Source organism: Grus americana, chromosome 19 (genome assembly GCF_028858705.1).
Source record: "Grus americana isolate bGruAme1 chromosome 19, bGruAme1.mat, whole genome shotgun sequence".
NCBI classification, from domain to species: domain Eukaryota; kingdom Metazoa; phylum Chordata; class Aves; order Gruiformes; family Gruidae; genus Grus; species Grus americana.
In genome coordinates this window covers 3,301,920-3,414,832 of record NC_072870.1, presented here as the reverse complement: position 1 = coordinate 3,414,832, position 112,913 = coordinate 3,301,920, and the positions used below count along the sequence as shown (strand labels likewise).

Here is a 112,913-nt window from a genome sequence, read left to right as displayed (position 1 = left end):
GAAGGGAAGGAACGCGGCGGGGCCGCCGAGCCCGGGCCCCTGCCGGGGCGCGGGGTGGGAGCAGCCGCCGACTCCGACCTTGCGGAGGCATTTTCGGGACTCGGCGCTGCCGCTCGTCCGACAAGCGAAAGGGCGAGCTTCCCCCCGCTCCCTCGGGCCGGGCCGCAGGGAAGGAGGGAGGCTTTCCCCCGCCCACGGCCATCTTCCGCCCAAGCCCCCCTCGCCTGCGCCCTCCCGACCGGCCGCCGCCGCTCCGGCCTGGCTCCCCCGCTCGGCGCGGGGCTCGCCGGGAGCCGCAGTCCGCCGCCCTCCCCGCCGCCCGGCCCGGCCGCCGCCGCCGGACTCCAGCTCCCGGCGGTCCCCGCGAGGGGCGCGCCTGCGCGGCCGGGGCTCCTCGAACAAAAAAACCTCCCCCCTCCTCTCCCCTCCCCCGCAGCGGCGCTGGGCTCAGCCCGACACCGTGAGGGGAAAAGCGGGGCCGTGTGGCGGCCGGGCCCATCGCCGCGCCCGGTGCCCCGCCCGCTGCCCCGCCCGCCGCTGAGAGGCCGCGGGGTAAACCGCGCCTTCCGCCGCTCCCCGGCCTTCTCCCGTAGCCCGGCGGCGTCTCCTCGCCTCCAGCCAGCAGGACCGGGCTTGTCCGCCCCCGGCGGCGGGTGAGTGGGAGGGCGGGATCGGGCCTCGCCGGTACGAGGGGACGGGGCCGTTATCCCGCGGATCCCTGAGGGGAGACGTCCCCGTCCCTCGGCCCGGAGCGCGGGCGGGGGGGGGGAAGGCAGGGGGGCTGTGGCGCGGTGGGGGCCGCATCCCTCCGGCCCCAGGGGGAAGCTCCTGCCGCCGCTCCGCGGGCTGCGGGAGGGGCCGGGCCCGGCCCGGCGGGGGGCTGTCGGCGCGTGCTGTGGTGCCCGGGCCCCTCCGCGCCGCCCCTGCCGCTCCCTGCGGGGTGGGGGGGGGGTGAGGGGGCGCCCCCTCCTCAGCGCCGCGCGCGCAGGGGGGCGGGGCTCCGCGCCCTTCACCGCCCCCTCCCCGGGGACCCCGGCCGCTGGGAGGAGGGGGCGCTGCCACCGCGCCGCCGCCTCCTATTGGCTGGCGGGGCGGTGCGCACGTGCCGGAACCCTGCGCGTGGCGGCGGCGATTGGACGCGGGCGGGCAGGGGCGGGGCGAGGTATGCAAATGACTGCTGTGGGGGCCCGCTCCCCGGTGGGGTCCGGCGCCTGTGGGGCTTGGACCCTGCCCGGCACCCTGCCCGGCCGGGGCACAGCGGGACCTCGTCCCGTCCCCAAGCCGGGTCACCCCTCAGGACATCTGGGATTGTGAGGCCTGAGCCCGTCCACTGGGACAGTACAGACCTGTGCAGGCCGTGGGGAGGGAGCGCACAGGCAGCTCAGGTGAGGAGTGCCCGCGGTGACATATAGTAAGCGGAATGATTCTTATTTATGTTTTTTCTTAAAATCTAGACGCGTTTAGATTTTTTTTCCCTTCTATATACCAGGCAACTTAACTGTGAATTCAGTCTAGCACTTAAGTTTCACCCTGCAGGCGGGAAATGTGCGCTCCAGTCAGCTGTCAAGAGAGCAGATTGCCTGGGGAAGAGCGTTAGGGCAGGAGAGCTCGGCAGAGACCTGGGAGTGCGCTTCTGCGGAGTGTTGGTTGAGGCAGGGATTCAGCAAAGGTGGGTTTACGTGCAGCAGCAAAGAACTTCCCTAGCCGGCAGCAAAGAGTTGTTACAGAAGTCTGTCAGCTTGATGTTTAAGGGAGGTCGACATAAAATCGTACACCTGTCTGGATGTGTAACATTACCTGCCTGTCTTGGATTCGTGACAATGTTTTTAATCATTGCTATGTTTTGGGTATCGCCTGTTGTGTTTCCAGTTCTTTATTTGCAGGCTTCTTTTGCCAAAGGTTTGGTGTGTAAGTTGCTTGAGAGAAACATCTGCGTGGTGACTGTTTAATGCGCACAACTATCCCCTTGTAAGCTAATCATGTAGCCGAGTTGTCTGTGTGTGCAAATCTTTGGGTTAATATCTCACGATAAGGAGCTACTTTTAGACTATGTTTTTAAATATACCTAATATTTGGTTTTGCTTTAACTCTGCAATTAAAATAACAAAACCCTATAAAACATTTTTTTAAAAAAAAGGCTTGTAAATCCATTAGGTAAGTTAGATGGCATAAAAGTTTGTCCCTGTACGTCCTGGTAAGAGGCTACTGGCACCTTTTGTCTTATCCATCAGGATATGAGAACCTTTTCATACAAGTTTGGTTGAAACTTGTGTTCCTCTGGAAAGACCATGAATTTGTAGTTTTCTGACAAACAGTGACACATTCCCAAACTCTTGTTTATGGAATTGACTTTTATTTATGGTCTCAGATTCTGGGTGGAGAGGCTCCTGATAGGATTGACATAAATGCTTTAATTCAAGGAAGAACATGTGGAAATCAGTGTTCCGGTTCATTTGGTTAAATACAATAATAGGAACAAGGGAGATAGATGCAGAGGGAATTAAGTGACCAAATAGAGGATTACTGTTGAAGAGTGATGGGGTGATTAGTTTCACAGGTTTCCCAGGCTGCCCTGACCAGCTCGCGCTAGTCAGGACAACAATTTCTCACTCTGGAAAATGTGCCAGCACCAATTTTGTTATAATTAAATAAATACCAATAGAGTTTAGACTAATAAACTTCTCAGATATTATGTGTAAGTGTTGATGGTTACACGCAGAACTAAAGTAATTGTTATTCAACATGATCATCATGTTGACTAAGTAAATATAATTACACTGGTAAAGACAGAAATTATCAGATGGTCAGGATTGCTGTGATTAATATTTCATTTTGTTTACATGGTTCCACTGTAATTCACTGTCCTAGTTTCAGCTGAGATAGGGTTAATTTTCTTCCTAGTAGCTGGTATAGTGCTGTGTTTTGGATTTGGGATGAGAATAATGTTGATAACACACTGATGTTTTCAGTTGTTGCTAAGTACTGCTTGTACGAAGTCAAGGACTCCAGCTTCCCATGCTCTGCCAGCGAGGAGGTGCCCAAGAAGCTGGGAGGGAGCATGGTCAGGACAACTGCCCCAAACTGGCTAGAGGGATAGTCCATGCCATATGATGTCATGCTCCGTATATAAACTAGGGCGAAAGCTGACCAGGGAGTCGCCGCTCGGGGACAGGCTGGGTGTCAGTCTGTTGGTGGTGAGCAATTGGGGTTTTTTTTGCATCGCTTGTCTTCCTTGGGTATTTCTCTCTCTTTTTGTTATTTTACTTTCATTACAAATTTTTGTTGGTATTATTATTATTTTATTTCAATTATTAAACTGTTCTTACCTGAACCCACAAGTTTTCTCACTTTTACTCTTCTGATTTTCAGCCCCATCCCACTGAGAGGGAGGGAGGGAGTGAGCAAGCAGCTGTGTGGGGCTCATTTACCGTCCAGGGTAAATGAAACCACAACATCCACGAATGCCTCGGTGCTGTAGTAGGACACTGCGTTCTTAAAAATTAAGTGAATTGTTCCCTGAGTCTGTCTGGCTTTAATACAGAAATGGAGTTTTATGCTAGTGGTTTACATAACTACCCCAAACTGAGTAATATGCTCACTTTTATATAGTTGCCTTGTAAGGTATGTAGTTAGATGTTGTATTTTCATTTTATCTAAAATTTTGTGATTATATGTTGATCTATATTGGAATCTTTAGAAACAGTGAAAATCAAATTTAAATATCTCTTTACAAACATTATGCAGACTTAGGAATGAGAGAAATCAGAGGTGCTTTTACAGTAACAGTTGCTGGAAATGTGTTTTACTTTGTTAATGGCTCTTAAGAGTAGCGGAGGTAGTTGCTGAGTATCATAAAAATACCTAGAAAATGGGAATTAATTATTACTGGGTTTAGGGGCTCTCACGCTGTGTAGTGAACCATGTCCCCCCTGTCCCCAGCAAAATGCCACTGGTTTTGTGTGGCTTTGTGCTGCCTGGGTGCTCTTGGGTGTGCTGAGCACCAGGTGTTTCCCCTCGGAGCTTTGTTTGTTAGGCCCCTTGTTTTCTTTCCTGACTACTTTTGGTTGCTGACCTTCTGCTCAGCTGCCCTTGGAAGAAAAAAAATGAAAGCTTAAATCAGTGAGCACTACAGTAGGGATTTGGGGCAGTGTCTTGGTTTACAGCAAGATCGTATTTCTGAATGGTGTGATTCTGCGAATGGTTTCATTAATTAGAGTGGGATGTGGTGCTATAAGTAGTGTTGCTGGTGTGTTTTGTTGGGGTAAACCCTAATGAAAAACACTCGGTGCTGTGTCTTGCTGCTGCGAGTTGAATCCCTGTGGTGGGAGTTGGATTGAAATGGCAACAGCCAATGTCCCAGCTGCCGTGTTTAATGGGTCACTGTTGCTGTGCTTGTAATGGTGTCGGACGTGAATGGCAAGAGCGTGCTTACCAGGGAACCGGCTCCTCGGGTGAAACGGTGAGCACTGGTGCCACATGTTTGTATTCCTTGTGCCTTGAACTAGAAAGTGATGTAGCTTAAGGTTAGGGAGATAAACACGCTTAATTTTTAGTGAGCAAAGGAGCAAGAAGGTTGACTTTAATCCTGATGTGCAGACTTCTCCTCAATCAGCCGCTCTGCTGCTCCAGATAACAGGCTGGAAAAAGAGGCAACAGAGCTACTTTAGGGAGTATGTGCAGAGGGGAGAGGTGCCGTGCCTCCTGGCACATTAAGGCTTCTTCAGGGCTACTCTGCTGTCTTCGAGTGATGTTTATTCATTTGGGGGGGGTGGGTAATAGCCTGGATTCAGACTTAGCTAAGAGCTGACCATGCATATGTATGTGACACTGCTCTCCAGCCAATGAGTTTGTACTTCCAAGGGAGCCAACTTCTGTCTGGAAGAGCTGACAATAAGTCGGAAGAGAGAAACCCAGATGGGTTTGAGTTGACCAAATGCCCTCTGCTGACTCCATATTTTCTCTCCTTCCTGTTCTAGATGCCAGGAAGCTTTGCCCTCTTGGGGTTGTTTTTTATTTTTGGTGTAGGCTGTAGGCAGGGTAAACTCTTGCCAGACCTGCCTCTGCCTCTTTGGTTTGGATTGAGCTGTCTCAGAACACATGGAGCTGTTTTTGCTTGGTGTGGTCCAGCAGTGTTTGTATTTTGGAACAGCCTGATCCTCCACAGAGGTAATGTAGATGTTGATTCATAATCCACATGCACCAAATGCAGATGGTGAAGAACTGGCAATGTGAAGGAACTCCCAGATCCTTTGCTTCTACTTCTCTTGGGCTATGGGTCATGAAAATATTTCCTTTCAAAAAATAGCTGCGTTTATTTGAAGGTGGGGGTGTCACACAGTCTGAGCACCCTTGCTGTTAAGCTTGTTGCATTTCTGCTACACACGAGCAGTCTAGTGGCTGGAACAAGCTGAAAATTGTTACTTATAGAAAATTTGTGTAATTTTAAGATGATCAATGGAACAAGAAAAAGAGATCATCCTAACAGGATTGCATAGGTCAGCTACGAACAGGTGATGGAGGGTTGACCTGGTTTTGGCTGGGATAGAGTTATTTTTCTTCCTAGTAGCTGGTATAGTGTTGTGTTTTGGATTTAGGATGAGAATAATTGTTATAACACACTCATGTTTTAGTGTAAGCACTGCTTAGCAACAACTAAGTCAAGGATTTTCCAGCTTCTTATGCCCTGCCAGCGAGAAGGCTGGAGATGCACAAGGAGCTGGGAGGGGACACGGCCAGGACAGCTGCCTCAAAGTGGCCGAAGGGATATTCTGTACCATATGACATCATGCTCAGCATATAAACGGTGGGGAATTGGCTGGGGGTGACGATAGCTGCTCAGGGATGGGCTGGGCATTGGTCAGCAGGTGGTAAGCAATTGCATTGTCCATGACTTATTTTGTCTATTCTTTTATCATTATTTTCTCTTCCTTTGCTGTCCTATTAAACTGTCTTTATCTCAACCCATGAGTTTTACCTTTTTTTTTTTTTCCCCCATTCTCTTCCCTGTCCCACTGGGGGCGGGGCAGGGCAGGGAGTGAGCGAGCAGCTGTGTGGTGCTTCGTTGCTGGCTAGGGTTAAACCACAAGAATCTTCTAACTCTGTGTGCGCTACAGCTAGGGTGAATGTGCTGCAGAAAATCAGAAAAAAAGATGGTGGTAGGTTTGCATCCCAGCAGAGTTTCTGTGCTAGGTTGGCTAAGAAACATCAGACTTAACTTCCTCTGAATCACAGGATCACTGAACCAAATTGTAGGAAAAAACCCACAAATTTTTAACCAAGATCTGTTTAAAGATATTAATTTGCCCTTAACAGCTTGTGGGTATTAACCTGTACAGTTTGGAAAGAAGCGACTTCTGGCCTTCGCCAGAAGGCCAATGCTTGGGCAGAGTTAAATACGCTGAAGCTGTGGCTTGGCCCAGAAGGCAAGGAAGCAAAGGGGTGAAAGCTGCAACAGCTGAGAAGTAGTTGAGCTTTGTTAGATATTTTTTTTAATGGTATATTTTATTATGTTCCTTCTTATTCTAGCTTTGTAATGAAATGTGTGCTTTTGTACCCTGCTAGAATAACTTTCCCCCCCACACCAATATCAAAAACGGCCTGTAGGGATCTAACAGGAGCTGGACTTTTTTCCCCCAGGCAGCAGCAAATCTTCAGTAGTGTATAAGGATGAGCTCGCACAAACTCGCTTCCAGCTGTATTTTGGGGTTCTTGGTGTCTGGTTTCGGCTGGGATAGAGTTAATTTTTTTCCTGGTATAGTGCTGTGGTTTGGATTTAGGATGAGAACAATGTTGATAACACACTAATATTTTGGTTGTTGCTGGACAGTGTTTACACCAAGTCAAGGACTTTCCAGCTTGTAATCCTGCCCCACCAGCCACGGGGCTGGGGGTGCACAGGAAGCTGGGAGGGGACGTGGCCAGGACAGCTGCCCCAAACTGTCCAAAGGGATGTTCCATACCATATGGTGTCCTGCTCCGTATGTAACTGGGGGGAAACTGGCTGGGGGCTGGACCGTGGCTCGGGAACTGGCTGGTCACTTGTTTTGTATATTACTATTATTATCTTCCTTTTCTGTCCTATTAATCTGCCTTTATCTCAACCCACAAGTTTTACCTTGGTTTTTTTCCCCGATTCTCTCCCCCATCCCACTGCAGGGGGGAGGAGTGAGTGAATGGCTGAGTGGTTGTTTTAGCTGCCTGCTGGGTTAAACCACAACACTTGGGAGTTCTGTCCTTTCCCATCAGTGAGGCAGGATTTGTTTTGGAGACCGTGATGCTAGGTGAGGGGTTAGTGGAGAGAAGCGTGCTTTGGCATCCACAGCTGCTTTTCTGGAGAGTAGCAGACAATAGAGAGATGTCTCATTTTGGGAATGCATTGCGTTACATCTGGTGAAGGGTAAAACCGTGTTGCTATTGCTTATTAAGATTCTTCTTTAAGAAACACATATTCCATCTTCCCCTGCCCCTTCCCTTAATTTTCCATATGTATTCTTTATATGCTTAAATAACAGTTTTTTCTTCTTAAAGCTTAATTTTTTTTGCTTTTTGTGTGTCTGACAAGCAACTACCAGAGAGAGTATCTGTTACTGGTGGCTTTATCAAGATTGGCGTGTCTTCTCCTGTATGAGTACAGGGAAGATGGAAAGTAACTGTCTCTTGTGGTTTTGTTCTCTCTTGCCTTGAGTATTTCTATGTTTTGGGTCTTAAAAGTAGAAGCCAGCAAGAAATGTGGAGTGAGATACATGTTGGTTTGATTTTTGATTCCTGAAAAGCCACTGGTTTTGGTCTTTGGTTTTCTCCTTGTAAAAGGAAAACCCAGAGGGTTTTTTAGCTCTATATCATGGTGACCTTCTCATGAGGCAGCGTGCTGGTTTTGGCTGGGACAGAGTTCATTTTCTTCATAGTAGCTAGTACAGGGCTGTGCTTTGGGGTTGGGCTGCAAACAGTGTTGATGACACAGGGATGTTTTTGTTCCTGCTGAGCAGTGCTTACGCAGAGCCAAGGGCTTTTCTGCTCCTCACCCCACCCCACCAGTGAGTAGCTGGAGGTATGCAAGGAGTTGGGGGGGGACACACAGCCAGGACAGCTGACCCCAATGACCAAAGAAAGGGATATCCCATACCATATGATGTCCTCCTCAGCACATAAAGCTGGGGGAAGGAGGGGATGTCTGGACTTCGGAGTTGGTCTTCCCAAGTCATGGTTATGCGTGATGGAGCCCTGCTTTCCTGGGGATGGCTGAACACCTGCCTGCCCATGGGAAGTGGGGAATGAATTCCTTGTCTTGCTTTGCTTGTGTGTGTGGCTTTTGCTTTACCTATTAAACTGTCTTTATCTCAACCCAGGAGTTTTTTCACTTTTACCCTTCTGGTGCTTTCCCCCATCCCACTGAGGGACAGTGAGTGAGCGGCTGCGTGGGGCCAAGGTGCTGGCTGGGGTTAAACCACTGCAGGCAGAAATGGCTAAATGCTACATCCTCAGTCCTCTACCAGTATATCTTATAAGGCTTTGTTCACTGTTCAAGCCTTTACTTGGGCAAAGGCTCACCTTGGCACAGTTATACTGAAGGATTTATAGGTAATTATAACTAATATTAACTGATCCGGAAGTTCTTTTTTAGCAATATGTGATTAAGATTAATAGATATATCATAAGTGGTACTCTGGCAGCCAGCTTGTAATTGTTCAAAGGATGGTTTTAAAGTGGGCCTTTGTAGCACGTTGGTAGTGGGTAAGGTGTTACACTTTTTTCAAGGCTTTGCACTGGGGATTTACATTGGGCAATGGTGTTGTCACACACTTTCTAAGGGCCTGATCTTGGAAAGGCAGCCAGGTTCATTAGATCTACTGAACTATAGCCTGCTCTTTCTAATAATAAACACTGTCCCAGTGGTATAGATAAGGATAGTGGAGAAAACTGTTGTTCGAAAGGGAGAAACTGGTAAAATGTAGAGGAAAAACAAATCTTTCATGTGTGACTTGCTGTCAAGTGGGTAGCAAAAATATTCTTGTGCTGCCATGGTGCAACAGGATGTCTCTTGAATCTAAATTAAACACTGATCTGGCACCATGCAAACTGGTTAAACAAGAACGGGTCTCCTAAAAATACAAAGCACTATTGGAAAGACTCTTCCAAGTGTTATTAGGAGAGTAGTCCAATGATAACCTAACCCAACTCCCAATCCAAATGTGAGTCCAAGACACTGAGGCTGTGGCCTCATGTGCAGCAGCAAGGTAGCTTAGGATGCGCTGTCCTCTTCGTTGAGCCAGGATGGCTGTTTGTGGGGCTGTGCAGTGAATCAAGCTGGGACCCGGTCCAGTGGAGCGCGGTTCCTCCCCGTTTGCCTGGACAGGTTCCCTGGCTTGATTTGCTGTGTGTCCGGGGATCAGAAATCACCTTCCAGGGATGGGAGCAATTCTGCATGTGGGAGACAGCCTGAGCTGGCACTGCACTGATGTGCTTGTGCATCCACAGCCTTCAGATGATCGTTAGAATTCCCTAGGTCTGTTTTCTGGACAAGGTACCTCTGCAAAATAGAAAATAAATTTACTCGTGTTTTTACACAGCCTGATTTTTTCATCTCGAATGGGGTGGGTGCATATGTTCATGCCACTGCTAGTTTGGGAGGTCTTGAACTGCTGCAGAACAACTGCATCAGACAGTGAGTAGAGAAAGGGGAAATGTGTAGTTGTATTCTATTTAATCTTTAATATTGGATTGTTAAGTTATTGTCTTAAAAAGTGTAAAAGCTATCATGTTTAAAATCACTGTCAGCATCTGAACCCTAAAGGACTTCCAGATATGAGCATGAGAACTCTGTTAGGTGTCAAAAATCACAGCTCAATGAAGATTGATTTATTTACATCACATCATAATGTCCCTTTTCCCTCTCATAGTGCGCAGGCAATAAATAAGCTGTCCCTCTTCCTCTGGAGGATAACTCCATCAGCCTCTGCCTCCCCATCCCTAGCTGACCCTCTCTCAGTTCACTGAAGCAGTCAACATCATTCAACCGTTGTTACTCCTTTATATTCACTCTTGAAGTTTAGCTCCTTTTCCAGACCTGAGGAAGGACCTGTTTTCCTACTCCTCAGTGTAACCACCTCTCCTCAGTGTTCAAATCTCCCGTTACCTGCATCCTCAAACAGCTGCTGACTGTGCTACTGCCAGTTTATCCATAACGCAGTTTTAAAGCTGTTTAAGCCTCACCAGCCTGTGTCTGGAGAGCCAGAATGCTGCTGGGTGCCTGTTGTGAGCTTGCAGTGTCACTAGCTCTTCCCCTCACTCCAGTTTGCAGTCTGAAGTGTTCCAAGTCCTATCAAAAGAACAACACAGTGCTGTTTTTTCCGATGTAAGCATCTATTAGCACATGCAATGGTTATTTGTGCTGCCCTGACTTGTCTGCACATCTAATAGGATACACGTCACTTGAAAACTTGAGCCTTGTTGTGTGTCCAGGCTCCATAGGAGCAGCGAGCTGTCTCATCGAGCTCTTGTGAAATGTCTTGTTTATCGGAGCTATCTTGACTTTAGAGGTGATTTTTCTCAAGACTTGCGCGTGGAGTTGTAACAGCTAAATCTCTACCAGTTCTCTCCTCCTCCAGGCATGTCAGGTTATTGCATTAGGTATGTGGAAACGTAACAAGTTGCAACACTCCAATAGAAAAATGTGCTCTTAGCAGCTACTGAAACTTTGTTCTCAATGTATTAATTCTTGTATAGACAGCTCTGCTGGCAGAAGCATAAATAAGTCCTGATTATTAATTATGTCTTAAATAAGTGGAAAGTCTCCAGAATGGCATACAGAAAATAGGTTTAAATTTTTTTTTTTTTTGGTGTCACTGCTGAAATTCAGTTTTTAATTTTAGCACCTTAATCCAGAATGCTTAACTTTGGATTTAATCCTACAGCTGAATAATATGTGGAAAAAACCCCTCACAACCTGTTATGTTCTGGTTACTGATACTGTGGGCTCTGAGGTCATGATTTTGGGGCAGTGGTGGTTTGTTATGAGCCAGACCATGATAAAGTCAAGTTCAAAATTACATGAAGGATTGTTCTAATATTTGTGTCACAACTGTGACTTGCCATTTCTTTTCCACACTGTTAATGCCAATGATTTATTGCTGTGGGTATCTAGTTGCAAACGTGCTTAGAAAGAAAAATCAATGTAAACTTAGCCAATCAATTATTATGCATTTTTCCAGGTACAAAGGGTTTGTGGTCTAGTCATGACACAACATTTTAACTTTTGAACGTTTAGCTCCAACTTTGGATGAAACAGCAGGAAATACAAAATAATAGGAGAGTGAGCACTTCATGTTGCTAATTTACCTGTATATTTGTACGTGTATGTGTGGTGGGGTGTGTTCTGGGTTTTTGAATGTATTTTTGTTTGGGTTTTTTCTTTGTTTGCATAAGAGAGGTTTCAGTTTTCTTGCACTGTTGCGTGTATCTGAACAGGATTTCTTTATTTCACTTTATAGGAGGAAAATGGCCCAAGCTAGTGCACCAGCAACATCCATCCGTGATGAGGACTCCTCTGAAAGCAGAATGGTGGTTACATTCCTCATGTCAGCACTTGAGTCAATGGTTAGTAGAGTAGTTAAGCAGCTGCATCATAACTCTGTCTTGGCACATGCAGGATTACACCAATATCCTGCCTCCTGCTGGGGAGCAGAAAAGGTGTAATGTTGTATCTATACCTTATTGCGTGCTGTCCAACCAGCTGTAACTCGGTCTCTTTGCCTGTGGAAAATCATGCTAACCATCTTCTTAACAGTTATCTTGTTTCTTGTTGTGGTGTGGTTGTTTTAAAAAATATATTGTCAAATAAACAAAGAGGAAATATTTGTTGATTGCTCAGGTACAGTGTGATTGAAAGGCAAGAGTATGTTCTGGTCTTTGTGATCTGTAATACAGATTGCATAAATGGTCTTGAGGGTCTTGAGGCTAATGCCTTGTCCTCAGCTGCTGTACCAATTCAGCAAAACTTGTTCAGAAAATACTTTTTTTTAAGTTGGCATATCACCTGTTTTGTAGAGGTTATTTATTGTGTGGTGAGGTTTAACGTTTGCCGGGGCTGTGAGTGGAAATGCCTGTCCTGTTACCTTAAAGCTGAGGCACTGCCAACAGTTTGGGTTTTTAAAATTGGTTTCTTAAATGATAAACAAGAACAAAACTTTTCTTTTTAGCAATGAAACTTTGAGTGGGATGCTTATAAGAGAATTGATGGCAAAGCCTTTTTTCCCAATGGGTGTATTTGGTTCCTAAAGGCTTTGTGTCGCTTTCTCCTCTCATGTCTCAGTTGTTGGTGTCTTTCTAGGTTACAGCAAACTGATCTTCTGAGTTCCTACGAGAAGTTGACTTGTGATCACTTCTTCATGATCTCACCAATTTTCTTAGGATCTTTGCCCTCTCCTTGCACTGCAGGCTTCCTGCTTTACTACTTTGCCAGGAATTTCTCCCAGCAGAACACACGTAGGTGTTGAGAGAGAAGGTGCAATCCTTCCCTTCTCCAGAGGAATTCACTTGAGCCTGAGCACAGCAGGCAGGACAAGGCAGACTGCAGGCAGGCTTCCTGCTTGCAGCCACACCTTTCCGAACAGAACGTGATGTGTGATAAGTGTGCTGCGAATGAACAAGACTCCTATACACTCTGCTGAAAGTTGGAGTTGGTGTAAGACACTCAATATCATTATCTAATAAGGAAGTGATAATTTCACATGGATTGATTTCATAAATCATTTTAATTAAAAACAGTGCAATCTCTGGGTCTAGACGAGGCCTTAATTTCACTAATGCATCTACAATGCTTTTAAGATTCCTGGTGGAAAAGCACTCTAGATGTATAAATTATCCTTTGCTAATGACTGTTGTGTTACTTGCAGTACCTTCTGAAGGGTGGATGCTGGCTGTAGAAGTAATAACTGTTTTACATGATACCACATATATTTCTATTAACTGTACTCTTAACTATGGTAATAAAAGCTTTTTGTTTTTCTTTTTACAGTGTAAAGAACTTGCCAAGTCCAAGGCAGAAGTTGCCTGTATTGCTGTATATGAAACAGATGTGTTTGTAGTTGGAACTGAGAGAGGAAGAGCCTTTGTCAATTCTAGGAAAGATTTTCAGAAGGATTTTGTTAAATACTGTAAGTTTCAATACTGTATTTTTGTATTTCACAAGCTGCTTAATGTGTATTGCATAATACTAATAACTTTGGGGAGCAGAGTTCTCTATATCTCAGCTACATGCTATAATTATCTTGGCTATGGCAAAACCAACTGTTTAAGAACATAAAAATGATCAGTAACAGTGGTCTTGTTTGGAGTGTTATTTCAACTGTGACTGGAAATGTTCATTTTTTTTTTCTTAGATAACATGACAAACTTGTACCATGAGAAGTATTAGACTGTCCGCCCTCACAGCACATCCTGCATTTCCTCTTGCATGTTTATTTTTCTTTGTATCCCCTCCTCCAGTCTTTTTTCCACTTGTGAAGGCTGGGTGGGATGTTGAACAGGTAGTGGACTACTTCTGTCAGCTCAGCTGGTCCTGGCTCTTCACATCACTCGTGCCTTATTAAAGCAGATGCATGTTTTTGACAAGATAATATTTTTTATGTAGCTTTTTTATATCATTGTTATTTAGTAGACAGAAACATGTATCTATGCTATAATCACTTAAAATTACATCTGCATTACTTTTGTACTCCTTTTAGTACATCTAGAGTGGTTTTTTTGGTTTAATTTCATTTTTAAGGTAAGGCAGTGAAACTTTTGTGTTCATAAAACATGATCCATTGAGCACAGGACAGTATTTTTACGAGTTAGGTTTCAAGGATTCAGTGACTCTTTGGGGGAGCATTGATGTGCTCATTTAGGAAAGTGTTGTGATGAAGCCTGCTCAATCAATAAGGAAATGTACCTTTACCTGCCTAGGGAAGGGGAGAAGATGCAGGTCAAGAGCAGGCTATGAGATAAGAATCGGTCTGGGGGGGGGGTTTAAAAGCAGCAGCTGTAAAATGTTTTGGCTTGACTAATTAAATACTGCTTGGAAAGCAACTACGTTTAATCTGTAACAGAAACATTTGCTCCTAAAAATGCTTTTGCTGCTAGCTAAAATTGTCCTGGAGGTTTTGTCTTGGGTTCATTTGTTTGTGTTGGGGCTCTGGATTTTTGCCACTACCATACTCACTTGGACAGTGACTTTCTGTGTGCTTAAGTGTATTTACTCTAAGGAGAGTCACCACAATGTTGCCTTGTAACAGATAACTGATACCAAAATGCAGAATTATGACCTCAGTGACGTCATCAAGTATGATGAATCAATTCCTTGTACATTTTTTACGGGGCCAGTCTTCTGATACTGATATTTATGAAAACTGTTAGCTGAGTAATGGAAGGGAGTTCAGTTTTTTGCCTGATTTGTTTGGTTTGTTCCTTAAAGGGCTTCCCTGAGATCCTAGATACTTTGTTTTGTTGCCAGTACAGTGGTATCCTGGGCCCTGATACACTGGAGACTGTATACTGGGCACATCTGTTGATAGGCAGTCTGGAGTAACTGGAGTTTGATCTCCCTGACTAGATCTGTATTTCCGGTTCTGTACCATGGGAAGCACTGGCTTCTCGTTCATGCTTGTGCTTGACTGTATCAGACCTGGTTTCTATAGATATGTGCATGTGTTTAAACCTTACATTACTTCTGATAATCCTGATCCTTTGCTTTATTCCAGTTACAAGATACTCATTCTTGGGCAGTGTTTTTGTACTGTCAGGCAGATGAGATTAAACAATATCCACTTTGAAAACAGTGTTTTCATTATGCTTCCTGCAGAGCAACGTGGTGTGGATCTGTGTGAATAAAGCCAACTAACCTCAGTCAGTGGTTTCACTAAGTGCGTATCCCCCATACTTTCTGGGGAGTTCTGATGCTGGCTTTATTGCTGACAAAGATGTTTATAATTCCAGATAATTTGACTTCAGAACATCAATTTTTAGGAATAATAGTGTTACATATTCCTAGCAATGCTGATTTCATCACTGCCTTTGACAGCTCTGAAGTCTTGGTGAAGTGTATAGTGTAAAATCTTTTGATCTAAAATGTAGAACTGTGGAGGCAACAGTTCCTTTCCCCTTGCATCTTGTTTCTTCAGTTAAATATGAAAGCTAGTAATAGTTAGTTGCAATTTTAGTAAGTGTTTTGAAAAAATCCAGGAAGGTCAGTTCTGTGTTTTTAGTAAGTTAGACTTGGGCCCTTTTCATTCCTTTATGATTAATAAAGGCTGTCAAGAGATTCTTATATTGTGTTGGAATTAAACCTTTAAAAAGTCAGCTGTGACATCAGTCTCTGGAACACATGGTGCTGCAATATTGAGAATTACCTCTCCACTTGTGTGGGTCTCTTCATCTTTCCTTAAGTATGGAAACAGAAGTATAGTTACTAAGCATTCCTCTGGTTATGTCTGATTCTTGTGACAAGTCAGCATGTGTCTTAAGTCTTTACTTCCACTTTTCCCACAGCTCCTTTGTATAGTTTGAGTAAATATGAAGAGTTTTCAGAATTTGGAGGGCTCAGGCTTCAAACTTGCTGCTTATTTTTAGTAATAAGTATAATTTTGTGGGCCAAATCGATGAAATGTGTAGATGAGGTTTATGAAGGAAGTAGTGCGTATGCTTTCTGGCAGCATAGGACTGATAAAAATAACAGCGGTCAGTGAAAGCGGCACTGGAGTTTGGTTTCTGTGGCTTTCATTCATAATGATTTTCACCCACATGGGTTCCCTAACGCCTAGCTGCAGGGGAAGGAGCAGTCCCACGTGTATCTTGTGTTCCTTGTTACCCTAAGAAAATGTGTTAGAAACAAATTATAGCAATGCTTTTTTTTTTTAAAAAATTTTAGTATATGTTGTGTACTGAGCATTGAAGAATGGGACAACAGGCATTAATTATTTAAAATTGGGTCAGATAATATATTCTTCTGAGCTGTTCTTAATTAAGATGGCCCTAAGCTCTATGTTACAGTTTGTTTCAGTCAGTGTAGAACTGCATGTACACATGACATGTAACTTGGGTAACCTGCAGGGTCAGTAACTCTGAGGCTGTGTAAGCTTGTATTGTACATAAAAAAAGCATTCTTCGAGTGCCTGCTCATATTCTGAGTATGGACAAGCATGGGTACTCATGCACTGTAAGCAATCAAGGTCATACATGTCTTGCCCTACCAGTACCTCTTTGTTTTACTTGCTGTTCCCTGCTGAAATGTATTGCATGGTCCCCGGTTCCTCTTGAACAGCCACAGCAAGATGAAGTGCCTCCTCGCTCTCGGGATTGCTGTGGAGTTGTGGGTTATCAGCCATGCCAAACAGGGGAATTATGCCTGGGGTCTCTCAAGAATGCTGTTCCCTTCACGTATTCATCTTTGTCATCTTGGCAGTTTCCCTTGAGGTTTGGTCAAGGTTTGGTATCAGCTCTGTGGAATTCATTCTCATTTGAATGGAGCTGGAGGTGGTTTATAAACCAAACAAGAAACCAGAAGAGGCTCATCATCCCCAGGTTGTATTTGCCTGTCAGAAGTGAACTTTCAGAAGAGGTTCCTGACTCAGAAACACCTTTTTGGTTATCTGCTCTGGACTGTGAAAGAAATCTACCCAGTGCTGTGTGTTCTCTCCCTTCTGCCAAGGAGCTGATTGTCCTCCAAGAATCCCGGTTGCCTCTGCTAGTTCTTCCACTGGTACCGGCTGTTGCACCATCGGTATGTAGGTTGCACAGAAGTGTAATCTGCTAGTTCTGCAGCTTTCTGTCAGCTCTCCCAGTTGTGCTGCTTTTTCCTTCTTTGGTGCCAGGGCTCTGGGCTCACTTGCCAGAGGCGGGGCCATCTTGCATCTGTAGATGGTTCATCTTGGATGATAGGTCCTTTATTTTTAGAAGCCTTCATTTCCCTTCTTGTGGTCTCAGGTTTCCACACTGATCTCAACAATGCATCTGGTATGGGCCAGAGTTTGGCCTCAAGTCCTGCCAGAGATTTTAGCCCAGCATCTTTCACTCTTCTTACCTTACCTCCATGTCCATCCAGCCACAGGTTGCAAGAGCTTCTTGTAGCTTCAAGAATACTCAGAATCCAAGTGTTTTTACTGGGCATAGCTGTTCCTACTGCTTGTGATGAAAGAATGACATACAATGCTCCAAAGACCTTATGGGAAAGATCGCTCAGCTTTGGCTCCTCAGTATCTTTGGTGTGTGTATTACTGTTCCCTTTTGGATATCTGCCATAGTCTGCAGGCAAGTAAAAGGACTCTTCCCATAAACTAGGCTACTGTGAACCTGCTTGAAGATCAGCGGCTAGGCTTCTGTCTCATTGAATCCTTCTGGCCTTGAACAAACAGAACTACTGGGTTTTCGGGAGATTTCTTCTTCTGACATTGTGCTCCCTTATTTCTTTGACTGCAGTTTAGAGGGGGGTGGAATAAGCAAACAAAGCCAGAAGCCTGAAAGGCTAGATCTTACTGGTTTAAAAAAACAAAACAAAACAAACTAGAAATTGGCAAGTTGCTAATTGGATTGGCAACTCTTGGACCCCTTTAGCCTGCTGTACTTTCCATCTGAATACTTGAAATTGGCATTTCTGGTCTTGTAGTAGCTTGTCCCTATAGTCTAGAGAGATTTAATCATGTCTAGCTATGGCAAATGCTGGCTTCCTGCTCCATAGCTGTAATTATAGCTATGCAGTGACTCTCCTCACTTCAGGTTTTGGCTTCCACAGAAGCTGCTGTTCACTGTGCAAGATCTCTTCTCTGTGGAGAATGAGCTTTTTAGCTTAAATCTAAAAGGTTTCAAATGCACAGAAAGACGGTAGAGTAATCCTTTGGTCTTTATGGATGTGCAAATGGGATTCTGAGTAGTCAGTCTGTACATCGCACCTACACTGGAGACCATCAGTCTACTTCATCCCCATGGGCTGGAGGATGTCTGTGTGGGATTAAAGCAAATCTGTTACTTCCTAGACATTGTTTTCCAGCCAGCATCTTCCCAGCTATGCCAGAGAGGTACGACTCACTTCTGTCTTTGCTTTCTGTGTTCCCTTCAGTGGCAGAATTTTGCTGGGCTGGGTGCTATCTGTGTTTGACATGAGAGATGGAAAGTGTCATGACTCTGTCTCAGCTTTCCCCTCTTTGCTTGCTTTCCTGATCTGTTTCTAGGGATTTTCCTTAGGAAATCTTCCTCTTGCTGTTCTCTGAGTGACAGAAACAGTTTATCCTTATATTAAATGTTAATGTTTAAACTATGATGGCACAGAACAAAGCTACTCAGGTGTTCCAAGTGTCTGACTTGTGTCCCTAGCCATGATACCGCAGCACAGCAAAAGTGCTGTCAGTGAACATGGTGTGCTCCACCTGGGTTTGGTGCTGTTTGGTGGTATCACATACACCATGCTGAGATCCTGGACAGCTGGAAGGCAATCTGAATGCTCTGGATATGCTTTCATCAGAAGTGATGGCTTTGCTCACCTCAAGAGATCTCACCAGCAGTGAATATGAGCTCTGTGGTTGCTCTCTGCATGAGGATTTTCCTACAGAGGAATTTGTGGTGCTGGCTGGAGTCATCCTCCATGGAAAAGTACGTATGGACACTGCAGCCCTAAAGTCCAGCTCTTTGAAGGCAGCAGCTTACTTTGTTATTTGTTTGCCTGTCATTACCTGTCTTATGTTGTTTCTTACTGACAAGAGGTACATGCATTCCAAATTGCCTGACTAATAAGTTGGGTTTTTTTTTTCCAAACTAAAAGTATTTTGTGAAATAAAATAGTCAATACTTAAGATTTTTTTTAAACCTCAATCACAGTATTCTCCATTGCATCACCACAGGTGCAATTCAAATACTGACAATAATAAAAGCGATGCTAGCAACAGGGCCAGTTCTACAAAGCAACTTAGGTGCCTAAAAATCTAGAACAAAGCTTCTGAAAGTCTCCATGACACCTATCTGTCGGCATCTAAATAGCTCATAAATCAGTAGTTTTGTATGGAACTGCTTTCTCTTTGTAGGTGACAATATCCAAAAAGCGTGGTGTAGAAATACATGACTTCAGTATTTTTTAACCAAAGCTCAGTAAAGTGTATAGCATATTGGTATAAATAGAATTTTAACATGCTGAAGCTCTGATTGGCATGTCTTGCTGCTTTCTTTCATTTTTCTAATGGATGGAGCTATATACGCATTTGATCCCATCTGTGCATCGTCTATGTATTTTCACTATAAGCGATGCTGAACAGACTGCGATATTGCAGGCCTGAGAGCATCATGCACGGATCTTGTGTTTACAATATGATAGGTGGGAGTCAAGCTACAGTGTGAATATTTTTATTAACTCAGTAGCTCTGGGTTAATTCTAGACTTGTGCTTAAAAATGTCTTTGATTAAATCTGCTGAGATAGCCCCTGACACTGCAGCTTGCTAGTTAGCGTGTGTACTGCACTGCTAGTCTGGTACTTTATTTGAATGCTCCAGTAATGATGTAAATAAAGTATTAATACGGTTGATTTGCTTCTTCCTTACTATTGTGATTACCTCTGATTATATTCTGTATATCTTACTTGTCACGCCTGTAGTAATTCGGAAGCAGTCTCTAAATGGGGCATCTAGCTTTTCAGCTCTAAAGCGGAATGTCTTAGGCTTGAAACTGAGTACAGACTGAATCCCCTGACCTGAATGGAATCAGCCTAATACCCTTTCAGTATTACTCTCATAACAGAAGTTATTAGTGTGTCTGACTGCTATTGATTGTGTTTGTTTGTCCTTGATATTATAACGAGGACAACCTTCATCATCATCTTTGTCTCTGATTATGTGTTACCATATTACAGTGAAAATACCATTCTGCAACTAGCTGACATCTTTTTATGTTGCTTGGAGACTAATCTCTTGACACTAATGCAGCTAGTTTAAAAATACCAGTTCTTTTTGACAACAATGTGCCAGTGTGGAAACTGGTTTCCCACAGTCATTTTCTGTGGCCAGCTGAGACTTCTGTGGCTTTTGCTGCTCCTGAAGCTACAGAATATTTTGGAAGAGAAAGGAGTCATTAAATCATAGACATAAGTAGTAAATGAAAGAAAAACAATAAGAGCCAGGCAGAGGATTAATCCTGACAAAACACTCATGAAGTTGCATGCATGCCATCGCTAATCTGTTACCTATTTTAAATGCAAATGGAGGGCTGCGTCTGTGATTCTTGCTTTAGCTTTGGTCTTCCAGTGCACTTCAAAATGGGTGCGCTTTACAGAATGTGTAGCAGGAAAACAGGATGTTGGAATAGTTGCTTTTTAAAGCTGTGACTGTCAGGATGCTTTCCTATTGTCAAGCCAGAGCTGTTTTACACCTTTGTAACTTTCAACCTCTTTTTTCATGCTGGATTTCCTTCTAGCTATTTGGGAGTGGCCTCTTTAGAACAACTTCTGCTAAATGCTGCTTCTGTTTGAGTATCTGCTGGATCAGGCTTTTCCCAGTCACTTTTACACAGGAACTTACTCAGCTGTGGCTCTCAGTTGTGTTCCTGAGTTTTCACTTCCCTTTCTGCAGCAGGTGACTTGGAATAATTTGCACTTCTGCAAACTGTAAGACCAGAAGAGATGGATGGGCATTCCTGGCCACACCGTAGCCCGTCACCATTTCCCAAACAAATGTATTTATTTGTACCATGTCTGTCACTTAGGAATTAACACGTTGCATCTCTGCTAGTAGAAGGGATCCCTGAGTGTTCCCTTGTCCATTTTACATTGTGTGATCCAGGTTGCGTCATGCCTCTTTAGTGACGTGTTAATGCTAACCTGGAGTTAGGTAGGGAACAGTTTCATAATCCTTTTTGCCTGGGAGAGCTGTCGGCATGGTATTGTGTATCTCCTTTCCTGTTCTGCAGCTCTCTGTGCAAGATGGTCTTCTGCATTTGTGCCCAGGCCTCTGTGTGACTGTAAAGTGGTAGCACTGTGAGTTAGGTCTGGGGGTCCCGTCTCCCTAGGATGCTACAAAGATGTCTGGAGTGCCCTGATTTGCTAAAGCTTAAGGGATATCTTTGCTTATTTAATAAAAACCGTGAAGCTTCAGACGTTCCTGCTGGAAAGCTAGGACACTTTGCTACATACATTGTGACTGCCTCCAGCATGCCGGATTTCTGCTTTCCCAGTCTCTTAAAGTATTTACATCACACACTGTTTATTGGAAGCACTAGTTCATATTTTGCATCTGTTTCTGCCCCATCGCTATTTTATGGGGGAGTTTTTCTGTTGCGGTTGTAACTGCTTGATAAATTAACTGAACTATGTTCATTCTTGGTATCCGGAAGAGCTTTTTTGACTTAGATCTTAACTTTCAATCACTTTCTATTTTGTATTTGCAGAATGTAGCCATGACTTAAAGCATCTACCCTTAAAGACTTGATCAGTTTATTTCTAATAATTCACATGCTTAGGAATTACTCTGAAGATAACATTCCTAGCACTCACCAAACAGTTGCAGTTACAAGTAATAAAAATAAAACCCAAAGCAATCATCCCCCTCTTTCTTACTGTAAGAGCTGCACTTTTCTGCCATTGCTGTCTCCATTTGAGCTCACTTAAATGGTTCAGCTTACTGTCCCCTCTGCCTAACCTTTTGAAATGCAAATTATGTAGGTTTTGAGCTGTCCTGTGCTGCATATTTCTCACAATTAATATGTATTCATTAGCTGAACTCCGCGTTAATAGCCTAGATCTTCATGAAAGACATGAAAATAATTCTCCTATCTCTTAGTTTTAATTGTTGCCTGCTATATTCTTCTTTTTCTTTTCTGCTACTGGTCTCCTTCCCTTCTTTTTTCCCCAACTTCCTAGACTGGTAAAAGGGCTTTACCTGAGGTGGGGGATGGCCAGCCCTGGCTAGCCATGCAATTTTGATGGTCTCCTTTGCAAGCCCTTTCTCATGGTACTAGGGGTGAATTAATCTGTTTTTCTTAAGTTTTACATTACTGATAGTTTCCCTTGTTTTATAAGTCAATTTACCCCTTTTCCCAAGTTCTCAAAATGAAAAGAAAAAAATGCATTTTCAAAACTTCCATTATATAGACAGACACAAGTTATTTTTAAAGAGTTTTACAAGATCACTTTCTGCCTGCCTCCCTCAAGGGTGCTTCCTTTGCTTCCATCATCTGCCTCTCTGGCTCCATGGATGTGTCGGGAACAGAAACTCGCAGGTCGTGTGCTGCTCCAGATGCCTTTTTCTTTCCAGCACCTTTAGCTTTGCCATGCGCTGCCTAGCTCAGAGCACCGTGCTATTTTTCTGGGTTTATTTCAGATTTTGGCTAACTGGCCTCTTTTGCAGCCTTATTAGAGCTAGATTGCTTGACTTGATTGTCAGAAACCTTTCGTACTTCTGTCTCCGCCTAGCCAGTTAAGGAGTATGAAGCTAACAGCTAATTTAAAAAAAACCTGCTAAGAAAGTTCAGGCACATTTCAGCACAGACCACCCAGCTCGTTCCCTCAGAGTTGCAAACAAACAGAAAATTACTGTAGATAGCTGATCTTTTTGAAATTCCCTGGCTCTTTTTGAAATTCCCTGGCTCTTAAATTCTGCCTCAGGTGTTTTGCTTTTCTTGTGGTTTAAGTGATCCTTTGATAATCATAACATTATTTTTCTTTAATTTGATGTTATTGCCCAATTTCCTGAACTGTAAAACTGTATGGCCTTTAAAAGCTCACAGATGAACTGGGTGGATGCATTATAAAACAAAGCAAAAGGCTTTTAGCCACACACACATTTACTTTCCCTCTTCCATTGCTCAGTTATTTTCGGAGAATAATATTCCTTAAGTACAAATGATAAATATATGTACATGAGTGTTGTCACAAAATAATTGTTGCCCTGAAGTTGCCTCTTGGAGTGTCTGTGCAGGGGTGACATTCATACTCTTACAATCACTTGCTGGCTTTCTCTACCTGAGGGATTAAAACCCACCTGATTAGAGACCACCTGATGTTGTAAGATGTGGGGACCGACAGCTCTTTTGCTAGAGGAGTGTTGAGCTCCATCAGCTTCAGATACCGAATCCTACCAGCTTTTCTCTGTTGTTTGTGTAGCTTCTCAACTTCAGGTCATGTTTTAGAGGAAATTGCAGTTAAGTAAATTATTTTTCTCCTAAAGCTTGATTATCTTTTTTAATTGTTTTGGGTTTTTTATTTCTTACTCTCTGGTGAGATGCGGACAGTGCAGGTTTTGTCACTTGTCTGCAGCATGACCCAGCAGGGCGTGCTCTGCTCCGCAGCAGAAATGCAGCCTGCCTCCTCCAAACAGCAGCTTTCCCCTTACGTCTAAGTCAGATGCTCTGAAGACAGACACGCTTCATGGCCTATTTTAGTCTGCTGCATTCAGGCTGTGCTTTAGTGGACCTTCAGAACAGGTGTTGTATAACACTGCTGAGCCGTAACTCTCTCTGGCAATTCAGAAGCGTACCAGCATCTTTTTAAGGCAGGATGCTGGAGAGTCTGTCCGTACAGCGGTCAGGGTATAGCTATCTAATTGCTGCCCTGCAACAAGAAAACATTGCCAAATTAAAGTTTGATTGTTTCAAGCATTCCATTTTCTGTTCCATCACAAAATTTTTTTGTAAGAGGGCTTTTTTCACTAAGCAGCCTATTCATTTTATGGTATATTCATTTTATAAGGATGGTGACAGCTGGGAGATTCCTTTTCCAGCCAAGTGGTAGACTGGACTGTCAAACCCAGTCTGCTGCTGATCAGGACAGGTGAGAGGGAGAGTTGTTCTGAATAACTAAAACACCTGGATAGTACAAGAAGATAAGAGAGACTCAATGCAAAATGAGGGGGTCATGGTAATCCTGCTGAAGCTAGAATAGCTTTTGCAGAGTAACTGAACTAATTCTGAGTATAGTCCCAGCTGAGTAGAATGCAGTTCTTTTACCATATAACCATTCCTCGTCCTTCCTGAGCCACTCCCCCTGTAAATACAGCCCATGTTGCACATGTCCCAGGCATCCTTTCTCCCAGACATAGCCTGAATCCTGCTTGGTGCTGTAGCAATTGTGGCGACAGCTTTGACAGAACCTCTAAGTTGTGTAACCTCCAGCAAGTGGAGATGTGTCCATCAGTGCTGCCAGGAGGAGATGAATGGCTGCTAGGTTTGATCAGTTGTGCAGAGCTCTTATAAACCGTACTGTCTATGAGACTTGATCTTGTTTGTCAGACTTGATTGAAATTGGCCAACAAACGTGGGAGAGATTAGGGAGGCAGATGTATAATGTGAGCTCAAGAAAATGGATGAAAATCATGTAATAAAAAAGAGAGAGAAGGATTTCTTCTAGTTAGGAAGGAAATTTTCTGTGTCTTTTTGTCTGCTTTTCATTTTAATGGGAAGTAAGCAGTGTCATCGTCTTATTTTTGTTTTGCTTATTATTTTTAGAAAGTGTGGGTACGCTTTTGAGAAGCTGCTGGCAGTAAAGGCGTTTTCAGTGAATCAGCCTCTGATGTGGAAAAAACCCACCCAAAAAGCGACACTGACACTGCATGTAGTTATAAATGGAAACTGATTTCTCTTATCCCCGAGTCTGCAGGCAAACCTTATAAGCTTTCATTAACTAAGCTCCTGTGTTATGGGTAAATAATAATATTCCACTTTTGCATTATTTTTTGTGTTATGGTAGGCCCTGTCATATTGCAGAGAAAGCAAAAGTTTCAGGCCTGAAGAGCTAAATGTGGCACGGAGGTGGGTTTCCAGGACACAAAGCAGACGTGTGGTCTGTAGAGGAAGGAAGAGATTCTCTTTTAAATGAAGATACAAGTTTTTAAGATGATAAAAGCGTTTTTACTAGAAGTATTGCTTCTTCAGCTCATTTCACATCCCATTTGTAATCAGTTGCTCAAACTGATGTTTGTTTTCTTGTATTAGCCTAGAATTATGACACCAGCAGTACTGGTAATGCAGATCGCAGTGTTTCAGACTTACCGCTGTGCTCGCTCAGGGGGAAGTCATGACACAACTTCAGCACTGATCTTTCTCTTGCACACAGGAACACAGATCTCTGTTTTTCCTTTCATATGCAGAACCTCTGTTGTTTTCTCCTATTTTTGCTGAGTGATTCTCAGCAAATCTTTGCAAGAACCGAACGGTAAGAAGGGAAGCTGCCAACTGAAACAATCACTTCCATTTGCTTTTTAATATTGAAAGCATTGTTATTCCCTTGCTCCTTTTGCAATGACTTTTGCTCAGAGACTAGAACGAGGTGTAGGGCTGAAATCATCTCTGTTCTGCGTGATGAGGACTTGTTTGCAACTCCTATTTGGCAATAAGAGATGTGTACTTAAAATGCCTTTTGAAAGGTGAAAGAGCTATGCTACGTAGGGGCTGTTGTGGCAAAAGTCAGATCCCTTCTAGAAAAAGTACAGCCAAGCACATATAGCATAAACAAAACCAGATATAACATAACTGCTGAATTAGACATCATGCATAGCACTAGCGAGCTATGGGACCCTCCACACCAGCATTTTAATGATTCCCTGGTGACTGTCTCAGTCCTTCTTTTCTTGGCAGTTTTGCTTTTTTTTTTTCCTACTCTATTACCCTCTCCTGGGATTAATAGTGTTTTCTACCTCTTAGTGCAAAAAAACCCTGCTTGGATGTGTCTTGTAATTCATCATTCTTACACCTGTGATATTTGCAAAGGTTGTATGGAGAATATAATAATTTTGGTGTAAATTTTAATTTACTCATTGTCCGTGTGCATAGATAAGTTCATTTCCCTCTAAGGCAAATAAGTTCTTAGGACTTTCCAGCAGGAACGCCTCTCCAGCGTCTCTAGTGTAAACTGGAGGCACTAGGTACTGGGGGTTTTAATGACTTGTTATTTTATTTTTGTCTTATTTTTATAAATAACTGCTAGGTGTTACAGAGGAGGAGAGGGCTGCAGAACTGCAGAAAACAAAGATTGTACCACCTGTAAGCAGACTGACAGTGGATATCGTGGAATTGGAAGCTCTCAGAAAGTCTGTGGAGGACTTTTTCTGCTTTTGCTATGGTGGGTGTATTAAAGTCTTCAAAATAACTGTTCTGGATTTCGAAAATTTTATTCCAGTTGGGAGGAAAGTACTGCATGATCTTGGTCTTCCAACTGCAGTGCTGTTAAGGTGATAAATTTAACTTTTCTAGTAGCTGATTCTAAAACTTACACGTATTTTGGATAGTTTTCTTCTTGGTGTGTTTCGTGGGCTGTGATTTGAGATTATTGCACAGCACAGCTTGTTTAGTTTTCTTTCAAGAAATCCTCTGCACCTGAGTGGGTTCCAGTGCACGTTCATGAAAGCAGTACTTGGCTTCCTGTAGAGATTTGCATCTGCACCTTGCTTTCAATCCAGTCCTCTCCACAGGTTTTATGAGGCACTTGTCCTTTTGCTAACTTGCACGCTCCTGACCTCATAACTATCTCCTTTTTTTGGTTCTTCCCTAGGTAAAGCTTTAGGAAAGTCAACGGTGGTACCTGTGCCGTATGAGAAGATTCAGAGGGACCAATCTGCGGTGGTAGTGCAGGGCCTCCCTGAAGGACTCGCATTTAAACATCCAGCAAATTACGATGTTTCAACCCTGAAATGGATTTTGGAAAACAAGTCGGGGATCTCGTTTATCATCAAAAGGTTATTTGCTCTCTCTTGTGCTGGTCTGTCCACTTTGGTTTTGTACTTAAGTCAAATTAATTTTAATTTTTAATTAAATACATTGCAGCCTGTTTCTCTTAAACAGGAGTGCTCTCTCTTTAATGTTACGCTACCAAGTAAGTAATGATGTCTTTGCTAAAGCTATGGGTTTTTCTTTCCATGTTTCCACACAGGCCTTTCCTAGAGCCCAAGAAGCACCTAGGTAAGTTACTGCTTACTCAGACTAAACAGGAACAAATCAGAATTTTAGAGTAGATAGCAATATAGATACAAGATTTGGTCATGTGGATAAAGTGGCAAACTGTGCAGATATTCCTAGATCGTGAGTTGCTTTACTTATGGAACTAGAACCTTTAGGTTTATGTGTTCTGCCAGGAGCAACTAATTAGAGATAAAATTTGTTCTATTGCATTCTTCATCCTTTTACTGAATTTAAATTTAATGTGAATTGGATAGTATCCTAGGGAAAGGAGAAGTGAACCAATGAAGGAGTGTGCATTGCATTTTTAGAAGATGCCAAGAGTTTGCAGTGCTCCGTGTTTCAATACATAGCTGATTTTGGCATTTATATCTCATTTTAAAAATTGATCTAATCTTCTGAAGTAGTTAAGTGTTGCAGTTCCTATGAAAGCTTCTATATATGAAAAACATCTGAGCTAACATGAGTAAATCTGCAAAGGTTTACTTCTAGTCTAGATGAAATCTCTTCTCCTGTTCCTTTCATGGGATCACATTGCTTTACTTGCAAAATTCATATATGTGAGGATTTGTTTTATGAAGAGGATGAAGCAATCTCTATAGGAATGTAATCAAAAAAGAAAGTTTCACTTTCTGAGGTGAAACAGCCAGAAGTTGATGCCAGATTAGTAAAACTAGAAATGTGTTGCCTGTGCCCAGTAAGAAGATTGGAGAGTGGGAAATTTCAGAAATTCTGGTAATAATAGATATCTGTTGAAAAAGCAGGGCAGGCTTTCAGTGTGGTTAATGACTTTCTGTAAACGTAATCTGTTGGTGTCTAGCCGTAATTTAGGACTAAGCTGGAATCTCTCTAAAACAATCCATTTCCTTCTAGCAGAGTTCAGGTGGGAGATCTGTTTAACTTTGTTTCCCAAGATTTTCACTTAGTGTCATGAAATACAGGAGTGAAAACATAGTGATGTATGCACATTTGAAGCAATTTTATATTGGTGTTGCTTTATAGATTAATAAAGCAATTTAACGAGAGATCTCGCCTTCCTATCTGTGAATACAGAGAATATGCACATATGCTTGTAAAATGTGAACAGATTTTTGCTTCATGAAATCAATGTTATGTTTTCAATTTGTATTTAAGGCTAATGGAGTACAGGAAATTCAAAGATTGTCTTTTAACTTTCAGGAGCTCATGTGACAGATCCTTCACATTCAATTATACCTCCAGGTGGAAGGTGAATTTAAAATAATGTGGTTTTTTTGTTACCAACTATGTATTTTCATGTAGTTTGTCTTTCTCTTAATGTGCTTTTTCTCTCCAGCTGACCTTTGGATAACTTTTGCTTGCCTGGAATTATAAAAAGCATGAAGTTGAATTTTCTTTCTTTTGACCATTATTTGTGGGGAAACTGTTAGGAATTAAACAGATGGCGAAGTTTCCCCTTGGTTTAATTAGCCCAATGAGTGTTTTAATTCACAGTCTGTCAGTGAGGGATAAGTTTGTCATGTTTTATGATATGGAAGTGATGGGGAACAGATGTAATGTTGCTTCCTTCCCTCTCCTCAATTAAAAAAAATAAAATAATTTTTTTTTTGTTAGCAAATGAAGAGATTATATGTAGAACAATAAAAAAAATGGTTAATGTGAAAATGGGGAGCAAAATGGCAAGTGTTTCTGTGCTTCTGAGTTTGCTTCTCATTAAATGGTAAACATGCTTTGAACATTGTGTATGTCCTGAAAATGTAGGGATGGGAGATTGCTGGCAATTCCCCTGAAATAAATCAGATAAGCTAAGATGCAGTGGTTTTACTTTTGTGTTCCAAGTTTAAAAAAAAAAAATACTGGGAGACTGATTTTATTTGACAACCTGTAAAGCTTGAGGAACTTTGCAGAAATGTGATACTTGTTTTTGATAATATCAATGTGCTTGATTTGTTTATCTTCGTAGTTGTCCTCCTATTCAAGTGAAAACGGAACCAAATGAGGATTCTGGTATGTTCAAAATTTTGTCCTTATTTGGAAAACTAACAAAAAAAAGAGTTTCTGTTCAGAAAGCTGAATTTAAGTCAAAGATAGGAAGCTCCAAGAAAAAACCAGCAAAAAGACATCCTTTGTGAGAAAGAAAAACTTTTCTTTCCTTAAAAATGCCCACTTTTCAGTTGGCCTTTTTACCGTGTATTTAACTTTAGCCAAATGTTTCCATTTCTAAGAGGAAGAAATTTATAAAATTTTCTAGATTAAAATAATTTATCTTTGTAAATAGTTTAAAATGGAGAAGAAGAAAATCCTCTGGTTTTTATTTTGTTCTAATTCAAGATCACATTATCCCTAATGGGGAGAGAAAAACTTGATTTATTTGTTAATATTACTAAAATATTGAAAATGACAGAATGTCCATTTTCTAGCTAAAATGGAAATAAATAGCAAATGTGTTTAAAAGACCGACCAAGCATTGGTAAGTTCCCCTGCAGGTAGGACATGATCCCACAAGGCGTTGTGATCCGCACAGAGCAATGCTGAAGTGTATGCTTGGAGATAAAGGCAGGAATAATCCCATTAAAACCAGTGAGATGGCAGGTGTGCCTGGAGATAAGCTGCTGACTTTCCCTGTTCTTGGGTTGGGTTACACTGCTCGGTATTTTGTATAAGAATTAAGTTTTTATGTTTAGTCCAGTTTTTTGCTCTAGTTCTTTATGCTTTACAACTTTAAACTTGTGGTTTGGGAACCCTTCATGGTTAATGTTTAGCTTCACGTACGCAAAGAGTTAACTTGAGCTTTTTGTTAAGTCAGTCCCAGACTCTTTCTGGTGCTGCTTTCTGGGCATTTTAAGGAATTCTTTTGTTGGAATGTTTTGAAAACATTTTAGGGAATGCTGTGAAGGCTTATGGAGGGGATACTTCACTTGAAGGAAGCCAAGAGCAGTTGAGGAGCTTTGTGTTGCTCCATCAGCAGCACAGTTTGATGCAGACTGTATCTGAACTTGGCTGTACAGAGGAGTCAGCAGGAGGAAGTCTAGAAGTACTTTTAGCACAACAAGTAGTAAAATATGTTTTGGGTTGGGGTTTTTTCGTCTGTGGTAGTGGGCAAAAAGGAAGGAGACCGTTCTTTTTAATCCTTCAGATCCGAGATAGCATTTGTAAGGATGCCTAGTTTGTAGGGACGCATTCAATCCTGAATCCCTTCTGACAGCGACCGAACTGAAACATAAGAAACCAACAGGGCACTTAGTTACCGTTGTTTTAGCTGAACAATTGTTTAGTGTCTCAGCACCTGAAAAGTATTTCTTCTTTTTTTTTTTTTTTTTTTTTAAAATAAAGACCAGCTAGGATCTTGGTGGGTGTTTTGTTTGCCTTTTTTTTAAAGAATCTGGTTATTACTAGTTTCCACATTTGATTGCTTTGCTGCTTCTACAGGAATTTCATTGAAAATGGCAACAGTAACAGTGAAGGAGGAATCAGATGATCCTGACTACTACCAATATAATATTCCAGGTAATGATACTGACTTTCATATGGGTTTATCTCATGAAAGGGTTAATTGCTTAAGTGTTGCTTTCTCTGTGCCTCTCTCTACTTACTCTTGGTCATTAAACATGCAATTACTTAGCTCTGTTAGGATACAACATTGCCTTGCTGGCTATTATTTAAGTTATTCTGAAGAATACCAAAAGACCTGAAGTAGAACTTCGCCATACCCATATGCGTGTGTTTGGGCTGAAGGAGAAATTCCAGGAGTCTTTTGAACTGCTTGTTTTGTGGTTTTATTCTGAGGATCCAGTGTACAGACTCTAATTCCAGTGACCTCTTTAAGCAGGAAATAAAGCATAATGACGATGCTGTCTAGAGCACCGCTTGAATATTTTCTTTAAAGTTTCAGTAACTTTTATAGTGTATCAATCACTCTTCTTGTATGGAATGGCCAATATGTGCCAAAATCGTATTGAAAGGTTTATTTATATAGACAAAGCATAACAACATGCGTGAGGTCCGTGCCTCGGGCTCTATGTATGTTTTAAGGTATCTCAGTTGCTTTGCCTCATCTCTATGTATTCCAGTTAATACTGCATGTTAACCTCAACTGGGAGTGGAAGAAGGAAATCATTATTTCTTTAGGTTGAAATGAACAGTAATTAAGAAGTTGTGATTATAAATGGCAATATAAAATAACTAGAACCCTACATTTATTATTTCAGCCTGTTTGCATTTGTCATTAGGTTAGTTGAGCAATACAAAGGAGCATAGGCAAGCTGCCACACATCTCTGAAGGATAGCTGCATGTTCAACAATGAAGTGCAAACCAGCACATCCTTTCATTCTGTAATATTATATATTCTTGAGATAACATTTTTGTGCGTGTTTAGACACAAAGATTCTTGAGATTATTTTCTAATGTGCTTTAATAACTAACTACAGGTTTGTAGAATGAATATTCTCAGTACTGGCACGTCTCAAGTATGGTATGAGCACTGTTCAGCGTACTGTACCGTACAGCGTAGCAAAATGTCACCACTCAAGTTCAGAATTGGAAAGGTGAATTCTCTGGTGTTAGGATTATCTCTCCTTCATATTTGTACATTGCCTAGCCTCAGGGGATGGAGGGGTTTACAGGCAGGATAGAATGTAGTAAAAAGAGATGCTTTTTTGGAGACAGCGTAATCATTGTTCCTTCCAAAGCCAAGTCCTGTCATCTTTTTGCTTTTCAGCCCCTTGTGGTTTTCCATTTCATGCACGAAAACAATGTCAGGATTTGGCCAATAGCCCGAAGTGTAATCCAATGCCGTTTGAAGAGAGTGTGTACTGAAATCACTTCCTTACAAAATAGTAACCCATTGTACTGCAGCATGTTTGTCTGAGCTGAAGAATCCCATTTATACAATATGCTTCCATAGTGAAGTCTGAACAATGTGGATTCAAGGGGGAAGAATTTCTATTGTCTTTTACATAATTCTAAATTTAAATCTCTGATTGGTGAAGAGCAATATGGTATCTTTGTAGGATAAAATGGTGCTTGATTAATAATTCTTCCTTCCCCCCCTTCTAATGTAGTTCTCCAAACTTGCATTTAAAACAAGACAAAACTGAGTATATTAGTAGAAGTGATGGGGTGCTGTGAGTTCAAAAAGACGTTACCATGTCAAGTCATGCTGCCTTCCCCGGAGTAAAGCAGCTTCCCCCTCGTTTTTTCGAGTTGCTACCACTCAGATTCAAGCCGAAGGTGGTACAAAGTGCAGAGAGCTATAAATGTGAGACATATAGGGGTTTCTTTGTGTGTGCATGATGGTGCTGTGCAGAGGAGTGAACCTTAGAAGAGTACAGTTATCCTGAGGTGTGTTCCTGAGGAATGACATGAGTCTGCTCAAGCATTGTTTTCGTAGAGACATGCGACAAAATAAAGAAAATGGTTAGGGTCATAGTTCTTACTAAAAATACTCTACAGCAAAAGCTGGGCTTATTGATTTATGAGAAGAAACAACTTAACTGTTAGAGAACAGCAATCTGCTTGGGGCTTCCTAGAGAAAATGGTTTACTGATGAAATTTCATGGTTATTATTGTTTTTTCTCTGAGTGTTGGCTTCCTCTTATAAATCTGTAATGCTGACCAAAGTGCTGTGTGCCTCGGTGGTGCACGAAACTCTCCCATTAATCAAACAGAGGGAAAATTATACCTGTAGGTGGATGTTCTTTTAATCTCTTATTATCACATAGCAGGTCGCAGCATTTGGATGTTGCTATGAGTTAATACTGAATTACTAAATTTAGAAATGTTTTAGCAGTACACAGTAAAAAGACTGAGAAATAAAGACTTTAGCCATCAAAAACTTCACGTGGGTGTTTTCACAGAGTATTAGGGGCAATTTTCCATCAGTGGGCACTAGCAGTATGGCAGTGAGTGTTTGGGGGTTTTTTCCAGTATCCTGGACAAACGTGAAGGTTGCCGCAGAGTTAAATGCTTTGGGTGACACCAAAGATAACCTGTTCTGGAAGAAAGGTCCAGATTTTGACCGTTGACTAAATGAAAAGTACAGAGCAGAGATCCACAGGACTAAATAACGCATTCCAGGTATCATAGTTAATATTCCTGCATGTACCTTATCTACAAATAACAGTTATTATGGCTCTTATGAAAAGAAATGTTAGTAAAAATGCTGTTTCTTACTTTAGTGGTTGAAACGTGGTTTGTACTCTTAGCTTACGCACGTTGCGATGCTGGGGAATAGATCTGTCTCCATGGCTGTTGCAGAGGGACCGGCATTTGTTTCAGCCCAAGCTCCAGAGCAGCTGGGTTTGTGCAAGGCCTGATCCAAGCAGCAGGGCGTGTGTTCTGTACTGTGTTAATACAAATACATCTCTGTGTCTATAAATCATCCTCACTTCTGTGCTGGCTTCCTCACAGTCAGGAGACTGTTTAGCTGATGTGTAAATGTGTTGGACAGTAACAGATACACATCTTGGCTTCTTACTAGAAGGCTGTCCGCAAGACCCAGGGTAACTTAAAGACTTTTAATGGGAAAAAAAGAGGTCAAAAATACCATCAGTGCCAGAATGAGAACAAGTCTGAATCAGTTAACAGAATTAAGAGCTATACATATTTTGTTTTTCCCAATTTCCAAAGAATCAGGAATACACTAAGAAAATTCCTTGGGGACACATCCCATCTTCAATCCCCATCATCATCACAGAGTAAAGCAAGGCTGTTTGGAGACATAGTCCACGCAGAACTGAATAATTTGCTGACTAAGGACCAAACATTTCCTGAAAGAGGTGTGTTATCCTGTGAATTTTGTGGATGCAGGTCTTCAGTTACCACTGAGGCCTTGAAGTTAAAACCAAGAGAACTGAAGTGGAAGGAACGGGCTGTAAAGGGTGTCCTGTGAATTGGCTGGTTCAGCTTATAAACTGCTGGCTAATGAACTGACTGGTTTAGCTTATAAACTGCTTGGAAGTGAGTAAACAACTGCCTGACATCTTTTCTCTTGCACTGTTCACCATATGGTTGAACAGTTCTGTCAGTTTTGCAATTTCGGGAAATGTTAGAGTGAGGCAGTTAAAATACAGGACATTCATCCAAAACCAAATGAGATTGAAAATATCTTCTGCTGGAAAAAAAGCCTCAAATGTGAATACAAACTGTGCTTTTGTTCTCACTCTGGAACATCAAAAGTCATGAACATCTTTCAGTGTGTTTCTAACAACAAAATATTTCTCCTTTGGAGATCTCCCAGAATACTAGAAGTAATGTCCATTTTAATGGGGCTAAAACTGTAAATTAAGTCAAATTTAAAGCTAGCCGGCAGTACTCTAACCACCACAGTGTGAGACTCAGTGTGTAGATACTATCTTAAACCAAGAAATTCCAGAGAATATATTGAGAAAACAAAAAAGCACGATGTGCTTCCTGAAGGCATTCCGATATTAACCGGGTAATTGCATATTGTTCACATTGCTACCATCTGTGTAGCGGGAAAAAAAGTGAGCATCACTGACGATGCTAATCCATGAGATGATCCATCTGTTGCTTCTGCCAAGTGGCACAGGTTTGGCCGTGTAGTGTTGGGACATGATCCATTAGAAACTGAGGCTGAGAGATCTGAACTCAGGTAAGTAAATGGTTTGTTGGTGGGTAGCGGAGGAATAGCTGTGACTCTGGAGGGAATGGCATCTACGCCTGTGTTTAAAGGAGTTGTTAGCATGTGAAAAATTACATATTTGTAACCGGCATCTCGGAAGTTTGCGATGTATGGCAATAGCCATCTTTTACACAGGTTTCACTTCTATGCAGAATCCCAGCCCAAGCGCGGGATTTAGGTGCAATGGTCTATTAGGTATTTATCGGCTCACAAAAGACCGCGTTCTGGTCGGAGTGTTAGAGAACGTCTGAGTGCCTGTGTTGCGTAGCAGAGTTGACTGTTACCTGAAGAGCGAACTTGGTGCTTTTTCTCATACGAGGTGATATTGCTTAGCTCTGCCTACAAATCTTATAGTTTAGACTCCAAGACACAACCATACTACAAGTTTTTACTTCTAATGTGTCCTGTGGTTTTAGTAATTAAATCTCCCACCTTTGTGACCATGCTTCCTCTGCTATGCCTGCTGCAGTGGAATTAAATTCTTACCTCTCAGGTTTTCTTCTTTTTTTCTTTTTTGTGATTTCCTCATACTTTTATTCCTAGATGGATTTTTTTTTTTATCTGGTTACCACTGTACTTGGTTTTGGCTTTTCTTAGTAATGTGATGTGTATGTATCTGCCTGTTATGTGCATGAACGTAGTAAAGTAGAAATGTATCTGCTTTTGTTAATAACTCCTGGTGGTAGAAAGTTCATTTAAATTTCAGTTTCTAGTCTTTACTAAATTAAGCTAGCAGAGTATATTGTTTTACACATTTTTATTTCTGAAACAATTTTTTGATGCTGCTTTTTTTCCTCTGTCAAAGCTTCATAATATGAATGAAAAAAGCTTCCAGTTTCATCAAATAATCTGTGAGGGTCACTTTAAAAAAAATCTGATGGGTTTACTACATGTACTGTAGTTTTTATTGACATTAAAGCTGAGGGGACTGAATTTTCAGTGTTTAATCCCAGGGCCTGTAAGCCTAGTAAGTGTGTCTTTTTAACTAAAGAAATCTTTCTTCAAGTTTGAATGTGTCAAAGATGTTCCCCTTTTCCTTTTTAATTTGTGTCACAGCATGTATTTGGTGTGAAGATAATGCAATATAGAGACTATTGCAGAATATGTAGGTAAAACAAACCCTGTCAGGATTTCTGAATTAAGGAATAAACATGAAAATATCTGCTTATAATAGGGTATTTGCTTGTAATGGGATGCATGCTTCTGTGTGTCAGTGCGTTATGAATTATAATAATTGCACGGTCTGAAAAATTCTTAGGAAATGACACTCCCATCTGGCTGCATACACCAAATGTGCTTATTTAAATAAAAGCAAATCTAGTCCTTGGAGACATTTCCCAGCACGCCCAGGGAGGCTGTGTTCTATTCCCACTGGATTGCAAATCCCAGTATGAGGATTTCTGCTGGTGTGGCCCAGAGCACCACCAGCGTCTCTGGCTTCTGCCTTGCTCCCTTTCCTCCCCCTGCTTTTTCCCATCTTGGGACTATGGTTCCGGCTGTGCCAGTACCACTCCTTCTGCAGCGTGGAGCTCCTCTGAGTTAGAGGCAAATAGGAAAAACCCCCAAACACCACCTCCAGCAAAGGAGAAGTGGCAGGAGGGGGTTAAAGCAGCATTACTGGAAGAAATGCATGTGAAACAACGAACCTTGTTCCTCATTTGAAATCCTGTTAATTTAAAATCCCTTTGAAAATCTGAGCTATCAAAGTAGGCAGAACTGGCTCAACCAAACGTTATTGTAACCACCCAATAATCATGTTTTTCTTTTAAAAAATTAATCCCTAAATATTAATTTTCTTGAGCAACTCACAGTATTGGTATTGTATATGTACTTTCAGTTAACTGAAATACTCATTAAGTCTGATTGTGACAACAGTCTTTTCTGTCTTTTCTTACTGTGTGTTTGAAATAATGACTTGAAAATATTTCACTTGCCTTATTAGTTAACAGTAGCTTTTCTTGTTGTGAAGCTATTAATATTCATTGTTGATACACTTTTAAAGCTACCCCTAAATGGCCATAATTTCTGGGGAGGTGCATGATCTTCTGCAGATTGCTTTTGCAAATTATTTGATTTACATAGAACAATTAGTTCAGTTCCAGTTAGTCCTATACATTCCGGTATGGCACACGTACGCTAGTTTTATATACCTGTGCTGTTTTTCTGGTATAGAACGAGCCCTTGCTCAGTGTGAAGCCATTTGTGCTGTAAGCAGTTCACTCTTTTCAGTGTAACTGCAGGAGTGCCAAAGCATTAAGCAGTAGGATTTTAGGGGTGTTAATTTAATCTTTTAAGTGTCGTTTGTGTGCTGCTTTCTGCAACAGCCTTTTTAACGCAGTCCGTATATAGCCATCAAAAGAGCTGTTGTGATGAAAAGCAAACAACCTTGAAGTGTCGTAAATTATTTTAATCTCTCTGAATTTGTCTGTTTAATGTAAGTGGAAATTTTAAAGTCAAAAAGGACTCCCTAGGAATACAAATTTTAACAAACAGGAAAAAGATTTAGCTGATTAAAAATTCATTGACAAAAGGCAGAACCATCAACATTTCATATTTTAAAATTAGTTTAACACCAAAAAAAATTGAAAACTTGCTGTTCTGCATGAGTCTTTGCCTGTTCAGTAGTCCAAGAAATGCACACCCCTGCCATTAGCCCCTCAACATTTTTATTCTGTTGAACTGGATGAGTAAGGAATTATATCTTAATATTTTCACAAGGTCTTTCCTAAGTTCAGCGTTACAGAAAGGATGAAATGAGCGTATGATATATGAAGTTAAGAGTTATTTGGCAAATTCCTCTATGGACTGGGAAAATGTGTTTGTTGAGAGACACAATTTAAAAGCTGTTCTCTTTGTTCCCAAGCAGGCCCTTCCGAAACATCAGAGATGGATGAAAAAATTGCTCTTGCAAAAAGTTACACAGGTAGGTCTTTTAGTGTTTATTTTTTCTTACATCTGTTTTGGAAATTGAATGTGTGAGTTTTACTTTCCAAGGTTCTGCTTCCTTGATTTGAAGTCAGAGTTAGGGTATTGGAACTAAAACTTCAATAGAAATGAAAATTTCAGTTGCCTTAATTTTCAGGTGTCCAAGTAGAGAGACATATAGAAGGGAATCTCATTTCTTCCTTTTCTAAATTCAAAAAGGAGCATCAGGTTGATCACTAAAGCAGTCCTAATTTGTGCAAGTCAATGTGTTTCTCATGAAATTCAGTCTGTTTCATAATTGGTTATCAAATTTGATAAACTTGTGCTTATGTATTACAAGTACAACTTCATCATTTCTTTCTTCTAGCTGTGTGTGAGGTGAATGGATATATATAGAACAAAGTATATGGGAAGTCTGTGTTTAATGGAAGGAGTTCCTCACTATATGTGAACGATATCTGAAATAAATTTACTCCAAAATTGTACATTTTTTTCCCAGCTTCTTACAGTCTGTATTAAAAATACTAGTTTGCCCATTTGCAAACACTAGAAAATACTAATCTGCATTTCAACCTGTGAATTTCGTCAGAGTGCTCCTGCTGTCGTGAATTTAAGATGCGGAAGTTGAGCCTTCTCTATGTTGTTTGTGTGAATGTTATAGTTCTGGATTTTTCACTTACGAAAATCCTTGCTTTGAATAGTCAATGTTAAAAGTTCCTTTTGTATTTTTATTATGGTATGTTTTTTACTTTATATTTGTCTAAAGGAAGCCACCAGGGTTCCGACTGCAGTGAAGGAACAGATGTGGAAATACCAGTGGAAGGTTAGAGATCTGAAATGTTTTTTTATGAGAATAATTTAACATCATTGGATATTTTTTACAGAAATATTTGAAAAGATGGCACCTTAATTAAAGTTGTACATCTTCTCCAACCATTCTCTTTCCACATTTCCACATGGTTGGCTTTTGGGGTTGTTTTTTTTGCTTTCTTTCGCTTTTAATCTCCCAAATCATGCTGCTCTGTGGCTTACTATAAACAAGTTGTGATGGGAGTCGTCATTCTTTTAAACCATAAACTGCATTTGTAAGGTGCTTGTCACCCAACATTTAATGCTTTGACATGATGTTAAAAGTACATCATTCTGCCGCTAGCTTCATTCTAAGCACCTGACTCCCAAACCTGAGTCGCGAGTATTTTTTTGGGTGTTAAGGCCAAGTTATATTAGCAGCAACGCTCATTCTTGCAAATCCCATTAGTTTTGCTTTGAAGGTAAATATCACCATAGTTAAAGGTACCATTACATGCAATTGAAAAGCATTTCTCTTGATAAAGGAGAATAAAGTTCTTTGCTCTTGCTGACTGCACTATTAACTCTACTTATTTGAGAAGAAATAATCTAGGTACTTTGTTTTCCTAAGTATAATGCCTTGAGCTTTATGCCTGACCGTGAAGAGAAGCCTGAGGAAAGGGCAGTGTGATACGAAATGGCCAAGACTCGGGCTTTGCTTTAGTTTTGACTGTGTAGAATTTTATAGCTACAGGTACTGAGTGTGGCCCTTTATGTCAGAATATGGTTTTGGTTTACACCCTTTTCTCAATTCTGTTCTCCTTTGCAAGTTTCTCTAAGAGATATGCTGCGAGTTGCAGCCTGGCTTTGCTAGACAGAATGAACCTGTTTGTGAAGTTTAGTACTTATGAAAAGATCTATAGGCAGCGATTAAAAATTGCAGGTAACAATCTAACTTACGTTTAATTTGTTGTTTAAATAGCCATACAGTGTAGGCAGTCTTGTCTGGATTCTGTAAAATGAAATTATTTATTGCTGACACTCACAAAAATGAGTACAAAAGAAAAATCGATGACAATGTGTGGATTTTTTATTAAAGAAATACTTTTAATAGGCATTTAAAGTTCTTCTGAAAGTTGGTCTGAAAGCTACTGCCTGCGATGCAGAAGATTTGCAGAAATGATTGTTTCCTGCAAAGAAAAACATCAGAGGGATACACGAACGTATCTTTTGGTGTATATCACTGGGGATTTTCACTGGGTTTTCCCCTCCAGTAACCTTGACAAGCCGGTGAAAAAGTGGCAAAATTAACATGTGCCCAGAATCCCCCAGATGAGCTGTTAGCTGAGAAAGGTGTCTGAGGTCTTAGTGAGATTGGATGAGTGGGGAGCATGGTGTGATTGAAATTCAGCGATCAGAAAGTTAAGGTTATGTGCATCAAAATAAATCGTTTTAAATGGAATGGAATCACACTTGAGAAACTGGAGACGGTCCCAGTGAATGACAACATTTCGAACTGTGAAGAAGGCTGCTGCTTAGGAGCTGTGTGTCTTTACCTAAGATCACCAAATACCTAGTGATGATAATACTTGATTAAAAAAAATTGCTTCAGTGTTTAAACCATTGGTTTAATATGACTTAAGAAGAAATGTCCCATCTGGGAGTTTTCTTCCAGAACTTTGTTACCACCTGCTTGGACGTTTTTGCATGTTTCTCTTAATTATGACTATTTCTCAGGGATTTGGTACTGAACTAGATGGACTATTTGCCAGTCTTTGTGGCTGTTCTTCAGTTTCCAAAAACTGCATTTCTTTTTTTTTTTTTTTTTTTAACTTTTCTGATGCTCTCAAAAAAGGTTCGAAGTGATCAATTGATGTGATAGTTATTTTATGACCATACTTTATGTTCACGTCTACTAAAAGACCATTACCTCTTAATTCTTTCTCTTTGTTGTGCTTTGCGTTGGCTGTTATTTACCCAGCACTCACTCTGAATTAGATCAAAGCATCACACTATGATTTCCGTGAACTAGATATATTTGACGTAGTTCGAATATACTCCAGTTGAGGTGCCTCAGTAGATACTGCTGGATCTCCGCCATAGTCAACATCATATGAAGAGCCTTTGAAACAGAGATTCTTTCAGACTTGCTCCCAAAGTGCTATCATACTTCCAGCTTACAGAGATCTGACAGAAGATACTCTTCAAAATGCACAAGCGCAGTATTACTCTGCCAGAATAATTAAAATATATTCCTTCATGCAGTGCTACTTAGTTTTGAAATAGTTTCCAATATAATTAACTTCATTTTTTTTTTTAAACTTTACTGCAGTTAAATGCAAATTGCTCTTTCTCCCACTGAATATTGATAGGCCTAATCCTATTTATTATGTTGGTGGAGGCTGCCCCAACAAAAGCATTGTGATTATGAATTTCCCTCTCATTTTTCACTGTTGGCCTTGCAGCCTGTTATGGAAATCATTAAAGTGCAACAACTATGAGTCTGTATAAATGGTAAAGAAATATATCATCTGTAGGGGCACCCAGCCTTTGTTTATATTTTCAGTAATCCTTGATAACAAAGGGGAAAATATTTATGATTGTATTAATCCTATTAACCCAAGAATAAGGAATTTCCTACTGTCATTAACACCAACTCTGCGCTGCTGCACACGCAATTTAGCAAGTCTAATCCCCACCTCCATACCCTTGTCTAGAATTGCTTAAAAGCTTATGGTAAAATATCTTTGCTTCTGTTTTTGTTGCATGCTGTGAATGCAAAACGTTTCAATAAGCCAGGGGGCTTCTTTGACAAGTGTTAGTTTAAACAGAGAAACACAGAGTGTTTGGTTAAAAATCTTTTCTGTGTCCATCATTCAGCAATCCTGTTTTTCCCCCTTCAGATTCCTCCCAGCATGCCCCTTCAGAAACGAGTGAGGATCCGGAGGTCGAGGTCACCATTGAAGGTTAGTTCTCCAGTTCACTGATTGCAGTCCATTGGGAATTTTTTATGTCCAAAAAAAAATGTTTTACTATGCCTGCATTGCTTGGCACTGAATAAGTAAGATTATGTGCCAGTGTTGACTGCAGTTTGGATCGTGCACTGCTTAGTAACCGTATCTAGTCCAACATTTTACAAAACCAGAGTGTATGGAAGCATACTGGACTTACTGGGGCGGTTTTGAAATAATGTGTGACAGAGATTTGCATCTTTCACACATTTTGTCAAGCATTGGTAATGAAGAATACTCATTATTTAACAGCTATTAATTTAGATTTTAAAAAGATTTTACACTGTTCATTCTGAATAACATGTTGTTTTATAAGCATACTGTAGTTATACATAATTTCTAGTTAACATGGGAAGAATTGTTCCATAATAGAAATGATGTGTTATGGGTGGTGTAAGTGAAGCTTCAATTTATTTGTCAAATGTCGATAAATATGAGATAAACCTTTATACTTCCCACCTCCCTTTCTCATCTAAATGGCACTAAAGCCACTAACCAGTATCCATGTTGTTTTCATGCTAGGATGTTGGTTGGAAGTCAGCTGTATTTCTTGTATTTGTGAATTACATGTCCTGTAACTGCTTTAAAACACTTCTGAGATTGGCTTTTACAGTGCTTGCTTCTGGAATGGGTAAGGTTAAGACCACCAAATTAGCAATTTAGAAATTAGGCAATGCATTGTAGGACAAAGTTGAAACTTCTGGCATTACTTTCACCTTTTTATAATCCAGCAGTAAAATAATTCTTACATTACCTGAACAGAAAATGTAATAAGGGAATAGTCATTAAGTTCTGTGTATATGTAAAGGCCTTTACTACAAAAGTAAAAATGCTCTGAAAAGGTTTTCTCTAACAGAATATATTACAACTGCATAGGTGCAAGAGACGTCAATGTGTAATATTATGCTTTCTAAGTAAACCGTGCCCTTGGTGGGCTGGGCAGATGCTGTTCTGTATAGGAAATAAACTTTAATTTTCTTTGTCTGCTTTAACCATTTATTTTCTCTAATGTTGCAGGTATTGGTAATTGGACAGTCTTAAAAACTCATTGACTGGTAGGGAAGACAGTGTTTTGGATTGGGAAGTAACTGGCTAAGTAGCAGCTCACTGAAAAGTACCTGGGGATTGCAGTTTTCCCCCTCTGTGTGTGTTTGAGGTAGGGCTGACCTGTTAAGTGAATTTCAGCCACGTCCATCAGTTTTACACTGGTTTGAAACTCATTTTAGCACCTTTGAGCTCTTCGAGATCAAACTTAGGTAGTGTGTTTCAAGACTTGTTAGTGGAAAGCTAAAGTAGACAAAAAATGTAGTCTACACCTGCACAATTTATTTCCTGATTTCTTTTGCTGTCATGTGGTCATTTTATGACCATGAGGTGTCCAGTCATGTTTCAGAACACAATATTGCTTTCCTTAGGAAGCACAGAAGCAGCTCTGCTTTTTGCTACCTTATGCCTTGTGCTGGCTCTCTTGTGCAAATTGTTCCTCCACAGGCCAGTAGCTTTGTAAGGTTACTCAGATAAGTACTTCATTGCAAAATTTGATGCCCTGATAAAGCACAGTTCAATACTTGCATTAGAGCTTTGAAATTCATAGTAGTTCCAGCATTGCACGTGAGTTCTCTGGACATTAAAACAGTGATATTTTTATGTTTCTTTAAGATGATGACGACTACTTGCCCCCTAACAAGAGACCAAAGAACACTGAGTCAGCTAATGAAGCTACCAATACTGGGAGAAGAAAAGTGAGAGAGTTCAATTTTGGTAAGATAAAAACGAAAGATTATTTTGTGTGTCTGTTTTATAAAAAGGTACTAGACAACTTCACATTCCGGGAGGGAGACACGCCAGTGCGAGTATTCATTTAAGAGCCCAGGGTTCTTTGTAGATGTGTTGCAGCAGTATAATCATCATCATAGGCTACCTCTGTTGTTTCTCACTATTCAGAGTGACCATCTAAACAGACACTGCACGTAATTTAATAAAATATAAATAATTCTAGATTTTTGTCAGCTGATTTCTTGGACAAGAAGATAAGACTGAATTCACTAGGGTACTGAATTATGGCAAACTGGAGGTCAGGAGCCTGTCTAGCTGGTCTTTCTTCATATGTGCTGTGAACTGAAGATGTGCTGAGGGGAGGCACGTTTGGGAAGGTAACCCAATGACTCTGTTGTGCCAAGTAGCCTGCCTTGGTCCCTGTGGACACACAAAAAGTTGGCATCTATTTGGTAGTGTTCTTTCGTGATACCTTATGGAGAGTTCTCACTGCAGAAAAGCATCTGCACCCTGTAGTTATTCTGGTTAAAGGTATTTGCATGTGATTTGTTGCAGCCCATACATCTCCTTTATTTCTTGTTGTGTTTTGGTTTCTGGGCACATATCCCATGAAGCTGTGTACCTCTGTAAGGTTCTGCGCAATCAGGAATATGTCCTTTGGCACAGTGCTTGAGATGTTTATTAGGAATCCTGGGATTTGAAGTCAATTGAAAAATCCCTATGGAACCTCTTCTGACATCTGTTTTGTGTGAAACGTTATTTCATGCTAATTTCAACTAAAATGAATAAAACATTGTTGAGAGCTCTAGTCTCAAAAGATCATTAACACTAATAGGCAGTTCCACATGTAGCGTTAGGTAGTTTTGGTTGGGTCAGGAGAACATAATGGCAACGTTAGTAGAGGAGAAGATTGAGTAGTTAATACTGCAGAGGCTTTTGCTAGAATATATTCCTTCAGTAGAAAACAGCATCTAAACTTGGCAGGCCAGCAGTGTTTGAAGGGAATAAACAGTGAGGTTGATTACACACAGAGAGCAAAGGTAATAAAATTATGAGGATGATAAATGTTTGAGTTGAGCTTGCAATGTTGAAACACCGGTTAAGGAACACCTTGCAGCTTACCTGCTCGCAGTTTCTTCTGAGTTGACTTGGTAGATTATCTCTGGGCTGTTCTCAAGAAAACTTTGCTCTTAACCACCTGCTGAGCAGTTAGAATACAGTGTTTTGCAGCTCACGGGTTATTCAGAGATGTTTATTCCTGGGCTTCCTAAACTGTAGTGAGGTTATTGCCCCTCCTGTTCACTTTTGGGGTTCACCTACAGAAAGCGGTATCTCTCTACGGTGTTGCAAGGTTGAGTTAAACCACAAAATGAATGTGAGAAACTTTGAAGAAATAGACTTCATTTGCTGTAATAACAGAGCAACTGTTGGTAGTTGCAGTGCTGCTGTTTGGACATTTCAGAAGGCTTTGTACCTTTGTCTAATGAAGTCTAATATTAAATAATTGCACAGGAGAAAGGAGGTGTCTAATTCTGTCATAAATAGCTGCAGAATAACTAAAGCACATGCACTCAGAAGACTGGAAAAGAGGTATAGATGCTTGTCTCATAAGGACTTTCAGTATTTTACATAACACTGATGCAATCCAGATGTTTGATAGCTGTAAGTTGGAGAGACTTCCTGTATGTCTTGATTGAGGCAGAGATCAGGTACCCCAAGTGGCCCAAGAAACGGTGAAGAATGTGCTGTGCTCACATTGTTTTGTGTAAACAGGAAAACAAAGTGGAAAACAAAGTAATTGTGACCAGGGTGAGGAATGAAAAGTGTCTGGTAAAATGCTTGATAAAGGTTAAAAATCTTTGGGAAGGGAGGTTGGATTTAAAAAACATTTCTGAACCAAGTATTTAAGATTAAAAATATCTTTGCTGAAAGGAACTGACATTGTCAGTAAAAATCTCTTCCCACAACGTTTCTGTGCTTTCTTAGAGATTTTATCAAAAGCTCAGAAGCTTGAAGTTGTGTCTTACAGTTGTGTCATACCGATTTAGTGGAAAAAAGTCCCCTTAGCTGTTGTCTCACTGTGACAGTGATGGAAAGTATGTATAGTTTATGACACGCTGTTGAACGCAGGTTTTGCCAGCCTGCAGCATCCTGAGAGTTGCTGCGTGTTTTCCATTTTATTTCCCCACAGAATACTGTGTGGCATGTTGATGGAAATAGGAATGTGCTTGTGAGCATCATTTTGTTTGCGCTGTGCGGGTTGCCCCTGCTGTAGTGGATGTTATCTGGAGCAGAGAATGGGGTAAACCGAAGAGGTTGTGGTCAGGCTGGGGAGGTTTTCAAGATTGTTAAGTAATTGGGATGATGTTTTCCATGTATCAGAAGGTGTATATACAGGAATAGAAGGAAACCACCACTTCTCTTGGTGCCTGCGGGAAAACTAAACTGCTTTGCAGAGAGTGATTACCAAAACAGAATATCAGCTTAGCTTTATGCTATGTCTTCAACTTTGCTACTGAGCATAAAGCGAGGGACAAAAGAATGTTTTTACAGTAATTGGTCTGAATCCAAGGGGTTAATAATGCTGACAACCTGATTAAAAATCATGCCAGTTACCTGATAACACCTCTGAATTTTTAAATACCTCTGTAGCTTAACTTAGCAATTTACTCATAAAATACAAAAGTAGCTAAAAGAAAACCCCAACAACAATGTGCTGATCAAAATGTGAGCCAATCTATGATTTTTTTTCAGTTGCTATTCTCTGTATATGCACCATTCCAAATAAACATGCCTGTATTGTGGTGTATTTGATTATTAATCCCCCTAGTGTTTCCATTGGAGGGAGAGGGGCATGGAAGTAGTTGCTTGAAAAGATCCACGTGGAATATTTGGCCAGTGATTTTGAGGTTTGGTAACTGAGAAAAACGAAGCCTTGACAACTTAATGGCTCATGTAGGAACACTCTTGCGAGCATGCTAGCAAGCCGAGGGAGACCAGGCTGGGTGGGAGCAGCTTCTCCTAAAATTGCAGCAACAACCAATATTCAGAACAGTAGTATTTATATACTTTTATATGGTTGCTTTGTTAATATGGTATGACAGTCTTTCTGGCTGTTCTCCTTCTAACAAAAACCAGCCTGAGTTTTAGAGGAGATTGTTTGCTGAGCCTGCCTTGGAGCTTGATAAACTGAAGGGAACTCAACTCTGTGAGAATTTCCTGTGGGTTACAATCTGGAGTCACACAGGTGCCTTTCAAAACCCTTGTCCTAGGACTGTCCAGGCGTGTTCACCAGCTCAGTTGAGTAAAGCAGGGTTTCCCCTTTAGGCCAGTAAATTCTGAGCCATATATTCCTGACTCTTGCTGGTAAAACTGCTGTTAACCCATTGTTTGGTAGGTCAATGAAAAAATGCAGTCAGTGGTTGAGCTGGAATCAGAAAGAGCTTTATCTGGCTATACATCTGCAGTTAAAGGGGGAAATTTTACAAGTTCGAAGTGACACAGGAGTAGAAGGCATTGAGGTCAAGACATGTTTATCAGCTAAGAACCTGTGTGCTACAGGATAGCAGTAAAAAGGGTGGCAGAAGCAATTATATAGATTTATCCACAAGGATGTTATTTCAAAATATAAACGGGTTAATTGATGTAGGTGATATGCCAGGTAACTAGAATGAAGAGTTTATGTGTGGATGCAAGGCAGCATGCCAAAACACCCTTTCCCCTCTAAACAAGGTCTTATTCTTGCCCACATCTGAAGTATGCTGTTCTCTTGATATCCATGAAATTACATTAAACAACTATAAGCTTAAACATTGCCACCAAAGTTATGTACGTTGGTCTGAGAATGAATATTTAAACCCCTTTCGATACAGACTCAAAATTCAATCCTCTGCCTTGTCTGATCTAAGAATTTTTTGACAACTGGAAGTGTAATAGCTTGAACAGCCACATTTTTTGACTCTGTAGTTACTAGATTCAAGTCTTTGGTGTAAGAAATAAGCTGTAAGTACACTTGCTTATTAACTCATTCTTAAAAGGCCAGCCAGCATCTGGTACCATCTACAGAAGAGTTGCGGCATTTTCCTAAAAGCATTGAGATAGAGAACGCACATTTTCACAGCTTTTTGTACTGTCACAAGCAGAAAATTAGATGTTAAAATTCTGTCGTTTAATCCAGCTCTCCATGGAACACACGATTGGATTTGGATAACTCCTGTCTTGCAGCCTGTATCTTCTTTCAGAAATAGGATTTATGGGGATGTTTTTGCAACATCAGGACTTGGACAAATACTGGATTTAGGTAGAGGATGGCACGATGCCTCCTGACCCAGATAGTTGTACAGATTTATGCCAAAACAACTTCATGTACTTGCTGCAAGCTTTATCAAGCTTCACTAATTAAGCTTTTCAGTGCCCAGATTCAGATAACCAACAGCAGCAACTGCAAACTGACTTTACCCCTGATGGTAGTGAGAGCTGCTGACCACGCCATCAAAGAGAAACCATTTTTGGAGGTGCCTTTAGCCTGGTTTATGGTTGTTAGTTGTTTGTTTGGTTTTTTTTTAATTTGATTTAACATCTGCACAAGTTTCGGAGGTAATCTCAAACATTTTATTCTATCCTTTTTCTTTCTGAATGTATCCATGTATTTTAAGGTATAGCCTATTCCTTACTCCACAGGCACCTGTAAGCGAGTGAGCACACTGCATATTTCAGTTAGTGATAACAGATTTTACAAGAGGTTCTCAGTTTCATTTGTACGCTGACGTGTCCTCCTCTTTTCTTTGCAGAGAAATGGAACGCGCGAATTACAGACTTGAGAAAGCAAGTTGAAGAGCTGTTTGAAAAAAAATACGGTATGTGTTACACTCCTGTCCGTACAATTGCCTCTAGTCCTTTGACACCGTAAATCACAGCTCTTTGGCATGCATCTTCCTGTTGGCTCAGGAGCACACTGGTACTGACGGCACCAAAGGGTTAAATATTATTAGAGGACTTAAAACTGGGGAAAGCGGCTTTTTTAATGAGCAGAGTAATTTCAAAATTGGGTCCCCGTTTGGCACCTAAGTGCAGAACTCGATTTTGTTTTTCAGTTATGCTCAGTTTCCTGGAGCTCCAGTGCGCTCATGTCTTGGGCACACGCATTTGAGTGAGCTGCCCTTTCTTTTTCCTGTAATTACACCGAGTCCTTAAGTGAAATAATCTTTTAAAATGACTCTGGGGAGAAGTTACCACTGACTGATTGTTCCTTTCTGATGAGGATTGATTTGCAGCGAAGCAACAATTGTATGTTAACGGTTCTTGGAGAGAAAAAGCAGCATACGTGTTAGACTTTGGCATTTGTCTCCAGATGTTGCACCTAAACATATTTTGTGTCCACATATCACAGACTAAATCAGCAAAAACTTCAAAATAAATGGTAGTGCTCTTCTGCTGTGAAAAGTGGAAGTGCTTTCGGAACAGACCTTGTGATGTTGGAGTTATTGCATGCTTTGGGTGTGACTATCATCTGACTTTTAACCAGCCCACTGAAAGTAACTCACACTAAGTAAAACCACTTCAGAATCTGATTCACAGTATTTTAGTTGCTCTGGAAAGGAGCTGATGCTTTAATTTTTGTTTTGCCATTTGCACGTAGCCAGCCTAAAAATCTTCTGTGGAGTCTGTTGAATACAGAGCTATTCCTGACTTGACAGGCCAAATGGTATTAAATTATCCCCTTTTTCCCTGTGGATGACAACATTCCATTGCTTCACAAACCAATTCCATTTCAAATTTCAGTTCTTGCTATCTGTATGGTCATGCAGTTTCCCATTTACTGAAGGGAGTTGTGGATAGAATCATAGAATGGTTTGGGTTGGAAGGGACCTTAAAGATCATCTAGTTCCAACCCCCCTGCTACAGGCAGGGACACCCTCCACTAGACCATGTTGCCCAAAGCCTCATCCAACCTGGCCTTGAACACTTCCAGGGATGGGGCATCTGCAACCTGTTCCAGTGCCTCACCACTCTCACAGTAAAGAATTTCCTTCTAACATCTAATCTAAATCGACCCTCCTTCAGCTTAAACCCATTACCCCTTGTCCTGTCACTACACTCCCTGACAAACAGTCCCTCACCATCTTTCCTGTAGGCCCCTTCAGGTACTGGTCAGCCGCAATTAGATCTCCCTGGAGCCGCCTTTTCTCCAGGCTGAACAACCCCAACTCTCTCAGCCTGTCCTCATAGGAGAGGTGCTCCAGCCCTCTGATCAGCTTCGTGGCCTCCTCTGGACTCGCTCCAACAGCTCGATGTCTCTCCTGTACTGGGGCCCCCAGAGCTGGACGCAGTACTGCAGGTGGGGTCTCACCAGAGCGGAGTAGAGGGGCAGGATCACCTCCCTCGACCTGCTGGTCACGCCTCTTTTGATGCAGCCCAGGACACGGTTGGCTTTCTGGGCTGCGAGCGCACACTGCCGGCTCACGTTGAGCTTCTCATCAATCGATACCCCCAAGTCCTTCTCCTCGGGGCTGCTTTCAATCCATTCCTTGCCCAGCCTATAGTCGTGCCTGGGATTGCGCCGACCCATGTGCAGGACCTTGCGCTTGGCCTTGTTGAACTTCATGCGGTTTGCACGGGCCCACCTCTCCAGCCTGTCAAGGTCCCTCTGGATGGCTTCCCTTCCCTCCAGCGTGTCGACCACACCACGCAGCTTGGTGTCATCAGCAAACTTGCTGAGGGTGCACTCGATCCCGCTGTCCATGTTGCCGACAAAGATGTTGAACAGTGCCGGTCCCAGTACCGACCCCTGAGGAACGCCACTCGTCACCGTTCTCCACTTGGACATTGAGCTGTTGACCACAACTCTTTGAGTGCGACCATCCAGCCAATTCCTTATCCACCGAGTGGTCCATCCATCGAATCCATGTCTCTCCAATTTAGAGACGAGGATGTCCAGAATTCCCAGAATGCTCCTCAGATTCATTGGCTTCTGGAGCTCCAGAGTTTTAGCAATGTCAGTCATTGTCATCCATTACAACTGACGTGTCTGAAAATATATTTATGTTTGTGTTCAGATGCAAACTAAATGGGATTACTTTTTAGTGTAAGTACAAGATAGTGTCTCACAAATACAGATTAATTTATAAAAATGAAACCTGTATTCAATAGGATTTCTATGCAAAAAGATGTAAGGTTCCAAATCTAAGAAGCCTCACTGCAGACTGTGATGCCGATCATGTTCTTAAGCTGTCTGAAGAGTATTTGCTAAAACATTTGCTGATTTAAGAGAAATAAAGACTCTTACTTGTAAAAACTTATCTGTTGTTAGTTACTTATTTAAACAAACAGGATTTTTGTTACTCTGAAGCTGTTCTTACTTGATGCTGTGTAGTGATCTAGGTGGCAATAAAAATCTGCATGAATGAAGGACTGGTATGATGCGCAACAGCTCTTTTGGTGATTGTCCTGCAGCTCCTTCGGCACAGGTTGGAACAGGGTTTCTTTAGTCTATTTGCTAAGAGTCATCGTCAGGTTCATGTCCCTCTCTGTACGTATCTATTCCCTGTCTCTAGTTTTGGCCGTCTTATATTTGGCAGTTGAAGCCAAGTCTAGCTGAAACACAGTTCTTCTCGCAGTTTTCTAAAATTTTGATATTCTGTTCTCATCAGAATGTGAGACTAAGATACATACAGTATTTTCCAAACTTCTCTGTTTTATGATAAACATACCTAGAACTGTTCTGCTTCCAAGTGGCTGAAAGACTATGTTACCCAAATGCCTTTAAAACCTATGTTGTTTTATTGCTTTTAAGAATTTGTGAGTTAATGTAGGCATTTTGTATACACTGATGTCTGAACCATGTTACATTAAGTTGCTTGAAAAGGTACCCTGAGTGCTTTTGCTTTCAGAAACCCTGCCACAACATCACTGTACTCTAATTTGGCCTCAGCTTGGCCTTTCTCTCCTCAAATAATTTTTTGCATCTGATTTCCATAGCAAAACAATAGACTGTACCAAACTATTTGCAGACCAGTCAGATGGTAATAGAGAATTCTTGTTGCCTGGCCTACAAAATTAACATACCCTTGTGAGTATAAAGAAATCAGCCCTCTTGGTATTTGCAAACCATTGTGCCATTCTCCAGTGTTTGCCTGCCTGATAGGTGTAGCAATATGATTATGGTCCTCATAACTTAAAGAACTACATTGAGGTTATTTTCCAAATGTGGGCGAATCTGTTATTTGCTTTTCATTTGCTTCAAAGATTTCATCAGTAGAGCTATGCTTTTTTCAATGGTGTTAGAAGTGTATTGTTTATTTCATTAGTGATTTCTAAAACACACCGAAGCTTTAGGAATTCGCTCAAAAGAAGGGATGTGTGCCCCTCTTCCAAGGCATTAGTGACTCTTGTAACCCCATAGTAGTAACAAATAGTAATAATCAGAGCTAATGAACTGAAACATGCTTGGTTTATAATTAAGTCTAGATAATTTCATCTTTCAAAATGTGCTATTAAACAAAACCAAAATACTGTGAAACTTCACTGTAACAGGTGCAGTCTCTGTTATTAAATGTTTACAGAGTAAAGGCAAAAGAGGAGAATCTGCATATGTATGCAGGTCTGCAGCTTGTTTACTGTGAATTAGAGTGATTTTCCTATAAAACAAAACCAAACCCCCACAAATATGTGAATGCTTGCATGTTTAAATGTGCTGAGGGGGTTATTGCCTGTCTGCTAATTTTAATGGTTTTCAGACTGATATTAAACAGATAATTCGAGTAGAGCCATAAGCTAGTCTAATGTTTTTGTTCTTTTTTTCTTAAAGCTCAAGCTATAAAAGCAAAAGGTCCAGTGTCTATCCCGTACCCACTCTTCCAATCACATGTGGAAGATTTATATGTGGAGGGGCTGCCAGAAGGAATTCCCTTCAGGCGACCATCCACGTACGGCATTCCCCGTCTTGAGAGGATACTTCTAGCAAAGGAGCGGATCCGGTTCGTGATTAAAAAGTAAGGAATTTTATGGGTTTGTCCCTAAATTACTCATTGTTTCTGCTGGCTCCACTCCGCTTCATTTTATCTTCAAGAACTTCCAAGCTGATTTCTACCGATGTATTCTTTTGCAGTACTAATGAGGAATTTTTAGTTGATGTTCACTCTGATAAATTCAGCTTATCAGAACTGAACAGATCTCTCCAATATTATGGACTTGCTGTCATGGGCAGATTTCTTTGTACTATTTTAATCTCTGTGGTTGTTATACATGTTGAAAGCCATTGACTTGGGGATATTTTAGGCTATCTGAAGATCCTGGCCTAAATTTCAGCTTGTGCTTTTATTTTTTTTCTTGCTGGAATGCTGTATCAAGGTGTCTGTGGCCATATCTGTATATAGCATCACCCAGGGCAGGCTTGAGGCCAGAGTAGCTACTGGTTCCTGTGATTTAGTTGGATGTGTGTCCTTGGTGTGTCTGGAGGTGGATCGGATCGTGTACACAAAGGGAGACTTTAGATATACATAGCAGCTGCTGGAGGGCTCAGTGGCCTGTCGTAGCTAGTCTGGCAGGATATCATCTGCCTTGGAGGACGTGACTCATGAGCTGTTCTGGGCTCCTTTCTTTCTCTTTTTCTCCTTTCTTGCCTTGGTGTCTTTCCTAGAACACCCCTGACATTGCTTTCTGCAAAGGCAGGTGGGATTGGAAGGCAACCCAGAACAAGCCTGAATTCAGGGTACGCAGGGAGAGATGCCGGCATCTGCGGATGCTGAGCGCTGGATCTCGGCGCCGCCGGGCACTTCGCGATCCGGTACTGCGGGTACGACTGCGGCAGACTGGCAGGCAGCTTTGGTAGTGCGGGGATACTTCTGTAATTTGGTGCTTCACTTCAGACAGATGTGATGTTTCACACCACAGATGGGCATTTACAGTTGAAATGAAGCTTCTGTGAGTAACAGCTGATGTTTTACTATTGTTCAGTGGTGTAGGGCCTAATCCAAGAGTTTTCAAAGTGGATAGGAATCTGCTGATTGCAGCGGTCAGGCTTGGAATCGGTGGCAGTGACAGCCCGTGCCTCTGTGTGCATCCTGCCTTTAGCACAGATGCTAGATTCTCAAATTTGAGAGGTGTTTGTTCAGTTTCTCTCACCCTAACGCTTGCAGATAATGAGAAAAGAGGAAGATGATCTACCTTTTGGCTCACTTAAAATCAGACACTATGCATAGATTTTAATATTTATGCATTGCTGGCACCTGCTTTTGTTAAATTTGTCTTAGTTAACAGTAATTAATTTATGCTGTTCATTGGTTTTGTAATGTGTGGTAACCAGAGCAGCTCAAAAACCAGTTCAGATCTTTGAGGAAAGTCAGAATTTTTAATTTTTTTTGTTGTTCTGATATGGATAAAACTAGATGTATTTGGGAAACAGAAATATCTGCTTTGAGATTTTCATTTTTAAAGGATAAATTTTTGATTTGAATCTTTGTTTCTGATGGAGTGCGTCTTGGACCACAGAGATAATTTTAATGTAATCTCTGTGTTCCCATGAAATGTTATGGCTCAGGTGGATATGGGTATCAGGCATGAAAAATGTTTTTGTCAGTAGGGTTCCAACCAGCTCTTATAATACTTTGGTGTTAATTGGAATTTAATGTTGGGGATCTTGATATCCCCTGTTGGTTTGGTTTTTTGTTTTTTGTTTTCTGATCCTTCAGTGGTAACTCTATGCTGTAACTGTAGGCTGTAACTTCTGGTTTATCAAAGCATATGTCACTGTTGAAGCATGTATCTTCAATCTTTTAGGCATGAGCTTTTGAACTTGACACGAGAAGATGTACCGTTGGACAAACCAGTTGCAGGAGGTAGGTCTTGAAACGTGAGTTGTACAAGCACAGTGTGATGTCCTGCCAGTCCTCATAGTGGCTTCCATTTGCTTTTACTAATAACATGTTGCAAATAATTCCTCTTGTTTTGAATTTTCTTTAGCTACAAAGTGACAGCAACTTTCCACTGGCTACCCAAGCCCAGTGTTACTAATGCTCTGTCAACTGGTTTGCTTCAGCTAGCCAGAAGGAAAAACATGAGCTAACTGTCTGTTGATCTCTATATCTATAGAGAAAAGGCAGTAGTTTCCATAGGTGATCGAGTTTACTGGGTAGGGAACTGTCTGTATCGCAGAATAATTGCTTAGATACGGTATTTGCCAAAAATAGATTAACTGAAATGCAGTAATGAACATACTGGTTATAATGAAAATTATTATTGTAGAATCTAACTTGCTCAGATGATGGAACTCCATTTTCACGTAGTGGTGCAAAGACAATGCATTCTAACCACTTTTGCCATCGGTAATGCTTTTCATGCTCTTACATGTTTGTCTCCATTGAGCACCCATCCAAAGGTAACAAAAATGACTGTAAAAACAAGACTACAAGCATAGACTTTTGTTACAATTGCACCCATGAACTCATTTCCCCTTAAGTTGGGACAAAAAAGTTTTGTATGGGGAAAAAAAAAAAATTCAGTTTTGAAAGAATTGTGCATTTGCATGGGCACTAGTTGATAAATTACTTTCCTGGACTTGTCTTTTCTCTTCAGTCGTATTCTACTGTCTCTTGGGCTTCAGGGTGTTTTTTTAATTGTCCAATTAAGCTTGTATGCCTAAAGCAATGGTAGCAAACAAATTGCTCCCAACCCCAAAATGCTAACTGGCAACCTCAGCCTGGGTGAACTGTGAATTTTTAGTAATACCAGAGAAATTCTTAGTTCAGACAGGGACGGAAGCATATAAATGGTAGTATCTGCACTACTGCAGCACCATTATCTTGTATTATATACTTATAGTCTTCTGTTGTAAAAAGTATATCAAAGACTGTACTTAAAGTGAACATTAAGGATCTAAATTAAGCAAAGAAATTATGTCATAAGGATATCTCTTTAATATGTGTGTAAGAATTAAACTTCTCCTGCAGTATAAGCTAACCCAGTGTTTTGAGTCTTAATAACCTACTGTTCCTTCAAGCACTGAATTTGACTATAAAAATAGTAGGTAGGCTAATGACTGAGTCTTAAACTTAACTGTGCTCTTATGTGGATTTTTAAATTAGCGCTTTTCTCTGTTATTGTTGTCATATTTAATACGGTTATACTGATTGTGAAGACAGATCAGGTACATTACATATTCCGTAAAACCCCTGTAACTAAGATGACTAGTGGTAACCCATTTTGATGGCACAGTGTTATGAACAGTCACTTTATGCTACTTGTCTTCACTAATTCGTAATGGTGGTATATTCACGTGTGACCTCTGCGTTATTTCTGAGAAAAGAGAACGTCTGTGAAAGCTGTTGATAACATCTCAGGGAACACAGCTCAGAAGGCAGCAGCTGCCTGACGCTCCTGTCCCTCGGTTTTCTTTTCCCACTGTTTGGATTCCCTCTTCCTCAGTAGCTCATCATCTCCTCTGCTGCTCTGCATGTCTGCTGCCATCTCAGGGGAGACAGCTATGTAGCAGCAGCCCCTGCTTTCAGCTCCTTGCGGCTCCATGTCCAACATCCTGCGCTCTCCGTAGCCCCTGCTAGCTTGTCCCCCAGCCAGAGGAGAATGGGATGGATACAGAAGTTGTATTTTGACTGACAGAAGAAAGATGATTTGCATTTGTATTCCTGTGGGAAATAGGCTGGTCAGGAAGGTTTTATGAAATGGCCTCAGCCCTGAAGCCCTGAGAAGACTGATACTGGCTCCAAGACAAACCAGTCGGTGGTGGTTTGCTCAGGACATGGCTGGAGAAGTGTGAGCAGGTGCCTCTGAAGACAGCCCAACCTGGTGCAATGCAGCTATGGAGCAGAAGCTGTTGCTTGTGCATGCTGGCTAAACCCACAGCGTGGGAGCTGTCTGGTGTCTTGTTCAAGACTGATGAGCTTTCACTTGTTGGTCACAAAGACATTCAGAATGAAAAAGTGATTTCTGTGATAAGTGCTTTGATCCTTGTCACCCAGCACTGAGGGGACAGACAGGTTCTTTCAGGGATCCTTGGCAGAATGATGACAGCACTAAATCATAGTTACAATTAAAACTTTATTTTCTTAACTGGATATTATGATTAGTATAGCATAGAATTTATGATGAGAATGGCACGGGATTTCTACCAGCAGAATCAGTATAGCACAATTTAGAAGTAGCATAATACAGGGTTTCTAATACAACTTAACCTATGGTTTCTAATCACCTAGACCCTCTGCAGATCAGGTCAGATCTTTATACATGGCTTGCTGTATCAGTATAACAATCATAATCTAGACACAAATATGATATAAAAGAGAATGGGTCACTCAGTCCTTGGAGGAAGCAGAGGACGGTGGAGATGGCTCTGGCCATGAAGGGTCACAGTGGTCCAGCAGCAGCTCCGGTCCAAGTTCCTCCCTTCAGACTTGTGACTGCTTGATTTTACGGATAGTGCTCCATGTGCTGTCCCGCTTCCCTCTTCCGTGCCGGGGACATCACCACCACCGGGCTGGCTGGGTGCCTGGGACCTTCAAGGCTGGTGAGGAAGGGAGTAATTGGCCTGGTGCCCAGGAATCTTGAGGCCAGTAGGGCGAGGAAGAAGAAATCTGTTTGGTTTGTCTACTTGGCTCGCAGGACCTTCAGGGCCTGAGAATTAAGGGAAAGGCAACGAATACATGACCCACTCGGTCACCGGGAATGGCATCTTGCCTTACAAAATGGCGTCAGTTATGCTAACCATATTACCAGGGGTTGGGAGCAGGGCTTACCAGTCACAATCCCAAATGACGAGCACGCATGACAAAACAGAAACAAAAGCTGTTACCATTCCTGCTACCAAATACAACAGCATTAGCGTCATCACTGTGCTCTGTTCTGCTGGAGGAGCAGCCCTCGTAGTCATGGCTATCTTCAGGTGCAAAACTTTATCTTGTGAATTCTGAAGTTGCATGTGTATCAGGCAATAAGCAAAGATAGTCAAGTGATAAAATGATGGAAAAACTGTATTTAATCTTGTTTTATTGACCTGGATATGCTAATCTGCATACCTGCCGCATGTTGGGTTCTGTGTCTAAATTATGACTTAACTCATGTAGTGTCAAGGAAACATTTTAAAAACCATTTAAAAAGTATTTTCCACAGTGGGAGAAATGGGATGCTGGAATTTCAACATGAATATGCAGGAAGGAGCAAACTGCTATGTGCAGCCATTGTAAAAACTTGTTTTAGGGTTGTCAGCACTTAGTGAAAACTCCTTGAAAGTGAGATTTCATCCCATATGCACACCAAATTCTGCACCGAATATCAAGATAATTTCTGTTAGAAAATGAAACTGGCAAAAAACTAATCCCATCTCCAAGTGGGATCCACAGACTGGAGGCAGATGATGAAAACATTGCAGTTCTTCAGGCCAGTACACAGGGTGTGTTTTTGTAGCAAGAGCGATGTCACTGGTTCAATGGTTTTTTTACAGTTTAAATATTTTATCATTTTTTATAATTAATTTTCCTAGTTCTGGGTTACCTGAAAATGCAGGATGGTTATGCCTGCTATAAACTGAACAACTGAAAATAAACCCAAAATAATTAGGGAATGTTGTTCTGTGTCACTCTTAAATACAGTGAAAGAGGAGTGGTATGCCAGAATCACCAAACTGAGAAAGATGGTAGATCAACTCTTCTGTAAAAAGTTTGGTGAGTACAGTACTATTATTTTCTTTTCTTTTATGGCTTTGTATTTCTTGAAGGCTGTTTTCAGTATTTTCTTTCAATATCTGCATGAATGAGACCTTTGATCAGTTTTTTTCAATTATTTAAAGTCCTGGCAGTTGAGTGAAAAAGAATGTATTGCTCTGCTGCTTATACAACAAGGTAAATTCTTAGTTAAAAAAAAAAATTATCTTACATGTACAGCTCTTCTAATTGCTCTCAATTCCTTCCTTTTTGGATTGTTTTACCTTTGATGGTGAATAAAACAACCATTTACTTCTTTACATCCATTGCAGTATCATTAAAATCAGTATTAGAACATTTCTGGGTGAATTTTTATGTTCTCTCCAATATAAAAAAAGCCAACTTCATAAGAGCTAGAATAAAATGTTGCATGGTGCTCTATAATAGATTAAAAACTTTGGATAAAACTACTGTATTATGCCCCAGTGAGGAACCTGGTAGTCTCCAGTCTAGCATTGTGCCTGCCCAATGGCAGCATGCTACAATATGGTAAATTTTTATGGTTTTGATCTGCTGAGACTTGGACTCTGTTGGGTTTAGATATCCTGCGTTGTCCCAGGTTCTATGATCACGCTTGCAATAGCCTGACAATTTGGTAGCTTGGCTAGCTTTTAATAAGGGTTGATGGCCAAACTGTGCAGTTACTGGATGTATTTTGTTCTAACAGCCGAGGCCCTGGGGAGCGCTGAGCCTAAAGCTGTTCCATACCAGAAGTTTGAGGCCCATCCTGCTGACCTCTATGTTGAAGGGCTGCCAGAGAACATCCCCTTTAGGAGTCCCTCCTGGTACGGAATCCCTCGCCTGGAAAAAATAATTCAAGTGGGCAACAGAATAAAATTTGTGATCAAAAGGTAAGTGTTTGTTTTGATGCCTGAACATGGTTTTGTTTTGTTTTAAGAAACAGGCCAAACAAACAAACACCCTTTGCGTAGTCACGCACTTGGTTTCATTAAGTCATGAAGTGTTTGGTCTCTAGTTACCAAATAAGCAGATTAAATATTCTGCATTATCAAATGGGTATTTGCAATCCAGACAAGTCTTCCAAAACATCTTTGTAGCATGTTCACGAGTGTGAAATACATAATAGAAAAATCCAAACTTTTCAATTCAAGGCATAGTAAGTAGCAGTATTTAATTTGTGTCAAGAATGGGCAGATTATTCACTTTCTGGTTGCAGGCCAGAGCTGCTGACTCTCACTTCAACTGAAGTTATTCAGCCCAGGTCGAACACCCCAGGTAAGACAGGCGCTGTCTCCAAGGGGAAGTGGAAGGGATCGGTGGGGTCACAAATTGGGATCAATACAACGTTTTTCAAGAAGTAACCCTTCTGTAGTGAGTGTGCTGACACGCTTGTTATGGGGTTTGAGGAGAATAAATTGATCGTTGTGAACATGGATGGCTTTCAGGATTGTGGTGCAGTCCAGCTCTCGTGGACTAGCAGGATGGATCTCCTTGACAGCCAGGAGAAGTGGGGTTACTATCCTGGCCTGACTCAAAGCTCTGGAGCCCCTTAGCATTTCACAGCTGACTTTGGGCTTTTGTGCTCTGTTGGTAAGGAATTGTAATGACTCCTTGTAAGCCTGGAATGCCTTTAACACAGGAAGAGAATCCAGATGGATTTTTGTTTCCTGAGATGATCAATTTCTCTGAATTGGTGTGCTGATACTGTCTTGCTACAGAAGTATACAATCCAGAGTGTAACTCTGCTAGTAGTCATACCACAAACCCAGACCCAGGGCTCACTAGGTTTCACTGGATAAACAAACCGCACCTTCCGGAAATAATTGTGTTGAGCTCTCTGCAGGAAAAAAAAAAAAAAGAATATTGCTTAATAATCATGTAATCAGTAGTTGTCTTATGCCATCACAACATATTGTGGATTTTGTTTGGATTTTAGGAAAGGGATCCTATTCAGCAAGAGGGTAGCTCAGTAGAAAAGACTGTTCAATATGGAGCAGAAGGAAAAAGCAGGGTTGATTTGGTTTGTTTTGTTGCCAAATTTGACAACATAACTGGTAATTTGACAATAAAGTAATAACAGCAGGTGCCAATAATAGCAGTTAAAAACCAGCTAATAAAATCCTCTTTCTGAAAGAACTGACGTGCAGTGACTCAGACTGTTTGAATCTTCAGAATAACGTTTATTTTTTGTACTAGTTCTATTTTTCACTACCGTATAGGTGAGTCTGGTGTTATCAGTGCCCACCAAGCTTACCAGGGGCAGACAGGTAAACACAGCAAATGTTCTCTTGGGCTTAGAGCCCAGTGAAAACCATTTTCCCAGGCAAAGGCTGAGGACCTTCTTACTGCAGATGCTATACTTTATGTTGCTAAAGAATATTAGACCTTTTTTTAAGCAAAATATCAGTCTGTTGCAAAGTAATAAACTGGTGCCCTCAAAAGATAGTCTGTAAACAACATTTTAATTTTTTTAAGTAAATTAGTCTGATTCCTTTGCCAGTGAGACTACAACCTGTGTCTAAGTGTAAACACATGTGCAGGCATTAAATGCCTGTGAAATGGGTCAAATAAGTAGGCCAGATTGAAGAAAAAAAAAAAATTAAAAAATGAATGCATCTTGCCTTGACGGTATAAGAAGCTAGAAATAAAGAAAGTCAGGTAATTTGTTAATCAAAAATATTATTTGGAAACAATTTCTGTATAGTTTCCTTCCTGCATGCTTTCCACAACTCTAAACAGTATTAGCTCAGTAGCAGTTAATTGTTATTTGTGGGTTATGATGAAAAGTAATGAATTACGCTGTATGTCAGAAACATAGTACTTTTTATTGCTGCTACTGTCCTTTCCTTTCTTCTCCACCTGAGCTACAAAATGTCTGCTCCAGTTAGCACTCCTATAATTTACTTTTATTTATAATAGAGAACAAGATTGAAGATGTTTTGGGTTTTTTTTATGCTGATCAAAATGTTTAGCAAAGTACTCTTTACATCCTCATCTTCTGTTCTAAAGAGTGTTATTCTTATGTACTATGATTGATTAAATCCAACTTTGTGAGAGCCACTAGAATAATTCCTGCCTGCATCTCAAGGCTCTGAAGAATAAGTTCTCCCACTTGGGGCAACATTTGAAATTTGTAACTACTTTTAAACAGATTTTCCATTATGTAGAGGGAATTACGTGTATCATTTAAGCTGACGTTAATAATCCTTACTCATTGAATGTCCTTTTCTACTCAGATGTGATTGTGTTTATAGTTTACAAGTTCTTGTGTTGAAAAAAACATGTTTGAATGGACGTCTTTATCTGGAACTGGGGAATACTCTGACATAAATCCATTTCTGGTTTTCAGTCAAAGAAGATTGGAATGTCAGGATCACAAAGCTAAGAAAGCAAGTAGAAGAGATATTTAATATGAAGTTTGGTAAGTTACATGTTAAATAAACTGTTTTGGAATGCTGCTGTGTTTTAAAACTCATCTGTAAAAAGAGTTTTAAATTTTGCTGTACTTGTTTAAACATCAGAAATGTGCTAGGTCAGAGGTGGAAATCTTGATTCCTCTCACCTAGTTTTTACTGACTCTTCCCTACAACTGGCATAAATGACTTTATAACAACATCCTAGGCCGTAGCTTTTCCAGCTGCATGACAGAGATGATGATACGTGCACAAAAAGCTTTTGAGCTTTTGGATGGAAAAGTTCTCAGAAGAAATGATTAGGCACTGCAGACTTAGGTGTTATCTGTAACAAGATGGATGACATCACTATCTGCAATTATTCTACAGAAAATAATAGAAAATCTATTTAAATATTTCTCTTGGGTTTTTTAATTATCTCTGAGTAGCAGAGCTTCTGTAAGCCAAGCTTCTTAAAATCACTTGAGATAAAATACCACCCATTTGAGTGTGTAAACTATCATTAAATCTTTATTTTCAGCCCAAGCTCTGGGGCTTTCAGAGGCAGTGAAAGTTCCCTATCCTGTATTTGAATCAAACCCTGAGTTCTTGTACGTCGAAGGCTTGCCAGAAGGAATCCCCTTCCGGAGTCCCACATGGTTTGGAATTCCACGCCTTGAAAGAATTGTCCGTGGGAGTGGCAAAATCAAATTTGTTGTTAAAAAGTATGTTTGTAATTCAGTTATTATTCTCCTGATTTTGAAGTTATTTGATTTTCTTCCCAGCAACTTTAGGCTTTAAATGCTACCTAAATTCTGTTTCCATGAAACAGAAAGAACATTTTGCACGTATGTTTTATCTCATAAAAGGACATACCTTCCTTATTAAATTTATGTAGATTTATAAATTGCGTGTTTCATGCATCAAGGATCTAGGGAAAAAATGGCCTTGTACCTGGAAACTTTTTTCCTTCTTTGTTTTTTCTCCCTTTTTTTTTTCTTGAAATAAGCCCAGAAGAAAATTACAGAGTAGAAAATGTAGCTTTATGGTTTTTAACTTTTGTGGTTACAGTAGATGGAGAGTCACCCATGCTTCTAGCAGAATTTTATCATAGAGAGCTGATGTTACGTAAATTGGAACTCAACAGAATTCCAACAAATTTGTAATATTTTGCTGTATTTTTTTTCTTGCACATGTAATTGATTGGATTGTGTTCTGTTCAACTTTTAGGCCCGAGCTTGTCACTTCCTATTTGCCTCCAGGACTGGCTAGTAAAATAAACACTAAAGGTAAGCGATTAAGTATTTATTTGCTGCCATCAATTCATAAATTCTTCGTGCTTCCTTAGCAGACCGAGAGATCTTTGTGGTTGAAAAATACAGTGTTGCAAACAAAAGACATTATTTAAGATGATCTAACATAGTAGCCTCTAAATGTGCTGGTATTTGAAAAAGTTACTCAAAACATAAATTTATCTGCTTTTTTTTTTTTACTTAAGACTATTCCAATACAGAAAATAGAATTTACCCAATTTCAACAACTTGTATTTTGCTATTAATGGCCTAAACCTTATTTACTTACTGCTGTGAACTGAAGTAAATACTGATGAAGTTTTGTAAGAAAAGAATAAAAAAGAAAGTCTTTTAAGTTTGTCTATAAAAAATTCAGAAGTTAATAATTATGTTATTTAGAGGATAAAAAGCACCAAAGCTGTCCCTCATGCTTAGAAACAACAGAGTCTTCTGTTCTGAATTAGTGGCATGAAAATTTGGGTGGGATACCTGCCTTTTACAAGAGTGCTAAACCTACTTTTTAAGGTTGTGAGCCTCACTCTATTGTTCAGATTTTACTATGTAGACTGTACTTAGTACAGACTCAGGCGATTCTTCAGTCTGTTGGATTTTTCACAATTCAGCTGGTTTTTCATTCGCTGTGCAGGTTATACATTATATAGGGTTTGTGCATTATACCTTGTATTGTATTGACTTCCAGCAATGAGTCCAAAGAGTTCAAAAAGGTCACGAAGTCCTGCAGGCAATTCAAAGGTCCCAGAAATTGAAGTTACTGTTGAAGAAGGTATGGAAGAAATATCATTAAATACTCTTCTGATGTTCTTCTATTCAAATGTTTTCTGTTCTCAGTTTTCATAGCCCATAATTAACCTATACGTGCACCTCACGTAGTAAACTCAGTTTCATTTCAGGGCTCTAGATACACTTTCATATAGAAGTGGTTTTATTTTTTGTTTCTGACTAATAATGGATTCTGTGCCGATGACAGTTATGTTAAATGTTGGAGTTTGACTGCTTGTTTGGGTCTCTTATGCCAAGCAGAGATGTGGGAACTGATGTAGTCCTGAGCAGAGAAATGAAACGTGATTGGTAGTATCGAATGCGTAAATACAACCCTAGAAGAACTTCTTAAGGGGTTTTTTATTCTACTCTTGATTTGGAAGTTAAGTTTTCTTTAGTAATCAAGTTTGATGCGTTGTCCTTTTCATAGGATGACTTGCTTCTGCTATATGCATGCATATATGTAATGTCTTTTTACAGGTCCTAATAAGCCACAAACAACAGATGTTCGAACTAATTCTCAAACCAATGGGTCCAATATGAGTTTTAAGCCGCGAGGAAGAGAGTTTTCTTTTGGTAAATATTGTGGGAATTAGCACTCATGCATTCTATTAATGTTGGTATTGAAAATTCTGGTGATGACATATCAGGGCTATTTTGAATTCATGTTTTATTCTACAGTTAGTGAATGACTGACGTTCTTCTTTTCATGTACATTCAGTTGTTCATCATGTAGAATAACCTGCATCAGAGAAATCCTGGATGATGTATGGAGAATGCTGTACAAATGCAGCATGGGCCCATTAGATCTTACTGACCTGGGGTCAGAGTCAGTCCCTTTAGACTTTTGCTGCTCGGTTATTTCACAGTGCTGCAGACCCTTGAAGGACTTATCTGGTGCACAGTACCACCAGCGTGCGTAAACCCAGCTGAGATCTGGCATCATGCTGACATTTAATAAGCGCTCCACAAACTTGGGAGCATTACTGTGCGGATACCTGAGTGGTATGTAGGAACTGGGAAGGTTCTGAACTCGTATTAGTAAGCCGTGATCTATCGGAGCTGATTTTGCAAGATCACCATTACAGAACCGTTCAGTTCTGGAAAATCAACAGAGGAAAAGCCAGAGAGGACTGGAAGCCATGTAGTTGTGTTCGTGAGCGTTGGCCGGAGCTTTTTAGCCATGGAGGACCAGGCCCGGCTGTGCAGTGCTCTAGCACAGAAACCTTTGCATTGGACACAGGGTCAATTTGCAACCCAGATAAATTCTTCATAGTCAAGTGAGATGAATGACTGTATTCAGAGTAACTGTAAGCGGTTCCCAAGTCTCATTAAACCTTCCCGCCCCCCGCCGCCCCAGCATCCTTACGTTCTGAGTTTATTTGGTTATATTTATACAGGAGTTTGTTGTTTGTTTTTTTGTATTTGTCCCCCATGCTTTATTTTGAGTCATGTGGTCATACAATGGAAACAAAGGAATTATTGAGCCAGTTTAGAATGAATATAAGATGCTGATCTGGTGTGACTGCTCCTTTTGGCATGGACAGTATTCATATTCACAGTTGTGTACAGTTTTCTTGGACTTGCTTGTTATTGTTACACCTAGGCTTTTTTTTTTTTAAGCTTTAGTCTGCAACTTTTTGGGTACTGATTCAGATCAGCAATTTTTATGTTGCCTGATATTGTAAATTTGGATCATTCTTAGATTAATTTCAATTTTCATAGTCCTTGCTTTAGTTAGCAGTATTTTTCAAAGCTTTAGGAGGACAAGGATTCGTGTGGATACAGGTTTAAACTGCAGCAGAATGTTTCTGCCATTTGCAGAATGATGATAGCCATTTTGCACATCTTACTGTCATAGTAAATTAGTTATCAAGCATAATAATTTATTAAAAATCTATTAAAATATTCTTCAAGGACTGATCCGTTGTGTGCATGTTGATTTAATTCTTCCAATTTCCTCCTGGCAGAGGCGTGGAATGCCAAAATTACTGACTTAAAGCAGAAAGTCGAAAATCTTTTTAATGAAAAATGTGGTAAGTTTATTGATTCTTTTTTACTGAGATGTCTTTCTCATGAGCATGCAGTCAGACGTATGATAGATGTGTGCACATGTTTATTCCAGAGGTCCTGCAACCCTTGTGTACTCCAGGCAATGCCTCATTTGAGTTCATTCTCATGTAGGTTGCTTGCAATTCTGTGTCCCATTTCCACTAGTTATTTTCTTTGGGTTTGGAAATGGAGAAGTTGTGGCTGGATTGCTACTTCTTTAATGACCCAGAGACATAGTGACTCCACATCCTGGCACATCTTTTAAGTTTCCTTCATTCTGCTTGTGAATGGGACTTTGTATGACTTCAGCCTCTGCATGACTCCGTACGTTCTGGATGTATCTGGAGAGACGTGCTCCATTGTATCCCAGCCCTGCTTCTAGCGCAGGCTGTTTGGAAGCTAATGACTTTTGGAAGTAATGACTTCTCGTTACTCTTCTGAGTGCAGTTTTTGGAACAAGAACACTAATTTCCCCTGCCCTTGGTGCTGTTCTCTAGCGGAGGCAGAATGCCTTGCCTGTAACAAAGTGGAGTACAAATGGGATAGTCTTGTATGCACACCAAGCCACTGGCATGAGCCGGCTGCAAATTTATTAGTTTTCAACTACAAGTTATGATCAGATTTACTGCAACAAAATGAGTTCTGCTTGAGACTGTTAATTTTCTTCCTGCCTATTCATAGAGTATGTATGTGTTGATTATTATGTACCATTTATACCTGAGGTCTTCCTTTCTGTAGACACATGAGTTACCTAGCTGGTAGCTTATTTGCCCTGTTGCATTTCAGGGGAGGCGCTGGGGCTGACTGAACCAGTGAAGGTGCCGTTTGCATTGTTTGAGTCCTTCCCGGAGGTTTTCTACGTGGAAGGACTGCCCGAGGGGGTGCCGTTCCGCCGACCTTCTACTTTTGGAATTCCAAGACTAGAGAAGATCCTGAGAAACAAAGCTAAGATAAAATTCATTATTAAAAAGTAAGACTCATATATGTCTCTGATAACCTACTCCATGAGAATTGAAGTGTAGACAAAAAAATGAAACTGTGTTGCCAAGTTGCTAAATTACTCTATAAAATACACACTGGAATATTTTTAGTAAATGAGGAAATGGTCAGAAAACTTTGTAGAGGAGGAGCAAGATAGAGTAATTTCCTTGTTCTGAAAGACATTCACAACCGGTTTCGGGGGAAGAGCAAGTCTGGATTTCTTAGCCCATTTAAGTTACCACATGACTGATTTAGTTCCTGCTGCGTAGAGCACTCATGGATTGCTCGTACAGCTTGCTCACAGTGTAGTAAGAGCTAAGAAGTGGAGCTTCATGTATTGGGGGTTGTAAGAATTTATTTTTCTTGTCTAGAATAGGTTTAGATACCCATGGGCCAGTGTAGAAACAGTGGCAAGAGAAATTGCAGAGCCTCAGCCATTGCATTCTTGGCTGTTTGGCTGAGAGGATATCGCTTGGTTCCTGTCCTTAATAAATTAATATTAGAAAATTGCATTTTCTTTAATGTCAATGAATGTAATTTTATTATTGCACTATAAGTATTGTATTATATGTTTGATCTGTTTGCAGGCCAGAGATGTTTGAGGCAGCTGTTAAGGAAAGTTCTGCTAGAAGCCCCCAAAGTGAGTTTTGCAACTGCTTAACATTCTAGATAACAGTCTCTTCCAAGGATTAAATACAGATTAGGAGAGCTGCATGGTGTTAATGAATTCCTGAAAGATTCATTCTACAGTGTTTTGTTTGTTTGCTTGTTTGTTTTTTAAGATGGAAAAAGCACATACCAGTTACAATTTTAAAATAGCTTTAGCAAGGGAGTATTAAATTTTTTATGTTATTCACAATAATAATGCCTTTAATATTTTCTTTAGTATCTTTTATCAAAATGTAACAAGTAACGTGTGATTCACAGAAGTAATTCAGGTCTAGAGGTAGATTATTTGCTCCTAATATGTAGGTCATCTAAATGCCAAGTGCTCCACAGATCGGAGTGCAGATAGCCAGTACAAAATTGTGTCAGGTGGGTCACGGATTAAATATTTTGAGTCATATCATTATCTGTTGCTCTGGGTCGGGAAAACTCTGCTGAGTTACTTGAACTATGCTGGTTTGTGCCACTGGGTAGTGTGGCTCACAAATATAATTGTAAGGGATTTCTTGTGTGAATGTATGCAGTGAACACATGGATCAGTAGGTGTTACTAAATTAACTGCAAGTGCTGTGATTTTTCTGTTAATAAAAATACCAAAATAGATGCTCCACATACTCTTTTTTTTCCTTTCCTTAATAATCTTTTTGGAAAACCAGCTAGGTAAAGATTAACATTATCTTTAATCTAGCTCTTTCTCCCCTTGGGTTGGAAAGGCAGAGTAGTGTGTACCTTCAGTTATTATGTCTTATTGGAAGCTGCTCCCTTTTTGAAAATGGAACCGGGTCCACTTTGAAAACTCTGCAAATATCTGTTATTTTGCAATATTTTCTTTATATATGACATTCAAGATTTTGGGCTCTCTACGAATGTTTTTTAAATTAATTCTCTTACTTTTAGGAAAAAATAATTCATCTAATATTGCCAATACAGCAAGCACCACGACAAACACAGTGGTGAACACAGCTGCAGGTGTTGAAGACCTTAACATCATTCAAGTAACTATACCAGGTGTGTATACTGTCTGGTTTCACATCATACTCCTTGTGCTTCCATTCCTCGTGACGTTTGTTTAGTCTGATGAAGTTTTTTTCCTACAGTCAAGCTGGTTCACTGAAATACAAGTACAGGCAACAAAGAGCATAATTTAGCATTCTGTTTTTTCTGAGATGTTAAATGTTTTCTGACACCCATGAGTATCTATTCCAGAATATTCTTGGTCCAGCCCCTAGTTGAGAAGTACCCACATTTTTCCCTCTTTTCTCATGCAATAAATTAAATATTGATTTGCAGTTTTCTTGGCAACTTCAAGAGATCAGTACTCAGGCTGAATTGAATCACCATGCAGACTGAACTGCTTTGTCTTAACACTGATTACTGCTTTCTCGGGCATATATTACATTCATTAGAAACTGTGAGGAACGTTGCATGCTATGGCCATCCATTGAATGGCCACTTAGCTTTTACCTTTCCCCATCATGGTATGTACTGTAAGAAAATAAAACATAATGTATGGGTTTAGATTAAGTTTACAAAATCATCTCTAGACAGTAAGTCTAATGTTGGTTATGTAAATACTTGGAAGCTTCTCACAGATTTCTTAACAACATTTTTGTGTATTTCTCCAATTCTCTTTTACTGGTAAAAGTAGGAACAAAGACAGCCCCTGTTTTGAAGCACTGGGCTATACCTGCTTTGAGTAAACATGCAATGATAAACGAGCTTCAGGGAAAAAAAATCTGCTTAATTCTGATGCTATTCTAACAATTTCTTCCAGATGATGAAAGTGAGCGACTGTCAAAAGTAGAAAAGGCCAGACAATTGAGAGAGCAAGTAAATGATCTTTTTAGCCGGAAATTTGGTAATTGCTTCTTACTCCCCATTTTTACATAGGTGTGAATGCAATTAATGTTGTTCATACTGAACTTACAGAATCATCAGAGTGGATGATATATATGGTCATTAAACTGAACAAATCTGAGAATTGTGTATGAATGTTGTGCTTTAACTTCAAAAAGAATCCTTTATAAGTGATGTAGGTTGTTTGGTGTTTTAAACAAGAAATCCTGAGGATAGATTGCTTTGTCATCGTCCCCCCTCCCCTTCCTGTTTCTTTCTGTGGAAACATGGATGAAATATTTATTTTGCTGGCAATCCATGATTCTTTTTAGGGCTTCATAATCCTGACCTCTCAGTACTTGGGACTGGAGTGATTTTAAAAATGCAACTTAATTTTTTGCTGTGTATAGTTTTCTGTCTTTCACTTTGTATTTGCATTGTGCAGCAATAATGACCCGAGTTTCTTTACCTGAGATTTCTTCGCTAGTGCTGCGTTGCATTGCTTTTCATGGCATTGCAGGAAACATTTTGTTTTCCTTCACGTAGCTATTTTCTTAGATAATCCTGTTCTATACCTTTTTTAAGTAAAAACGGAACCTAGGTTCTTTATTTGGTGAGCTGTCAGAGTTGGAGTTGATGTTGAAACTAACACTCTCCTACTAATGTTTATGAGTGTAATCCAAAACATCTATTTCTAACACTGTAACGGTTTTGTTATCAAGTGAATTTTGATACTTTGAGATCTGGTAGAAAGCTTGGGTTTGCATTTAGTTTCTTAATTGTCTGAGGACTTTGTCTTCAATGTAATGTGTAGATTTGAAAATGCACATGACCTCTCTCACTTAGGTGAAGCCATTGGTATGGATTTTCCTGTGAAAGTCCCATACAGAAAAATCACTATCAACCCTGGCTGTGTGGTGGTGGATGGGATGCCTCCAGGCGTGGCGTTTAAAGCTCCTAGTTACCTGGAAATCAGCTCAATGAGGAAGATTTTGGAATCAGCGGAGTTTATCAAATTTACTGTCATTCGGTATGTAGTTGCCATTGATTAGACTGTACAGATGTTGTGAGGACAGCCCTGTGGCTTGAATAAATTGAGATCTGGAAGAATAGAAGTTGCAGTGCATCTTTGCATAGTGGAAACAATTTGTCAAGTCAAATGAAGCCCAGACATTCATAGCATGAATGAAGATGGTAACTCTTTGGAGGATATGTCCAATTTGGTATGACAAAGGGCATATTATTAATACTGCATATTACAGCAAGCTGTCTTTTGAGTTGGAATCTATTCATATTATATAACAGAGTCCTAAAGTGTTGTGGGCCTTGCTCTCCTATTTATAAGATCAAGTTTTGACACAAGTCCAGAGCTTATTGGCTCTTAACAGTAAATAGTATGTTTGTAGTAGTATTATTATTCATATTTTTTAAATATTTCAGTTGTGTTAATAATCCATGTTAAATGTGTTTTTTTCCCGACAAAATGAGGTTATCTACAATATTTAAAAATACAATATTGTCCAATTACAATATAAGTGAATTTTATTTGTATGTGTATATTTCCGTAGACATTTGCACACACACTCAGGTATATACAAAGTACATTTGTTTGCATGATGCAAAGCAGATGAAACTTTGCAATCATACTAAGAAGGAGTTCAGGAATTGAAAATAAAAATTCATCAGTTTGTGTGACTTCAACTCATAGACTGCTTCACAGGAGTATAAAAGCTTCAGTTTATCTTTAGAGAGAGAAATGGCTTAAATATATTTTACTAAGGTGTCTGAATTCTCAACCCTTAATCATGAAGTGTTTTAACTGAAAGGACTCTTGCTTGATACTTTTGATTGAGCTCTGAAGAAGAGGTTACTACCTTGTTGATTAGTGGTGACCCAGGGAAGGATTGAGATTTTTCTGTGTATGTTACGTTTCATAATGCTAGTGAACAAACCACAGTGCCCAAGAGCTGCCATGATGGTTCCTTTTGGTTTGTTCAACCTCCTGTTCATTTTTTAGCATGACTTCTGTTACAAAAGGTTAGGTGAGGTTGCCTTGGGAGGGAGACCCCATGCAGTATATTTTAGAATCAGTAATTTTTTTTTATATATATTTTTTTTTTACAGACCATTTCCAGGACTTGTGATTAACAATCGTAAGTATTTATGAGACACTGATGGCAACTGTATTTTTGTAACTTGCCAAGATTTGTTTTCTATATTTTGGCTTGGTGGCAGAGGTTCCACAGCAGTTAAGTTCTATGCATAACTCTTGTCTGTCTCATTAAGATTTCCTGACTAAACATGCATGTGCAATTAATTTGAGAACAGTGTGATAAATTTACAGAACAGTATAAGATTAGCATTAACTTTGATATGAAAATGCAAGATACTGATTTTGTATTTTTCAGCTGCAGAGTCCCAAAGAGATTTAGGACCCTGACTGAGCAACAGACTTACATGGGAGTGCCTACATTTTAGGTTCGGATCCATCACAGTAGCAGTTAATAAGCAAGAACTTTCCAGTAGCTGCACAACTGTGTTCCAGTGAACAATTCTGCATTCTGCTGATACTGTAACAGTTTAGAGAGGCAGAGTGTAATTACCTGAAGTGCCACGGCCAATTTGGTCGTGTTAATGAAATTGGTTGGGGGGGGAGGTCTTAGCATTTTCAGTTGCCTAAAGTAATTGTGACCTGGTTTTTTAGATCATATGTTTAAGAGAAAAAACAAACTGCAGAACACCATCAGTACGGTGCCCTTGTGTCATGTTCTTTCTGAGCCAATGTCAGATTAGAAATTCAGAGGCCAAGTAACCTACTGTGATTAGTTTGACCTTACCCAGCCTGAGCCCTAGCGACCCAGCGCTCATTCATTTGCATCCAGCCACCAGTACATTCCAGCTAATGTGCTGAAGTGTGCAAGCATGAAGTGTTCTCAGGAAGATATTACAGCTAGTAACTCACACGGACAGGCTCACCAGTCCTAGGCCCACCTTCTTAGGTGGGAAAGAGATCCCTTTGTAAGAGGGAACCTTCCAGGCAGATAAATGCGTAATAGCATTTCCAGAGAATGGAATTAGAAATTAAAGAATCTATTAAACTGTTGTCTGTCCAGCGTAACTGTCAGCATGTGTTGGGGCTGAGGCTAGCCAATATGCTGCGTAAGAACAACGCAGATACCCGATCATCTTCCACCACTGGAGGAGCAGATTGGTCATTGAGCACATGAATTTTGTGCTGTATCCTTGTCCACTAATTATGATCAGAATGATCTGATACTGATAGATACCGAGGTGAATGATTGAAAGTCTCTGAGCCTGCTGCTTATGTAGGTATGATGCTTTATTGTTCTTCCGAAGAACACGTGAGAACTTGAAATTTTCGGTGCTTGCAGGCAAGATAGGGAATGTTTTTTTCTGTAACAAAAAGTATTGAACTGCAGCTCAATCACAAGTGTTAGTAACCTGTTTATGCGACAAGTTTCAGGATTTGCAGATTCAAGAAGTAAGATTGCCCTTGTGTTACATGTGGGACCATTTTCATTGTGAAGTTAAACAGTGATCATGTCTAATCTTAGAGCTGATGGAAAAAGCTGAAGCAGACACACCGCCAACAGCACCAGCAGCAGCACCAGTACTACCAGGTGATGCAGAGCGTGACGCGTGTCCTTGCAGAAGGGGTAGGGTATGGAGTTCTCGATCTTACTGGCAGATGATATTAGTAGTCACGTCCTGGGTATGCACTGCTCATGATGAGCCATTTTATTTTGACAGATGGTGTGCGACAGTGACTTTTATAGCTATTAAATATTAATAAATTAATAGAGCCATTTTTTCCTTCAAGCTGTGTCATTGGCGTGTTCCTTGATTTGATTTTTGCAGATGATGAGTGAACTGAAAAGAAGGATTAGTAGGGGCGATATATAAAGCCAATTCAGTATCCATTTATTGGTGTCCGCTTAACTCAAAGTATGTGTGTGTCTGCGCCAGATAGACGTTCAGCCAAGTGAAGTTTGCCTGCTGTAAAATGAAAGAACCTCGAATGGGGTCTCAGTGAAATTTCTGCCCGCTGCACAGCTCTGCAACCCCTGCTAGTCTGTGGCCAGACTGCACACGCATCACCTGTCTTAGTCTGAATGGAGAACTTAGCTTTATGCTATGAATAGCTACAGTACACGTAGTTGAGCAACTTCCTTTTGACCTGATAGCGTTTTTAAATGTTCACAGTCCTTTTAAAAATGTGTATCCCAAGTTGGTGTAGCGTGGGAAAGACTTTTGCAATTGACTGAATAAACCATTGCTCAAAGAAACTGGGAAACTAAGAGAAAACATTCGATAAACATTTTAAGAGTAAGGCTCACTTGTATGGTGGAAATAACTATAAAGGCAAGAGCTGCTGGTACTCCGTGCAGTTGCTGTGGTCTGTCTGTCCTTAACTCACCGGCAGGGTTAAAGAGGTTAAATGGCTTTCCCAGCACCTGTCCGTCTATAATCCATCAACATAGGTAATAGAAAATTCGTTACGGAATTCAAATGTGCCTTTTGCCCTCTATTCTGCACCTTCCCGCTCTCCCCCAAAGTACACATACTCGCCACTGAAGACAATGCTAACCACAAGTGGTGACTTTTGTTAAAAATCCAGTTTTATATTTAAGCAGATTGAGTAAAGCTGGTCCAAACTTGGTATATTCTGTGCAAGTGCACATTATGTTCTGCTAGGGCTTGGTGATATGTCTGCCACAGTGAACCATACTCAGAAGAGAAAGTGTTAGTGTAACATAATAAATGTTTGGGTATTTTCTTAATATTTTGCTCTATAGATACATACATTTATCTCAAATATATTTGAGTCTGATCATAAGAGAAAAAATGAGACTTTTTTCAGGGAAAACTTAATTTCCCTAATATTTCTAAGATACTTATCTGATTCATATTGCTGAAACTATATTCATATTCATTTGACAATATTTTTTTCATTTAAGAGCCAGCTGAACCAAGCCAAATAGAAGTATCTGTAGGAGGTAAGTGTTTGTCTTCAGTTATTATCGACAAATATTTTAAAGTAATTTTGAACAAAGTTGCATCTTTCTTTAAAGGAGACAGGTCAATCAAAACAACAAAAGGGCTTTTACGGGTTCCCAGGACATTTTTTCATCTGTATTAATATCATGCTGCATCATGTGAAAAATACTGTGCAGCAAAAGTTATTATTCAAATAATTTTACAAAGGAGTTTTATGAATTGTTGTTCTTGGTTGGTGAGTCATGACTATATATAGGCTTTGAGTGATTGCTCATATCCTGAGCGATGCGTCTAGTTATTCAGCACAGTACTTTCCACAATTTATGCAAGTGAGTGATTGCCATCATCAGGAAATTTGAATGCTGTATTGGACTGAATATACCATGCTGGGGAGGGGAGAATTGTTGTTCTTCCAGAACTTAAGATCTGAAAAACATCCGACTTCCCTGTTGTCCAAGAGTATGCGTGAGATGTGTCTTTTCCAGGTGTTGATATATGTGGGACCAAGGAGGCTGTAGATCTTCTACCACCTCCGTGCTTTTGCATGTGGTCTTGGAGCATTAGGAATACCGAACTGACCTGAGAATTGGGACGCTGGTGTCTGCCCTGTGCTCTGGTCCTGTAAATGCTGCCTCTGCTATAGCCCCAGCTTGTCGGCATGTCACTGAACTCGGAGACAAGCCAATGTGCTCAACTAGAACTACTGTTACAAACTCAGTTACAGGTTCACTCAGTGTTACGAGTAGGTTTTTTGGAGTATAGATCAATCCTGTTGCAATATTCAAGACAAAAGGCAGGCAAGTGTTAGAGTCACAGAAGAGCTGAGCTGCAGATTTTAAGCTCTCAATTATTGAAAGCTGAAAGACCAAATGTCTTTATAATGCCAAAACTGTGTGGGATCCCTGAAATTGTTAGGTGATGGAGGAGAGAGACAGTTGTTCCTGAATACCCTTATGTGGAGGAAATCTAGCTGTGAGCCTTCAAAGTGCTGGTTTTGAAGAAACGTGTTTTTGAATTTGTCATCCAAAACTGGATTCACACCCAGTTACCAGAGGAATGATCCTGAGTAAAGGCATGCAATTGCTAAAGAGTTCAGAATTGCTTCAGAACTAGGCTGGAAGGCATAAAATGATCATGCGGTGAAATGGCTTGGCTTTGTAGCGATGAATTACCCTAGCCCCAAACCTTCCAAACAACTTCAGTGGAAAACCAATTTCCTTCCAACATCATATTCTCTGTTTATAAAAAGAACGAAATCAGGCTCCAGGTCATATATGCAGTGCTATACAGGCACGAGATTTCTTTTGATTTGCCTCCAAGCATCCCTGTGAACAAGAAAAAGCAAAGATTTTGTAATGAAGTCTCTTGGAAATGAAAAAAAAATCGTATCAAAAGCTTATGAATGTTTTAGCCAACAACATAAAATTTCTTTATCTCTTTTTTTTTTTTTTAAGCATACCATAATGCCTTTCTACATAATATTGTGCATTGAAGAAGAAAAATTAGCTAGGGTCAAAATTTAGTTTGAACAGATTGAAATATAATAATGCAAAAGCCGGTATCAAGAAGAGCAGCAGTTCTACAGATGGAAAAAAAAAAATCTGAAAAATAGTGCTGTGAAAGCAAGAGTTTGTGCAGTGAATGTTAATGGAATAACTGACCCAGGAGGCACGACCCAAGCACGAGTAGGTTCAGATGTTGTTGGATGGCAACATCTTACAAAATGTGAAGCAGTGGTCGTGCCTGAAGTATTGGGAGCCGTGGGCTGCGGGCTTCCCTGGGAGCGCTTGAAAAGCATCAGCCCACGCTGCGTACCTGATGAGGTGGGGGGAGGAAGGAACAGTGCTGGGGTTGACAGAGGGAGAAGGACCGAAGAGCAGGATGCACCCGAAACAGTGATACCTCTGATGTTTTATCACTGCTTATATGTTGTTTCTTATTTGGATTAAGTTCCTTTCTTGCCCAGTATTTCAGGTACATAAAAAGCATTTTAAAGCTTCATGCACTTCTAGTGCCAATTTTTATTTCTATTCTTTAAAAACCTAGAGTTCTCTAAGATCCCAGCCTGCTTTACATTGAAGTGAATGTGGTCATTTCTGCAGAATCAGATTGTCGTGAATACATTTTTATTTATTGTTCATAGTTTAAAATGATAAACAAACACTTCTCATATTTTCATAATTTTTTACTGAAGTACAATAATAACAGAATTGGTTGAGAAGTTTCCTTTTTTTCTTCATTCTTTACTGCTCTTTCAACAGATATTACAGAAACAGAAGAAAATTCTCAAATAAAGCAAGAACCAGACCCAACGTGGTAGACTTCATCAATACTGGGTAAAGAAATTTGGTGTTTCTTGAAGTCAACACCTGTCTAGGAATAACGTTTTTATACTTTGGGTTGGGGAGAAGAGGGCCGAGATGCAGGACTGAACGTGAATTATTTTATTTGTCTCAGTTCTCACCTGTAAAATGTAGGATGTTTTCACTACTTTATCCAAGCACAATGTAAAGCACACTGTGTTCAAATTTGTGATGCAGGCAGTCCTAGGAAAATGTGGTCTATAAATAAAAATGGGTGATAGTCATTACATACCTCAGAGGCAGAGTAAATGAAAGCTTAGGGAATTAGTGTTTTCAGAGAGCTCTGACATGGTTGTGTGAAAAAGCATTCTTATTCTTGGTAAAGCCTATATATTTCCAAATTGTAATTGAGCAGGAAAGCTCTTCACTATGATTACAATATTGTCTGAGCTTGGGACACTTGGTAAAGCTATTAGCTGTGATGGCAAACCAACTACCTTTAAAATTTTTTTTTTCCTTTTCTGTTAACTTTTATGAAAAGCTTCGTTTAATTTACAATGCAAAAATGTCTGAATCTTTCTCTTCTACTATTTTTAACTTCAATCATTCCTAAAAATGCCACTTTGGTGGAGGTGGCAAACAGTGCTAGTGCTGTTATGGTCACAGTTGTGAGTCTCTATGCTTCATTCAAAGAAAATGGCCATTTTAAGCTATCCCAGCTCTGCAGTACTTTTTCCCATTTCCGTTTTTTAATAATACTCTAAATATTTTCCTCATTGTGTAGTGTTTAATACTTTAGTAACTTGATTTGATTAATATAAAGTTGGATGCAATTTTTTAGTATGCTCGAGCTGTAACCTGTCTAGCTTTAGTAAGGAAAAGACATTTTATTCATCCCAGAGAAGAAAACATCTGCGTACTATTCCAGTTCTGAGGGCAGAGACAGGCAGTCACCAAAACCGAGCTCTGGTTCTTCATTTCTGTCAGCCGGAGGAGCTGAGAGCGATAATGTGGTTTGCCCCTCGCCTGAAGCAGTGGCTGAGGGAGCCTGGAGCCTGCGGGTTTCCCTCCTGGCACCATCCAGCTTTTCTGGAGACTGAGGGGACAAATCCAGAAATGATTTGGTAGGATCTGGCAGAGACTAACATACCAGCATACCAACTCCCTGTGCCCTGAGAATTATAAGTACAGCGGTCATCTTCCTGTTAAACTGGTGAAGTCTGCTTTGGGAATATTTGTCATAAAACTGAACGTGGCAGGAGAAAATATACTGAAGAAAAAGTTTTGATTTGTCGTGGGAAGCACTTCACCCAGTGGAGGTATAAAAAGCCATCTCACTTGTCCGGTAAAGGTCTCGGAAATTTTGGCTGAACAGTGGCCGCACAATTTGGTGCTGCAGTGGTTCAGATTTTTGGCTGCTTTAGGCCATCCACTGAATTTATATTAAAGCAAATATTTAAATTCTTACAGAGACCATTCAAGCACACATTTAATCTCATATTTATTGAGAGCAATATTCAGCTTCTGCATGCTTTCTGAATCTAGGCCTGAAGAACTCAAAAAGGCAACGCAAACTACTCATATTCGTAATAAGATGCAGAGCTACGATGAAACTAACTCACTTTTGTAATTTTTCTTATCTAGTCAGAAGCATCCAGTTCTGAGAAGAGCCTGCTGGGACTGTCTTGAGCTGTGTAATATAACTGTATAAGAGAAGTACCTTCTATACAAACCCTTTTTGTACTTTTAGATAGAAATGTCTACTTTTTCAGCAGTTCTGTGAATTGACTTAAAGCAAAGAATGACTGTAGATTTGGAATGGCTGGTTTTACTTTGGAATATATTATAAGGACTAAATTTGATGCAGCAAAACTGAGGAGATGACAAGGATTAAAATCAACAGGGACTTAACAGAGGCTGTCTACATTTCCCAATAAAGCTGAATCTCACCGTACCTGAATGCATCTCAGCTTTCTTAATGAAGAAAAATTCCTGCAAGTAGTTCAGTTTGTTAGTTTTACTTTGGAAAAAAAAAATCATTAGTTTTTGGTTCTTACTCCTTTAATCGCTGATTGGACAATAGTATCTGTATATTTGAACTAATTTTTCCTATGATATCTATCACAATTCATTTGGTTTTTTTATAAATAAAAGATAAACTGGTTCACTTGACTGTTAGTACGCATTAATGAGATGGACTGTGAAATGGTCAGTATTTCAGTGTGTGGATTAGGAACCAATTTAAATGAAATGCTGTTATAGTTTGTTCTGTTAATTCACAGTAGTAAGTGCATGTTTTATCAGAATAACACATGGTTTATGTATGATGGGTCTGGTCTTGCGGTCCTGACATAGGAAAAACTCGCATGGACCTCTGAGAGAGCTCCTGTCCTGAAGGCTGTGGGGCAATGCCCTTCCCTTCGTCTAGAACTAGGTATCAAACGTATGCTGCAAGCTGCTGTAAGTCCTACGTGTCAAAAGTTAAGTCCTCTGTAGTCCTGGTTACGCCCCACATCATGTAAGAGACCCATGTACACTTTTTTTTTTTAAAGTTTCACAAGCTTTAAGAGATGTAAAGTGCTGGCTATATGATAATCTCTATAGAGAAGATACAGATTATTGTAAAGGTTTCTCTTTTATTGGCATGAGTTTGGGAGGACTGCATTATGCACAAATGGTAAACCTTATTCCCTGATTAAGAAATAAAGGCCTTTCTGATGGTTTTCATGACTGTCCATGCAGTATACGTTCACATATTTTACAAGAAATCAAGTTTTAGCAGTAATTCTGCAGGCAGGTAGAACATGTTGTAGCATAGTTACTCATTCCTGCGAAGGCAGTAAGTTCCAGCCATGCCTTTCAAACAGAAATCCAGCTCCAGGTGGGTGAGGTTGTTGTATCTTCAAGGAAAATTTTGAAGCCTTAAATTAAATTAGATTCAGTGTCTGTGCTTTGGGAGCAACTTGAAATTCAGCAGATGAATTCAGGGAGGCACATGCTCTGTCATTCTGGAGCTAAGGGAGAGCTGTAGGACGCGTGTTGCGTTTTCACGATCGCTCCGTGCAGATCTAGATGCTCCCGCTCAAATATTCGGGGCTTGTGCTGTTGATGTCAGTAGGAGCAGGGTTAGCTCCATGCCGAGTCATTTTGAAAACAGCCCCTATCTCTGTCCCGTGGGAATGAGCCTGTGACGTTACTTATCTGTTAACTCTCAGCCGTATGGGTACCGTCCCAACTCACCACCACTGACGTATTTCACTGCTGAGTACTTCGACAGACAGGCTCGTACCGCCATAAATAGGTTGTTATCGGGGCAACAGCCAGTTTCGCGATTGCTGCTAGAAATGTTTAGAAAGGGGAAATGAGTTAACGCAGCTCTCCCCGGGGTGTCAGCTGGCTCTTGACTTCCCCTTTTGAAAAAGCAGAAGGGTGGTCCATCCCTTCTTCGCTCTCAGCTATCGTTAGGAGGCACTTTTTGCACAGCTGCCTGCCCAGCAAGGCTGTGTGTTGCCGATGGAGTCGTTAGTGCTCGCTCGAAATGAGGGTGAGGCATGATAGCGAAAGAACTGTGAAAATAAGTGATTCCAGGCTCCTGCCTTAGCAAGTATATGACAGCAGAGTGTGGACATCCTGCAGCTTCGCATGCAGGAACTGAAACTACAAAAAAAAAGTGAAAACCGATGCAGTGGTTTTACTGGAAGGACTGGAGTCCTTAGGTGCCGCTGGGAGCCAGGGTGGTGGTGTGCCTTGCGGCTGCACGCTGCTGGGCTCGCAGGAATGCCGATGGGTGCGCCAGCGTTCCATGCTGAAGTCTCTTTGTGGTCTCAAACGTTTGGAGTTATAGCCAGTAGAGAGAACTGACAAAATAATTGCACCAATATTTATATCTTCCAAATATCAATTTTATATTAAAAAATGATCTATATATATAGTCCTAACAGCAGACTTTTAAGATGTTGACCGTGTATGAAAATCTCACTCATTTCCAAACCAGTAATACATGAGGTGTGTCACTCTTGAGTGATAATGCCCTAAAAAGCTTTGCCTGTACTAATAAACAAGTCAATAAATGAAATTACAACAACTTACCAGAGCTCTGAATATTTTTTTGTTCCAGCAGAGAGGCTTTGTGGTGATGAAGTAGCATCCCCACCCGTTGTGGTGATCTGTTCCCCGTGTGTTACTGAACTTTAAAAGCCCGTCCTGCACCGTGGGACGTTCCTTTCTCTTCAGTTTTGGTCCGTGGTGGAGCCTGGCGTTCCTCGGGTGCGGCATCCCAGCTTTTCTCACCCTGGTACCCACCAAATGTCAGATGAGGTCCAGCACCTCTGTCTGCAGCTGCTGGCCAGTGTTTTTCCCTCGGAATTCAAGTTTTCCACATCCAAAACTTTGAACCCTTTCTCCTTCCTGTCTTTTCGTACCTGTCCTATTGGCAACAGGCTGCTAAGGAAGAGGGCAGATGTTCATTTTTGTGATTTTTTTTTTTTTTTTTTTTTTTGCAACAGCTATTAGGGCACACAGTACTGTTCATGCAGCAATTCGCCATCGGTGACATAAGCAAGGCCTCCCTTGGCTCTGGATTGAATTAAGCTTAAATTTAAACTATGAAAAATCGGAATTACATTTTGAACAAAATGAGTGGTGTTCCTTCCTTCAGCTTTTTATTTCTGGGAGGTTTGGGTACTAGTTCTGGGTGCAGCACTACGGAAAAGAGGGGATAGTCCATTCTCCCAAGAAACTCAACCCTCCAGTGCTTCGTTTTCCATAACCTCGGTTGCGATCCATCCGCCCAAGTCCCCTCTGTGCTGTTCTCACTCCGAAGCAGCGGTGCGGTGCTGCAAAGCGCTGCCACCAACTCTCCAGCCTGAGGCCAGTGGAAGTTCTCCATCTCTCAAAACCCTGCGTTCAGATGTTCAGCTCAACTCCATAAACTCAGCTTGTTCGTCAGCACTCCTGGATTTTTCTTCTAAAACTGCTTCTTGACACCTATGGGAAACACTAAGCAGTGTATCACCGCGTTACACGTTGCGTCTCGCTGTGCTCTGACCCAGCGCCAGCAGTCGGATCTACAAGCTCCATTTCATTTCTCACATCAGAAGATGAGAGCTGAGGAAACAGGAAGAAATCTGTGAATGAAGTGGTTTCCAGTAACACACTGTCTATAAAGCAGTTTTAAGTTTAGTACAAACAATTGTAATTATGAAATAAGCTTTTGTGACAAGGTTTCTGGCAATTCTGCATAAGAAGCAGCGATCTGGCTATTAGCAGAACCCCAAGAGCTCTCGAGCTTTTTTAATATTACTGGTTGTCTAATTTTACCTTCTGTACAGGGAAGTCCCCACGTTAATAAGAAACCAAATTTAAGTGACCATGTTTCTGATCTCAACACCTGCAAAGCACCGCACTTGAGATTCGGGGGAAAGCTGTGGTTAGTATTTGATTTTTTTAATGCAGTCAGAGCGAGGTTTTGTCTCTACAGCTAATAAGGATATCGGCCCGTGGAGGAGCTGCGCCTGCGCCGGGGTTTGCTGTTGGTGGTGCGTGGGGAGAGCCCGAGTGAGCTCTGCAGGTGCTTTGGGGCTGCTGCCTGCCGGGAACGGGGACACGGGTGCTGCCTCACCGACCGAGACTTCTCCGCTGCCGGTTGAGCGTGGGTCTGGGCTCGCGGTGTGGTGTTGGTCTGTGGGGACACCACCTGCGCCCCAGCACAGGCTCCCAGAGCGGGTGTAGGGGACAAGTGGCGATGGGGCTGAGGGCTCGCGGCCGGCTGGAGCCCGGCTCCTCCTGAGCATCCCCTGGAGAGCGGGTCCTGGCTCTGTCGGGACAGCCCAGCGCTGGCACCCGTTGTGATCCAGGGTGCCCTTGCTGGGGACAAAAGTGCTCCCGGGTGCACCTTTGCCTGCGAGCGCTGTGGGATTGATACGCGCAGCCCTCGCGTCCCCTCAGGCCTTTCTGCTCAGAGCTGGGGCTGGAGGAGGAGGGTGGCGCGCTGCCATTCCAGAGGGGCTTTCCCAGGGACCCTCACGCTCTCCCAGTGGGAGGCTGGGGTCCATCCCCGGCCCAGCCTGGGGTTTCCCCGTGGCTGGAGCTGCAGCGCTGGGGCTGGCTCAGGTCCTCGGGGAGCCCTTTGGTGGCAGATTCGGGGGAAGCTGCAGACAAAACAGTGATGCAAGGGCAGGAGCTCTTGCACACACAGCCCGTGGCTGCCCCATCCTGCCCGCGCCGTGCCCCCAGCTCCCCCAGCGGGTCTCCCAGCCGTAGAGAGGATGGTGCTGCCATCCCCGGGCTCGGGGAGCACGTTACGTGCTTCATTCAGCCCATCCGGCTCCGCTCGAGAGGGCAGAGGCTCCTCTGGTCGCCCTTGCCCAGGCACTCATCTGTCCTTGACCCTCTGCGAAACGGGGCTGCAGCACCCTGTGCCATCGCGGGGCAGCGTCAGCGGTCGGAGGGGCCACTTGGCTATCGGGGCAGCTGACCCGGCCCTGGCCCTTTGCTGTCCCCTGATTTCAGGGGTGCCTCCAGGGCATCCCCAAGGTCTCCCTGCCGCCTGCCTCCTCCCCAGCCCTGGCACCGCTGGAGGGGCCAGGCTGGAGCCTCCCCACAGGAAACACCAACTCAATACAAACCACAGCGGGTAAACATTACCGGGTGCGATTGCAGCAGGACTTCCGCTTTCCCAGGGGCTTTAACGGCAAAGCAGAGCAGTGCGAAGGCAGAGGGGAGGAGAGGACGCTGAGACGCCCGGGGAGGCAGGAGCAGGGGCCAGAGCAGGACACTGCGGCCAGGAGCAGCTATGGGGGATGCCTTCATCCGGCACATCGAGCTGCTGGGCTACGAGAAAAGGTTTTTCCCCAGCCAGCACTATGTGAGTACGCAGCGACCTTCCGACAAGCTGAGTAGTGAGGACTGGCCAGGGTGAAAAGCTTGGCCAGCAAATTTCTTTAGATAAAAGTGACCGAGGGCCTAAGAGCATCCTTTTGTTGGGGCGGTCATGGCTGATGGCACGAGCTGGAGGCAGCCAAAGGCTAAAATGTCTTGAACGCACAAGATTTTGGGCACCTCCTTTGCAAGCTGTTGGTTACTTCGCAGGCTTGGAAAGGGCTTTTCCATCTTTGACTCGAACCCATCTGCATGTTTTTGTCCCCTCTCCATCCCTGCCGAGCTTCCCTAGCGCCCAGCTCGCTCACTGCCTGGGCAGAGCTACTCACATTGGGATGGTGGAAGAAAACCACGCAGTTTATCTGAAACAGAAACATCCAGGAGGTTCCCCGGGGCTTTGGCCGCGGTTGGGTCGGGGTCCCGCTCGCCCGCAGAGCTGCAGCGCCTCTGCTTTGCCCCTCAGGTTTACATGTTCCTGGTGAAGTGGAACGACCTCTCCGAAAAGCTCGTCTACCGCCGGTTTACTGAGATATACGAGTTCCACGTGAGTCATCCCGGGGGTGGGGAAAGAAAAGGAGGGCAAATTCCTGCTGAAATTGCCCCAAAACAAACCTGGCTCAAAAGAGGCTCCTGGCTCCCTGTGCTTCCATCTCTGCTGTCCCTTCAGGGAGGAGCCGCCGGCTCTGTGCTCCCTGGCAGGTGTCTCCCGGGGTCGGGGCGCAGGGTCCGGCCAGCACGTGCCAGCGGGGCGAGAGCTGGGAAGGGGGTAAAACCACTGGGTGCCGTGGGGGTCCCTCAGTGCCATCCTCCCACCTCACAGCCGTGCCTGGCTCTGCTCTGCAGAAAGCGCTGAAGGAGATGTTCCCCATTGAATCCGGGGACATCAACGTGGAGAACCGGATCATCCCGCACTTGCCAGGTGAGGGGCAGGCGCCGGGTGCTGGGGGCCAAAAGAGAAATTGCAGCTAGTTGGGAAATTCCCCGGCAGGCCGAGCTCTGCCGGCTGCCTCCCACGCAGGTGCTTGGTGCGGTTTCTGTTCCTGCCCACCGGGTTTGAAATCAAAACACCAGAAAGGTCTGTCTGAGCAGCAGCGGTGGTTTCTCCCAGCGCTCGCCAGCCCTGCAGACCCCGTCCTTCCTCCCCGGGGACACTTCCCGGAGCGTTGGCTGCAACCCCTGGCAGGTGCAAAGGGTCTGGCTTTGGGGAGCCTGAGCTGAGCCTAGCTGAGCTGAGCCCTCCTTCGGTGATGCCATCACTGGGATTGTTTTTTACTGCCCTTATGGCGACACAGATATTTTGTAAGAGGAAGCAATGCAGTATGTCTTCAACGACAAGGAATGAACTCCTGATCCAAAGAACTGACGGTTTGTCCCCAGGCACGGTGCAGGCCGGCAAAATTCCCCCTTTTGTTTAATTTCCTCCTTTAAAGGAGGCAGGAAGGAGCATGAGAAGTAGCTGCAGGTTGTGGTCGACACCTCTCAAGGAGGAATAAACCTGTACCCATGCAGCAATGCGGGTGCCACGTCTGGGGAGGGGGGGGGTCCCCTCGGGGCCGGACTAACACCACCGTGCCGGGACCCTTTGTACACGCTGCCGCTGCTGTGCCGGGGCTGCTTGGAGCGTCCTCGTCCCATTTGGGGAACTGAAAGTGCTGGGGACAAGGCAGGCATCAGACTGCTGCCCCTGCGTCCCTCCGTGTGCCCTGGAGCAGTCGCTGCGTTTGTGGCCCAGCACCTGGGCTTCGTCTGAGCATGGACGTGGTTGATTTTCCGTAACTGAAATGGGGTCAAACAGGGCCTTTTCTGGGCTTGCACGAGCTCCGCAGGAGTCCACAGGCTGCAGAGGATGAGTCTGGCTGCGCAGTGCTCTCCTCCACGCTGCGCACAGCACCGGGGCTGGGTGCTGCGCCACGTTCCCTTCCCCAGCCGTACTGCTGAAACGAAGAACCTGCGGCTGCAGCGCTTCTGCAAACCAGCCGTGGCCTCGCGCTCAGCTTCTCCCCGGCTTTTTTGGCACCGCACGTGGCCCCCGCACGCCTGCCGCGGGGGGGACGGAGCAGCCAGGGAGGAGACTGGGCCACGCTCCCGCAGAGCTTTGCCTTACGGGCACCACGCAGCCGTGCAGCACGCTGGGGCCAAACCCGTTCATTTTCAGGGCTAAATTAATGATTCAGAGCAGCCTGCTTGGAAATTTGTATAAACAGGGCACTCTGGCTGCTTTTTCCCCTCTCCCCCAGCCCCGAAGTGGTTTGATGGGCAGCGCTCGACCCAGAACAGGCAGGGCACGCTGACCGAGTACTGCTACACGCTGGTCAACCTGCCCCACAAGATCTCCCGGTGCCTGCATGTGGTCAACTTCTTCAAGGTCCGTCCTGACGACATGAACCCCGTCACGGACAGCCAGTGAGTCCGGCCGCCTGCCGCCTCGGGGGGAAACCCTGCGTCCCCGGGCGCTGGCAGCAGCCCCAGGGAGGGCACCGCTGCTGGCATGAGGGGGGGTCAGCATTGAGCTGCCTTTGCTCTGACCCGTCTAGGATCAAGAAGCCTGAGGTCTTCCTCCTGCCAAAGGATGCCAAGAAAAACCTCACCGGTAAGAGGCCTTGGAGGGGTGCAAGCGGCTGCCTCGGCAGCAGCAAAGCCTGACCGGGAGAGGGGTGGCCATCCCACGGCAGATGCCCTGACTGAGAGCACGGGAGGAAACCACAGCCTTGGGGGGAATGAGTCCCTGTCCTGGGATCCAGCTGGTTTGGAACCAGAAGAGGCTGGGAGAGCACGTTGGGCTGTCCCGGGGCTGCTTTTGGCCTTCCTGAAACAGGGTATTTTTGCGCCGGGGGCCGGGACAGGGAACATCTCTGACTTCTCCCCCACAGACATCACGGGCCCCATCGTCCTGCAAACCTACCGAGCCATCGCTGACTATGAGAAGAGCTCCACATCCGAGATGGCTCTAAAAGCTGGGGACATGGTGGACGTCGTGGAGAAGAGTGAGAGCGGTATGTGTCCGTTCCTCCGGAGAGCCCCCAAGGGCCAGCCCACTCCTGGCCACCATTTCAGCATTTTGCGTCTCGTGTCCAAGCGCAGCGTGCGAGTTAGTTACGCCGCTGCACGCGTTAAAGGGCAGGCTGTTGTATCAGGGTCTCCTGATGGAGAGGAGAAGCTCAGAGCAAACGCACCAAGCCTCTCGGTGCTTCCCACCCCCTCGGCACACGTTTCACATTCACAGAGCCACATGACGGTTGGTTTTGGCTGGGGAGGGTGTGGGGCAATCCTAGAAAACCCGGAACCCCCTCACATGCCTTTTGCCTGTGAGATTTCCTGCCCTGGAAGAAACAGGAGGAACTGGCCCAGCTCCCTGGCTGCACCACGTAAACAGAGACCGGCCCCAGCACCGTTCCTTCCCTCCAGGCCACGTGGGTGCCCACACCTACCCCGGCCGGGGCCAGACCCGATGCCGCTGCCCCCGCGGTGCCCCCCAACACCCTCTGCTCTTGCCCACGGCTGCTTTTGTTGCAGGTTGGTGGTTTTGCCAGTTGAAGAATAAACGGGGCTGGGTGCCAGCTGCCTATCTGGAGCCGATGGATGGTCCCGATGAGTCTGAAGAGCAGGAGCCCAACTATGAAGGTAAAACGTTGGGGTCCCCAGGGTGTGCACCAGAGCGCAGCCTGCCGCTGCTCCCTGCTGGGACGGCTCACTGCAAGGACCCCTTTGGGCAGTCCACGCTGCAGCAGGACCGCTGGGCATGGAGATGTTGCTGTAGAAGCTGCCAGGAGGGATAAATCTCATCATTCAGCGCCTTAACCTCAGGAGTTTGCCGTGACCTGCAAATCAGCACTAGGTGCTTGTTCTGGCTGATCACAGTGGCCATCCTGAGCTAACGGGGCGCACGCTGCGTTGCTGGGTTAGCAAAGGAGCACAGCGCAGCATCCGACCCGAGGCGCAGGCTTTCCCCAGCGCTTGGCTTCTGCGCCGTCCTTATCAGCCCTCCGCATCGCCCCGCCGTGACAGCGGGGCCTTATCGCGCGGAGCAAAGGGAGGATCCTGCAGACTCATGCTGATTGCTCTCCAGGCTTTGTCTTTGTGGTTTTTAAAACACTGCAACAGAGTCTATTAGCACAACGCTTCCTTCTTCCTCATTTAATCACCCGAATTCTAAACCTGCTCTTCAGCAGAGATGGAGGACTTCCACTGCCTGCATTCACCAGCTTTCTCCTGGAGGGGTGCTGGAGGGGCTGGGGTGAGCCTCAGGCACCAACAAGGCTGGGGAAAGTCTGAATCCAAACTTTGAGACCTGAAGCAGCCTGGGTCTTGCCTAAAACACGGGGTAGATGCTCTGGTGCCTCCTCTCCTCAGCAGCTGGAGAGGGTGAGCCCCAGCCCTGGGGTGGTAGCACCTAACCTGCTGTCCTGATTTGGTGTGCAGGGGAGCAGTACGTCGTCCAGAAAAGCTACACAGCCGTGGAGGAGGATGAGCTGACCCTCAAGGAGGGTGATACCATCGAAGTTATCCACAAGCTCCTCGATGGCTGGTGGGTCATCAGGTGAGAGATGCCAGGGACAAAGCAGGCAGGTGGGATTCGGGCACCAGGAAGCGATGGACCGGCCACACAGCGGGGCTGTGAAAGCCACGGACCGTTTGGTGCCGCTGCCCAGCACTTCCTTTCGCAGGGCTGCTCTAGTAGCCTGTGGCTTTGCCAAAGGTTCAACGTTGCAGCTGGGGCTTCCTCTGCTGGGGGCTTCAGAAATATCCAAGGAGGCAGATGGAAAAAAAAAAAATCTATTATTTTGCCTCTAAGTATTCTGGCACATTTTGCTTTGTGAAACCTCAGCTTTCACCCTCAGCCCTGGCCTGCCCTGCAAACTCGGCCTTTCCCGAGGGGAACCCCAGCTGCATTTGTGCTCTGGAGAGCGACAGAGTGTGCACGCACAGCACAGAGTGTGCGTTCGTGGCACAGAGTGTGCATGCACGGCACAGAGTGTGCATTCGCGGCACAGAGTGTGCATGCATGGCACAGCGTGTGCATTTGCAGCAGGACATGACGTAGCTGCAATCCCTGGGGATCCTCCTGCGCCAGCCTGTGCCCGGGCGAGTGGCACCAGGAGGATCTCCTGGAGTTTGCAGCAGGTTTGCGGGGCTGGAGGGGGCCACAGGCTGGGGACCAGGGAGTGTTTCTTGAGCACGTGGTGGGGTGTCTGGCAGGAGACCCTGAGCAATCCTTCAGGAGCTCAGCCAAACCCCCGGGGGAGATAGTATGAGCTGGTGAGACCCTGAAAGCTGTGAGCCATTGCTCTGTCCGTTACCTACTTGCTTTTACGACTCAAGCCACACTTTCAGGGAGAGCCACTGGTGCACAAGGTGGGGGGACACCTGAAGCCCCCATCCCTACAAGCAACATAAGAAGAAACAGCCCACCCAGCTCCAGCAATCCTGCTGGGACAGGGGCGAGGAGGCGGAGGTCGCAGAACCAAGGCTGCCACTGATGTTGCTTTGTGTTGCACTGCAGGAAGGGTGAAACCACGGGTTACTACCCCTCCATGTACCTGCAGAAAGCCGGGAAGGTGAACACCTCCCTGAAGAATGAGCTGAGGAACCGGAGCGCTCCTCCACGGAGGTAGGAGAAGCCCCGGGCAGGAGGGAGGAGGACTAAAGCTTTTCTTTGAGGAGTGGGAAATGAAACCAGACAGTGGTTTGTAGTGTCCCTTGCTCGTCCTGGCAACGAGGAACTGCCCAGGAGAGAGACGTGAGCGGGGCAAAGGCAGGCCAGGAGGCAGATCCTGCAGGGCTGCGGCAAAAATAGCTCTGGGCTCCCTGACTTCCACGGGCAGAGAGGCACCCCAGCATTTGTGATGCGGGGCTGCACAGTCCTTGCTTTGGCAGGTCCTCCAGCTGGGTGTATTTCTCCTTGTCCTTCTGCAAAGTTTCCTTTCTGGGCTAATCTCATTCAATTTTCAAACTGGCCTTTTTCTTATTTCCTAAGTGCATCCACTGAATCTTTGAGAAGCAAGGAGAGATTTGACTAATCAGAGCTGCCAAATGGCCTAATCTGATGGGAGGATTTGAGCTAATGGAAGGGATTTTATTTTGATTAAAAAGATAAAAAGCAATAATAACTCATTAATTCCGATGCAAAGAAAACTGCTAGGAAGGGCTGAGCTTGCCACTATCTTTTCTTCCCTACAAGAAAACACGGCAGCCTCGCTATAAAATCTCTCAGAATGCAGCTCTGCGAGAGCACAGACTGAGCATGAGACAGTGTAAAACGGCCCAAATCCACCCATTTGGGCGCAGCGGTGCCTGCTGGTACCCTTGGGGGAGGTGAGGGGGCCTGTTTCAAGGACAGTGACTTGCCCCACCGTGGTGAATGCCGTCCCTAGGCTGAGCCTTGTTGCAAAGGTGGTGACCTGCCGTTGGGGCAAGAGCTTTGCTTTGAGATGGGTACGTGCTCAAACCAGGGAGACGCTGAAGGCAGATGGGCACGGCAAGGGGCCATGGCCTTGAGCAGAGCAGGACCATGGGATGGATGTCAGGAGCCACGGCGGTCATGACCTGGTAGTGAAGACGAAGCGGGGGCCCCCATCTGCCTGCCTCGAGACGGTCCTCGATGCTGGGGGTTCCCCTGTGGCAGCATGCCACCCCGCAGCCCCAGGCTGCTCAGCCTTTCACTTCTCTCAGTAGCTTCTCTGCTGTGGGTTCAACACTGCAGATCAAGGTGCATGCTGACGTGTCCCCCACGCTCTTCACCCTGGCCCAGGGACTGATCCTTGGGCAGTGGGGAGCCATGCCAAACCCCGCACCAGGGATCTCAGTCTTGCAGCCAGTAGAGATGCTGTATGTCCATCCAAACAAGAGCTGTAGATCACTTCCAGGGCTTTCTTGAACTCTGTTCGATAAACCTCATGCCCATCTCGTCCTTCCAGCCTTATGCCTCATCTACCTCGCCATCCCCATCATTACTTTCCAGACTTGTGCTCAGGCTTCACCCTTCAGTATTTGGTTCCACAGCACTGCTCCAGCTGCCTCCTAACGTGCTGCACGTCATGTCTGAGGGCTGGCGTCCACCTGCTGCTGCTTCCACCGGGCAAAACCACAGAGCAGATATTGGGGTTTGGGTGAGGCAGAGGAGGAAGCACAGGGTCTGGCTGCAGCAGGTCCGTGAGAGGCAGGGACGGGGAAATCCTCGGTGAGAAAGTGTGAGGCGTGAGAGCTGCTGGCATGGAAACTGAAAGTTTAGTTTCTTGCTTGCTGCAGATCCACCATCCGAAATGTGAAGAGCATCCACAAGCAGAGCCGGAAGCAGATCAGCCAGGAGACCTACAGGAGGAACAGCAAGAAGTACATCCAGAGCCGGAGCAAGATGAAGGAAAATTTCCAGAACAAGGCCAATGTCATCAGTAAGTCTCAACGGGACCTTTGCCCTGGACGTGGGCTGAAGCCCTGCAGGCATGGCCCGTGCCCTCCAGCACTGGTTGCTGGAGTAGGGCAGCACATGGAGTCACGCCTTGCCTGTCCACCCTTCTCCTGGGGGGAAGGCGTGTGCAAGGTGGTGTTTCTTTTCAGTGAGGTTTCTTACTTCTGGTTATAAGTGTGACAGAGAAGGAGCAGAATACGGTCTTGGTGGGAGGTCAGCCCACATTTAAGACCTGTGCTTTCCTCTGTGCACCTAACCTCACCCGTGCTGCTGTTGCCATTACCGTTACCATGTACGTTAGCTGTCAGCAAAGCACCCAGAGGGAAGTGTTGCATGAAGGAGGAGGCTGCTATTGAGGTAGATGCTTTAGATCTGGTAATCCCCGTGTGGGACCCATGACCTTCCCAAGGGAGAGCAGCTCCTTGTACAGACCTAGAGCTGGGCTTCCACCTGAGCAGACCTCCCAGCTGGGCACCGGTGGGCTCATCCCACCACCCTGGCCACTGGGAAGACCATCACACATGGCTGAGACAGGAGGAGAGGCAGGAACGTTGGTGGCCATTGCATAGAAAGCTTTCGAACGTTTGCATGGAGGTGTCGGGTGGTGGAGAGCTCTGACCCATCTGCTTTACCCACAGTTGAGAAAACTGAGCAAGAGGAGAACAAGCCCAAGGCTCAACCTGCAGTTCCTCCCCGTCCCAGCAAAGACCTCATCCTGAACCGCTGTTCCGAGAGCACCCGGAGGAAGATCCTGTGAGGCCTCAGCCCCCCGCCAGCCAGCTGATGCTTTATCTCCACCGGCTCCTGTGCGGCTGGGGCTCGGAGCCAGAGCGGGGGATCCAGGTGGCTCTGGCAGACGCCACAGGTCCCAGGGAGCTGCTGGCTGGATCGGCGCAGCCCAGCACCCATCTTCATCCAGCCGCACGGCAAACCCAAGGTGTCCTAATGACACCGTGAGGAGGGACCAGCACCGTTCTGCCAGCTCCTGGGGGGCGGAGGCCTCCACAGCCACCAAGGACCCCTCGCCACCAGACCCCCTTTATCCCCTATTTGTGTTTTGAATGATTTTGCCTTTTTCACCAATAAAGGAGAGACATTTTATAGACTTATTTCAACGTTCACCTGGACATCTGGTCAGTGCAGACACCGGGGAGCAGCCTGGCGACATGGTGGCAGGAAAGGCGTTTCTCCCCGCCGCAACCAGCGGGGGATTGGGCAAGGGTCTCTTGCGAAAGATGGTGGTGGGGAGGAAGCGTGGTTGGGGGAAGGAAGGATGGCAGCTTCCTCCTGGAAGGCGGCTGCTTTGCTCCCTCTAGTGAAAGCAAAGGCTGGGAGGTGGGGACGGGGGTCTGCTGGGTGGAGAAGGAGCCACGAGGCAAGGCGGTCGCCCCAAATGGCGGCAGGGTGTGAGGGGTGCGGGGTGGGCGGCCCAGGGCCCGTGGGGCTTCCCGGGCGTGAGGAGCGAGCGGCTTCCCAAGGCTGCGGGTGCTCGTCCCTCCTGCCGCCTCACGGGGGGCTGCCGTGTGGGGAGGCCGGTGGCCATCACGGCATGGCCGGCGCCTCTGGGACAGGGCTGCTTTGCAGCAGGGAGCATGGCGTGAGGGCTGTGTCTGAGTGCCGCCACAGCCCGCCCTGCCACCGCCATGCCAGGCAGGTTCCAGCTCAGGTTTGGGCCAAGGTCTGGGTCTAGGTTTGGGCCTGGGTTTGGATTTGGGTCTGAGTCTGAATTTCCATCTGGGTCTGGGTCTAGTTCTGGGTATGGGACTAGGTTTGGGTATGGGTCTGGGTCCAGGTTAGGGTCTGGGTTTGGGGTTAGTTCTGAGTCTAGGACTAGGTTTGGGTCTGGGCTTGGATTTGGGTTTGGCCCTGGGTCTGGGTTTGGATTTGGTCTGGGTCTAGTTCTGGGTCTAGGACTAGGTTTGGGCCTGGTTTGGGGTCTGGGACTAGGTTTGTGTCTGGGTTTGGGCCTGGGTGTAGGTCCGGGTCTGGGTCTAGGTTTAGATTTAGATCTAGATGTGGGTCTGCGCGGGCATCCCCCCTCTGGAAGAGCGGCATAGCCCCTTTAAGACCAGACCTTCGCGCGCCCCAGCCGGCCCGTGTCTCGCGGCGCCGGGGGCGCACGCATGCGCGCAGGGCGCGGTGAGCCGAGGTCGGAGGTGAGGGGTTGACAAGATGGCGGCGACGGCCTGAGGGGGGTGGCGGCGATGTGGGGGGCAGTGCTGAGGGCAGTGCCGGGGGCAGTGCTGGGGGCAGTGCCGCGGCCGCCAGCCCTTCACAGGGGCCTGGCCAAGCCGGCCGGCCCGCGGAGCGTCCGCCAGCTGAGGGAGGCCGAGGAGGCCGCCCCGGTCTTCCAGTACGCGGGGAAGGCGGCGAAGCGGAAGGACCGCGTCTTCGTGTGGGGCTTCTGCTACTCGGGCGCCCTCGGCGTGCCCAGCTTCGTGAAGCCGGACGTGGGCTGGAAGAAGCCGCGGCGGATCCAAGCTACGCCCTACCGGCTGGAGACGGAGGAGAAGGTGGGCCCGGGGGCGGCGGCTGTTGTATCGCGACAGGGTAACGATAGCGCTGCTTCTCAAACACCGGTGCACCTCCTGTGTCCGCGCAGTTAATCTTGGCAGGTTTCTTCTGTCAGCTTTGAAAGGCGTTAACTAATCTGATTTAAAGACTTTGCCGTGATTATTTTTTTTTTTATTGATACAGCGGTATTCATCAGGATGATTTTTGGTATAACTACCGTAGCATATAATTTGGAAAATACGTATCAGTATTCTTTTGTCACAGCCATAAGAGAGCAAGACTGTGGACAATATTTATCAGAGAAATAGGGCCTCCTTTTCAGTGGCTTTCGTGGCTGCTTTCACCTTGACATGATTGGAAGCTTGTGTTGCGAATCGTGTTGTTATTTGGCCTACATGTACCAAACATCACCCTATGCTGTTCAAAGAAAGTCAGAGCTTTTATACTCGGCTTTTTTTTTTTTTTTTTTGCAAAAGGAGTAAAACAGGAGAATATTATTCTCTTAATATCTCTTTATGTGTGTTGTTGGGGTTGTTTTAGTCTCCTGCTGCTGCAGTTCAACAAATAGGTCTTCTTGTGTTTGAATGAATCCAGAATAATGCAAAACTAAAGATGTATACGCACAAAAAGAAAACTCTAAGGCAGTAATGTGGGACTTGCATTTACACTGTTGTGCTTGTCACTAAAGAGTCTTTCTGATCATTTTTGCAAAGACCGTATGTACCATGAATTTGGGCTATGTTTGGATATGGTCTAATGAAGGAGGAATGCTGATGAACAAATAGCTTGGAGTGAAACCTGTTTTTCTAAGCCACGGTTTATAACTGAATAGTGTGGGGTTTTGTTTATCTTCAAAGATATCCTCCGCTGCCTGCGGTTATGGGTTCACGCTGCTGTCCTCTCATACCACAGACATCACCAAAGTGTGGGGCATGGGGCTGAACAAGGATTCCCAGCTTGGATTCCAGAGAAGCATAAGAGATCGAAGTAAGGATTGGGGGATTTTAAAGACTTACAGGGTGGCACTGCAGGATGTGTGTGATGTGGGAAACCTCGCGTTAGAAGGCATGAAAAATGTCTGGGGACTTTGATGCAGAAGTGCAAGGCTATACTTTATTTTTTTTTAAAGAGGTCTTTTTTTGGAACTTAGCTGTGGTTTTGTGTGCTGTCTTATTGGTCAAGGTATGCATCTGTTCTATGCACTGCACTTATATTCTTGCCTGGATGTAACTAAAATCTAAGTAACTGTTTGTTCTGCGGAAGTGTGTATGTGTCGGTTAAGGTGTTGTTTTGAATCTATAGTTTGATAGGAGACGATGTAGTGGACTGGCTAATAAAATGATTTTGGCAAGATGGTTTGCTCACTTCTGTTGCCTTTGCATCTATAAACTAATTTCCTTTCCCACAGAGATCTTCTTATACAGTCAGAGGAATTTTGTGTGAACCTGTAGGGGTTTTTATTTTAATACCAAATCGCATTTTGAAGGAAAACCATGTTATTCAGTTTTATACCAGGGTCTCAAATGCATTTAAGGTGATGATTTCTGTATGAAACATTGCCACCTTCAGCCCAAGACAGATACGAAACCCATAAACTTACTTCCCTTATAGAATGTCTGTCTCTGAAAACATTCCTCCATAAACAATTGGGAAAAAAACATATTAAAAGCAGTATTTCTCTTTATAGTGTATAAGAGCATAATCCACTAAGATATGGTGCATATGATATGGGCAAAAGATTAAACCTTGTGTACATTGCTGTATAGATTTCCAAGAGTGTGCGCACACAGCAAGTGTGTGCTTAAGCAGCAGCTGCAAAATGAAGGGACTGCAGAAGCTTCAGCTCTTACTCTGTCTCTGGAGTGTCTTGTCATTTTCTTGTTTTTCATCTGACCTGCGGGTTATTTTTGCCAGAGAATCCGGAAATGGTTTTGCAGTTCAAGCCCTTCTAAGTAGGGGAGCGTTCAGTGTTTGGTAGGATCTGTTGAAAGTCCAGTGCAGATCAGTGGGATTGCTACTCTCTGACAGACAAGTTTCCTGTTGGATGTGCTGCTCCTTACTCAGTTTTACAAACTTACTGGGGTACCTGCTAGTTCCAATGCTGTGTCCCTGTAGATGCTTCATTTCCAGGGGAATTTGCAACCTTCTGACTTTTAGATGGCTGTATTTCATGCTCTAACTTCAGCTTTTTCTAAGCTAAACTACTAATATTTTATACTCATCCTCCTCTTCCTTAGCCACTATGTTGCCTCTTTCCTCCAAAATCCCTCAGATATCAGTGACGATTACCACAGTTCCCAGTAGCTTGTGTCACTCTGCTGGAAAGAACACAGAGAGAGGAAAAGGTGGTTTGCTTTGTGACTTCCACGTCTCTTTAGACAGACACAAACTTTGCTGCCTTTCAGTTCCTGCTACGTTGCATGGCAGGCTCCCACCGTTTGCAAGCAGCCCGTTGTGATCCCTGTCCTAGCATCAAGTAGTGTCTTGCTGTGAAAGGGTATGTGTAGAATTTCTGGTTTGGTTTGGTTTTTTTTAATTGAAGGCAGTGAGAACTAGTTCAAGCACTGCTATATGTGAGCAGAATGCTGCTTTGGGTCCTCTAGGATTTGATTTAACATGTTACAGCAGCTTTCTTTGATATCAAAGCTTTTTATCTCCCCTTAACCTTTTCCCTAGTTCTGATTTATGTTTTGCTACTCCTTCTTCCCCCCCCCCCCCCAGTTGACCATGACTGATTACATATTCTTCAAGTTACTAAATCTTCTTTTTCTAGTACAGCCTGTCATTTTCTTTCGTAAACGTTAGATCTCTTATCCCCCATGGAGCCAGGCTCGTTAATGTTTCTTGTGTTCCTTTTTTCTGAAAGGGCCTTTAATCTACTGTTCTTTAAATATGCAGCCCTAAGATTTTTTTATTCACCTTTCGTACTGTTTTTTGTGATTGCTGCTATTGTACCTTGTTTGCAATATCCCCAGTTGTACAGAGCACTTAGTTTGTGCTTGGTGTTAAGCTCTGTAATAATCCGGCCTTATTCACCAAAGTGGTTGAACATATGGCTGAAAGCCTCCGTTTCTCAGTTCTGGCCATCTGAAGCCTTAATAACATTCAGCTTCTAGGTATGGTGGATTTTTGATTAGGCAGTGATTATTGGCTTTAACCATCCCTATGGATTTTAACTTCTTCCCCCCCATCACGAATCCCAGTCATCCTTTTACTTTGGTTAGTATCTTGGCTTTCTAAAATATATCTGCTTTTGTAACAAAATAGAAGCGAGCATGTGTATGTACAACAGAATCGGCAAATATATGATGAATTCGCTCTGTGGAAGTCACTGATTTTTTAAATTTCTCTCTCTTCCTTAAGCTAAGGGCTATGAATATGTCTTGGAACCATCTCCAATTCCATTACCACTGGAGAAGCCGCAGCAGACTCGTGTCTTGCAGGTGTCCTGTGGGAGAGCCCATTCCCTGATCCTGACAGATAGTGAAGGAGGTATAGTACCGCTTGTGCTGGTGATGAGGAACACCTAACTATGCTTTCAGTAAAAGCTCTGGAAAAGATTGTCTTCTGTCCTTCAGAGCTAGACCCCAGATGGGCTGTCTGCACTGCAGATGTGATGCAGGTAGCTGTGGGATTGACACCCGGAGAGAGAGCCCTGAGCTGATAACCATGCATTGAGCTCTGCCTGGCTCAAGCTGTAAATGTGTTGGAAGCTTTTGCACTACAAGTGTTGCAAAATAAGATTGGTTTATCTAGCCCCAGGCCTCTTTCAAGTGTAGCGTATTTGTCTTGTTCAGTCAGACGTGGGTTTGAATTTGGTTTTGGATGGCTATGCCAATACTCCTGTGTTACTTTCCCCTTGTCGCCTCAGAGTGCAACATTTATAAAAAGCAATTAATTAATAGGCCTTTATACAGAAGATCCTGTGTGTGAATTGGCTCTCCACATCTCTGGGAATTCTCTGGTGCAGTGGCTTCAGTGCTGCGCTGAGCGATCCAGTGCTGCTTATCAGTGGGTGAGCTGGTTGGTTGTTGATTTAACGCTCCTGTGGGAGCGCTGATCTATTTCTGAGTCTCCTTGGCAACGGCAGGATGAACTAGGCAATTACTGAAAAACAGCCAATAGGCTCCAGGTACTGCTGCTGTGCCTGCAACAATATCACTGGGATATTGTTGATGAAAATGGATTCAGTCACTTAAATTCAAGTGGACTTGGTTTGAAAAAAGCTTATGCCAATTTTTACAGTATACTGTGTTTCACTTTTCATACTGAGGAGCATGTGAAAATATTTTGTTTACCTGAAAAGAGGCTTTCAGGGGATTGGACAGTAATAAAACTAGTGCTTTTTATCATTGCTTCTCAGTTTTCACCATGGGGAACAATTCTTATGGACAGTGTGGCCGGAAGGTTATTGAAGATGAAACTTACAGGTGAGAATCCAAAGATCCTGAGCTTCCTTAGTGTTAAAAAGATAATTGCATGAAAACAACCCTACAGAAGAGCCTGGAGGCAGGAAAAATCTGGTAGTATAAAGATGCCATTTGAGATTAAGGTGTCTGAGAAAAGACACTTATGCTGCAGGCATCATATACACGGCCTGGCTCTAAACCCAGGCTAGGTACAAGCACTCTTCTGACCACATTCACAAAAGACAGAAAGATGTCAGCAGGTGACAAGTTGTCGCAGGGCAGAGTGAGAAAACTCAACCTTCATAAATAGCCTGAGGTAATTGGCGTTAGCAGTTGGTCTTTCTCCCTTTAGCCTCTCAGAGTGCGAGCACCGTTTCTGAGGGTGTTAGAAATGCCATTTAATGATGGAAGAGGCATCCTTTTGTCGAATCTCTTTGCTGTACTGCCTTTGAACCTGTAGTGCTTTTCCTTTACAGGGTTTCTGTGGGCCACAGCAAAGCATATTCTCAAAATGCTCTATACCATGATAGTGATGTAAGTGGATAGTGGGAATATGTTGAAAGTTACTGATTCCTTGGCGGAGCCCAGAAGAGATCTTGCCGATTGCGCTCTCTCTGATCCACAAGACTTGGCCTGTAGAGTTTAAGAAAATACCTGTAATTTAGCCTGGGTTTTTTTAGCATTGATACTGGAAGTTAGTCTTTGGATTGTTCAGAATTCCTGGTTTTGTGAAAGAATTAAATGGATGTTAACACTACACTGTGCTCTGGGATTTAAGTCTGGTTAATCTCTAGTTAAGCGTAGTGTTTATATAGGTGCTGCAGTATTATGTAGTGTCTCATTCCAGACTAGGGAACGTGTTTGAGGACTGCTGCCACTCCCAATTCCCATAGAGGTTATATTTAAAAAGTGACAGTTCTTAACTTCTTAAACAAGAGACTGTAAAATTACTTTCCTTCTTTGCACAGTAATTTTACTTTACTGGATCTGTGCTCTTTGACTATATAAGAGAATACATGAAAGAATCTCTCTTCTTGTAATAGCAAAGTGGCTTTCAGTAAAGGCAGATTGACCTTCCCATTTTTCGGCTGCAATCCTCTGAAATCCTCTGTGTTGCCTTTTCTCTTCTCGGTGGTTGTTTGATGGTGTCCAGTGAAAGCCATCTGATTCATCAGCTGAAGGAGTTTGACAGCAGAGTTGTCCAGGTAAGAGAACCTTATGGATTGAATTCTAAAGGTGGATTGAAAACTGGCTGAATAGCCGGAGGGTGGTAATCAGTGGCATGAAGGAAGACTAGTTGAATGCTGGTAACTAGTGGTGCACCCCAGGGGTCAATACTGGGTCTGATCCTGTTTAATGTCTTCACTAATGATCTGGATGATGGGGCAGAGTGTCCCCTCATCAGGTTTGCAGATGACATAAAACTGGGACACCAGGTTGACTGTGAGCCAGCAGCAGGCCCTTGCTGTAAAGAAGGCAAATGGTATCCTGGGCTGTTGCCAGCAGGTCAAAGGAGGTGGTCCTTCCCTTCTCCTCAGCACTTGGAGTGTTATGTCCATTTCTGGGCTCCCCAGTGCAAGAGAGACATGGATGTACTGGAGGGAGTCCAACAAAGGGCCATTAAGGTGATGAAGGGACTGGAGCACCTTGCCTGTGAGGAAATGCTGAGAGAGCTGGGATTGTTCAGCCTGGGAAGGAGAAGGCTGGGGTGTGTGTCTTGGCAATGTATGTAAATACCTGAAGGGAAGGTGCAGAGAAGATGAAGCTGGGCTCTTTTCAGTGGTGCCCAGTGACAGGACAAGAGGCAACAGGCACAAACTGAAACACCGAAGTTCCCTCAGAACATCAGGAAATGCTTTTTTACCGTGACTGAGCACTGCACAGGTTGTCCAGAGACATTGTGGAGTCTCCCTCCTTGGAGATACTCAAAAGCCATCTGGACATGGCCCTGCTTGAGCTGGGTGTTTGGACCAGATGACTTTCAGAGGTCCCTTCCAACCTCGACCAGTCTGTGATTCTGTAGTGAAAAAAAATATTAAACACTCAGTATGCAAATCATTCCATTGAAGCTCTTTAAAATGATGAAGCGATTTACTATATGGTTGCTTATAAAAAGTACAAGGTGATATTTCATTCCATGCCTCTGCAGAGCAGTTGCAACTGGCAATGCAGGGTCGGAACTTACTGAAGAATTTGATGGGAATGCCAATGCAGTGTTTGCTTGCTCAAATTCTAGGTAACACCTGCATGGCAAGGAACTTGTTTCGATGCTTCATCTCTTTCTGTCCTGATTTCTTGCTCTTGTTCCCCTTTGGCACTTTTATATCGATTGAACTGTTTTATTTTGAATTTTGTCTTCCCCTTTTCAAAAGTGAGCTGTGAGACCATCCACTTAGACTAGCCAGCATTTCCATAGGGCAGGTTTGTAGGAGAGTAAGGGACTGCAGAGCAGCATAAATGCCACCGAGTCTGCACTCAGCTGCGGTATTTCCAGGCACAGGAGCAGTTGACTAGCATGTCTGTGCCACTGTAGCAGTACTCTGTGGGCAAACGTTGCTCCTGTTCCATGCAGCATCCTGGAAAGCAAGGGTCATTCATTTAGGCTCACATGATGAGGGTGTGCTGTGGTATATTCTAATGATGGTTTGAATTAGGCTTGTAAACTTCTGTTTGGATTTTTCGTTATTTTATTTTTGTCAAGGGGTTTGAATAATTGGTACCTGCTTGTACTTTGATGAGAGTGGTTATGTGCTTAATATTCTTGGCAGTCAATCTCAACTTGTGGATTGCTTTAATCTTTGGCTAATTTTTAATGTCTGCTTTTGAAGATCTTGGCTTTAATTCATGCTAGGCCTGTGGCAGACATGATTGCTAGTTCAACAGAAATGTCAATTTGAGAACAGATGTGTTCCTAGAGCGCTTACATGGCAAGGAATCAATAGCAGTTTGTAGCTGGCACTGAGAGCCATGTGGTAGCACTCTGGGAAGGGAGATCTCTTATTTACTCTTTGCTGTTTTGTTGTGTTGTACTGCTGAATTGAGCTTTCTGTTAACTAGGCCTTGTTTTGGATCTCAGAACAAATCAACTGCAGCATCACTTTCCACAAAGAAAATTCCACTGTTTTCTTTGCTGTATTGTGCTGTTCTTAGCCTTTCCTGCCTGTAGAGCCATTTGATCTGGAGAGAAAGGTGAAAATCTGAGCGGATGGGCATTGTAGAGGTTCATTGCTCAATTTGTCTGCCAGTAATGCTTTGTTAAATCGATTCTGAACACATGGCCTTTCCTGACCAGCTCTGACTTTTTGTTTGTGTGCAGGTTGTGTGTGGGCAGGACCACAGTCTGTTTAGAACCAAGAAGGGTGCGGTCTATGCATGTGGATGGGGAGCTGATGGACAAACAGGTAGGAGCTCAGCTCAGCTTGCATTTCAGTGAATTGATGAATATAGCAAGCTGCCCTAATTCAGACCTTGTGATGTATATTTGTCATGCGTGTGTGGACAGAAAGGGGCTGGTATGTTTCCAGCTGTGTGCAGATGTTCTCAGTACTCTCGTGTAACCAAGAGACAAACCAGTTCATTTTTAGAGGAGCCTTAGGATGCCACACTGGTGATCCAAGCATGCGATCTGAGGAGAACGTGTCTACTGTTTGAAGCTTGTGAAGGAATGTGGAAGTGACATGGTGTGCTGGTTTTGGCTGGGACAGAGTTCATTTTCTTCATAGTAGCTAGTACGGGGCTGTGCTTTGGGGTTGGGCTGCAAACAGTGTTGATGACACAGGGATGTTTTTGTTCCTGCTGAGCAGTGCTTACGCAGAGCCAAGGGCTTTTCTGCTCCTCACCCCACACACCAGTGAGTAGCTGGGGGTGCACAAGGAGTTGGCAGGGGACACACAGCCGGGACAGCTGACCCCAGTGACCAAAGGGATATTCCATACCATATGGCATATAAAGCTGGGGGAAAGAGGAGGAAGGGGGGGATGTTCAGAGTGATGACTTTTGTCTTCCGAAGTAACCATTACGTGTGATGGAGCCCTGCTTTCCTGGGGATGGCTGAACACCTGCCTGCCCATGGGAAGTGGGGAATGAATTCCTTGTCTTGCTTTGCTTGTGTGCGTGCCTTTTGCTTTACCTATTAAACTGTCTTTATCTCAGCCCGCGAGTTTTCTCACTTTTCCGATTCTCTCCCCCATCCCATGGGGTAGGAGTGAGCGAGCAGCTGTGTGGGGCATAGTTGCTGGCTGGGGTTAAACCTTGATGCATGGGAAGGTTAGCTCCCCAGTTCTGTGCAGGCTTTGCCTTCCTGATTCTCGTTTCAGGGTCTGTTTTGCTGCTTGCTCCTTTTGTACTGACAGAGACCTTTGGCAGCTACTGCTGTCTTAGCATGGGATCTTTGGCCAGCCCCTTTTTCTGGTGGCTGAGGACTTCCAGTCCTTCCTACTGTTTAGTCCTGTTGCTCCTGAAGCTGGGTTCTGCCCTTGATCCTCTTGTGCGGACATACTGTAGCCCATCTCATTTGTCATGTACATTCTGGCCTCTTGTCCGGGCAGCTATTTGTCATGTAACATGTTTGCTTCCCAGCCTCTTTTGCTGCTTCACCTGCTGTTGTCTAAACTGATTGCAGTGTGCTGTCACTCATGGCTCTCCTGGCAGAAGACAAGAGGCAGCTGGTTTGGGAAAATTCTCGTCTGTCAGGATATCCACCTAGCTTGGTTACTGCTCTCTCAAACACTTTGGTCCCTGCAGATGGGAGATGAGGGCCTAGACTGTTTTCCAGGTGTGATTGTATGAAGTTGTTTTGTACTCTAGAGAGGGAGCTTTGGCTAGTAGAACTGGTGTTTGTGGCTGCTTGTCCATTGAAGCTGGTAGTTAAGAGATATGGACGGAAAGATTTGTCTTGGAGGGAGGGTAATTGGGTTATAACATGACAAAATGGTCCTATGTAGGTGTTAAAAGTATGTCTGCAAAAAACCCTCTTCATCATCTCTCTGCTTTTTTCCTTTCAGGTCTTGGACACTACAACATCACCAGTGTTCCTACTAAGCTACATGGTGACATTGCTGGAGTAAACATTATCCAGGTCTCTTCCTATGGGGACTGTTGCCTGGCTGTTTCAGATGAAGGAGATGTCTTTGGTTGGGGAAATTCAGAATACTTGCAGTTGGCATCTGTCACAGAAACCACACAGGTCAGTTGGCCTGGGGGCATGTTTTTACATGTTTCAGTTCCGCTGCTGTGCACAGAGTTAAAAATTACATGCTTCTCCCTGCTCAGGGTTCTTTTGACAGCAGTGTAAATCAATATAAACTAACCCCACTAGCAAGCTGGTTTTAAATCAATATAAACTAACCCCACTAGCAGACTGGTTTTACCTATGCTTACAAATCCAATCTGTCTGAAATGTTTGTATAGCTGTAGGCCAGTATGTTTCCTAGCTGTTGATAGGCAAAAGGTTGTGTCACCTCACCTCAGTTTGTTAGTCTGTTATAAAGGCAGATTACACCCCGTGCTCTCCTTTCCTCATCCCATGAACTTTGCACCAAATTGAGATCCAGCTCAGGTGCTGGTTTCAGGGCAGGAATTAGTCTCTTGGCTGGTTAATGTAGAAATTTGAGTGGTTCTGCTTTGAGCCTGGTGTTGGTCCAGATGACTGTTGGAAGTCCCTTCCAGTCAACCTGTATGTTGGTGAATTTTTCACGAACAACCTTATTAGGTTTATAGCTGAGTCCTAAACAAATCCCAGTGTCTCACAGATAAAAGGGTTTTTGGAGCAAACTTATATGGGGCAAAAATGTAGTGCTGACTTGACACAAAGCATTGTAGTGCTGAGGTAATTAGGCAGATGGTCTCCTCTTCCAGTTAGTGTAGGAAATGGAGTCAGGCAATTAATTAATACTCAAGCTATTCTTGGCAGAAGGCTAAGAGCAGACAATTGCATTAGGATGGCTTTAATAAAATGAGTACCTTTGTTTCCCTTGCCTCTCCTGAGGTATCCTTAATGTAGGGCTAATTACTGAGACCTGTAAGGCCTGAAGACATTGACCAGGGTAGGTAGTGGTTTCCTGGCTGGGTGCTCAATGGAGGTCAGAGGGGTCTGAAATGGATGAATGGCACATTTGCCAAAGCAGGAGTTTTAGGTACAATATAGATAAGGTTCAAATTGTGGAACAGCAGAGCTGGATATTATCTGTGAAGTATAACTGTTTACATGTGTCAAGCCGCGTAGGTTTGTTGTATTGAATTGTATCAAATAAGAGTGATTTTCTTTGAGTGATTTTTTCCCTGGTATGTTCAAAAATGCCACTGCAGACTAAATTTTAATGATGTTTTCCATTGCGAAAACTTATAAGTGTGCTCACCTATTGTCTTTCCCATTGTGTCTGACTTACAGAGCCAGGGATATAAGCATTCCCAGCTTTGTTGCCATGCATGTAAGCTTTCCAGTGGGTAACTTCTTCCACTTTGTCCGCACTCTCAGCCTTAATGAATTTCATGTAGTTTTTTAATCTTGGGACTTGCATTCATTCTATTATTCAGGCAATAAAGGTTGTCTGTATCAGGAATTCAGTGTATGTAAGCTCTAACTAGAACTAGGGAACAGGTTAAAAATGTGTCTAGTTTGCAATTTATTACATTGTCTCTAATGACTGTCTTGCAACCTCATACAGGTGAATGTTCCCAGACATTTGCCATTCAAGATTGGGAAGATAAAGGAGGCTGCATGTGGAGGGACTGGCAATATTGTGCTAACAGGTGAGTTTGCTTTTACAACCGTTCTCCTTAGTGCAAGGCCATGCAGTAGGTGGATTGTAACATCATGGAGCAAGCATCTTGTTCACTGGAAACAGGGAAGTATTATCTGTTACAAGGAAAGCTGGGAGACTGAGAAACGTGTGATTTAAGAATGTACTAGGGGAGTTATTTTCACTAGCTGCAGAGCATTGCTTCCAGTATGTGCTGTTGTGAGCACTGACACAAACTGTTACAAGACCACGGTTGCTGCTTGCTGTTCTGATCCCTTGTTTGTTGATCACACAGCCCCTGTGTGGCCTGTAATGAAGACGGATATAGGGAGGAAGTAAGGCAACACTTGAGAGAAAGAAGAGCCCTACAGACTCAATATAAATTTGACATGTAAATAAATCTTGATAAACTAGGCTGGAAATTAGAGTTCTGAGAACAGTGAAACTCTGCAGCAGGCTTGTTAGTGAATGCTGCTTTGGATTGGCAGTGGCCAGGGGAACAGAAATGAAAGTCACAGAATAAAGGGGCGAGGGAAAGGATTGCACTGCTTTTATGAAGGATCATCTCAAGGAAGACGTTCATGTATATGATGTGGTTGCTGTGATGCCAATACATTTGAGCTTCTAGTGTGAAGGGAGCAGAGCTAGCAGGTATAGCAACTTACTCTGTCTTATGCTGTCCAACTGCTGCCTTTCCCAGGCACCCACTTTAAGGCAGAATACCAGACAGAGCAACTGGCCTACCACTGGTTTGGCTATCCCTCAAAGGAAAAAAAAAAAGTGGTGATAGTAAAACATTCAGCCTCTGCCCCATTAGTCAGTGAGCTGAAGTATTTTATCCAGCCCACGCTGTGGTGGCATTTTTTCCCCGTGAAGGTTTTGCCTGTGAAGCTTGATCCACTTGCACAGCATAGGAAGAAATTAAGGCATTCGAATGGGAATGCGTTGTTTGCTACTTTAAAATAATCAAAAGGTGCTAGACTGCTCTGGGAGAAAAGAAAATATCCCTTTGGATCTGATTAACTCTTGGTCATGGCATGAATTTCACAAGCACAGACTTTCTTACAGAATGTGTTCTTACTGTAATACAGAAGAAGGAAATGTTTTTGTCTGGGGATACGGAATTCTTGGGAAAGGACCAAACCTAATAGAGACAGCAGTGCCAGAGATGATCCCACCCAGCCTTTTTGGCTGGTCAGACTTCAGTCCGGACATCCGTGTTGCTCACGTTCGCTGTGGACTCAGCCACTTTGCAGCACTTACAAGTAAGTTTCTAATCCTACTGCAATGGAGAAGTCACGTTGCCATATTATTGGCAGTTAAAAGGAAAGCCAAAAAAGCGCCGATCTTTCTTTAAACTTAAAGCACACTGGAATGCAACAGGAGGGGTGGGCAGCAGGTTTACAGGTGTCAGCATGGTTTCTAACATAGGTACTGCACTAACTTATGCTTTAATTAAGAAAGCATTATTCTTCTAAGGCAAACAAAAAAATTACCTCAAACAGGAAACCTGGAAAGATTTTTTCATTTCCTTGTACAGAATGTCAGTCAGTTGCACTTTAGAAGCAGCAGGAATTTGTGATAAATGAACAAACTAAAACTGAGCCTAAATCAGAGCTAGATGTCGGGGTTTCTTGGCTCTTCTGACCAATTGAGTTAGCAATCTGAGGAGGGAAGACCTACATGTTTAACATGCAAAGGGTGTGATACGCTGGTATGTACACCCTGTACTTGATACCAGCCTTTAAAGGAAGTTTTGAATTTGAAAATAATTGTAAAATGGGCAGCAGAGGGCAGCAGCACAGAAAACCCGTGTACTTGGTAGTGAAAGTAACAGTTTACTAATGCAAAGTGCCATGTGCTAACTGGTTGGCCCTTCCTGGGGAAGGGTATGCATGTCACCGTCAGGTTACGGGGCGCTTGGAACTGGTCTTCCCCTGGTATTCAGGAAGCTGTAGAAACTGCGTTCTGATTAAATTGTACTCACGTTATAGATCATGTTTTGGTTGTTTCTGCTGGGGCTGATCTGCACACTTCTGAGATCTACGTGTTTTGCTGAGGGGCTTAAAATTCTCCAACTCTGTTGAACACAAGTTTTTTCTTTTCCCCAGTTGCCATTAGCAGGTCACTTGTGTCAGGCAGCTGAATAACCAGTCCCAGGTGACGGCTTGGGACAGATTTCACTGCCTTGCTTACCTGATTTGCTGTGCTGATAGCTGATGTGGGTCAGCTGTAATTGTCTAACTTCCAGCTCAAATGATTCACTTTACCACAAATGATTCCCTGGAATCTCTTCTGCTACAATCTTTCTTCAAATAAAATTCCAAAGCAAGAGCTGTGAGAGGGGGAAGCAAAGACTTGTGCCCAGAACTTGCTGCTTGTCCTGCTCATTAGGCATCATTTTCCCCAAGCACAAGTACATTTATTGTACTTGGAACTAAACTCGATGGCTTTCATACTGCATGTATAACCCTTTATACTCCCAGAAGCACTGTAGCCACACTTGCCAGCATCACAAATAGAATTCTTCCTTTTTAATGGCTCTACCCTATTTTATTCTTTTTATTCTTTTTTTCCCTATGTAGACAGAGGAGAACTGTTTGTATGGGGCAAGAATCTAAGAGGGTGCCTGGGAACTGGAAGAATGGAAGACCAGTATTTCCCATGGAGGGTAAGGATGGTAGTATTAAGGCCAAGAGCATACTCTTCAGCTAAGTCTTTGTTATCCTGAGGGCAAGAAACATCATTTGTGTAGTTTTGTTGAGTAATTTTGAAAGAAGTGGAAGCCTAAGATAACGGTAGAACTGCTTTGTTTTCCAGAGATCCTTGCCTAGCCTGCTTAGGGACGGAGGTATTCAGTAATTTTTGAGTCTTGTGGTTCTGCTATTTCGGTATAGATTTCAGATCCCAAAGCTAAATCTGGTGCTGTACCATCACTTTTGAACAGTTCTTATCTTCCTCCTGTCCACAGTCTCCTGCCTGCTGCCCCTTACTGCCTCCCCTTGTAACCTGCACTTCACTTTATGTGCTGCAAAGAAAACCAGTAGTATTGGTCATCTGTGACGCAAAAGACTTGCATTACACATCTAAATTAGGTGAATGTTTTGTCACGGTGGTCAGACTATAGTGGCAGCAGGCCCACGTAGCAGTGGGCTCCCTTCCCCTGCTCTTCTTCCACATCAGGCAGCTATAGTGATGGGTCACCGGACTGCCTGTGTAGTCACAGTAGGAGATCCTCAGGCACTGAACTGTTTTCATAGCTGTTTCGCAATGCTTCCAGTTCCACTCCCTTCTCTCAGATGGCTTTGAGAGCCAGACTCTGAGGGTGTAGAAGAGTCTTTGGCTCTGGAGTTCAGCACTCAGCCTAACAGATGTTCCCAGTCTCCATGAAGGCCAAGTAGGAGAGGAGGGAGGCAATCAGTTGGACCACCCTGGAGTCCTTTTCCATGTGTCTGAACTTGCAGTGGATGTGTTTCTTTGGCATTCTTTCTTCTCCTTTTAAAAAGGAACAAAAAAAGACCAACTCTGGAGCATTTGCCTAAAATCACACTGCTGTGGCTGAGTGGAGTCTGAATTCGCCAAGCGTGGCATGCCCAGGTTTCCCTAAGTGGGAACACAGAGGGTTGTGCTCCCTCAAACAGCCAACGATACTACAGCAATGCACCAAAACAAGGGCAGTTACGAGGGTACTCGTCTGTGACGACCTGCCCTAGAAATAACAATCTCTCCTCTCCCTTAGCTCTAAGGAAAAACTTGCGTTGTAGCCTCTGCTTTCCTTGAGTTTGAAGTCAAGTTTGAAGTGGAAGAGCTATAGCTGCACTAGTGAGTGAGCTGGGTCTGCTCAGCATCAAAGCCAAAACTGCCTTAGGCTGAGTTGAGCTTTTGCCTCGTTCCAGCCCTTGCTGATGAGAGAAGAGGCAAATCCTTGTGGCGCTTGGGCAGATCCTCTTCCTGCTGTCTGGAGTACACTCTGCTCAGTCGAGCTGTTTCTGCTGCTAAACAGATGGGCTGAGGCGACAGTCTCCTCGCTGTCTGCTAGTGAGACACCTCTCTCTCTCTGTCCTTCCAAAGGTTTATGTGCTTCTGTGAAGGGAGAAGGGGACTGTTTCACAGCTCGATGCGTAAGCATGTCTGGTGCTGAATCCTGCTTTCTCTGGGTTTTCAAGATGCACTTTCGTTGATACAAGTCCCTGTGAAACCAACTGGCATGTTAAGCAGAAGGAGGATGAAAAATAGGAAATATCAGGTGCAAAGTACCAGCCTGAGAAATAATTCGCTCTTGTGTGTCTGATCCAGGTGACTGTACCCGGTGAGGTGGTGGATGTTGCGTGTGGAGTTGACCATATGGTAAGCATGGTTAAGTCTTTTGCCTAGTAATATTGCACTGCATTAAGAAGATGGGGGGACTTGGTGACGAGCTTCTTGGAAAGGAAGACTCATCCTTGGAGCCAAGCAAGAAGTGACTGTGAGCAGAGACAGCCATAGCAGGGCCTGGGTGTGTTGTCATCTCTGCGTCGTTGAAACACTCTGGCCTGGCAGCAGGAAGGAAGTACATTCCCTGAGGAGAGTGGAAGTGCAAGGAGTGCTCTGGCTGGTTCATGATGAGCTCCCAAGGAGTCTGAGGCCCAGCCCACAGCTGGTGAGTCCCTCTGTGCCTAAGGATGAAGAGCATCTCCCTCAGGGAAGGCTGGCACGAGATGAAATCTGTAGCACGGGACACTCATTTATGGACGCTTTCCCTGTCACCAGCTCTTGTGTGTCCGTGTTGGGCTGAGCCAAACTATTTCTCAAGGGAAAGGGGGTTTTTAGAACTATTTTTTATATGGAAGAGAAGTCATGCTGGCTGTTGGAGTCCAGCACAGCTGTCCTCGGTGTCCACCGCCAGCTGCACTCTGCCCAGGCCGCTGTTCCCTGTGGAAGCTGGATGCACAGCTGGCGGCCAGAGACAGCAGATCCCAGGCTGTTGCAGGCTTTCCATGTGGACTCTAAAGACCGAACACCCAAGGAACACGTTTGATAAACTGCCAAGGGTGAGAACTTGTTTGCAGGGGAAAAGTACTGTTAAATAAGACAGCGTGGAAAGATAAATCGTAGGCTGTCTGCGCTGCCATCGCTGCGGAAGGAGATTGATAGTGACAGTAGCCAATCTAGCCTGTTGTGGAGGGAGGCTGGGAACAAAGATCCCTCGTAGCAGGGTCGGTGTCAGGCAGTGGACGTGAGCAGCACTCCCTGCTCATCGGGTGCTTTTGTCTTCATGTGCTGATCACAAACCACTGCCTTTAATTTTTTTTTTGGGGGGGGAGAGGGGAGTCCCTGTGCTCTTTATGTCTTCAGGGGTACAGTGGCTCTTGGTTGTAAAAAGCCCTTTTAAATTAGCCAGGCTTTTCAGTAGTGCCTAGCAGGGGAAGGAGTCTTACTGGGCAAGAAGCAGAGCCTTGTTTTGTGGTACCTTCTTAGCAGAGTGGTGTGCGCATTTAGGACACAGCAAGCTGATGGAGATGGGGTGCAACAGCTGTATGTACCTGTAGCAGGCACGTATCAAACCTCACACTAAAGTGTGGGAAACTGTCCTGTGAAATACCCCAGACATCAGGCAGAGTTGCATCATTTCTCTCTGTGTGGGACACTTCTACTGTGTAAATTATTTTGGCAAAATCCAAGCTAATATGTTTTTAATAAAGTTGTTATAAAGTCTTTATCAGTAGTAATGGGAATATTCTTGAGCTTGACTTCACACATGAGCTGCTCTGTCTTGCAGTCTGCATTTAAGCATTTGGGTTCACAGTGATGTGACAGGAAACCTCTTGTGTCAGCCGAGACACCTCCGCACCTGCAGGACTGATACGTTGTAGGCAGGTGCTGTATCCACCGACCCAGGGGACACCGCATACTCGCATTTTGGCTGCATGAGCTGAAATTCTGTATCAAATCTGTTGTGTAATTACCAAAACTCAGGGAGTAAACACTACCTTGAACGACTTTGCATAAAATATAGGAGAGGTGGAACAAAGTACACAGAAATAGAGATGTACGTGAATTGGTATTAACTACTGCGTAACTGGTATTGCTGTGGTGGGTTGAGGCAGAACAAGCAGAAAGCTACCATGAAATTGTGGCAGACCTTCACTGCTCTGCATTCCCCTTAAGTTAGCTTTAATTTATACCTTCTACATGTGTCTTGGGCAACTTGAGCTGTCCCAGTCTGTCATGTTGGAGTAGCTATGCCCTTTTAACATGAGGAAGCTTATTAAAGCGTTGAAAACAAACATAAAAAACCTGCAGTAATAAAGGTGTTTCAACCACATCCCTTGGTGGATGCTGCTGTTTGTTAGAGGAGGGCTGCGCAGGATGGCTGGTTAGTGCTGGGGACCACTGCAGGCTTTTAGCTGCTCTCCTTCACAAGTGGTTCCTGATGGCACTTGGGGCTGGGCCTTTTGCAGAGCTGGGATGAGAATTAACGCCGTGTCGTACCTGGTTGCGTTGCAGTCTTGCTCTGCAATAAATTGCACAATCTGTGTGTTCATTAGATGCCAGCAAGGTCTTTAGCCCTAAATAGAAGTGTCGTATGGGTTAATGCAGCGGGAGTGTTTGCACTTTCATGACAGTGGCTGTGGGCATCCTTGAACACACTGCTTGATGGGAAGAGGGTTGGGGCAGAGAGCCTACGGTCTGGCCAACACCAGCACTGACCTGTGGTTTGGTTAAAGGGGGGTTTGACCTTGGCCAGGTGCCACCAGGCTGCTCTGTCACTCCCCCCCATCAACGGGACAGAAGAAAATACAACAGAAAGCTTGTGGGTTGAGGTAAGGACAGGGAGGTCACATACCAGTTACTTTCATGGGCAAAACAGACTCGGCTTGGGGAAATTAATGTATTTCCAATGGAACAGAGCAGGATAATGAGTAAGAACAAATCCAAAACCACCTTTCCCTCACCCCTCCCTTCCCAGGCTCAACCTTACTCCTGGCTTTTTGTACCTCCTCCCTTGTTCACAACCTTGGTGTCTGTGGTTGTTTCTCCCATCCTCTCCCCCCTCTCCCTGGCTGCTGCTGCGCAGTGGATTTTTTCCCCTCCTTAGCTGTGTTATCCCAGAGGCATTATGCTGTCACTGGTGGGCTCAGCCTTGGCCAGTGGCTGGTCCCTCTTGGAGCCGGCTGGGACTCTCTCTGCCTGACATGGGGGCAGCTCCCGGTGTCTTCTCACAGAGGCCACCCCTGCAGCCCCCTGCTACCGAAACCTTGCCACCCAACGCAAGCGGGCATTGCTGAAATTATTTGATCCACAGGACCAGACTAGAGCGTGTCCAGAGCCATTAGCGAGGCTGTGGCAGCACTTGTTCCCTTGTCCACAGCATCTTGCCCTACTTGCAGGGTTAGGCATGGCCCGAGGCCCCCGGCCCAACACCGACTCCCAGTGTATTCGCATTTGCTCAGCAATTTTACACAGAGGGCTTGGCGTGCGAAGCAGCCGGTGAGAGCTGGCAGGGTGGTGACACACGTAGCAGCACACTGCGCCACGTGTCCTCGGCTGGGCAGAGACCTGCTTCTGGTGGGCTGCTGGGTGGGCAGTGTGGATTGTCCTGCCTGTGGGACAGCTGCGTGGGCAGGGTGGGTCAGCAAAGACCTCAACAGGCAGCGGAGGCCAGAGTTGGATATCACGTATGTATAAATATGTATACATAAAATGTCCCTTTTTGAAATCGGCCTAGCCGTAGCCCTGATGAGGAAAATTCCTTCTTGAAAGTGGTGGTTTTGTCCCCTTCATCCCTGCCGGGGCAGAGCTGAGGCCAGGCTGTGCAGAAGCCCCCTGCAGCAGACCCCAGCTAACCAAAAATGCCTTCTGTAACCCTCGCTCCCAACCACCGCTACCTCTAACGTCCAAACCCAGCTCTGCGTTGCCCATATCTCAGCCGTTTGCACTCTCCGCAGGTAAGGAAGAGGCCATACTTTCTCTTCCTACGTACCCCAAACCAACCACACCGTCCTCCTGGGCTATGGCACCGCAAGCAGGGACTACCTGTGCAGCCTTTGTGCAGCACTAGCCGGTGGCTGATGCAGCGATCCGGGGTGGGTTTGCTGCTCCCCTGCCTCCAGCAAGTCTTGCGTCGCAGGTGAAGCGCTGGTGGGACGTGCTGAGCTCATGGTTACCTGGGCTGGAGCTGCAGGTCCTGGGATGCTTGTCACGCTCTGCTCTCGTACCGGCAGGATCTTGGCCGTGCAGGGACAGCTGTGCTGGGCTAAGGCTGAGCCCTTCCTAGGGCTGCTGGGGAAAGAAATCTAAAAGTGGCAGAAGGTTCCTCGGAGCCATAACGAACAGAAGGATATTATCTGTTTTCTAATTACCAGCATTGTAGTGTGAATGTTGGCATGCAGGTGGGAAGAGCTTGGGGTTCGTAGGTCTGGCTGCCCCGTGCAGCAAATGGCAGCGTAGAGAGAATGCTGGCTTCAGCGCCGGCTGGGCTGAGCTGCCGCCCTGCCCTATAGCCCTGCGGTCCGAAGGCATGTGAAGGAATCCCCTGCTCTCTGCAAGCCTTCAGTGTGCAACACAGTAAACCTAAAGCCCCTGCGACCCTTGCAGCCGGCAGGGCAGGAGGAGGGTGATCGGCCACCGGCTTTGCACCCTGCACAGCTGCAAAGCCTCATGGTGCTGCCGGCGTGGTATTTTGTGAGCAAATAAAGACCGAATGGAACCCATATGTCCAGCCCCGTGCAGCACAGGGCTCCGGAGGTGTCCCTCCGGGGGGGCAGGCTGGGGAGCTGCGGCCAGGGCTGAGACCTGGGGAGACCAGGAGGGCCATGGTGGGGGGGGGGGGGTGTCTGTGCCATGGCCCCTGCGGCCTGCAGGACTGGCTGTGCCACGCGCGGGAGACGCAGAAGATGCACAAGCCTGGCTTTTACTGGGGCGTTTCATGGCGTGTCGGCCCTGCAGCCATCTCTGCAGCACCGGCTGCCTCAGCTCACCCA

At 43.5% G+C, this 112,913-nt stretch overlaps 3 protein-coding genes and 1 long non-coding RNA gene across 10 annotated transcripts; 3 read left to right on the top strand and 1 right to left on the bottom strand.

Moving 5' to 3' along the window:
* The first annotated feature begins 386 nt into the window (after positions 1–386).
* On the top strand, positions 387–78,175 carry GTF2I (general transcription factor IIi). Of its 5 annotated transcripts, none has more exons than XM_054847269.1 (35): positions 387–653; positions 11,487–11,592; positions 13,013–13,151; positions 25,923–26,057; positions 26,487–26,670; positions 26,865–26,893; positions 28,070–28,118; positions 28,833–28,876; positions 30,299–30,376; positions 37,376–37,435; positions 38,204–38,260; positions 41,130–41,192; positions 42,897–42,998; positions 47,804–47,869; positions 51,820–52,003; positions 53,790–53,848; positions 57,611–57,682; positions 58,389–58,572; positions 58,899–58,957; positions 61,032–61,103; positions 61,616–61,799; positions 62,305–62,363; positions 63,067–63,150; positions 63,627–63,722; positions 65,117–65,182; positions 65,985–66,168; positions 66,767–66,819; positions 67,743–67,853; positions 68,620–68,703; positions 69,528–69,711; positions 70,806–70,834; positions 72,257–72,322; positions 73,661–73,699; positions 75,962–76,036; positions 77,648–78,175. In XM_054847269.1, exons 2-34 carry the CDS (start codon positions 11,494–11,496, stop codon positions 76,018–76,020), a joined length of 3,033 nt encoding a protein of 1,010 aa, XP_054703244.1. In that variant the 5' UTR covers positions 387–653; positions 11,487–11,493; the 3' UTR covers positions 76,021–76,036; positions 77,648–78,175. The 5 variants fall into 5 exon arrangements, with proteins under 5 accessions (XP_054703244.1, XP_054703248.1, XP_054703247.1 ...); XM_054847272.1 differs by having other exon boundaries at positions 459–653; positions 37,379–37,435; XM_054847271.1 differs by lacking the exon at positions 387–653 and adding an exon at positions 1,237–1,385.
* Positions 78,176–79,722: 1,547 nt separating this feature from the next.
* Positions 79,723–83,694, bottom strand: LOC129214930 (uncharacterized). The gene is made up of 3 exons (XR_008579851.1): positions 83,495–83,694; positions 80,093–81,109; positions 79,723–79,860 (listed from the first exon to the last, which is right to left on the bottom strand). It is a non-coding gene; the product is annotated as an uncharacterized LOC129214930 (long non-coding RNA).
* On the top strand, positions 82,685–91,394 carry NCF1 (neutrophil cytosolic factor 1). Of its 3 annotated transcripts, none has more exons than XM_054847277.1 (11): positions 82,685–82,868; positions 83,346–83,426; positions 83,726–83,801; positions 85,120–85,285; positions 85,417–85,472; positions 85,753–85,875; positions 86,396–86,503; positions 87,302–87,419; positions 88,383–88,490; positions 90,128–90,270; positions 90,678–90,880. In XM_054847277.1, exons 1-11 carry the CDS (start codon positions 82,797–82,799, stop codon positions 90,854–90,856), a joined length of 1,230 nt encoding a protein of 409 aa, XP_054703252.1. In that variant the 5' UTR covers positions 82,685–82,796; the 3' UTR covers positions 90,857–90,880. The 3 variants fall into 3 exon arrangements, with proteins under 3 accessions (XP_054703252.1, XP_054703250.1, XP_054703251.1); XM_054847275.1 differs by lacking the exon at positions 90,678–90,880 and adding an exon at positions 90,926–91,394 and having other exon boundaries at positions 82,690–82,868; XM_054847276.1 differs by lacking the exon at positions 90,678–90,880 and adding an exon at positions 90,926–91,383 and having other exon boundaries at positions 82,811–82,868; positions 83,703–83,801.
* A 1,041-nt stretch (positions 91,395–92,435) lies between these two features.
* On the top strand, positions 92,436–109,646 carry RCC1L (RCC1 like). The gene is made up of 11 exons (XM_054847744.1): positions 92,436–92,800; positions 93,659–93,788; positions 96,165–96,293; positions 97,165–97,231; positions 98,364–98,415; positions 100,527–100,611; positions 102,214–102,395; positions 103,876–103,960; positions 105,042–105,215; positions 106,536–106,621; positions 108,247–109,646. The coding sequence occupies exons 1-11, from the start codon at positions 92,492–92,494 to the stop codon at positions 108,322–108,324; spliced, it is 1,377 nt and encodes a 458-aa protein (XP_054703719.1). The 5' UTR covers positions 92,436–92,491; the 3' UTR covers positions 108,325–109,646.
* The last annotated feature ends 3,267 nt before the right edge of the window (positions 109,647–112,913 follow it).

Excerpts from the sequence above, each read along its gene's own strand:
- GTF2I (XM_054847269.1), top strand. The coding sequence starts at position 11,494 with ATGGCCCAAGCTAGTGCACCAGCAACATCCATCCGTGATGAGGACTCC. Across the intron at positions 42,999-47,803 it reads AGTGAGAGAGTTCAATTTTG|AGAAATGGAACGCGCGAATT; the intron begins GTAAGATAAAAA and ends TTTTCTTTGCAG. Across the intron at positions 70,835-72,256 it reads AGGACTTGTGATTAACAATC|AGCTGATGGAAAAAGCTGAA; the intron begins GTAAGTATTTAT and ends GTCTAATCTTAG.
- NCF1 (XM_054847277.1), top strand. The coding sequence starts at position 82,797 with ATGGGGGATGCCTTCATCCGGCACATCGAGCTGCTGGGCTACGAGAAA. Across the intron at positions 82,869-83,345 it reads TTTTCCCCAGCCAGCACTAT|GTTTACATGTTCCTGGTGAA; the intron begins GTGAGTACGCAG and ends TTTGCCCCTCAG. Across the intron at positions 85,876-86,395 it reads CGTGGAGAAGAGTGAGAGCG|GTTGGTGGTTTTGCCAGTTG; the intron begins GTATGTGTCCGT and ends CTTTTGTTGCAG.
- RCC1L (XM_054847744.1), top strand. The coding sequence starts at position 92,492 with ATGTGGGGGGCAGTGCTGAGGGCAGTGCCGGGGGCAGTGCTGGGGGCA. Across the intron at positions 96,294-97,164 it reads CCTGACAGATAGTGAAGGAG|TTTTCACCATGGGGAACAAT; the intron begins GTATAGTACCGC and ends ATTGCTTCTCAG. Across the intron at positions 98,416-100,526 it reads TTGACAGCAGAGTTGTCCAG|GTTGTGTGTGGGCAGGACCA; the intron begins GTAAGAGAACCT and ends GTTTGTGTGCAG.